The sequence below is a fragment of the Mustelus asterias genome, chromosome 10 (genome assembly GCF_964213995.1).
Source record: "Mustelus asterias chromosome 10, sMusAst1.hap1.1, whole genome shotgun sequence".
Taxonomy (NCBI): Eukaryota; Metazoa; Chordata; class Chondrichthyes; order Carcharhiniformes; family Triakidae; genus Mustelus; species Mustelus asterias.
This window is the reverse complement of record NC_135810.1, coordinates 33,372,608-33,516,786: the sequence shown is the minus strand read 5'-3', so window position 1 is coordinate 33,516,786 and position 144,179 is coordinate 33,372,608.

Sequence of the window (144,179 nt, the reverse complement as noted above, 5' to 3'; positions counted from 1 at the left end):
TTCAGTACTTGCGCTTAAATTAGCCTTAGAAGGCTGCTTGCACAGCTGGTTCACTATCGTTATAAACTAGGCCTGCCTGGTGAACATTCTTAACAAATTCAACAAGTTTAAGTTGGGTGTGGCTGTACCTGCTGACGCAATATCCCACTCAGGGTTAGTGATGATCTAGGCTAAATTCAGTTTGATAAAAGTGGACAAGTTCATTCCTCGGTGCTGTTAGTTAATACACTCGTCCATATCCACCTCTAGTACTTTCTGAAAGTGAATAAACTCACCAGTTTATGTTTTCTGTAGTGATGGTGACTTTTAAAGAGTGTTTTGTGACTTTTAAGGGGCATCTTGACAAATATATAAATAGGATGGGAATAGAGGGATATGGTCCCCGGAAGGGCAGGGGGTTTAGTTCAGTTGGGCAGCATGGTCGGTGCAGGCTTGGAGGGCCAAAAGGCCTGTTCCTGTGCTATAATTTTCTTTGTTCTTTGGTGAAGGGAGGGTAGTTTAAATGTTTTGTTGGTAAATCTTACCATTAATTATTTCATATTGTAGCTGTCTAAAGTCTGCCACTACATTGAAAGGGTTAAAGGAGCAATGACTTCTAAAGTTCCTGATTTGAAATTTGGAACTTATAATCCTTTTTCCTGTCTTCCTTTTATGCTCAAATGCCTTTCATAAAGGAATTTAATTCTTGCTGGGACACAATTCCACATATACAGGTCTTCCAGTAGAGGCGGGTTTGAACAAGTAGCCATTTGTGATGTTTGAGCTTTGACACTATGTGTAACTACACAGGGTTATCACACCTGTGTCTGACCTTGTCCTCACACCCATACTTGCAGCAAGAGTTACTGGATAGCAAACAGGAACAAATATTGGCTGATATTTTTCTCAGATGGTCTCCCTACTTATTCAGGGACTGAGATTACTTAATTCAGCTTGCAGCAGCAATCAAACCTTCCTGGTTAGCATGACTCAGCTCCTCGCTGGGTTAACTGAGACATCAGGAGAGCCACTTAACAATTTGCCTTCTTACAAAACACACACTTAACAAATATTTACAAAGCAGATAAAAGCAACCTTTTTTGTTCAGTCTCAATAATAGATTGAGGTTTGAAACAAGCACAGGTTCAAAGTCTATCTTTACAAAGATTTATGTCTTACCAAAATGTACATAACTACTGTACAAAATGCTGATTGTGAAGTTAAAGAGGGTACCAGTTTTTGTTTTGAATTCCCCTGGAAAATAATGACTGTATAATTAAATCAACTTCTCCCCACATGGTGTTACATTCCCATTTTGGTAATAGTGGAGTGATAACTATCAGAAATGATTTTGCTGGCTTGAATCACATCCTGTTATTCATTGTTGATATAGTATTGGTGGTCCCACCTTTTCATTACAATTGGTAAGTTTTGGTGAGAGATGGAATTATGTGAGAGGTATGAAAGGGAAACTTAAGATATGTTAAAAACTCCCAGGGTCCGTTTGATAGGCATTTGGTCCTTAAATTGCTGCATGTTGGACTAATTCACAGTGTGAATCATTTTGCTTGTTACAAAAATTTGTTAAGCAAGGTGCTTAACAAAATAATTTTTTTCATTCACTAATGGTACGTGTGTGTCGCTGGCTAGGCCAGCATTTATTTCCTTATCGCCCTTGAGAAGATGGTGGTGAGTTGACTTCTTGAACTGCTGCAGTCCATGTGGTGTAGGTGCTCTCACAGCGCTGTTCCGAATAGATAGCCAGGATTTTGACTCAGTAACAATGAAGGAACAGTGATATATTTTCAAGTCAGGATGGTGAGACGCTTGGAGGAGGAACTTCCAAGTGGTGGTGTTCCCATGCATCTCCTGTCCTTGTCATCCTAGATAGTAGAGGTCACAGGTTTGGAAGGTGCTGTCGAAGGTGCCTTGGTGAGTTGCTGCAGTGCATCTTGTAGTTGGCATACAATGCTGCCACTGTGCCTTGGTGGTGGATGGATGTTTAAGGTGGTGGGTCGAGTGCCAATCAAGCGAGCTGCATTGTCCTGGATGGCGAGAGTTGATGGATCTGCAGTCATCCAGACAAGTGGAGAATATTCCATCATAGTTCTGACTTGTGCCTTGTAAATGGTGGATAGGCTCTGGGGTGTCAGAAGGTTAGTTACTCACCGCAGAATTCCCAGCCTGACCTGCTCTGGTAGCCAAAGTATATATATGGCTGGTACAGTTCAGTTTCTGGTTAATGTTGGTAGTGGGGATGGACCAATGGTAATGCCATTGAATGTCAAGGGGAGATGGTTAGATACTCTATTGTTGGAGATGGTCAATTGCTTGGTTTTTGTATAGCGCAAATGTCACTTACCACTTATCAGCCCAAGCCTGAATATTGTCCAGGTCTTGCTACATATCTTCATGGACTGTTTCAGTATTTGAGGAGTCACGAATTGTGCAGTCATCAGCAAACATCCCCACTTCTGATCTTATGATGGAAATAAGGTCATTGATAAAGATGAAGATGGTTGGCCATGGGATAGGACTCTGAAGAATCTTTGCAGCAATGTCATGAGTCTGAGATGATTGACCTCCAACAACCACAACCAACTTCCTTTGTGCCAGGTATGACTCCAACCATTGGAAAAATTTCCCTCTGACTCCTATTCACTTCAGTTTTATTAGGACTCCTTGATGCCATAGTTAATGCTGATTTGATGTCAAGGGCTGTCACTCTGACCTCCTCTCTGGAGTTTAGCTCTTTTGTCCATGTTTGAACCAAGGTTGTTAGCAAGGTCAGGAGCTGACTGACCAGGCAAAACCCAAACTGAATATTCATGAGCAGGTTATTCCGAGTAAGTGCCACTTGATAGCAATGTACAGGAATGAGATGGAGAATCTGGTGAACTGGTGTGGCGACAATAATTTCTCCCTCAATGTCAACAAAATGAAGGAGATTGTCATCGACTTCAGGAAGTGCAGTGGAGAACATGCCCTGTCTACATCAACGGGGATGAAGTAGAAATGGTTGAGAACTTCAGGTTTTTAGGTGTCCAGATCACCAACAATCTGCCCTGGTCATCCATGCTGACACTATAGTTGAGAAAGCCCACCAACGCCTCTACTTTCTCAGAAGACTAAGGAAATTTGGCATGTCAGCTACAACTCTCACCAACTTTTACAGATGCACCATAGACGGCTTTCTTACTGGTTGTATCACAGCTTGGTATGGCTCCTGCTCTGCCCAAGACTGCAAGAAACTACAAAAGGTCATGAATGTAGCCCAATCCATCACGCAAACCAGCCTCGAATCCATTGACTCTGTCTACACTTCCCGCTACCTCGGAAAAGCAGCCAGCATAATTAAGGACCCCATGCACCCCGGACATTCTCTCTTCCACCTTCTTCTGTCGGGAAAAAGATACAAAAGTCTGAGGTTACGTACCAACCGACTCAAGAACAGCTTCTTCTGTGCTGCCATCAGACATTTGAATGGACCTACCCTGCATTAACTTGATCTTTTTCTACACCCTAGCTATGACTGTAACACTACATTCTGCACTCTCTCATTTCCTTCTCTATGAACAGCATGATTTGCCTGTATAGTGCGCAAAAAACAATACTTTTCACTGTATACTAATACATGTGACAATATTAAATCAAATCAAATGTTGACGGCACTTTCCATTATTTTACTGATGAGCGAGAGTAGACTGATGGGGTGGTAATTGGCGGGTTGGATTTGTCCTGCTTTTTATGTACAGGACATACCTGGGCAATTTTCCACATTGTAAGAAGTCTCACAACACCAGGTTAAAGTCCAACAGGTTTATGTAATTTTCCACATTGCCAAGTAATTTTATAGCTCTACTGGGACAACATGTCTTGGGGTATGACAGGTTCTGGAGAACAAATCTTCAATACCGTTACCATAATGTTGTCGGGGCCCATAGCCTTTGCAGTATTCAGTGCCTTCAGCTGTTTCTTGAAGTGAATCAAATTGACTGAAAACTGGCACCTGTGATGGTGGGGACCTAAGGAGGATGCCAAGATGGATCATCCACTCGTCACTTATGGCTGAAAATGGTTGTAAGTACTTCAGATGTATCTTTTGCACTGAGCTGCTGGGCTTGAGGACAATATTTGTGGAGTCTGCTGCTCTAGTGAGTGTCCACCACCATTCAAGACCAGGTTTTAGAGGACTTCAGAGTTCAGGTCTGATCTGTAGGTTGTGGATCATTTAATTCTCTATCACATATTGCTTTTTCTGCTTGGAATGAAAGTAGTCCTGTGTTGTAGCTTCAGCAGATTGACACCTCATTTTTACTGCAGGGAAACCCATGGTGGGGATTCACCATCAGCAGGATTGGAAAATCATGCCGGAGGGAATGGCAGGAAAATTCTAACTTGCAACCATGTGGCAAACAGACAGAAAAACATTAGATGTGGAACTTAGGGATGTTCTCCTAATCAGCTGCCATAACCTCAATGAAAGATCATCAGAAGTGGGAGTAGGAGTGGGAGTAGGCTGCAGGGGATTCTGGGAGATTGTGTTTTTTAGTATAAAAGTCACTCTATACAGCGGGCAGCGTCGGGAGCGGGCTGCGGAGTGAGTGGGAAGCTGAGTGAAAGCTGTAAGGGCTTTGGCTCACAGGGCTTTGGGGGAAAGGGCGAGCAGGGGTGAGTTTAAATTCATTTTTGCTGTTTCTACCTGGTACTGGCAAGGTATCTAGAGGGGATGGGTGTGAAGGCAGTGCAATGTTCCTCTTGCACTATGTTTGAGGTGAGGGACGACGTCAGTGTCCCTGCTGATTACACCTGTGGGAAGTGCACCCATCTGCAGCTCCTCCAAAACCGTGTTAGGGAACTGGAGCTGGAGTTGGATGAACTTAGGATCATTAGGGAGGCAGAGGTGGCCATAGACAGAAGCTTTAGGGATACAGTTACTCCGAGGAATGAAAATAGATGGGTGACGGTGAGAGGGGCTGGGAGGAAGCAGTCAGTGCAGGGATCCCCTGTGGTCGTTCCCCTTAGCAACAAGTATTCCGCTTTGGATACGGTTGAGGGGGACGACATACCAGTGGTGAGCCACAGTGAGAGGATCTCCAGCACTGAGTCCGTTTCTGTGGTTCGGGAGGGTAAGGGGGAGAGCGGGAGGGCAATAGTTATTGGGGACTCGTTAGTTAGAGGGATAGATAGGAGGTTCTGTGGCAGCAAAAGAGACTCATGGATGGTATGTTGCCTACCGGATGCCAGGGTCTGTGACGTCTCGGACCGTGTCTTCCGGATTCTTAAGGGGGAGGGGAAACAGTCACAAGTCGTGATACACATTGGTACCAACGACATAGATAAGAGAAGGGACGGGGATTTAAAACAGGAATTCCGGGAGCTGGGCTGGAAGCTGAGAGCCAAGACAAAACATGTGGTCATCTCTGGTACGTTACCGGTGCCAAGTGATAGCGAGTTGAGGAACAGGGAGAGAGGGCAGTTAAACATGTGGTTACAGGGATGGTGCAGGAGGGAGGGTTTCAGATACATGGATAATTGGAACACATTCTGGGGAAGGTGGGACCTGTACAAACAGGACGGGGTGCACCTGAACCAGAGGGGCACCAATATCCAGGGAGGGAAATTTGCTACGACTCTTCAGGGGGGTTTAAACTAATTTGTCAGGGGAGTGGGAAAAGGAGTTGTAGTCCAGAAGTCAGTGTTGAGGGTGGTGAGGTACTGGGGAAGGTATCAAGGTCAAGGGTGGGTACCGGTAGACAGGAAGGTGGGTTGAAGTGTGTCTACTTCAATGCAAGGAGCATCCGGAACAAAGTAGATGAACTTGGAGCGTGGATTGGTACTTGGGACTACGATGTTGTGGCCATTAGGGAGACGTGGGTAGAACAAGGACAGGAATGGTTGTTGGACGTTCCGGGGTATAGATGTTTCAGTAAGTGTAGTGAAGCTAGTAAAAGAGGTGGAGGAGTGGCATTGTTAATCAAGGATAGTCTAACGGCTGCGGAAAGGCACTTCGATGGGGATCTGCACACTGAGGTAATATGGGCTGAAGTTAGAAATAGGAAAGAGGCGGTCACGTTGTTAGGAGTTTACTATAGGCCCCCAAATAGTAATAGAGATGTGGAGGAAGAAATTGCTAAGCAGATTATGGATAGGTGTGGGGGTCACAGGGTAGTTGTCATGGGGGACTTTAACTTTCCAAATATTGATTGGAACCTTTGTAGGTCAAATAGTTCGGATGGGGCAGTTTTTGTGCAGTGTGTGCAGGAGGATTTCCTGACACAATATGTGGATAGGCCGACAAGAGGGGAGGCCACATTGGATTTGGTACTGGGTAATGAACCGGGCCAAGTGTTAGATTTGGTTGTGGGAGAGCACTTTGGAGATAGTGACCACAATTCGGTGTCTTTTGTTATTGCAATGGAGAGGGATAGGGCCGTACGGCAGGGCAAGGTTTACAATTGGGGGAGAGGTAATTATGATGCGATTAGGCAAGAATTAGGGGGCATAAGATGGGAACAGAAACTGTCAGGGAAAGGCACTAATGAAAAGTGGAACTTTTTCAAGGAACAAATACTGGGTGTCCTTGATAGGTATGTCTCTGTCAGGCAGGTAGGAAATGGCCGAGTGAGGGAACCATGGTTCACGAAAGAGGTGGAATGTCTTGTGAAAAGGAAGAGGGAAGCTTATGTAGGGATGAGGAAACAAGGTTCAGATGGCTCGATTGAGGGTTACAAGTTAGCAAGGAATGAGCTGAAAAAGGGGCTTAGGAGAGCGAGGAGGGGACATGAGAAGTCCTTGGCGGGTCGGATCAAGGAAAACCCCAAGGCTTTTTACTTGTATGTGAGGAATAAAAGAATGACCAGGGTGAGGTTAGGGCCGGGTCAAGGACAGTAGTGGGAACTTGTGTATGGAGTCAGTAGAGATAGGCGAGGTGATGAATGAATACTTTTCTTCAGTGTTCACCAAGGAGAGGGGCCATGTTTTTGAGGAAGAGAAGGTGTTACAGGCTAATAGGCTGGAGGAAATAGATGTTCGGAGGGAGGATGTCCTGGCAGTTTTGAATAAACTGAAGGTCGATAAGTCCCCTGGGCCTGATGAAACATATCCTAGGATTCTTTGGGAGGCAAGGGATGAGATTGCAGAGCCTTTGGCTTTGATCTTTGGGTCCTCACTGTCCACGGGGATGGTGCCAGAGGACTGGAGAGTGGCGAATGTTATTCCTCTGTTTAAGAAAGGGAATAGAAATGACCCTGGTAATTATAGACCGGTTAGTCTTACTTCGGTGGTTGGTAAATTGATGGAAAAGGTCCTTAGGGATGGGATTTACGACCATTTAGAAAGATGCGGATTAATCTGGGATAAACAGCACGGATTCGTGAAGGGCAAGTCGTGCCTCACAAATTTGATAGAATTTTTTGAGGAGTTAACGAAGTGTGTTGATGAAGGTAGGGCAGTTGATGTCATATACATGGATTTTAGTAAGGCGTTTGATAAGGTCCCCCATGGTCGGCTTATGATGAAAGTAAGGAGGTGTGGGATAGAGGGAAAGTTGGCCGATTGGATAGGTAACTGGCTGTCTGATCGAAGACAGAGGATGGTGGTGGATGGAAAATTTTCGGACTGGAGGCAGGTTGCTAGCGGAGTGCCACAGGGATCAGTGCTTGGTCCTCAGCTCTTTGTGATTTTTATTAATGACTTAGAAGAGGGGGCTGAAGGGTGGATCAGTAAATTTGCTGATGACACCAAGATTGGTGGAGTAGTGGATGAGGTGGAGGGCTGTTGTAGGCTGCAAAGAGACATAGATAGGATGCAAAGCTGGGCTGAAAAATGGCAAATGGAGTTTAACCCTGATAAATGTGAGGTGATTCATTTTGGTAGGACTCATTTAAATGTGGATTACAGGGTCAAAGGTAGGGTTCTGAAGACTGTGGAGGAACAGAGAGATCGTGGGGTTCATATCCACAGATCTCTAAAGGTTGCCACTCAAGTGGATAGAGCTGTGAAGAAGGCCTATAGTGTGTTAGCTTTTATTAACAGGGGGTTGGAGTTTAAGAGCCGTGGGGTTATGCTGCAACTGTACAGGACCTTGGTGAGACCACATTTGGAATATTGTGTGCAGTTCTGGTCACCTCACTATAAGGAGGTTGTGGAAGCGCTGGAAAGAGTGCAGAGGAGATTTACCAGGATGCTGCCTGGTTTGGAGGGTAGGTCTTACGAGGACAGGTTGAGGGAGCTAGGGCTGTTCTCTCTGGAGCGGAGGAGGCTGAGGGGAGACTTAATAGAGGTTTATAAAATGATGAAGGGGATAGATAGAGTGAACGTTCAAAGACTATTTCCTCGGGTGGATGGAGCTATTACATGGGGGCATAACTATAGGGTTCATGGTGGGAGATACAGGAAGGATATCAGAGGTAGGTTCTTTACGCAGAGAGTGGTTGGGGTGTGGAATGGACTGCCTGCAGTGATAGTGGAGTCAGACACTTTAGGAACATTTAAGTGGTTATTGGATAGGCACATGGAGCACACCAGGATGATAGGGAGTGGGATAGCTTGATCTTGGTTTCAGATAAAGCTCGGCACAACATCGTGGGCCGAAGGGCCTGTTCTGTGCTGTACTGTTCTATGTTCTATGTTCTAAAACCCCATTTATCCTGGACTTTCTTCAATCGTGTTTCTATCAATCACCCTACAAAGTTATAGCAGCCAAACAGAAAAATCCAGGAAATCCCTGGCATTGCTGATAAACACAGTAAGAAGTTTAACAACACCAGGTTAAAGTCCAACAGGTTTATTTGGTAGCAAAAGCCACACAAGCTTTCGAGGCTCTAAGCCCCTTCTTCAGGTGAGTGGGAATTCTGTTCACAAACAGAACGTATAAAGACACAGACTCAATTTACATGAATAATGGTTGGAATGCGAATACTTACAACTAATCCAGTCTTTAAGAAACAAAACAATGGGAGTGGAGAGAGCATCAAGACAGGCTAAAAAGATGTGTATTGTCTCCAGACAAGACAGCCAGTGAAACTCTGCAGGTCCACGCAACTGTGGGAGTTACAAATAGTGTGACATAAACCCAATATCCCGGTTGAGGCCGTCCTTGTGTGTGCGGAACTTGGCTATCAGTTTCTGCTCAGCGACTCTGCGCTGTTGTGTGTCGCGAAGGCCGCCTTGGAGAACGCTTACCCGAATATCAGAGGCCGAATGCCCGTGACCGCTGAAGTGCTCCCCAACAGGAAGAGAACAGTCTTGCCTGGTGATTGTCGAGCGGTGTTCATTCATCCGTTGTCGCAGCGTCTGCATAGTTTCCCCAATGTACCATGCCTCGGGACATCCTTTCTTGCAGCGTATCAGGTAGACAACGTTGGCCGAGTTGCAAGAGTATGTACCGTGTACCTGGTGGATGGTGTTCTCACGTGAGATGATGGCATCTGTGTCGATGATCCGGCACGTCTTGCAGAGGTTGCTGTGGCAGGGTTGTGTGGTGTCTCGGTCACTGTTCTCCTGAAGGCTGGGTAGTTTGCTGCGGACAATGGTCTGTTTGAGGTTGTGCGGTTGTTTGAAGGCAAGAAGTGGGGGTGTGGGGATGGCCTTGGCGAGATGTTCATCTTCATCAATGACATGTTGAAGGCTCCGGAGGAGATGCCGTAGCTTCTCCGCTCCGGGGACGCTGAAAGATGCCCTCATAAGAACAGGATATGGCGCTAGACTCATTGATCAACAGTTCCAACGTGCCACAGCGAAAAACCGCACCGACCTCCTCAGAAGACAAACACGGGACACAGTGGACAGAGTACCCTTCGTTGTCCAGTACTTCCCCGGAGCGGAGAAGCTACGGCATCTCCTCCGGAGCCTTCAACATGTCATTGATGAAGATGAACATCTCGCCAAGGCCATCCCCACACCCCCACTTCTTGCCTTCAAACAACCGCACAACCTCAAACAGACCATTGTCCGCAGCAAACTACCCAGCCTTCAGGAGAACAGTGACCAAGACACCACACAACCCTGCCACAGCAACCTCTGCAAGACGTGCCGGATCATCGACACAGATGCCATCATCTCACGTGAGAACACCATCCACCAGGTACACGGTACATACTCTTGCAACTCGGCCAACGTTGTCTACCTGATACGCTGCAAGAAAGGATGTCCCGAGGCATGGTACATTGGGGAAACTATGCAGACGCTGCGACAACGGATGAATGAACACCGCTCGACAATCACCAGGCAAGACTGTTCTCTTCCTGTTGGGGAGCACTTCAGCGGTCACGGGCATTCGGCCTCTGATATTCGGGTAAGCGTTCTCCAAGGCGGCCTTCGCGACACACAACAGCGCAGAGTCGCTGAGCAGAAACTGATAGCCAAGTTCCGCACACACAAGGACGGCCTCAACCGGGATATTGGGTTTATGTCACACTATTTGTAACTCCCACAGTTGCGTGGACCTGCAGAGTTTCACTGGCTGTCTTGTCTGGAGACAATACACATCTTTTTAGCCTGTCTTGATGCTCTCTCCACTCCCATTGTTTTGTTTCTTAAAGACTGGATTAGTTGTAAGTATTCGCATTCCAACCATTATTCATGTAAATTGAGTCTGTGTCTTTATACGTTCTGTTTGTGAACAGAATTCCCACTCACCTGAAGAAGGGGCTTAGAGCCTCGAAAGCTTGTGTGGCTTTTGCTACCAAATAAACCTGTTGGACTTTAACCTGGTGTTGTTAAACTTCTTACTGTGTTTACCCCAGTCCAACGCCGGCATCTCCACATCATTGCTGATAAAAGCAAGCACCAGTGCAGAGAACTAAACTAATGCAGCACGTTTATCAAAACTTAAATAGCATACATAATATTAACATTATTAATATTGATGCTGTTGTTATCGATACTGTGAATCTAATGACCTGAATCATTGAGTGACTAAATTTTCAAAGTAGAATTTTTGGAGACCCCCAAACTCAATATTTTACCAATTTAGAGATGACAATCCATTTACTTTTCTCTTTTAAGTTTACAAATACAAGTCACCAGACAGCATTAATGGACTGTCTGCATATGTTTTGAAGAATTACACTCACATAGCAATTCAATGTAAGGATCATTGACACAAATTATTATGTTCACTATCAGAGAAGTGAATGGAATCATTTTTGTGAGGTTCAAAACTCAGTATAGCATATACAATAACTGTGGTGATGTAGTTTTCTTTTCTCCTGATAGGGGTAATTTGACAGTACAAATCCAAAAACACCCTTAGGCAAAGCCAAGGAGGCTCCAAGAATGATGACATATCACATACATTCTGTTTTAATGCTAGGCTTAGAGCAGTTTTGTTTTATTCATTGATTATGGGTGTAGCATAACCCATCTGTAGCATCTCATGATGACTGGTTGTAGGTTAGGTTGGACAGACTGTTATGCCTCACTGCTGTTCGACAAACCACAATATGCATTTCTTCTTCATGACTTTGTCATTGCCTGACTGTCTGACACACAGTTGCAGCACGCAATAAGCATCCTTAATCTGTTCACTTTGTACTGTTCAATACATCCATATTCAAGCAAGAACTCTTTCAAGTACCGTATAATGTTAATAAAGATTTTGATAGTTCAGTTATTACCATACAATATAGCACCATATTCACTTGTGCTAGAATATTTCATAATTTTTAAAATAATATTTATTTAAAATTTAAATTATGTAATTATAATTTTGGTCATGTTTTATCCTAAGACTAAAGCATTTTGTAATGAAGCTTTCTGTACATGTCAGGAGTTGTAAAACGATAATAGGTCAAATAGCTCTGGAAGCCCAAAATCAGATGACTTCAGCATGCAATCAAATACTTTAATCAGCATTTCATTGACATGCTATCCCAACAACAAAGACGTGCATTTATTTAGTGCTTTAATGCAGTAAACTGTCCCAAGGTGCTTCACAGAAGCATTATCAACATTTGACACTGAGCAACATATAAGGATGCTTGGCTTCGACATAAGTTTTAAGCAGCATCTTGAAGAAGGAGAGAGGGAGAATATTTTAGAGAGGAAATTCCAGAGCATTGGACCAAAGCAGCCGAAGGCATGGTGGCCAATGATGTGGCGGTTTAAATCAGGAATGTACCAAAGACCAGAGCGCGAAGAGATCTCAAAGACTTGTTCGGCTGGAAGTAGCTACAGAGATGGGAAAGACCGAGACCATGGAGGGATTTGAAAACGCAAATTAGAATTTTAAAACTTGAGATGAGACAGGAAGCAATATTCAGTCAATAAGCTCAGGGTGATGGGTTAAAGAGACTTGATGTGAGATGTTATGTGCAGCAGAGTATTGGATGACCATTGGTTTATGTGGGGTGAAAGAAGGAAGTCCAGCCTGGAGTGCATTGGAATAATCAAACCCAGAGAAATCACAAAGGGTTGAAGATCTTGGTAGTAAAGTAAAGTTTATTTATTAGTCACAAGTAAGGCTTACATTAACACTGCAATGAAGTTACTGTGAAATTTCCCGAGTTGCCACACTCAGGTGCCTGTTCGGGTCAATGCACCTAACCAACACGTCTTTCAGGCTGTGGGAGGAAACCGGAGCATTCGGAGGAAACCCTCGCAGACACGGGGAGAGTGTGCAAACTCCACACAGACAGTGATAGACAGTGATAGTAGATAAGTAGAGACAGGGTAGAGTCTGTGGAAAGTGGAAATAGTAAGAAGTCTCACAACACCAGGTTAAAGTCCAACAGGTTTATTTGGTAGCCAATACCATAAGCTTTCAGAGCACTGCTCCTTCGTTAGATGGAGTGGAAATGTGCTCTCAAACAGTGCAAACAGACACAAAATCAAGTTGCAGAATACTGATTAGAATGCGAATCCTACAGCCAGCCAGGTCTTAAAGGTACAGACACTGTGGGTGAAGGGAACATTAAACACAGGTTAAAGAGATGTGTATTGTCTCCAGACAGAACAGCTAGTGAGATTCTGCAAGCCCAGGAGGCAAGCTGTGGGGGTTACTGATAATGTGACATAAATCCAACATCCCGGTTTAGGCTGTCCTCATGTGTGCGGAACTTGGCTATCAGTTTCTGCTCAGCGAGTCTGCGCTGCCGTGTGTCGTGAAGACCGCCTTGGAGAACGCTTACCTGAAGATCCAAGGCTGAATGCCCGTGACTGCTGAAGTGCTCCCCCACAGGAAGAGAACAGTCTTGCCTGGTGAGTGTCGAGCGGTGTTCATTCATCCGTTGTCGTAGTGTCTGCATGGTTTCTCCAATGTACCATGCCTCGGGACATCCTTTCCTGCAGCGTATCAGATAGACAACGTTGGCCGAGTTGCAAGAGTATGTACCGTGTACCTGGTAGATGGTGTTCTCACGTGAGATGATGGCATCCGTGTCGATGATCCGGCACGTCTTGCAGAGGTTGCTGTGGCAGGGTTGTGTGGTGTCGTGGTCACTGTTCTCCTGAAGGCTGGGTAGTTTGCTGCGGACAATGGTCTGTTTGAGGTTGCGTGGTTGTTTGACGGCAAGAAGTGGGGGTGTGGGGATGGCCTTGGCGAGATGTTCGTCTTCATCAATGACATGTTGAAGGCTCCGGAGGAAATGCCCTAGCTTCTCCGCTCCGGGGAGGTACTGGACGACGAAGGGTACTCTGTCCACCGTGTCCCGTGTTTGTCTTCTGAGGTGGTTGGTGCGGTTTTTCGCTGTGGTGCGTTGGAACTGTTGATCGATGAGTCGAGCGCCATTTCCTGTTCTTATGAGGGCATCGTTCAGCGTCTGGAGGTGTCTGTTGCGATCCTCCTCATCCGAGCAGATCCTGTGTATTCGGAGGGCTTGTCCGTAGGGGATGGCTTCTTTAACGTCATCGACACGGATGCCATCATCTCACGTGAGAACACCATCTACCAGGTACACGGTACATACTCTTGCAACTCGGCCAATATTGTCTACCTGATACGCTGCAGGAAAGGATGTCCCGAGGCATGGTACATTGGGGAAACCATGCAGACGCTACGACAACGGATGAATGAACACCGCTTGACAATCACCAGGCAAGACTGTTCTCTTCCTGTGAGGGAGCACTTCAGCGGTCACGGGTATTCAGCCTTGGATCTTCAGGTAAGCGTTCTCCAAGGCGGCCTTCATGACACACGACAGCGCAGAGTCACTGAGCAGAAACTGATAGCCAAGTTCCGCACACATGAGGACGGCCTAAACCGGGATGTTGGATTTATGTCACATTATCAGTAACCCCCACAGCTTGCCTCCTGGGCTTGCAGAATCTCACTAGCTGTTCTGTCTGGAGACAATACACATCTCTTTAACCTGTATTTAATGTTCCCTCCACCCACATTGTCTGTACCTTTAAGACCTGGCTGGCTGTAGGATTCGCATTCTAATCAGTATTCTGCAACTTGATTTTGTGTCTGTTTGCACGGTTTGAGAGCACATTTCCACTCCATCTGATGAAGGAGCAGTGCTCCGAAAGCTTATGATATTTGCTACCAAATAAACCTGTTGGACTTTAACCTGGTGTTGTGAGACTTCTTACTGAGTTCACCCCAGTCCAACGCCGGCATCTCCACAAAGTGGAAATAGGCATTCTGAGTGATAGAGTGGATATGTGGACAGAAGCTCATCTTGGTGTCAAATATAACACCAAGACTCTGGTTTCACCTCAGATATTTGCTAGGGAGAGGGATGAAGTTGGTGGCTAAAGAAAGCAGTTTGTAGCAAGGTCCAAAGGCAATGATTTCAATCTTCCCAATATTATTTGGAGGAAATTCCTACTCATCCAGCACTGGATGTTGGATAAGCAGCGTGATAAATCAAAACGAGTAGAGGGATCGAGAATGGTGGTAATGAGGCAGAACTGAAGGTTTCAGCATATGTGTGGAAACTGACCTTGTGTTTCTGGATGAAGATGCTGAGGGACAGCAAGTAGGAGGGGCCCAGGAGAGATCATTGTAGAACTCCGAAGTAACAGTGTGGGGAGTGGAAAGAGAACCCATTGCAGGGGATTTTCTGGTTAAGACTTGACAGATAAGAATGGAACGAGTCAAGGGCAGTTCCCCCCAGCCTGACAACAATGCAGAGGTTGGTGTTGATGTTAACAAACGGATTTTGATGTTAATAAACGGTTTCCAGATTTAATCCTATAATGCACTTTGTAACTACATTTTATTTATTACACAAGTATAAAAAAAAGTATATGTTAAAACTTGCTCATGTCTGAGTAGGAAATATTGGGAGTGATGATCAATTTTTGTTAAATTTTAAAGCTGTTAATTCAATTTTTAAATTGAGTATAGTGAAAAACTTAGTTTCTTGATTATGCTTCACACTGAATAAGGTGGCAAAGAAACAGGGATATTTGGAGGGTTCTCTATCTCGGAGAAGCTTGTAATCCTTCTACATTAGGAGATGATCTTTTAGGTGAAATATCAATTAATCTATCTATAGGTGAAAAAAATCCCTTCAGTACAATGGATATAATTGCAAAATGACACCAGGTCATTTTATTTTATGACATTTTCAAATTTTTGAAAAATTGTGTGGTAACTGTTTATTGAATGACTTTCACTAAATTATTTTAAACCCTGCAAAATACAGAAACAGCTTTGCTTCATGTAAATCTCAAATGTGCTAACTGAGCACACTAACATGAATTGATATGTCATTATCCTACCTAACTCCCTCTACTTGGTTATAGTGGCTGCCCTTCCCTTGTGTATAGTCTAGATTAACACAGATAAACACGTGATTTCACATTCATGGCAGCTTTGAGAATTGTCAGCTGAATAACTGTGGTTGAGGCAGAAACTCTCACCTAAAAGGTACCTGAATCTGCACCAGAAGTGCTGTAACCTGCAAGGCTATGGACTGAGTACCGGAAGGTGGGATTAGAATGGGCAGCGCAGATACGATGCGCTGAATGCCATCTTTAATTTTTTTTTCACCTATAGATAAGAATGGAACAAGGCAAGGGCAGTTCCCCCAGCCTGACAACAATGCAGAGGTTGTGAAGGAGATGGTGTGGTCAACTTATCAAAATTTTGAAAGATGATGAGGTATAGTTTATTGAGGTCCCAGTCACATGGGATTCCATTTGTGACTTTGATGAGTACTGTTTCAGAACTGTGACAGGGATGGTAACTTGATTGGAGGGATTTCACCAGTATTTTACTGCGGCAGGAAACTTCAACTCATCCACACGTCTGATTAAATAGTTATAAAATCTATTTGGAGCATGTCCACTAAATAAACTTGATCTATTTCATGGTTTGTAGCAATGACACTGGTTTTGGCCAGGCCAGGTAAGGATGGCGGATTTCCTTCCCTAAAGGACATTAATGAATCAGATGGGTTTTATGACAATCGACAATGGTTTCATGGCCATCATGAGACTTTTAATTCCAGATTTTTATTCAATTAAAATTTTAACATCTGCAGTGGTAGGATTTGAGCCTGGATCCCCAGAGCATGTCTCTGGATTACTAGTCCACTGACAATACCACTATCATAGAATTATCATAGAATCCCGACAGTGCAGAAGGAGGCCATTTGGCCCATCGAGTCTGCACCAACCACAATCCCACCCAGGCCCAATTCCCGCAACCCCACACATTTACCCTGCTAATCCCCTGACACTTGAGTCAATTTATCATGGCCAATCAACCTAACCCACACATCTGTGGGAGGAAACCGGAGCACCCAGAGGAAACCCACGCAGACACTGGAAGAACGTGCAAACTCCATACAGACTGTGACCCGAGGCCGGACTTGAACCCAGTCCCTGGCGCTGTGAGGCAGCAGTACTAACCACTGTGCCGCTCCTGCTTCCTATATTACAGTTTCCCTCTGAATACCAAATTTCAAAAGGAGGAACAATTCATTCTGCATGAGAAAAGGTTGTTGACTGGTTAGCAAGTCAGCTCTGATTGGTTGAAGTATTGTCATGGAGAATGCACCAGGATACTACTGTTTTTGTTTCATTCATAAAAAAGCACAATGCCTAGACATGTTCCTTTTGTTTGCAGAGGTCGGGTATGACGCCATATATATGTAGCTTCTAGCAAGCATAAGTGAGCCACTTGCAAGCCCGATTGATAATTTTATCTCCTTTTCTCATGCAGTATAAATTATGCTCCCTTTGAATTTTGGTATTCTTGCACCTATCCCAAATGAGTGCAAGATGAAAATCTTCGACAGCATGTCTCTTTTTTCCAGCAATACACATGTTCTGCACTCCCAAATGATTACTGATTGATAAATATTAATTAAACTCTGGGAAGATTTTCTGTTTTTCTTCATGGAATCTTCTCTTCTACCCGAGAGGGAAGGCAGCTTAAACAATTCAGTTCGACCCTTCATCTGAAAAGCAGCTTCCCCTTCAGTTCCGCACAGAAATGTCATCCTAGATTATGGGCTCATATGTGGAATGGAGAATGAATTCACCTCATAGCGTGCTACTACTCCACCAGCTCTGGCACTTAGCAGAAAGTTCTAGAAACAGCATGGTGGCACAATAGTTAGTACTGCTATTTCACAGCTCCAGGGACCCGGTTTCAATTCCTGCTTCGGGTGACTGTGCGGAGTTTGCACATTCGTCCCGTGGTTTGCATGAGTTTCCTCTGAGTGCTCCAGTTTCCTCCCACAATGCAATGTGTGCGGACTAGGTGGATTGGCCATGCTAAATTGCCCCTTAGTGTCCAAAGATGTGTAGGTTAGCTGGATTAGCCATGGTAAGTGTATGAGGTTACAGGGGTAAGGTAGTGGCGAAGGCCTGGGTAAGATACTCTGTCAGAGAGTCAGTGCAGGCTTGATGGGCCAAATGGCCTCTTCTGCACTGTAGGGATTCTATGATTTTATGAAGCAGAATCCACAAATGTTTGGGTAAAACATTATACTTTTATAGGAAAAGGACTGAAAAATGGGAGCAATTGACTTATAGAAGATTAAAGCACAGGAGAGAATCATTTGAACCAATGTGTCGCTGCCTTTTTTTGTCAAGACCAATGCAAATCTAATCACACTACCTCACACACTCCGAATGGCCCTGTACTTTTCTTTGTTTCAAAAGTCTGCTTATACTTTCCTTGAACAATGCAGGTGTCTCTGATTCAATTATTCCCAAAAGGAATGCAATTTATGTCCCAACAATTGTTGCCATAAAGAAAGTTCCTTAACTTCCCTCCTCATTCTTTGTGACATTTTTAAACATGACCAAATTCAGGATACTCTGCAAAAAGTGGCTCACCTGTTAACCCCTCAAAGCCTCTCCACCTTCTCACAAGACCCAACCCTGGAGTGTCATGGAAAATTTATTGCTCCACTGTATGGGTTCAACTACAACATTCAAGCATCTCAGTGCCATTTAATGCAGGGTTTGACCTGCTGTCTGTGGTTGGAGTCAATATTTATCCATGATATCACCAATGCATTATGGCTGCAGTATATACTATGTACAGGATACACTGCAGTAACTTATCAATCTTACTTCAGCAACACATCCAACTCCCATGACCTCTGACACTGAGAAATGAAGTAATATCATGGGAATACCTACCTCCAAGTTTCTCTCCAAATCATGTAACCCTTTGACTTGGAATGTATTTTCATTTGCACTGTCAAACTCCTGGGATTTCATACCTAACATCGTTGTGGGAGTATTTTCTTCACAAGACTGGTAATGGATCAGGGAAAACAACACCATCACTTCTACAGGTAATACATGTGAATTTAGCAGAGCCACCCACATCTTGAGAGGAAAAAAAAGGTTAAAAATGCTGAAGGATAAATGATCATCAGGCCAACCCTGCTCATTTTTAACTAGTGCAGAAGAGGTATTGGTTTAACATCTCATCTAAAAGATAGTGCTGTTAACAATACTGCACTCCTGCAATATTGCACTGAAGAGTCAACCTTGTTGTCCCAATGCTGGCCGAGCCAGCAACACCCACATCCCAAAAATGAACAAAAAAAAAATCATGGCTTTGACTGAAACCTGACATACAGCCAGTGACACGTTGTTCCTTACTGCAATCTTACTGGCTGGCTAGTATCTCCTCCATTGGCCCTTATTACCGAGTTATAATTTGGTCTTTACCCACCACCCCTCCCTCACCCCCCTCCCCACTCTTTCAGAACTTTTCCCTCTTCTGACACTTCACATTGTCACCTCCCCTTAAGTCTATGTTCATTCTAGTCAGTAAGATAAAAGCAAAATACTGCGGATGCTGGAATCTGAAACAAAAACAGAAAATGCTGGAAAATCTCAGCAGGTCTGACAGCATCTGTGGAGAGAGAATAGTGCCAACATTTTGAAACGTTGGCTCTATACTCTCTCAAAGATGTCAGACCTACTGAGATTTTCCAGAATTTTCTGTTTTTGTTTCAAAATAGTCAGCCCACACAGTCTCGCATGTCACATGCCCTCCCTCCCAAGTCTAACCCTGATGTTCTCTATCTACCAAGATATTTTCCTTCCTCTGCGCTGAACTCATTCTCATTGATTCAATCTGGACTCTCCTCCTCTCTCCTCTGAATTAAAGATCCTTCTGTCCTCTCTAAACCTTTCATTCCATGTAAATTTTCCAACTGATATTCATGTCCCCTGCTTGCAATCTCCCACCACCAAGTTGTGCAGGGACCCGATGAAACCCATTCTTCCAGATTTCCCGGCCTCAATCCCCGAGATCCTCCTCCCCCCACAATATCCTCCCCCTGAGTAAAACTCCATCCCATCGTCTCAGACTGAACTGGACTATTCAACACTGAACTTAGCTTCTAACCTCATATCATCTCTCTCATAAAGACTGCACGCTTCCATTTCAATAATGCTTCTTGCTTCTCGCTTTACTTCAGTCAACCGGCTGCTTGAAACTCTCATCCATGGCTTTGTCACCCTCAGACTTAACTGCTTTTCTGGCTGGTCTCTCATTGGCCATCCACCATAAGCTGTATCTCATTCTGAACTCTGTTGCCCATTTATAAATTAGCGCCACATTCCACTCACCCAGCACACCTGTCCTCACTGACCTCAATTTCCTTCCAGTCCTTCCTTCAACACAGTCAAAATTATCATCCTCCAGTTTAAATCCTTTCTTGGCCTTGACTCACCTGAGCTCTATTACCGACTCCAGCCCTTCAACCCTCACACTCCCACCACCAATCCCCCCTCCCTCAATTCTTGGCACCAATTAATCTGGCTTCTTGTGCCTCCCATCTCCTGTTTTGTCCACCACTGGGGGCCAAGCCTTCAGCATTCTAGATCCCACTCAGTGGAATCCTCTCTCTAAATCCCTCTGTCTCTCAAATTCCCTCACCTCCCTTTGGATCCTCCTTATAATCTAATCTTTGACCAAGTTTATAGTTACCTCATCTAATATTGCCATCTATTAACATCGGCATTTATTCATTTCTGATAACATCTTAAGGTACTTCATAGAGGTATAAAGGATGGCACACAGTGCCAGGGACCCGGGTTCAATTCCAGCCTTGGGTCACTGTCTGTGTGGAGTTTGCACATTCTCCCCGTGTCTGTGTGGGTTTCCTCTGGGTGCTCCGGTTTCCTCCCACAGTCTAAAGATGTGTGGGTTAGGTTTTTTGGCCATGCTAAATTGACCCTAGTGTCAGGGGATTAACAGGGTAAATAAGTGGGGTTTCAGGAATAGGGCCTGGGTGGGATTGATAATGTGCTCGATGGGCCGAATGGCCTCCTTCTGCACTGTAGGAATTCTATGATGCTATTCTATCCTATTTCAATTCCAGGTTCTATTCTATTTCAATTCCCGGTTTTATTAATTTAATGAAAATATAATTCAAAAATGTTTTATTTGAATTTAAATTCCACCAACTGCCATATTGGTATTTGAACCCACATCCCCTGAGCATTAACCAGGGCCTCTGGATTAATAGCCTGGTGACATTACTACTGCACCACCATCTCCATTCACCCCACCCCTTCACATAAAGCATAAATCCTTCAATCTATCCAAGAAGCTCACCTCACATCATGACAGAACTCTTGGCTCTATGTGGTCATGTAAGTCTTCATTATCTGATTGAATAAAGTCAGCATGATATAAATGAACCCTTTTCTGTCTGACTATAATCATCATGATTAACGTGTCATGATGTAATGGAACAGATTTCTTTAGTGCAGAGGAGATTAAAGGACAGTTTGATAAAGATATTTAAAATGATTAACTGATGGGACATAGCAAACAGAAATGGGCTGTTTTTAGTGATTCAGGGGACATGGATGTAAGAATAGACTTAAAGAGAATTAGAACAGAGAGCATGAGGAACTTATTTTGGTGCAGAGACTGAGATATAGCTGAGCAAATGGTTCGAGTGAAGACTCTGGGCTGGGTTTTCAAATACCAGCTCAATTTCAAAACCACGGTCTTGGAAGTCATCTCAGAATCCCAGTGCCTCTGGGACTGTTTGAAATTTTCAAAGTGCTGGCAGGTGGGAGGGATTGGGCCACTTGCCTCCAATTAAAGGCCCAAGTGGCTCCTTTAAAAACTTGTTATTGGGCTGGGAAAGTTGAGGGCAGGACTTTCAAAGTCCATGTCGGTGAACCCAAAAAATCCTATAGTGCCCACTTGTCAGGGTCCCTCACAGGGACATCAGAAATTTATTTCTATGAGTGGAAAATTGAAGTCTGATGGGCCAACTTGCGCCAGCTCAAATGCTGTATCTTTACTTTGCCAGCATGGTCACTTTTCTCGTGTACCACTCCTGGCTTTCTGAGGAGATGCCTGCTCTATTCAACAGGTCCCAACATGGCTGCTGCCTGCCTTTGCTGCTGGTGCTAGACAAGTAGCTCCATGTCTGGAGATGCTTGCTGCCATTAATTGTGCACCGAGCTTGTCTCCTGCCCAGTTGGGGCATTTACATTTAAAAATAGCATCATGAGAGGAACATTGTTGAGGTACACAGCTGAGAGCTGGGATTCATCCAGGTGTTGGGTTCTTCACCCTGCTTTGAATATCTGGCCCTGTGTCAATAGCGAAGAATGGATGAGATACGTTGTTGAAAGAAAGAGCAACAAAGGGATATGAGAATAGGACATAAGCACATAGGACAATGGACTGCTACTCACGTAAATATAACATTAGGAAAGACTGGTTTAGCCAAACAATGTTTTTAATATTTCCAAATTGGTACTTTTATATAATTCTGTGCAAGTGCATGTTCTCCTTTAATTAAACAGATGCAATCATCACCATAAACCAACCGACTCTTTTCTCACACCATGTTCCCCTGGGTTCCAGACATACCCTATACACGAGATACATCGATGACATTTTCTTCCTTTGGACTCATGGTGAACAATCACTGAAACAACTATATGATGACACCAACAAGTTCCATCCCACCATCAGACTCACCATGGACTACTCTCCGGAATCGGTTGCATTCTTAGACACACGCATCTCCATCAAGGACGGTCACCTCAGCACTTCACTGTACCGCAAGCCCACGGATAACCACACGATGCTCCACTTCTCCAGCTTCCACCCTAAACATGTTAAAGAAGCCATCCCCTACAGACAAGCCCTCCATATACACAGGATCTGCTCAGATGAGGAGCATCACCTCCAGACGCTGAAAGATGCCCTCATAAGAACAGGATATGGCGCTCGACTCATCAATCGACAGTTCCGACGTGCCACAGCGAAAACCGCACCGACCTCCTCAGAAGACAAACACGGGACACGGCGGACAGAGTACCCTTCGTCGTCCAGTACTTCCCCGGAGCAGAGAAGCTACGACATCTCCGGAGCCTTCAACATGCCATTGATGAAGACAAACATCTCGCCAAGGCCATCCCCACACCCCCACTTCTTGCCTTCAAATAACCGCACAACCTCAAACAGACCATTGTCCGCAGCAAACTATCCAGCCTTCAGGAGAACAGTGACCAAGACACCACACAACCCTGCCACAGCAACCTCTGCAAGACGTGCCGGATCATCGACACGGATGCCATCATCTCACGTGAGAACACCATCCACCAGGTACACGGTACATACACTTGTAACTCGGCCAACGTTGTCTACCTGATACGCTGCAGGAAAGGATGTCCCGAGGCATGGTACATTGGGCAGACCATGCAGACGCTACGACAACGGATGAATGAACACCGCTCGACAATCACCAGGCAAGAGTGTTCTCTTCCTGTTGGGGAACACTTACATTCGGCCTCTGATCTTCGGGTAAGCGTTCTTCAAGGCGGCCTTCACGACACACGACAGCGCAGTCGCTGAGCAGAGACTGATAGCCAAGTTCCGCACACATGAGGATGACCTCAACCAGGATCTTGGGTTTATGTCACACTAACTGTAACCCCCATCACTTGCCTGGGCTTGCAAAATCTCACTAACTGTCCTGGCTGGAGACAATACACATCTCTTTAACCTGTGCATAACGCTCTCTCCACTCACGTTGTCTGTACCTTTGAGACTTGATTACCTGTAAAGACTCGCATTCCAACCATTATTTTGTAAATTGAGTTTGTGTCTTTATATGCCCTGTTTGTGAACAGAAATCCCACTCACCTGGTGAAGGAGCAGCGCTCCGAAAGCTAGTGGCTGTTGGACTTTAACCTGGTGTTGTGAGACTTCTTACTAATGACAGCAGCCAGCTCTGAAAGGCAGCTATCAGGATCTGAAGCCATTACACTGTGTACTACCATGAAGAAGGAGACAGCCACCCAGTCCTGTGCTGCCACTGCCACTTCAGAGACTAAATGATGTTCCTCAAACATTCTTTTCGGTCGAGTGCCACGGCACCTGGTCCAACAACTCAAAATTTCTTCAGCAGGAAAGGTGGCCCATTCTCATCCACTCTTCCAATCCCACTACAGGACTTGAGCACATAATCAATGCTGGCACTCAGTGCTGTACTCAGAGAGTGCTGTGTTGTCAGATTTTTTTTTTACATGCAGTGTTAAACTGCATCCCTTCGCCTGCTTCAGATGAATGTGAAAGGCTATATGACATTATTCATTGGTTGTAAAGTGTTTAGCTTGTGCAAGGTTCTATACAAATGCAAGTTCTGTCTGTAAAATTAACATGTGCACATACTGCAGCACAAAAGCAGAAAGGCTCTTAACATTTCCAATAATGGAACATCTTAAAAAGCCTAGGAGCATTGCATTTACATTTGTTGGGCCATTAATTGAATAATGCAGTATTAAGTAGACTTGCTTTGATCAACAATTCACAGATTAGCATTGGCAAATTTAAAGATTCAGAATCACAGAATATTATAGTGTAGAAGAGGCCTTTCAGCCCATCGTGTCTGCACCGACACATGAAAGGCCCTGATCTGCCCACCTAATCCCACTTGCCAGAACTTGGCCCATAGCCTTGAATGTTATGGCGTGCCAAGTACTCATCCAGGTACTTTTTAAAGGATGTGAAGTATCCCGCCCCCACCACCGTCCCTGACAATGCATTCCAGAGCCTCACCACCCTCTGCGTAAAGAGGTTTTTCCTCAAATCCTCCCAAAATCTCCCACCCCTCACTTTTAACTCGTGTCCCCTCGTAACTGACCCTTCAACTAAGGGGAACAGCTGCTCCCAATCCACCCTCTCCATGCCCCTCGTAATCTTGAGCATCTCAATCAAGTCGCCCCTCAGACTCCAGGGAAAACGTCAAACCCTCGTCAGACCCCACTTGGAGTACTGTGCTCAGTTCTGGTCGCCTCATTACAGGAAGGATGTGGAAAAGATTGAAAGGGTGCAGAGGAGATTTACAAGGATGTTGCCTGGATTGAGTGGCATGCCTTATGAGGATAGGCTGAGGGAGCTCGGTCTTTTCTCCTTGGAGAGACGTAGGATGAGAGGAGACCTAATAGAGGTATATAAGATGTTGAGAGGCATAGATCGGGTGGACTCTCAGAGGCTTTTTCCCAGGGTGGAAATGGCTGCTACGAGAGGACACAGGCGAGTGGAATCGGCTGCCATCAGTGGTGGTGGAGGCAAACTCAATAGGGTCTTTTAAGAGACTCCTGGATGAGTACATGGGACTTAATAGGATGGAGGGTTATAGGTAGGCCTAAAAGGTAGGGATATGTTCGGCACAACTTGTGGGGCCGAAGGGCCTGTTTTGTGCTGTAGTTTTTCTATGTTTCTAAAACAACGTATCGGGCAATGGGATTCTGTGCGAGAACTTCTCCGGCTACGTCGAGGGCATCCTGAAATCCATTGTACAAAGAACCCCCAACTTTTGTCGCGACACTACGGACTTCCTACAGAAACTCATCACACATGGAGCAGTTGAACCAGGAGCACTCCTCGTCACAATGGATGTCTCGGCACTGTACACCAGCATCCCCCACGATGATGGCATTGCTGCAACTGCCTCAGTACTCAATGCCGACAACTGCCAGTTTCCAGATGCAATTTTACAACTCAACCGCTTCATCCTGGACCACAATGTCTTCACCTTCAACAACGAGTTCTTCATCCAGACAGGCGGAACAGCCATGGGGACCAAATTCGCACCTCAATATGCCAACATCTTCATGCACAGGTTCAAACAAGACTTCTTCACCGATGCTATACACTAGATACATCAATGACATTTTCTTCCTTTGGACTCATGGTGAACAATCATTGAAACAACTATATGATGATATCAACAAGTTCCATCCCACCATCAGACTCACCATGGACCACTCTCCAGAATCGGTTGCATTCTTGGACACACGCATCTCCATCAAGGACGGTCGACTCAGCACCTCACTGTACCGCAAGACCACGGATAACCTCATGATGCTCCACTTCTCCAGCTTCCACCCTAAACATGTTAAAGAAGCCATCCCCTACGGACAAGCCCTCCGTATACACAGGATCTGCTCAGATGAGGAGGATCGCAACAGACACCTCCAGACGCTGAATGATGCCCTAATAAGAACAGGATATGGCGCTCGACTCATCGATCAACAGTTCCAACGCACCACAGCGAAAAACCGCACCGACCTCCTCAGAAGACAAACACGGGAAACGGCGGACAGAGTACCCTTCGTCGTCCAGTACTTCCCCGGAGCGGAGAAGCTACGACATCTTCTCCGAAGCCATCAACATGTCATTGGTGAAGATGAACATCTCGCCAAGGCCATCCCCACACCCCCACTTCTTGCCTTCAAACAACTGCACAACCTCAAACAGAGTATTGTCCACAGCAAACTACCCAGCCTTCAGGAGAACAGTGACTACGACACCACACAACCCTGCCACAGCAACCTCTGCAAGACGTGCCGGATCATCGACACGGATGCCATCATCTCACGTGAGAACACCATCCACCATGTACACAGTACATACTCTTGCAACTCAGCCAACGTTGTCTACCTGATACGCTGCAGGAAAGGATGTCCCGAGGCATGGTACATTGGGGAGACCATGCAGACACTACGACAGCAGATGAATGAACACGACTCGACAATCACCAGGCAAGAGTGTTCTCTTCCTGTTGGGGAACACTTCAACGGTCACGGGCATTCGGCCTCTGATCTTCGGGTAAGCGCTCTTCAAGGCGACCTTCACGACACACGACAATGCAGAGTCGCTGAGCAGAGACTGATAGCCAAGTTCCGCACACATGAGGACGGCCTCAACTGGGATCTTGGGTTCATCTCACACTATCTGTAACCCCCACGATTTGCCTGGGCTTGCAAAATCTCACTAACTGTCCTGTCTGGAGACAATACACATCTCTTTAATCTGTGCTGAACCCTCTCTCCACTCACATTGTCTGTATCTTTGAGAGTTGATTACCTGTAAAGACTCGCATTCCAACCAAATTATTTTGTAAATTGAGTTTGTATCTTTATATGCCCTGTTTGTGAACAGAATTCCCACTCACCTGACGAACGAGCAGCGAGCGCTCCGAAAGCTAATGGCTTTTGCTACCAAATAAACCTGTTGGACTTTTACCTGGTGTTGTTAAACTTCTTATTGTGTTTACCCCAGTCCAATGCCGGCATCTCCACATCAGAGAAAACAACCCAAGCCTATCCAACCTCTCTTTATAACTTAAATGTTCCATCCCAGGCAACATCCTGGTAAATCTATTCTGCACTCCTTACAGTGTATTCATGTCCTTCCTATAATGTGGCGACTAGAACTGCACACAGTATTCCAGCTGTGGCCTCACCAAATTTTTATACAACTCCATCATGACCTCTGTGCTTTTGTAATCTATACCCCGATTGATAAAGGCGAGTGTGTCATATGTCTTTTTCACCACCCTATTAACCTTCCTTTCCACCTTCAGAGATCTATGGACAAACATGCCAAGGTCCCTTTGTTCTTCAGATCTTCTTAGTGTCAGACCTTTCACAGCATACTTCCTTGTCAAATTATGCCTTCCAAAGTGTATCACCTCACACTTTTTAGGGTTGAATCTATTGAACTTCAATGTAAAGATAATCCAGTAGATGCACTGAAATAACCCCCATCTGTCCCCTCCAGCTCTGACCATCAGAGTATGCAGAGTCACTTTGGGCACTGAGACCACTATTGGATCTTCCTGGCCACTCCTGCTATCAGAAAACTCTGGTACTTCACTGCCATCCTTGCCAAGGGGTACAGACTGCTTCCTTGGTCTGGATATCACTGTAGACCTATCTATACCATTCTGAAAGCTCTTATACTTCATCTGAATGTGTAGTGCATCCCTGAAGACTATAAAACCATGCTTTAACAAAAACTGCCTCTGTTAAACGCTTAACAAACTGAGTGTATATATAGAGGTCAATAAAATAATGAGTAGCATAGATCAGCTAGATCGTCAATATCTTTTCCCAAAGATAGGGAGTCTAAAACTAGAGGGCATAGGTTTAAGGTGAGAAGGGAGAGATACAAAAGAGTCCAGAAGGGCAATTTTTTCACACAGAGGGTGGTGAGTGTCTGGAATAAGCTGCCAGAAGTAGTAGTAGAGACGGGTACAATTTTGTCTTTTAAAAAGCGTTTAGACAGTTACATGGGTATGATGGGTATAAAGGGATATGGGCCAAATGTGGGCAATTGGGACTAGCTTAGGGGTTTTTAAAAAGGGGCAGCATGGACAAGTTGGGCCGAAGGGCCTGTTTCCATGCTGTAAACCTCTATGACTCTATGGATCTAACTTGGCTCTGAAAGCCTGTACACAAAAACTTGATGTCTGGTCAATATTGTGGCTTGGTGTATTGGTAGACAAACAGAAACCTAGCTTGATTTAATCATTACAAATTTATAGATGCCATGGCATATAATCGTGAATCTTTTTATATTGAAGACTACATCCAACAATGTAGTAGGTTAGGTGGATTAGCCATGGTAAATGCGCATGGTTACAGGGATAGACAGAGGGTTGGGCCTTTTTTGAGAGTTGCTGCAGACTCGATGGGCTCAATGGCCTCCTCATACACTGCAGGAATTCCATGGTTATGGCCATTGTTGTGTGTTTGGTGATAAATGGCTTTTTAATTTGTTTATGTAAAGGCATTGAATGCAATCTGCTACAAAGCATGGGGGCGATTCTCCCAGCCCTCTGCACTGCTCTAGTAGCACAGCGGGCCGGAAGACATCAGCAGGGGCCACTTCGAAGGCTTCCTGCTGGGTGCCACGGCCTCCACGACCAAGATTTCCAACGTAATCAGCTCCACACCAGAATTCAGCCCGGAATTAGTTACAACATGGAAATTCCTATTTGCATCTGATTAGCAGGCCCAGGACTGAAGTCTCCAGCCCACTAACATCTCTCCCCCTACCCACCCCCTCGCCTCCCCGCCAGGAGGATTTACTCCTGCTCCCACTAATGGGGAAATGCAGCCTGACTTCGCTGGAGGGAAGAGAGGCCATTGAGGCCTCCCAAGGAGGTTGGGGGTAAGGGGCGTGCTCCTTGGGCAGTACAGGGAGGGTTGGTGTTGGGACTGTTGGGGGGGTCGGGGCTGGTTGGGGGGAGATCAGGATTATCAGGAGGGGTTTGGGGAGATCGGGCTGGATGGGGTGAGGGGGGGAGGAGACATCAGGGTCTGAGAGGTCAGTGATCAATGGGTAGGGGAATCAGAAGGCCAGCGATGGATGGTTGCGGGACTGTCCACTGATCTGGCTGGATCCCGCTTCTACCCCCCCCTCCCCAAGTACAATTTTCAACCGGCGAGCTCCGCACTTTCGGGGAACTAGTGGGACGACCCTGCTGGAGTGAAGGGGAGCCCCGCAGGGGGTTGGGCGGCGGGTGGGTTGTGCCCCTTGGGCTTGGGACCCTGGCAATGTCAGCCTAAGCCACTGGCACTACCCAAGGGGCAAAATGCCCATGCCCAGGGGGCACCTTGGCACTGCCCATTGGGCATGGGGCAGTGCCAAAGGGGTAGGGCCTAGGAGGCAATTGGTAGGGGTGGGGGGGTCCCGCTGCCACTCTACATGGTGATCGGCCTGGGCTAGGGGGAGGCCAGCAATCATGTGTACTAGGAGGAGTAGGTAAGGAAGTTAAGATCTTAAGGGATACAGAATCAAGTCCAATCTTTAATAGTGAGTAATGAGGAGATATGTTGTCTGGAAGGAGTATTTCCAGAAAAGGTGGTAACATGTGGAATTAGTGGTGAAGGTCGGCCTAGGGAGTGCGCAAGTGGGTGTGCAGGATGCACCGGGGGGGTTTGCATTGCAGTTGTGGTCTGCCATGGAGTGGGGGGATTGGGGGATTGGGGGGGGGGCGGGGGGAGAATCGTTACTGCTAGAGCATGGGGGGCTAGAGATCAGGGCGCTCCGGAACGGGACAGGACGGGATGGGGGTTTGGGCTGGCCCGAGAATGTTCATGGAAGCCACGATCGGGCTGTTGGGGTGGGGGTGGAGGTGGGGGTGGGTGGCAACACTGTGAGGGTACTGGGCTGGCCAGCAAACTGGAGTGAATAGGCCCCATCCCGAGCTTTTAATTATATTCAAGATTGTGACCTCTGCATTGCACAGAGTGTGGGATTCTCGAGTGTGAAGTTGCACTGAAAAAACTGGTGTGATTTTCACCAGTTTTCCCGCGAATTCAGCACTTAGAACTTTTTTGGGAGAATTGCGACCATTATTTCTAACATAATCATACTCCAATATACATTCAGATCCTTCTTCTGTGTATGCTTTCTGATACAACCACTTTATCCCTGCATCTTTCTGTTGCAATTCTGCCAACTTTCTGAATTAAAGATATTCACTTCATCCTCCACCTGTTCTTGTTCTTTATCAACCATTTGATCAAAGATTGTTTCTGATAACTGAACCTCAGTCTCATTATCTTTACTCCTTGATTTGTCTTCCTCCTGGCCCAACCTGTGGCTTTGTGACCTTGTTGCCACACAGTCAGGAAACATCCCAAGCTATGCTTCCTGCAACACTTCAGTTGTTTGATTTTCCACTGGCTTTTCAACTACAGTAGACATCATTCCTATAGACCAACAGACCCAGCTATATTGTTACCCAGGATAAAAGATAATTTCTCTATTACTCATACCATACTTCATCACTTTTCACCAGACTCTCGAACCTTATCTTACATAATGGAACACTCCGACCTTCACCACTAATTCCACATGTTACCACCTTTTCTGGAAATACTCCTTCCAGACAACATATCTCCTCATTACTCACTATTAAAGATTGGACTTGATTCTGTATCCCTTAAGATCTTAACTTCCTTACCTACTCCTCCTAGTACACATGAACAAACCTTACCCACACAAATAAAATCTTTAAGATGATCTGACACCTGCTTATTAACCAAATTCTGGACATTCTTTTGCACCTCTTCAGCTTCAACCATGGTTTCCTTTGCCAATTTAACAAACTTTACTGGCTTATCCTGTGTTCATGATGTGGAGATGCCGGCGTTGGACTGGGGTAAGCACAGTAAGAAGTCTCACAACACCAGGTTAAAGTCCAACAGGTTTATTTGGTAGCAAATACCACAAGCTTTCAGAGCAATGCTCCTTCGTCAGATGGAGTGCTCTCTGTTCTCAAACAGGGCACAGACACAGAAATCAAATTTCTGTGTCTGTGCCCTGTTTGAGAACAGAGACCACTCCATCTGACGAAGGAGCATTGCTCCGAAAGCTTATGGTATTTGCTACCAAATAAACCTGTTGGACTTTAACCTGGTGTTGTAAGACTTCTTACTGTGCTTATCCTGTGTTACCATGTCTGTCTTCCTCGTACTTTTCCTCAGCCACCTACGCTGTGCCTTTTGCAGTTTATTACAATGTAAACATTCAAGGCTTCTTATTTTTCTTCCACTTTCATTTGCTTTCTTTTTAACCTGTGGCAACCTATCCTTGCTTTCGTCACTGAGACATCTTTTGCCTTGGCCACCTGTGGATTTCTCTTTTCCCCAGTTTCTATCCCTCACAGATTGAGATTGATTTCAAAAACAAAACCTTGATTTATAAACTAATTCAAAATCATCTGTCATTTTTGCTGCTATTCTCGCAGTTTTAACCCTTTTACTCTACCACATGAAACCTCGCTACTTCGGGTAGTGAATTTTAAAATTCTTTTAAAATAACCATTTCCCTAAGTGTGTCATACATCGGGTCTGTTTTCAATGCTCTTATCCACCTATCAAAGTTACTTCAATTATTTTGAATTCTACACAAGTCTGATCTGTTTCTTTCCTTACATTTCTAATCTTCTGTCTTTAGGCTCTGGTTCATATGCACTTAGGATGGCATTTCTCATCTCATCATAATCCCTAGATACCTCCTCAGATAGTGATGCAAACACCTCACTAGTTCTTCCTACCAACTTTGTTTGAACCAACAATACCCATATGGTCTGTGGCCATTCTAATTGTTTAGCTACTTTCTCAAATGAAATGAAAAAGATTTCTACATCCTTCTTGTCAAACCTTGGCAGTGTTTTAATATATTTCAACATATCCCCTCTAGGCCTTTTGACTAAGATGGGTTAATTCCTCCTCATTTTTCTCGACTTTTGCCTTTGCCTCTGCCATTTGAAGTTGGTGTTCTCTTTTCAGTTCCAACTTCCGAAGCTCAAAAGCCCTCCCCCTTTCCTTTGCTTCTAATTTAAGCTGTTTTATTTTTCATTGAATTTTAGCCAATTGCAATGTTTCAGACTGTGACTCTGGCAAATTTAAATGCTGCGCTATCACTGAAATTATCTCTGCCTTCCTCAAACATTCAGGTACAGTCAACTACAGCTTGTTCGCCAACTCCAAAAGCTTTGTTTTAACCACCCCCTGTAAACAACTCTGAGCGACCTCTTCCACACCCAGGAAAATGTTAGCCACTGAAAGAGCCATTTTCACAAAGCACTGACTGAACACATCACCTGAAAAAACACTAGTTCCTCAGCACTCAATACTCCCAAACCAAAGAAGGAATTATAGTTTTTAATTCCAGACAGCGCCACAATTGTTTTTTTAGGGTGCTGGACCCGAGCTCCAAGGTATATTATAAAGCCAGAGTAGACCCAACTATTTTTCTATTTTGGTATAAATGTGGGGAGTATGCTTTACTCCAGGAGTAATTCCACTGACAAATTAGGGATCTTATATCAAAATAAGCTTTATTCATAACAGAATTTAAATATAACCCAAACAAAATGAAATAGTTTAACTTGTAACCGTTGAACAACCTTTAAACATGAAAGGAAACAACTCTAATTTCTAACTTATCATTATTTCAGTTCCAGTTAACCAGACTTCTCTAAGACTCAAACCCCACTTTAAATACAGTAAGCAAACTCAATCATATTTGCTTTAAATTGTGGTAACAGCCGTAAAGGTTCCAGAGAGATTTTTCAGAGAGAAAGAGAGAGAGCAGTTTGTAGGCTTCTATCTTTAAACAGCCCTCTCCAGCAACTGAACACAGAAAAAAGCTGTTTGCCTGCTGCAGACCTAGTTCCTCCCACTTCCAGTATCACATGACTATATGACTCTGGGCACCAAACTCACCTTCCATGACATTAATTGAAAATAAACCCAAGGGTTCCCTCTAGTTACAAACAAAATGCAATTAGCTTCATTCTAAGTAAACACTGCAAGGTTAAAATGAGCAATTATTCTGCTTTCCAGCATCTGCTTCATTCCCCCAGGCATCCCAACAGCTTTTTGAAAAAAAACACCGAACATTAAACATTCTAGGAAATTATAACATCTCAGTAGCACAGTAGCATGACAATTCAAAGTAACACACAACAATTTAATTGAAAAAGATGTTGCCTGTACTTCTTTCCTGTACCAACCAAATAAACTAAATCAAATTAACTGAGGGACAAATTAAAAGGGGCAGCCCCCAAAAGGAGGGGGGGGGGGGAAACAGCCTAAACAAAAAACAAAGTCGAAAGGAAACTTGAAACATCAAATTAAAATGCAATTATCAGGGTCAATAATACCCCCCAGCCCCTGCGGTGCCCAACGGGCACAGAAGGCGTCAATTGATTCACTTTGGAAGGAGTAACAGGAATACAGAGTACTGGGCTAATGGTAAGATACTTGGTAGTGTGGATGAACAGAGGGATCTGGGTGTCCATGTGCATAGATCCCTTAAAGTTGGCACCCAGGTTGATAGGGTTGTTAAGAAGGGGTACGGTTATTTATTGGTAGAGGGATTGAGTTTCGGAGTCAGGAGGTCATGCTGCAACTGTACAAAACTCTGGTGCGGCTGCACTTGGAGTATTGCGTACAGTTCTGGTCATCGCATTATAGGAAAGATGTGGAAGCGTTGGAAAGGGTGAAGAGGAGATTTACCAGGATGTTGCCTGGTATGGTGGGAAGATTGTATGAGGAAAGGCTGAGGGACTTGAGGTTGTTTTTGTTAGAGAGAAGAAGGTTAAGAGGTGACTTAATAGAGGCATACAAGATGATCAGAGGATTAGATAGAGTGGATAGTGAGAGCCTTTTTCCTCGGATGGTGATGGCTAACATGAGGGGACATAGCTTTAAATTGAGGGTGAGAGATATAGGACAGATGTTAGAAGTAGGTTCTTTACTCAGAGAGTAGTAACGGCGTGGAATGCCCTGCTGCAGCAGTAGTGGACTCGTCAACATTAAGAGCATTCAAATGGTTATTGGATAAACATATGGATGATATTGGAATAGTGTAGATTAGAGGGGCTTTTAGATTGGTTTCACAGGTCGGCGCAACATCGAGGGCCGAAGGGCCTGTACTGCGCTGTAATGTTCTATGTCCTATGTTCTATAACTGCCCCCGTGGACACCGCATGCTCCCTCTCCAGGGACACCTGGCCGCAAATATAGCCACGGTAGAAGGGCAGACAGTAGGATGGACAACCCCGTCGATCGCCCGCTGCCTGAACCTGTTGATGACACGTCTTGCCAGGCCCAGGACCAGGTTCACGAGGAGGTCGTCCTCTTGACCCACCCCCCTCCACACCAGGTGCCCGTAGATCAGGAGTGTAGGATTGAAGTGCAAACAAAACACCAATAAAAGATTTTTAAGAAAACTGAAAAGGGTGCCACCTGTGGCCATGCCAGGAGTCATTGCCACGCCATTGTCAGGCCATGTCCTTCTCACCGGGGGCTATATTCACTGTTATGCCCCCAGGGGGAATCCCCACGATAAACTAATTGTAAACCATGCTGATGTGACATCATGTCGGTGTAGTTTGAATACACGGCGGGGGTGTCTTTAATTATCTTTAAATGTATTAAACCAAATGTAAATCAGGTTTATGATCATTATGGGTGTGAACCTGACGATGTCACCAGCAAGGGGTGACAAACATTGGAAGTCGCAATCTCACTGGTGAGCTCTGGGACTTTTGGGTGTTTCGCTGAAGTTGATCCCCCGCCACCATTCCCACGGACAACGAACACAGGCTCAAGACCATAGGCGTATGATTTTGAACTTTGTTCCAGAGGAGCAGCTAGAGTGGTGGTTCAAGTGAGGAGAGCTAGTAGGTAAGAGGCATTTTTAACTTACTCTTTTTTTTCGGAGTTTTTCTTTTCTCTAAGGCAGCCGGGAGTGTGAAACCGGAAGTAGGCCCCAGTGAATTTTTTGAGTCGGAGCAAGGGAGGCAGCGAGTGGAACGCGAGACTGCGCAGGCGCCTGACGTCAGCCAGTAGCGCGCGGAAGGTTTAAAAAGCAGGCCACTCTATCCAGCGGGCAGCGTTGTGAGTGGGCAGCGTTGCGAGAGGGAGCAGAGTGGGACGGCTTTGGCTCAAACAGGCTTCAGCGTGAACAGGCAGAGGTGAGGGTAATCCGGTAAGTTGTTTTTGTTTCTTCAGAGTAGAAAGAATGCCAGGCAGGATGTTGGAATGATTCTCTTGCAGGATGTGGGAAATCAAGGAGACCTCCGGTCTCCCTGACAACAACACCTGCAGGAGGTGCATCCAACTGCAGTTCCTAACAAACCACATTAGGGAACTGGAGCAGGAGCTGGATGACCTCTGGATCATTCGGGAGAATGAGGAGTTTATAGATAGTAGCTTCAGGGAGGCAGTTACGCCAAAGGCACAGAGCACAAGTAATTGGGTTACCATCAAGCAAGGGAAAGGGAAAGGGCAGGCAGAGCAGGGTTCACCTGTGGCCATTCCCGTCCACAACAGGTATACCAATTTGGATACTGTTGTGGGGGATGCCTTACCTGGGACAAGCTGCTGCAGCCGGATCTCTGGCACTGAGTCTGGTTCTGCAGCGCAGAAGGGAGGGTGGAAGAAGAAGAGTGGTAGTGATAGGGGACTCGATTGTCAGAGGTACAGACAGGAGGTTCTGTGGTCGTGACAGAGACTCCCGGATGGTTTGTTGCCTCCCAGGTGCCAGGGTCAGGGATGTCTCTGATCGCGTGCACAGCATTCTGAAGTGGGAGGGTGATCAGCCAGATGTCATGGTACACATTGGTACCAATGACGTAGGAAGGAAGAGTGAGGAGGTCCTGAAGTCTGAGTGTAGAGAGCTTGATAGGAAGTTAAAAAGTAGGATCCCGAGGGTAGTAATCTCAGGATTGCTACCTGTGCCACGTACCAGTGAGGGTAAGAGTAGGATGCTCGGGCGGATGAACACGTGGCTGAGGAACTGGTGTAGGGGGCAGGGTTTCAGATTTCTAGATCATTGGGACCTCTTCTGGGGCAGGTGGGACCTGTACAAGAGAGACGGGTTACACCTGAGCTACAAGGGGACCAATATACTTGCAGGGAGGTTTGCTCGTGTTATTGGGGAGGGTTTAAACTAGATTTGCAGGGGGATGGGAACCAGAGTGCCAGAGCAGATAGTGGAGCGGGAGTGAAAATAAATGATGTTAATAGTTCATGCAAAATCACAAATAGAAGGGTTGAGTGTGGTGGTAATAATATTCTGAGGTGTGTCTATTTCAATGCCAGGAGTATTGTGGGGAAGGCAGACAAGCTGAGGGCGTGGATCGACACATGGAAATATGACATTATAGCCATTAGTGAAACTTGGCTACAGGAGGGGCAGGACTGGCAGCTCAATGTTCCAGGGTTCCGATGTTTCAGACGTGATAGAGGCAGAGGGATGAAGGGGGGGGGGGGGGGGGGCGCGGTGGCATTGCTAGTCAGGGAAAATGTTACAGCAGTGCTCAGGCAGGACAGATTAGAGGGCTTGTCTACTGAGACCATATGGGTGGAGCTGAGAAACAGGAAAGGTATGACCACATTAATGGGGTTGTATTATAGACCACCCAATAGTCAGCGAGAATTGGAGGAGCAAATCTGCAGAGAGATAGCAGACAACTGCAGGAAACATGAAGTTGTGATAATAGGGGATTTTAATTTTCCACATATAGATTGGGACTCCCAAACTGTTAAAGGTCTCGACGGGTTAGAGTTTGTAAAATGTGTTCAGGAAAATTTTCTAAATCAATATATAGAGGTACCAACTAGAGAGGATGCAATATTAGATCTCCTATTAGGAAGAGAGTTAGGACAAGTGACAGAAGTGTGTGTAGGGGAACACTTTGGTTCCAGTGATCATAACGCCATTAGTTTCAACTTGATCATGGATAAAGCTGGATCTGGTCCTCGGGTTGAGGTTCTAAACTGGAAAAAGGCCAAATTTGAAGAAATGAGAAAGGATCTAAAAAGCGTGGATTGGGACAGGCTGTTCTCTGGCAAGGGTGTGATTGGTAAGTGTGAGGCCTTCAAAGGAAAAATTTTGAGAGTACAGAGCTTGTATGTTCCTGTCAGGATTAAAGACAAAGTGAATAAGAATAAGGAACCTTGGTTCTCGAGGGATATTGGAACTCTGATAAAGAAGAAGAGAGAGATGCATGACATGTATAGGCAACAGGGAGCAAATAAGATGCTTGAGGAGTATAAAAAGTGCAAGAAACTACTTAAAAAAGAAATCAGGAGGGCTAAAAGAAGACATGAGGTTGCTTTGGCAGACAAGGTGAAGGATAATCCTAAGAGCTTCTCCAGGTATATTAAGAGCAAAAGGATAGTAAGGGATAAAATTGGTCCTCTTGAAGATCAGAATGGTCAGCTATGTATGGAACCAAAAGAAATGGGGGAAATATTAAATGGGTTTTTTGCATCCGTATTTACTAAGGAAACTGGCATGGAGTCTATGGAAATAAGGCAAACAAGTAGGGAGGTCATGGAACCTATACAGATTAAAGGGGAGGAGGTGCTTGCTGTCTTGAGGCAAATCAGAGTAGATAAATCCCCAGGACCAGACAGGGTATTCCCTCAGACCTTGAAGGAGACTAGTGTTGAAATTGCAGGGGCCCTGGCAGATATATTTAAAATGTCGGTATCCACGGGTGAGGTGCCGGATGATTGGAGGATAGCTCATGTTGTTCCGTTGTTTAAAAAAGGCTCAAAAAGTAATGCGGGAAATTATAGGCCGGTAAGTTTAACGTCAGTAGTAGGTAAATTATTGGAAGGAGTACTAAGAGATAGGATCTACAAATATTTGGATAGACAGGGGCTTATTAGGGAGAGTCAACATGGCTTTGTGCGTGGTAGGTCATGTTTAACCAATCTGTTAGAGTTTTTCGAGGCGGTTACCAGGAAAGTGGATGAAGGGAAGGCAGTGGATGTTGTCTACATGGACTTCAGTAAGGCCTTTGACAAGGTCCCACATACGAGGTTAGTTAGGAAGGTTCAGTTGCTCGGTATACATGGGGAGGTAGTAAATTGGATTAGATATTGGCTCAATGGAAGAACTGATGTGGAGATGCCGGCGTTGGACTGGGGTAAACACAGTAAGAAGTTTAACAACACCAGGTTAAAGTCCAACAGGTTTATTTGGTAGCAAAAGCCACACAAGCTTTCGGAGCTCTAAGCCCCTTCTTCAGGTGAGTGGGAATTCTGTTCACAAACAGAGCTTATAAAGACACAGACTCAATTTACATGAATAATGGTTGGAATGCGAATACTTACAACTAATCAAGTCTTTAAGAAACAAAACAATGGGAGTGGAGAGAGCATCAAGACAGGCTAAAAAGATGTGTATTGTCTTGTCTGGAGACAATTAGTTGTAAGTATTCGCATTCCAACCATTATTCATGTAAATTGAGTCTGTGTCTTTATAAGCTCTGTTTGTGAACAGAATTCCCACTCACCTGAAGAAGGGGCTTAGAGCTCCGAAAGCTTGTGTGGCTTTTGCTACCAAATAAACCTGTTGGACTTTAACCTGGTGTTGTTAAACTTCTTTCAATGGAAGAAGCTAGAGAGTGGTAGTGGAGGATTGCTTCTCTGAGTGGAGGCCTGTGACTAGGGTGTGCACAGTAAGAGTTTTAACAACACCAGGTTAAAGTCCAGCAGGTTTATTTGGTAGCAAATGCCATTAGCTTTCAGAGCGCTGCTCCTTCATCAGATGGAGTGAAATATCCACTCTATCTGACGAAGGAGCAGCGCTCCAAAAGCTAATGGCATTTGCTATCAAATAAACCTGTTGGACTTTAACCTGGTGTTGTTAGAACTCTCACTGTGTTTACCCCAGTCCAACGCCGGCATCTCCACATCATGACTAGTGGTGTGCCACAGGGATCAGTGCTGGGTCCATTGTTGTTTGTCATCTATATCAATGATCTGGATGATAATGTGGTAAATTGGATCAGCAAATTTGCTGATGATACAAAGATTGGAGGTGTAGTGGACAGTGAGGAAGGTTTTCAAAGCTTGCAGAGGGATTTGGACCAGCTAGAAAAGTGGGCTGAAAAATGGCAGATGGAGTTTAATGCAGACAAGTGCACTTTGGAAGGAGAAACCAAGGTAGAACATACAAGGTAAATGGTAGGACACTGAAGAGTGCAGTAGAACAGAGGGATCTGGGAATACAGATACATAATTCCCTAAAAGTGGCGTCACAGGTAGATAGGGTCGTAAAGAGTTCTTTTGGTACATTGGCCTTTATAAATCAAAGTATTGAGTATAAGAGTTGGAATGTTATGGTGAGGTTGTATAAGACATTGTTGAGGCCGAATTTAGAGTATTGTGTGCAGTTTTGGTCACCTAATTACAGGAAGGATATTAATAAGGTTGAAAGAGTGCAGAGAAGGTTTACAAGGATGTTGCCGGGACTTGAGAAACTGAGTTACAGAGAAAGGTTGAATAGGTTAGTAGGCTGGACCGAAAAATGGCAGATGGAGTTTAACACTGATAAGTGCGAGGTGATTCATTTTGGTAGGACAAATTTGAATGTGGATTACAGGGTCACCGGCAGGGTTCTGAGGAATGTGGAGGAACAGAGAGATCTTGGGGTTCATATCCACAGATCTCTGAAGGTTGCCACTCAAGTGGATAGAGCCGTGAAGAAGGCCTATAGTGTGTTAGCGTTTATTAACAGGGGGTTTGAGTTTAAGAGTCGTGGGGTTATGCTGCAACTGTACAGGACCTTGATGAGACCACATTTGGAATATTGTGTGCAGTTCTGGTCACCTCACTATAAGAAGGATGTGGAAGCACTGGAAAGAGTGCAGAGGAGATTTACCGGGATGCTGCCTGGTTTGGAGGGTAGGTCTTATGAGGAAAGGTTGAGGGAGCTGGGGCTGTTCTCTTTGGAGCGGAGGAGGATGAGGGGCGACGTAATAGAGGTTTATAAGATGATAAGGGGGATAGATAGAGTGGACGTTCAGAGACTATTTCCTCAGGTGAATGTAGCTGTTACTCGAGGGCATAACTATAAGGTTCATGGTGGGAGACATAGGAGGGATGTCCGAGGTAGGTTCTTTACTCAGAGAGTGGTTGGAGTGTGGAATGGACTGCCTGCTGTGATAGTGGAGTCGGACACTTTACGAACTTTCAAGCGGTTATTGGATAGGCACATGGAGCACACCAGAATGATCGGGAGTGGGATAGCTTGATCTTGGTTTTGGACAAAGCTCGGCACAACATCGAGGGCCGAAGGGTCTGTACTGTGCTGTACCGTTCTATGTTCATATGTTCTATGTTCTATGGAGGTTAGGACTTTATTCCCTGGAGCGTAGAAGAATGAGGGGAGATTTGATAGAGGTGTATAAAATTATGATGGGTATAGATAGAGTGAATGCAAGCAGGCTTTTTCCACTGAGGCTGGGGCAGAAAAAAAACTAGAGGACATGGGTTAAGGTTGAAGTGCTCCCCCACAGGAAGAGAACAGTCTTGCCTGGTGATTGTCGAGCAGTCACGAGCATTCAGCCTTGGATCTTCAGGTAAGCGTTCTCCAAGGCGGCCTTCACGACACACGACAGCGCAGAGTCGCTGAGCAGAAACTGATAGCCAAGTTCCGCACACATGAGAACGGCCTAAACCAGGATGTTGGATTTATGTCACATTATCAGTAACCCCCACAGCTTGCCTCCTGGGCTTGTAGAATCTCACTAGCTGTTCTGTCTGGAGACAATACACATCTCTTTAACCTGTGTTGAATGCTCCCTCCACCCACATTGTCTGTATCTTTAAGACCTGGCTGGCTTTAGAGATTCGCATTCTAATTAGTATTCTGTAACTTGATTTCTGTGTCTGTGCACTGTTTGAGAGCAGATATCCACTCCATCTGACGAAGGAGCAGTGCTCTGAAAGCTTATGGTATTTGCTACCAAATAAACCTGTTGGACTTTAACCTGGTGTTGTGAGACTTCTTTCTATGGTTCTAGACATTTCTTCTCTTGGAACTAATTCTGCATCGGTCTCATGTGGTATAGTAGCATGGACACAATCATCAGGCAACACAGATTCAAATAACTCTTCCATAGCATTATTCACAACACTAGGAACTAAAGAAGTTGGTACTTCTGGAGATGATTCCAAGAAATCATATTGAGATGACAACAATTGGTCAGCATGGCATCACCAAACTAGTTCATCTTCAGTTTGAACTGTATAAGAAATTGGAACTGTTTCTGCTAAAAGTATGGCTGGTACCCATTTCTCACTTGTGGCATACTTACACACTAACACTCAATCTCATAGTTCAACGAGCATTGTTTTGCCCTTAATTCTCATCTAGCAAATTGAGATTGTTGTTGACACTCTACTATCTTTCAAGTTTCTAAAGGAAGTAACAAAACAAATATAGTTCTCAACTCTCCTACTACTCTTTAAGAGTAGGAATGCAGGTGAACATTGGGTAATCATGAGTTGTGTTTCTATAAGATACCAAAAACCTATTCACACAATGCGATCGTGAACCTTGTTCTTTTGAAGCTTCAATAGAATGTTTCAAGGATTGTACAAATCTTTCAGCTAATCCATTGGTTGATGGATGATAAGGTGTGGATTTTATATGCTGAATACCATTTAGTTCGAGGTAATTTTCAAACTCTTATGAAGTTAACTGTGAACCATTATGGCTAACAATCTGTTCCGGTTTATCAAATCTTGCAAAAAATCTCGCCGTGATTCCTACTGCTGTTATTAAAGTCAGTAAGCAATCTTCTTTGGATAGCCTCATTTTGGAGACCACCAACCAGATAATCTCGAAGAATATCGTCTAACGTCTCACCAAACTCACAATGTTGTGCCAGCCTTTTTAAGGTTGTCACAAACTGAGCAATGCTTTTGCCTTCCACTTGATTGCATCAGTGGAACCTGAACCGTTCCATGATGATCAGTGGCTTTGGGGGGTAATGCCTTTCAAGGATCTTTGTCAAGTCATCGTAAGATTTGGTTCCTGGCTTTGCTGGATGAACCAAACTGAAGGTATTACTTCTTATCGTACTGAGGAAAGTTGGTGCGAGCAACTCATTCAAAATGTTATTTGCTTGTACAAAGTACTGAAAATGCTCCACATAGGAACTCCATGATTCATTTTCTTCATTTAAAAGACTCATAGATCCGAAGCGACCCGTCATTTCTCTTGCAGGCGCTAGCAACTTGAGACTGCTTAGTATATTTCTGACTGTCTTCCCAGTATTCTCCTTTTTTACCCTGGAAACCGTTGACTTGATTTTTTTTTAAAAACAGCCCCAGCCTGACAGCAGAACAGTTCTTTCTTTCAAATATGCCAGATACAGATTGGATTGGAAAAAGAGCCCTCTTTTAAAACCAGACTGAGAACTTCCACCCTTTTCTTTGTCTTACTTGGCCTTCCTTGACTGGCACTTCAATCTTTAATTCTGTTGTTGCTTTTCCCCAGCCTTCCAATATTCAAAAGTGTGAGGACACACAATATTTCTTCCTTCCACTTTGGATCTTTTCTCAATGTCCTTGAGGGAACAAAGTTCTGACTTGTCGCCACAAACTAAAACTAAAAGCAGGAACCTCTGAAACACTCCAATGACATCACCATCAAATCATGTGATCAGCTCTTAAAGTAATCATGCAACTTCTTAAATATATAACATCCCTAACTTGTTTTTATCTTGGAAGTAAATTAACAGATTAAAGCATAACTCAATATTTTAGATAGAGACTCAAAATGCTAATACATAAGTGCTGCAATTGTCTCCAAATTTATCTTCATCTTGCACCTTCTTCCCAGTAAAACAATCTGGGCACCTTTAATCTCTAACAATCAAACCACCCAGTCTTGCTGTCAGGGAGATTTCAGAACAGGCCACAAGATCCCCTACATTTTCCCTTAAATTAAAGATACTGTGCCAAAACATAACAATCTTATACAAGTCATAATGGATAACGCTTTGCATTTTCTAGTAACATGGGTGTAGAAGTGAACATTGCATTAATAATGGAATCCTTGGCATCCTGGGCAGCAAAGTGAGCAGCGAGCGGTGCATTTTCCTTACTTTCCTCCTACTCACCCTTCTTCCTCCTCCCACTCTGAATCACCTGAGGAGGATCTGTGTTTTTCGCCTTGTTCCTCTTCGTAAGGTCCAAGCCTCACCATTGCGCAATGTTCTGCAACGAGAACCACGATTGTTCTGGAGACCCTGCCAGATGCATAACTAGATCACACCTCAAGATCTGTCCAAGCAGTTGAAGTGCATCTTCAGCATGCCAATGGCCTGATCAGTTGTACATCTGATGTTGCATTAATGGTAGCAATGTTGGTCTTCAGTGGTTGGGCTTCAGGTGGAGGTCATGAGCCAAGTTAGTGAAGGCTAGTCCTCATCAGTTAACAGCCACCTCTTCAGTCTGCTTCTAGGTCCAAAGTGATCAGGGGTACTTGGATTGCTTAAACACAAAACCATAAAGGCAGTTTCCTCAGAATCTTGCACATATCTATAGAACATAGAACAGTACAGCACAGAACAGGCCCTTCGGCCCACGATGTTGTGCCGAGCTTTATCTGAAACCAAGATCAAGCTATCCCACTCCCTATCATCCTGGTGTGCTCCATGTGCCTATCCAATAACCACTTAAATGTTCCTAAAGTGTCTGACTCCACTATCATTGCAGGCAGTCCATTCCACACCCCAACCACTCTCTGCGTAAAGAACCTACCTCTGATATCCTTCCTGTATCTCCCACCACGAACCCTATAGTTATGCCCCCTTGTAATAGCTCCATCCACCCGAGGAAATAGTCTTTGAACGTTCACTCTATCTATCCCCTTCATCATTTTATAAACCTCTATTAAGTCTCCCCTCAGCCTCCTCCGCTCCAGAGAGAACAGCCCTAGCTCCCTCAATCTTTCCTCATAAGACCTACCCTCCAAACCAGGCAGCATCCTGGTAAATCTCCTCTGCACTCTTTCCAGCGCTTCCACATCCTTCTTATAGTGAGGTGACCAGAACTGCACACAATATTCCAAATGTGGTCTCACCAAGGTCCTGTACAGTTGCAGCATAACCACACGGCTCTTAAACTCCAACCCCCTGTTAATAAAAGCGAACACACTATAGGCCTTCTTCACAGCTCTATCCACTTGAGTGGCAACCTTTAGAGATCTGTGGATATGAACCCCAAGATCTCTCTGTTCCTCCACAGTCTTCAGAACCCTACCTTTGACCCTGTAATCCACATTTAAATTAGTCCTACCAAAATGAATCACCTCACATTTCTCAGGGTTAAACTCCACTTGCCATTTTTCAGCCCAGCTTTGCATCCTATCTATGTCTCTTTGCAGCCTACAACAGCCCTCCACCTCATCCACTATTCCACCAATCTTGGTGTCATCAGCAAATTTACTGATCCACCCTTCAGCCCCCTCCTCTAAGTCATTAATAAAAATCACAAAGAGCAGAGGACCAAGCACTGATCCCTGTGACACTCCGCTAGCAACCTGCCTCCAATCCGAAAATTTTCCATCGACCACCACCCTCTGTCTTCGATCAGACAGCCAGTTACCTATCCAATCGGCCAACTTTCCCTCTATCCCACACCTCCTCAGTTTCATCATAAGCCAACCATGGGGGACCTTATCAAACGCCTTACTAAAATCCATGTATATGACATCAACTGCCCTACCTTCATCAACACACTTAGTTACCTCCTCAAAAAATTCAATCAAATTTGTGAGGCACGACTTGCCCTTCACGAATCCGTGCTGATTATCCTGGATTAATCCGCATCTTTCTAAATGGTCGTAAATCCCATCTCTAAGGACCTTTTCCATCAATTTACCAACCACCGAAGTAAGACTAACCGGCCTATAATTACCAGGGTCATTTCTATTCCCTTTCTTAAACAGAGGAACAACATTTGCCATTCTCCAGTCTTCTGGCACCATCCCCGTGGACAGTGAGGACCCAAAGATCAAAGCCAAAGGCTCTGCAATCTCATCCCTTGCCTCCCAAAGAATCCTAGGATACATTTCATCAGGCCCAGGGGACTTATTGACCTTCAGTTTATTCAAAACTGCCAGGACATCCTCCCTCCGAACATCTATTTCCTCCAGCCTATTAGCCTGTAACACCTTCTCTTCCTCAAAAACATGGCCCCTCTCCTGGGTGAACACTGAAGAAAAGTATTCATTCATCACCTCGCCTATCTCTACTGACTCCATACACAAGTTCCCACTACTGTCCTTGACCGGCCCTAACCTCACCCTGGTCATTCTTTTATTCCTCACATAAGAGTAAAAAGCCTTGGGGTTTTCCTTGATCCGACCCGCCAAGGACTTCTCGTGTCCCCTCCTAGCTCTCCTAAGCCCCTTTTTCAGTTCATTCCTTGCTAACTTGTATGAATAACATTCCTTGCTAAATCTGCATGAATAACATTTTGTAGTTGCATGTCTGCCGGCAATTGATTGAGTGGAAGCTCTTTTGGCTGTTCAAATGTTGTTTTGAGGTGCCTAAATTGGCACTTCTGTACAAGGGCTATTGCTGTGCCCTTGCAAATCTGGTGAACTGGTGCAGCGACAATAATCTCTCCCTTAATGTCAACAAAACGAAGGAGATTGTCATTGACTTCAGGAAGCGTAGTGGAGAACATGCCCCTGTCTACATCAATGGGGACTAAGTAGAAATTGTCGACAGCATCGAGTTTTTAGGGGTCCAGATCACCAACAACCAGTCCTGATCTCCTCATGCCGACACTATAGTTAAGAAAGCCCACTAATGCCTTTACTTTCTCAGAAGACTAAGGAAATTTGGCATGTCAGCTACAACTCTCACCAACTTTTACAGATGCACCATAGAAAACATTATTTCTGGTTGTATCATAGCTTGGTATAGGTCCTGCTCTGCCCAAGACTGCAAGAAACTACAAAAGGTCGTGAATGTAGTCCAATCCATCACGCAAACCAGCCTCCCATCCATTGATTCTGTCTACACTTCCCACTGCCTCGGAAAAGCAGCCAGCATAATTAAGGACCTGATGCAACCCGGACACACTGTCTTCCACCTTCCATCGGGAAAAAGATACAAAAGTCTGAGGTCATGTACCGACCGACTCAAGAACAGCTTCTTCGCTGCTGCTGTCAGACTTTTGAATGGACTTACCTTGCATTACGTTGATTTTTCTCTACACCATAGCTATGACTGTTACACTACATTCTGCACTCTCTCGTTTCCTTCTCTATGAACAGTATGCTTTTTCTGGATAGAGCGCAAGAAACAATACTTTTCGCTGTATACATGTGACAATAATAAATCAAGTCAAATCAATTCAAACAACTCCTCAATCAGCTGTCTTATACATCTGTGCACAGCCAACCGAAGGTTGTGTTATGTTTGTGATAGGGAGCATGTATTAATAGAGGCCCAGACTCACGTTCCAGAGGAAGAGGTTAAATCCCACAGCAGGTGTTAGAGCAATTTCAGTTCAGTAAGTTATTGAATCTGGAATAAAAATCTAGTCTCAGTAATGATGACCATGGGCTTGATTTAACATTCCTGACACGCCTCAGGGATCGGTGCTGGGACCACTGTTATTTGTCACCTATATTAATGATTTGGATGGGAATTTAGGAGGCATGCTTAGTAAGTTTGCAGATGACGCAAAGTGGATAGTGGACAATGGAGAAGGTTATCTAGGATTGCAACGGGATCTTAATCAATTGGGCCAGTGGACTGATGAATGGCAGATGGAGTTTAATTTAGATAAATGTGAGGTGATGCATTTTGGTAGATCGAACCAGGGCAAAACTTACTCAGTTAATGGTAAGGCATTGGGGAGAGTTATAGAACAAAGAAATCTAGGGGTACAGGTTCATAGCTCCTTAAAAGTGGAGTCACAGGTGGACAGGGTGGTGAAGAAGGCATTTGGCATGCTTGGTTTCATTTGTCAGAACATTGAATACAGGAGTTGGGACATCTTGTTGAAGTTGTACAAGACATTGGCAAGGCCACACTTGAGTTCTGGTCACCTTATTATAGAAAGGATATTATTAAACTAGAAAGAATGCAGAAGAGATTTAATAGGATGCTACCAGGACTTGATGGTTTGAGTTATAAGGAGAGGCTGGATGGACTGGGACTTCTTTCCCTGGAGCGTAGGAGACTTAGGGGTGATTTTATAGAGGTCTATAACATAATGAGTGGCATAGATAAGGTAGATAGTCAACATCTTTTCCCAACAGTAGGGGAGTCTAAAACTGGAGGGCATAGGTTTATGGTGAAAGGGAAGAGATACAAAATGCCCCAGAGGGGCAATATTTTCACACAGAAGGTTGTGTGTGTCAGGAATGAGTTGTCAGAGGTAGTAGTAGAGGCAAGTACAATTTTGTCTTTTAAAAAGCATTTAAACTGTCACATGGGTAAGAATGGTACAGAGGGATATCAGCCAAATGCAGGCAATTGGAACTATCTTAATGGTAAAAACTTGGTGGCATTGACAAGTTGGGCCAAAGGGCCTGTTTCCATGCTGTAAACCTCTATGAGTCATGCTTGGAGAATCAACCTGGGAGGTCCAACCTGCAAGGCACTGAGGTGACCAAAGTTGACCTTCCCCAGGATTTAGGACCCAGGCGGTGGAAAGTCTGCTCCTCAGAGGGCTTCTGGTCAATCAGAGCTTGGCAGCTCTCCAATAGAGGCAGCATCACCAGTACAGGCAATAGCAATGGGAGTGGTGGCGACTGCTACTTCAGTAAGATTTCCATCAGGGATCATCTTGAGATCTCAGGAGAGAAATGAGTAGGGACGCAGCGAGACAATCATTGTTTAGCAAGGGAAGGGGTGTTGGATTAAGTGCAGGGGCATGGCTTCCAGTGGGTGCCCTCATTCCCAATTCTGGATCCATCAATTAGGCACTAAGTGTCTTTGAAATGGATCCACCTAGGAAGCCAATGGCAGACTCATTCTTTCCTGCCAGCCTTCAGGATGCACAAGAAACCCATGCAAATTATTAAAGTGTAACAATTAAATTATGTTTGTAAGGTATCCAGTTTTATTTAACACTAATAGAATTTGCAGATAGCGCAGCGTGCAAATATTTTCAGTTGGAAGGTTAAGTGCTATTTGTCATTTGATTTATTATTCAGCTATTCCTTTAAGCAGCTCAACACACTGATTTCTCATATTTTGATAAAAATTCCTATGCAAAGACACAATAAGAATGAGGAGACTAAAGTCTGAGTATTGATTTGATTTATTATTGTCACATGTATTAACATACAGTGAAAAGTATTGTTTCTTGCGCGCTATACAGACAAAACATACCGTTCATAGAGAAGGAAACGAGAGAGTGCCGAATGTAGCGTAGCAGTCATAGCTAGGGTGTGGAGAAAGATCAACTTAATGCAAGGTAAGTCCATTCACATATCTGACAGCAGTAGGGAAGAAGCTGTTCTTGAGTCGGTTGGTACGTGACCTCAGACTTTTGTATCTTTTTCCCGAAGAAGGTGGAAGAGAGAATGTCCGGGGTGCATGGGATCCTTAATTATGCTGGCTGCTTTGCCAAGGCAGCGGGAAGTGTAGACAGAGTCAATGGATGGGAAGCTGGTTTGCATGATGGATTGGGCTACATTCACGACCTTTTGTAGTTCTTTGCGGTCTTGGGCAGAGCAGGAGCCATACCAAGCTGTTTACAACCAGAAAGAATGCTTTTTATGGTGCATCTGTAAAAGTTGAATTCAGTGGGGCAATCAAAAAGAGATCCTTGGAACCTTGGAACCAATGGGGATGAAGCCATCCCCACACCCCCACTTCTTGCCTTCAAACAACCGCACAACCTCAAACAGACCATTGTCCGCAGCAAACTACCCAGCCTTCAGGAGAACAGTGACCAAGACACCACACAACCCTGCCACAGCAACCTCTGCAAGACGTGCCGGATCATCGACACAGATGCCATCATCTCACGTGAGAACACCATCCACCAGGTACACGGTACATACTCTTGCAACTCGGCCAACGTTGTCTACCTGATACGCTGCAAGAAAGGATGTCCCGAGGCATGGTACATTGGGGAAACTATGCAGACGCTGCGACAACGGATGAATGAACACCGCTCGACAATCACCAGGCAAGACTGTTCTCTTCCTGTTGGGGAGCACTTCAGCGGTCACGGGCATTCGGCCTCTGATATTCGGGTAAGCGTTCTCCAAGGCAGCCTTCGCGACACACGACAGCGCAGAGTCGCGGAGCAGAAACTGATAGCCAGGTTCCGCACACACAAGGACGGCCTCAACCGGGATATTGGGTTTATGTCACACTATTTCACATAAATATTTCTGCTTTTTTCCTCCTGAGTCTTTATCATGCGATCCTAGAATCAGAATTTATGTCACACTATTTGTAACTCCCACAGTTGCGTGGACCTGCAGAGTTTCACTGGCTGTCTTGTCTGGAGACAATACACATCTTTTTAGCCTGTCTTGATGCTCTCTCCACTCCCATTGTTTTGTTTCTTAAAGACTGGATTAGTTGTAAGTATTCGCATTCCAACCATTATTCATGTAAATTGAGTCTGTGTCTTATAAGTTCTGTTTGTGAACAGAATTCCCACTCACCTGAAGAAGGGGCTCAGAGCCTCGAAAGCTTGTGTGGCTTTTGCTACCAAATAAACCTGTTGGACTTTAACCTGGTGTTGTTAAACTTCTTACTGTGTTTACCCCAGTCCAACGCCGGCATCTCCACATCACCAATTTTAAATCCATGGCTAAGATAAATAAAGAATATTGCGATAAGGTAACAGGTTTGTTACATCATTCTCACATTTTGGAATATTCACCAAAATCTTTGAAGTATAAATTCAGACTACGGCAAGGTCTATTTGTTCAATTAAATGACCTTTTTATTTATCAGAAGAGTAGGATTTTCTTCCAATGTCTTGGCCAACTTTCTTCCTTCAACCAAATCACCAAAATAAGTTCAATTGGTCATTAATTTCACTTGTTATTTGGGGAACCTTGCTGTATGCAATTTGGTTCTCACATTTCCCATATTAAAATGGTGGTTGCACTTCAAAAGTAATACACTGGCAGAGAAGCACTTTAGGAAGTTCTAAGGATCAAGACAAATTGCTGATTTGTTTTGAGGAGTGTTATGGTTCAGGTCAAACACTCTAAAGTGTTTTATGGAGCCCACCTGGATTGTACATTTTGCATCTTGAATTTGGCTAGGATAAGCATGATATGTTTCACTTCATGTATGATTCAAATTACCCACTAGGGAGCTTTTATCAAGCAAAGTTTATTTAAGAATATAGTTAACATGTATAGTAAGAAAATTAGCAAGACCTTTTATCAGTTAAAAAAAGAAACAAGACAACCCCTATAAGCTATTGAAGTAGCAATAAAAGAACACCTCCAGACAAGTTGGTGCCATAATGACATCAGCTAAGGCTGGGAGCTGAGAAACACTGACTGTGAGAGCTGCTAAGATCATGATTTTTAGAAAAATTTTTCCTAAAGGTATACTAACGTCAGAGGAGAGGATCATTGGCCATCAGATAAGCAGTGGTTTGGTTTTAAAATTCATCCTTGTTTTCAAGGTGATGCCCTTTTGTAATCTTTGTAATATTTTCCAGCCCTATAACTCTGATATATATGCAGTCTGAAAGACATGCTGGTTAGTTGCACTGGCCATGTTAAATTCTCCCTCAATGTACCCAAACAGGCCCTGGAGTGTGGTGACTGGGCATTTTCGCAGCAACTTATTTGCAGTGTTAACATAAGTCTACTTGTGACACTAATAAATAAAAAAACAGTTCTGGATTCTAGTACATCTCCAGTTTTAATCACTTCACTGATGGCAACCATCCACTCAGCTGTCAAGTTCCTAAGTTCTGGATTCCACCCTCCCCCCCCCCAACCAAACCTCTCTGAGTCTCTACCATCTTTTCTCCTTTAAGGCACTTCTTAAAACATTTGACTAAGCTTTTGGTCATTACACATTATGTTGCTCAATGTCAATTTTTGTCAGATAATGTTCTGTGAAACTTTGGGTCATTTCATACATTAAAAGAATGTAAGCTGTTGATGATATGATACACAAAGGTATATTCTTACTTTACCTGTAAAGCAATTGAACATTTTGTTTTATTTAGGTCTCCGACACTAAGGCTCGGTTTACTTTCAATTTATGTAATTAAACGTCTTGGATATAGATCATCATCTTTAACTTGTGGGTGGCACAATAAGACTGTCTCCAGCAGAAAAATCAAGTGTCTTGCATTTCTCATTTCCTTAAATAAGTACTTTGAGCACTCTGACTCACTAAAATACAGATTAACATAGATCCCACAGAAAAAGAACCACTTAAAAGTCTGAAATTTCAACCATTACATTGCAAGATCTATTTTTCAAAGTGACTCCAGACACCATTTTTATTTCTCACCTAACTGAACATATTAGTAAATGTGCTTTCAGCAAGTATATCTTGTAACTGTCAGCATTCTGTTTAGCCTTTACCTGTGGGTGAACCTCGTTCATAATTTGGGTTCTTTGAATAACTAATTGTGTAGTAATGCAGCAATGATGATCTTTGCGCTCCAATATGCCTCCTGATCTAGCCAGACACTGAACTCTGTACTTCTCAAATATGGCATACAAAAGTAATGATCCTGTTGCCTCAACAGACCTTTAGCTACACTTACCTTATATTCCAGACTGTCACAATGGTGGCATTTGTGAGGGTTGAAGAGACAAATTTCTGTCTCTTAGGAACCACTTTTCCAGTTTACCTTCACCTTCAAGTAATCCAGTTAGAGACAAAAGCCTTGAATACTGCCTAGGATGTGGGCACTGATTACTTAGGTATTGATGGTGTGGAACTCCTTAAGGTTCACAAATGTCATGGGATTGTATGTAAAGGCTGAGGTAGCCAAACGGGTACCAGCAATAACATCTTGGACTTTCGGGATGTGGAGGAATTGCAGTGCCTTCTTATTCTGCTGCTAGTTTTCCATTTGGAAGGTGTTTGGTCTGATGAAGTGATTAGTTTGTGCATATATGCACTGTGCATCTGCTGATGTTTCTGATTAATCCATAGTTTCCATCAGGGCTGAGTTGACTAGTACTGGAATTGTGTCCTTTTGGAAGAGGATGTTTGCAGGCCAAATTCTACAGACAGCATAAATCTGTTTGCATTCCTGGAGAAATGGAATCTTTAAAGGAAACTTTTCTTCATTGATGTGCCTTTATTGATAGTTCATTGGGAAAGACACCCACCTCTTTAAACTTGTCCTCTAGATCTAAGTTCACCTATGAGAGAAAAATCTCAACATCTACCCTGTCAAGACCCATCAGAATCCTATGTATTCTAAGGTCACTTATCATTCTTCTAAACTTCAATGGCCAAACCTGTTGAATCATTCCTCAGAATACAAACTCCTCATCTCAGGAATCAGCCTAGTGAAACTTCTCTGAGCTGCTTCCAATGCAAATATATTTTCCTTAAGTAGATCAAAACTGTACACAGTACTCTAGGTATGGTCTCATCAATGCCCCGTACAGTTGTAGCAATGCTTCCTTACTTTTACACTCCAAACCCTTGCATTAAAGGCCAATATTCTATTTGTCCTCTTCATTACTTGCTGCACTTGCATGGTGGCTTTTTTGTGATTCATGTACAGATTCTCTGTCCAGCAACATTCTGCAGTCTCTTTCCCTTTAAATAATATTTTGCTTTTCTATTCTTCCTGCCAAAGTGAGCAACCTCACATTTTCCCACATTATACTCCATCTGTTAAATATTCATCCACTCACTTGACCTATCCAAATCTCTTTGCAGTTGCTTTTTTGGGGGGAGGGGATCATGCCCAGACAGTACCCTGGCACCGGGGGGCAGTGCTGAGGAGTGTTCTGTGGGGGAGTCGCAGGGGTTCTATATCCACGGAGGGAGAAGGTGGTGTCTGTGTCCGTAGGGGAAATTCCCTGGTGGTGGTGGTAGTTCCATGGGGGAGGGGTGTGGTCACTTTCGGATGCCTTTTAAAAAGGCTGTCAAGAGCCTACCTTGCCATCATGCCGTTTTGGGACCGTCTTCTTGATTTCATTTAACTGTGTCAAAAGAATATGGCAGGGAAAGCCAACAGTACAGCTGGTGACCCCAATTCCTCCCCCACCGCCCTCCACCTCCCCTAGCCCGAAGTTGACACTTAGTCAAAAATTAGAACAAAGAACAGTACAGCACAGGAACAGGCCCTTTGGCCCTCCAAGCCTGCACCAATCACATTTACCTATCTATACTAACCGCTTATATCCCTCTATTGCCTGCTTGTTCATATGCTTATCAAGATAAGTCTTAAATGTGGCTAACATAACTGCCTCAACCATCTCACTTGGCAGTGCATTCCAGGCCTTCATCACCCTCTGTGTAAAAACTTACCCTGCACATCTCTCCCTTTATCTTGAACTTGTGCCCCCTTGTAATTGTCATTTCTGCCCTGGGAAAAAGCTTCCAACTGTTCACCCTATCTATACCTCTCATAATTTTATAAACTTCTATCAGTTTGAGAGAATTTTGTATCCTCCTCGCAATTTGCTGTCGTACTTATCTTTGTATCATCTGCAAATTTGGCTACAATACAGTCAGTCATCCAAATCATTAACAATGATCATTAATAGTTGAGGCCCAGTACTGATCCTGGTGAGACTCCTCTGGTAACAGTTTGTCAACCTGAAGATGACCTACTTACTAGAGAGTAATTACATTATACAGCTCGGTTGTTTTCCAATAACATGAGATGTTCTGGCTTTGGAAGATGCTCATGTGACAAGTTTTTTGTTTAGTTGTATATTGCATCATTGAGGAGTGCTCTACAGTGGTATTGAAGAAAGAGGTATATGATTCTGTGGTGGCCTAGCATGCATGTGCAGGTTGACAGATGACACTGCATGGCATGCAATATTGGGCTATTGGCTAGATATACTATACTGTTAGTTATTCATTCCTTAGACTTCCCTTCTGCATCTGTTTCCAGGTCCTTCTGGTATTGTGTAGTAAGATATAGTTACATGTTCTTTTACAGATCGTGTAAGACAATATAGCTGGCATGAGTTTACAGTTTGTTTGGTGTGATACAACTACATGTCCTTACAGGCTTTATAGTACTGATGTGGAGATGCCGGCGTTGGACTGGGGTAAGCACAGTAAGAAGTCTCACAACACCAGGTTAAAGTCCAACAGGTTTATTTGGCAGCACTAGCTTTCGGAGCCTCAAGCTTCTTCTTCAGGTGACTCTCACCTGAAGAAGGAGCTTGAGGCTCCGAAAGCTAGTGCTGCCAAATAAACCTGTTGGACTTTAACCTGGTGTTGTGAGACTTCTTACTGTTTTATAGTACCACAGAGCTATGTCTCCTTATAAGTTATTCTGTACCATGTAACCAAGTGTTCTTATAAAGTTGCATATTCTGATATAGCAACACACGTCCAGTTTGGATAATATGATATACTTCCATTGGATTACATCGAATTTTTAACACAGAAACAGGCCATTCAGCCAATCTGGTCTACAACAATGTTTCTATTCTACAAGAGCCTCATCACTTTTCCTCCAAGTCTTTGTACATTTATCTCTATTTCTTTTGTCTAGCATGCTCATATAGTTCCCCTTTAATTCTGCTTTTCTCAACTCCTCCATGCAGTGGCTACTTCCACACTCTAACCCCACTTTTGGGTAAAGAAAGTTCCCCTGAATTCCAAATCGGATTTATTGGTGACCATCTTATATTTATAGGCCATAGATTAGGTCTCTGCTACAAGTGGGAATTTGTTCACGATGGCTACAAACTCATATCCTCTGAGTTTATGTAGCAGAAAAAGGCAACATTCATTCCATCTGCCTGAGCAGTGTAATCCACTCTTTATCAAATGCTTTTGATGCAGCATAGCTATGTACTTTTTTAACCTTGACACACTTATTTTCGGGTCTGGATCCAGATTTGAAACGCTGGCTCTATTCTCTCCCACAGATACTGTCAGACCTGCTGAGATTTTCCAGCATTTTGTTTCAGATTCCAGCATCTGCAGTATTTTGCTTTTATATTTATCCCGGGGTTTACAGCAATGCAATATTTGTGCAGGTGAGTAACAAGTGTTACCTGTGTTGAAGTTGGGAAGACATTTATTTTTACTGCCTCCGCTCTTCTGCTGCCGGGTGCCAAAAAGATCTGAGGAATGTGAAACATCAGCTGCTCGGGCTTCCCAATGAATTGGGAATAGTGTGATACAGCTATATTTTCTTCCAGACAACTACAACACTGGCATCTACTCGGCAATGTGGAAAATTGCCTAGGATACCCAACCAATTACTGCTCCATCAGTCTACTCTCGATCATCAGTAAAGTGATGAAACGGATCATCAACAGCACTATCAAGTGGCAATTATACAGCAATAACCTGCTCACTGATGCTCAGTTTGTTTTCAAGGCAAGGGAATGCACTATGAATGGTAGGACACTAGGAAGTACAGAGGACTTGAGGTACATGTCCAAAGATCCCTGAAGGCAACAGGACAGGTAGTTAAAATAGATATTATGGGATATTATGCCTCAGCTAATAAAGACTTGTCTTTATTAGCTGAGGCATAAGATAGAAAAACAGAGAGGTTATGATGGAGCTGTATAAAACTCATTAGGCCACAGCTAGAGTACTGTGTATATTTATGATTGCCAAACATCATGAACTGGAAAGGGTGCAAAGGAGATTCACCAGGATGTTTTTGTAAATATGGTTGTAAGCTACCTGAATGGTTTGGATGTGATCCTGAATGAAATAACAGAACATTGCGATGATAGTATGCCATTGGCATTTTTTATGTTTAAGAGGAAAGATTTAAGAATCAGCTTTTTTCTACAGGCAGTCAACATGTCTAGCTGGAATGAAACTCAGATGCAGGGAGAGCAGGATAATTACTCATTTTAGCCACGTAGTGTTTACCTAGGAGAGGGCTAATGGATTTTTGTTTATAGATAAAGATTTCTCCCTGGGGTTTTTGATTAGATTGATTGACAGGCTCATATGATAATGTGGTTAATGGGAGGAACTAGGTATGTAGCAAAGAAAAACAGCTTTTAGTTCTGTCTGGGGTTTAAGGACAAGTTTGCAAGCTGTTCTGGAACTCTAAATCTCTCTGATAGCTTCAAGACTGTCTACATTCCTTATAGCAAGTATGTTTATGGTTGTTAACTGTATTTAAAGTGGAACTTTTAGGTCTGCAAAGGAATGTTGCTTATTTGGAACTGAAACAGTGATAAGTTAGAAATTAAAGTTGTTTCCATTCATTGTTTTGACTATTGTTCAACTGTTAATGGTTAAGCTGTTTCACTTGTTAGAGTTATGGTTATGCTGTGTTACTAAATAAAGTTTGTTTTACTACAAAAGATCCCTAATTTGTCAGTGGAATTACTCCTGGAGTGAAACATTCTTTCCTCACATTTATGCTGAAATAGAAAAATTGTTGGGGTCTAGACTGGCTTCCTAGGGCAGCACGGTAGCACAGTTAGGGCGGCACGGTAGCACAGTGGTTAGCACTGCTGCTTCACAGCTCCAGGGTGCCGGGTTCGATTCCCGGCTCGGGTCACCGTCTGTGTGGAGTTTGCACATTCTCCTCGTGTCTGCGTGGGTTTCCTCCGGGTGCTCCGGTTTCCTCCCACAGTCCAAAGATGTGCGGGTTAGGTTGATTGGCCAGGTTAAAAAAATTGTCCCTTAGAGTCCTGGGATGCGTAGGTTAGAGGGATTAGCGGGTAAAATATGTGGGGGTAGGGCCTGGGTGGGATTGTGGTCGGTGCAGACTCGATGGGCCGAATGGCCTCCTTCTGCACTGTAGGGTTTCTATGATTTCTATGATAATGTAACTTGGTCCCTAAACACATAAACCAATGAATTTTAAATGTTTGGATATCACAATGAATTTGAAATGTACACTGAATAAAGGCACACAATGCATGTAATAATTGTTTCTTTATTTGTTTTTGCTGTATTGTAATCATTGATGAATATACACTCTATCCGAATGATTTGGGCATAATACTGGATGAAACAGAAGAGGACAGCAAACAAAATTAAGCATATTGTACATTTGTTAATTAAATTTTATTTTTCCATTCATAAAAGTTGGCCATTTCATGAACTGGGCAAATTTTCCAATGAACTGGTGGGTCAAATTGCCTGTTTTGTGAACTATGAAAGTAGGCTGTCCACTTCTAGAATTGTGCAATTTGACTGGCCATTTCATGAAATGGGCAGTTTTGTAAATTGGGTGTAAGATAGATATAAGTTATATATATTATGTATAATATATGCGCCAATTGGTTTTATCCATTAGATTTCAATAATACATCATTGTCCTTAATATAAGTGATTAGATTATGACATTGCAATTGTCTCTGGTGGCGACATAAACTTACATACCTTCTTTATCAAATTCCATTTGTATTCCTCTGCTATTGCTGTTCTCTGACAGATTATATTATCACAGAGCATTGTACCATATATGTATGAAAACATTTGTTGCTCATCAGAAGGCAGTAATAAAAATAGAAACTGCTGGAAACTCACAGCAGGTTAATAAGCAAGATGTTAGTGAAACCAGGTATTGATATCAAATATTAATCAACCTTTTGCATTCTCAGATGCTGCCTGATGTGCATTACCTGCATTTCCAGTTTTTATTTCAGATTTCAAGAATTTGTGTTTTTCTTCTTATCCTTCTTGAGCTTCTTGTCAAAGTTAACACAATGTCAAAGTTAAAGATGGAAATCTTTCTGACTGACTAATGTGTGATACGACAATCCTCTTTCGGGATATTTTGCCCAGCTGCAGTGACCTTACTCTGAGATCAGTGGCTGTAGCTTCACCTGTGTCACTTGTAAAGGAGTGAAAAAATTATATTTTCTTTGGCTATTGCCAACTGAGGTATGACACTGGGAAAGTTAGCATCTATTCCACATTTCTACCTTGTACAAAAGTAATTGTTCAAATCAACAATCCATCATTATTTTAATGCCTAATTTTAAAGAATTCCAGTTAATCAAGTGCTCTATTAATTTTAATCCTACTTTGCCTTTTTTTAGTTTTCTGCGATCCTCTTGATATCACTGCTTAACAATACAGGCTGAACTGTACCTTTATATTTTAAGGCTGAACTGGACAATAAATGGCAGAAGGAATTCAAAAATAATAATTGTGAGGTGAAGCATTTTTATAAAAAACACAGCAGCTCTGAATAGAAGTATACCCTGTTCTGTGAACGATCTGAAGGATGTAGGGGTACGGGTTCACAAAACATTAAAGGGTAATAGAATTCCACATTCATCCCCAAAAATATAGGATATAAAAGTCAGGGAGAATGTTGAGCCAATTTAAAACTTCAACAAGGCTTCAGTCGAAGTATTGTGTGCAGTATTGGTTTCTACATCACAGATTGTATCTATAATACATCTATATTGAGACTTTATAGAGGTAACAACCTAGGATGTTGCCTGGTTTAAGAAAACACAACATAAGACTCGAAACACTGGAGGCAGGATTTTCCGCACCCCTCCCGAGTCCCCTGCTGTTCCTCTCTCCTACACACTGATTGGTCTCTAAAGATCATTTAGCAATGCATTTCATCTTATGTAGGAAAAGTAAATGAACAAGTTATAACTTATGAGCAGATCTGCAGACGTAAGTGAGGGCCTTCTTTTGTTGCTCCGATTTTCTCTTCCCTTGAAGTTGCTAAGACCTGTTAAATGCAGTTTATTGGGGAAAATAATAAGGCAAGACTGTGAATTCAGTGCTCAAAGTTAATCATTGTTTAAGCTCCTTCAATCACACGTTCCTTCCCTCCTGCCCTTGTCAATCCTCTAGAAACAGAATCTATGATTGAAAGAACAGCAAGGGCAGGAGAGAGGGAACATGTGATTGGAGGAACAGTTATTCTGGATATTTCCACTGGCCACTTTCCAGGTGTCTTTCAGCTGCACTGAATGATTTGTGACAACATCTTCCTGGAGGCCAAGGAGAAAAAACATAAAATGAAAGAGCAGGAGGACATCTCCACCAATAACAAGGCCACAACAGACCCATGGAAGCTGTCACTCAGTTTTGTGCCATGCTGGACCTGGCCGTGGTCCACATTCACATTATGAGCCACTCTCATGTCTGTGCAGAGTCTGAATGTTCTCCCCGTGGGTTTCCTTCAGGTGCTCCAGCTTCCTTCCGCAGACCGAAATACGTGCTGGTCAGGTGCATTGGCCATGCTAAATTCTCCCTCAGTGTACCCGAACAGGCACTGGAGTGTAGGGGTTTTTCACAGTAACTTCATTGAACAAAGAACAAAGAACAATACAGCACAGGAACAGGCCCTTCGGCCCTCCAAGCCCGCGCCGCTCCCTGGTCCAAACTAGACCATTCCTTTGCATCCCTCCATTCCCACTCCGTTCATATGGCTGTCTAGATAAGTCTTAAACGTTCCCAGTGTGTCCGCCTCCACCACCCTGCCTGGCAGCGCATTCCAGGCCCCCACCACCCTCTGTGTGAAATATGTCCGTCTGATATCTGTGTTAAACCTCCCCCCCTTCACCTTGAACCTATGACCCCTCGTGAACGTCACCACCGACCTGGGGAAAAGCTTCCCACCGTTCACCCTATCTATGCCTTTCATAATTTTATACACCTCTATTAAGTCTCCCCTCATCCTCCGTCTTTCCAGGGAGAACAACCCCAGTTTACCCAATCTCTCCTCATAACTAAGCCCCTCCATACCAGGTAACATCCTGGTAAACCTCCTCTGTACTCTCTCCAAAGCCTCCACGTCCTTCTGGTAGTGTGGCGACCAGAACTGGACGCAGTATTCCAAATGCGGCCGAACCAACGTTCTATACATCTGCAACATCAGACCCCAACTTTTATACACTATGCCCCGTCCTATAAAGGCAAGCATGCCATATGCCTTCTTCACCACCTTCTCCACCTGTGACGTCACTTTCAAGGATCTGTGGACTTGCACACCCAGGTCCCTCTGCGTATCTACACCCTTTATGGTTCTGCCATTTATCATATAGCTCCTCCCTACATTATTTCTACCAAAATGCATCACTTCGCATTTATCAGGATTGAACTCCATCTGCCATTTCTTTGCCCAAATTTCCAGCCTATCTATATCCTTCTGTAGCTTCTGACAATGCTCCTCACTATCTGCAAGTCCTGCCAATTTTGTGTCATCCGCAAACCTACTGATCACCCCAGTTACACCTTCTTCCAGATCATTTATATAAATCACAAACAGCAGAGGTCCCAATACAGAGCCCTGCGGAACACCACTAGTCACAGGCCTCCAGCCGGAAAAAGACCCTTCCACTACCACCCTCTGTCTTCTGTGACCAAGCCAGTTCTCCACCCATCTAGCCACCTCCCCCTTTATCCCATGAGATCCAACCTTTTTCACCAGCCTACCATGAGGGACTTTGTCAAATGCTTTACTAAAGTCCATATAGACGACATCCACGGCCCTTCCCTCGTCAACCATTCTGGTCACTTCTTCAAAAAACTCCACCAGGTTAGTGAGGCATGACCTCCCTCTCACAAAACCATGCTGACTATCGTTAATGAGTTTATTCCTTTCTAAATGCGCATACATCCTATCTCTAAGAATCTTCTCCAACAACTTCCCCACCACGGACGTCAAGCTCACCGGTCTATAATTACCCGGGTTATCCTTCCTACCCTTCTTAAATAACGGGACCACATTAGCTATCCTCCAATCCTCTGGGACCTCACCTGCGTCCAGTGATGAGACAAAGATTTGCGTCAGAGGCCCAGCGATTTCATCTCTCGTCTCCCTGAGCAGCCTTGGATAGCTTCCATCAGGCCCTGGGGATTTGTCAGTCTTTAAATTCTCTAACAAACCTAACACTTCCTCCTTTGTAATGGAGATTTTCTCCAACGGTTCAACACTCCCCTCCGAGACACTCCCAGTCAACACATCCCTCTCCTTTGTGAATACCGACGTAAAGTATTCATTTAGGATCTCCCCTACTTCTTTGGGCTCCAAGCATAATTCCCCACTTTTGTCCCTGAGAGGTCCGATTTTTTCCCTGACAACCCTTTTGTTCCTAACGTATGAATAAAATGCCTTGGGATTCTCCTTAATCCTGTCTGCCAAGACATTTCGTGACCCCTTTTTGCTCTTCTAATTCCCCGTTTGAGTCCTTTCCTACTTTCTTTGTATTCCTCCAGAGCTTCCTCCGTTTTTAGCTGCATGGACCTACCATACGCCTCTCTTTTCTTTTTGACCAGTCCCTCAATTTCCCTGGTTATCCACGGTTTTCGAATCCTACCCTTCCTATCCTTCTTTTTAACAGGCACATGCCTGTCCTGTAGCCCTAACAACTGTTCCTTAAAAGACTCCCACATGCCAGATGTGGATTTACCCTCAAACAGCCTCTCCCAATCCAGAGCTGCCAATTTCTGCCTAATCCCACTAAAGTTAGCCTTCCAATCCAACACCTTACCCTTGGGACACCACTCATCCTTTTCCATCACTATCCTAAAGCTAACAGAATTGTGGTCACTATTTGCCACATGTTCCCCTACCAAAACTTTGAAGACCTGACCGGGCTCATTCCCCAGTACGAGGTCCAGTATAGCCCCCTCTCTAGTCGGGCTATCTACATATTGTTCCAAAGAACCCTCCTGTACGCATTTTACAAATTCCTCCCCATTCAGAGTCCCTGCTCTCAGCGATTTCCAGTCTATACCAGGGAAATTGAAGTCTCCCACTACAACAACCCTATTTTTCCTGCACCTATCCAGTATCTCCTGACATATCCGTTCTTCCACTTCCCTTGGGCTGTTGGGGGGCCTGTAGTACACCTCCAACATAGTGACTGCGCCCTTCCTGTTTCTAAGCTCCATTGCAATTTTAATTTAAGCCTACTTGTGACACCAATAAATAAACTTTAAACTCAAACTCTCAGGGAACTGGAACCAAACTTCTTGTGATACTGAGTTATCTTGAGCGAGATATGTGATGTCAGTGTGTCCGAACAGGAAGCTTAGGCTGCATCAAGTGAATGGGACCATACCCTCTCCTCCTCCCTTCTACAACTCTCCAATAATGCAAACTGTAGCATGGAGAAAGTCTTTCTTTTCTGTAAAGAACCTGATGGATTTTCTTGCAAATTGGTTGCAAGTATTGAATCTGTCCCCCAAATATGAATTTACTGTGTACATATAGTGCAATGTGCAGAATATGTCAATGAGGAAGCCACCAAAATCAGTGACACTAAAATAGGTGGGACAGTAAGTTGCAATGAGGAAATAAGAAATTTACAAATGAATATAGATAGGGTAGGTGAGTGGCAGATGGAGTTTAACGTGGACAAGTGTGAGGTTTTCCGTTTTGTTCAGAAAAATGGAAAGGCAACTTATTATCTAAATGGAGAAAGATTTTGGGGTGCTTCGGTGCAGAGGAATCTGGGTGGCCTCATGCATGAGTTGCAGAAAACTGGTATGCAGGTACAGCAGGTAATAAGGAAAACAAATGGAATTTTGGCATTTTGTTGTGGGAAAATTAAAGAAATGGTTACCTGGCACACAAAATGGTTGCCTGGCACACAACATGGTTGCCTGGGAAGGGACATTAAACAGGCACTGGCTTTTAGCACAGACAAGTTACTTAAAGTTAAAACATGCAGGAGCCGAAATGCTGCAGGAAGCTAGTCAGAGCTCGAGGCACTTTAAGATAAGGACAGACCCAGAACAATAAGACTGATAATAAGATCAGCCTTAGATGGGAACATAAATGCAACAAAACCAATCACTGAATGTATAGATCGAAACCAGTCATTGATAGAGGAAATTCTATGAACAATGCTATGTTAACTGCCCATGTCTGTACCTGTCTGATTGTAACGATGTGTTAACTATCGATCACCATGATCTGTCTACTCAACTTATAATGATGTGTTAAACGGCTAATGTCCGGACTACCTTTTGTCTAAAAAGGTATAAAAATGATCAACTGCTATTGTGTAATTGAGAAGGTAGCTGCCAAGTACTGCGGAGTACCAGTACTTTCTCCCAAAGCTTCGTGTCCGAAATAAAACTGTATTGTTGAACCTCCAGTCTGACTCCAGTGGTAAATTTCCCACAACAATTGGCGTAGTTGGCAAGGATCTCATTACTGGTAAGTTTCTATTGATTGGCCACGATTGGAAAGCCGGGGTAGAGATCACTGAATCTGTGGGAGTCGGATGAGGTCGAGAATACAGTAAACTTAAGGGGTATTTGTAGTAATAAGTATTGATTGTATATGGTATAGTGATAAGTACTAACTGCTGATAGTGATAAGTAATTGTTATTGTGCTGACCAACTAGAGGACAAAGTAGTACCTGTCGCAAACGCGCAGCCTTAGACTGGTTGTTAAGAGGGGAAATCCCCCATGCGAAGGTCAGGAACCTGAAGTGGGCGTAGAGGCACCAAGGGCACTTAGGATTGTGAAGCCCAAGTGGCAGAGGTCGGTTAACATCAAACTCTGTAGTGGCAAACAAACACAGAGTTTGCCACCTGTTTGCATGAAAGTTTGTATATCATAGAAATCATCATAGAAACCCTACAGTGCAGAAGGAGGCCATTCGGCCCATCGAGTCTGCACCCACATATTTACCCGCTAATCCCACTAACCTACGCATCACAGGACTCTAAGGGGCAATTTGTAACCTGGCCAATCAACCTAACCCGCACATCTTTGGACTGTTGGGTACTGGACTGTCAATGTTGTAAAGCGGTGCGGAAAAGGAGCTGATCAACTCTGACCTAGAGCTGGACTCCGGTGGAGAAACACATTGCCGAGGTGGTAATAGTGGAAGCCGTGAGTATAACTTGAAACCCTGAGACGGTAGTGAAACACGGTGCTAGAGTAGTAATAGTGGCCGGGGGTAGTGAAGTCCCTACGGTAGAGAGCACACTTTACTAGGGAGTAATCGGGGCCGTACGGTGCCTAAAACACATTGCCAAGGCGGCAATAGTGACCGGGGGTAGTGAAGTCTGCGAGATGGCAGATAAAGAAGTTAAGAGGGGATCTGCAGGTTCTCTCATTGTAGTGTATATGACAGACAGGCAAGCATTAATAAAGAGGATGCAAAGGGATGGCCGGGATACTTCTCAGACCTTAGAGCAGCAGAGAAAGTGGATAGATGGAGAAAAGAGAAACAAGACAAAGAAGATAGGGGTATTATTAGTACATCAGTTAGCTGGACTAATTGAGCAAGTAGTTGCCTCTACTAAAAAGTGGAGTGAAGATAAAGAAAAGATTAGAGAGTTAGAACCCAGAATAAGTGAACTGGAGAAACGAAACCAAGTGTTAGAAGAGAATCAATGGAGAGGGGAAACTGTTCCTCTACCTCCTTAGGAGTCCACACGACAGGGACCAACCGCTCCTCCAGAGGAGTGGGAAGCGCTAGAACACAACGTAGCGCCAGTAACCCGAGGGGGAACAGATGCGCAGCCAAAAGTGAATTATAAACCCTTCACCCCAGGTGAGAGGCAGCAGATAATGGCTTCCCTGGATAAATTACAACCCAGAAGCGCAAACACTAAATTCTGGGAAGAATTAGACATAATTTGGGTAGGACACCAATTACACCTGAGAGACGTACACCAACTGGTCAGGGCAGCCTGTCCAATGGATAAGTGGAGGCAGGTAACAGGTGGACCCGCCGCTCCTCCAGCACAGGATTATAGTGGGGGACGATGGACACATGTAGTTGCCCTAACATCAGAAATAGATGCCCAACAGGCACCCTTCACCCAGTTTAAGACAGAAATTCAGAGAGTATTAGGGAATGCTCCTACTAACTGGAGCAGAATTACCACAACCAAACAGCTAAAAGGGGAAGGAGCATCTGAGTACGGGGAATGGTTGTTCCAAGTATATCAAGAGTGCTCAGGGCAAGGGATCCCAGGTCGTGGGATCGAGCGTTCATCCAGGCTTTCAAGGATGGACTCTCTAGTGCTCACCAAACCATCCTAAAAATGGGAGTGATTATATCCCAAGATTATGATGAATTGGTAGAGTGGGCTAGTGGCATACCGGGAGGTGGAGAGGAGAAATCCCAGACAAGAACAAGGCTAGAAAGAATAGCCGCTTACAGTAACGGGAACGGAACTAAGTCCAAACTGACTTGCCACAATTGTGGCCGACAAGGGCACTTTGCGAGGGATTGCGGGGCCCCAAGGAAAGGAAACAGATTTGGGAGCAGTGGGAAACATTGTAGCCACTGTAATAAACATGGACACATAGAAGCAGTGTTGGGATAAACATGCGAGACCCCTGACCCGATCCATGACCACAGGAGAACCGGAGGAACCACAGAACCACCGGGGTCAGCAAGATTGATGGCCTGCAGCCCCCATTCATAAGGGTAAGAAGGAGGGAAGGATTTATGTGTCTGCACTAGTAGGGGGCAGGCAATGTGAGATGCTGGTGGACACAGGGGCATCCATATCAGTCACCGACCTTCCCTTACCCACTACAAGTAGGATGATTTACCTAACCGGGATAGGAGGGAACAAAACACCCGCCTACCTGAGCGAGACCACGTTAGTAGAAATAATTTGTGTATACCAATGAGGTTTTATGTGTGTAAGAATAACGAGGGTACAATAATGGGAAATGATTTAATGAAAGAATATGAGATTCTGATAGACTGTGGAAAGGGAGAATTAATCTGGCCAAGACAGGACGGTCGGAAAACTAGAATAGGGAAACTCACAAGTCACCTCGAAACTATTAGGGTGGCCACAGTCACCAGGGAATTAGAGACAGGAGGGTTCGGAGCCATCTGTGCCTTCGTCCCCGGAGTATGGGCTAAAACAAAGTTAGATACCGGTTTAACTAAAACAGACCCAATAAAGGTACCTGGACCGGAGCATAAGCCCCACTGACAATACCCAATAAAACCAGAGGCAGAGAAAGCTGTAGTGGAGATAGTTAAAGGGTTAGTGGAAAAAGGAATTCTGAGAGAAACCACAAGCACCACTAACTCCCCAACCTGGCCGGTGAGCAAACCTGACGGAAGCTATAGGCTCACGATAGATTACACCAGACTCAATAAAGTCACGTCCAAGTTGCACCCCATTGTAGCAAGCCCCTCGACAATCCTGAATGGACTGTCACAGGAGCACAGAATATTCACAGTTTTGGACATAGCCAACAGATTCTGATCCCTACCCTTGGATCCCGAATCCCAAGACAAATTCGCCTTTACAGTGGGAGACAAATAGTACACTTGGACTCGCCTACCACAGGGATTCCACAACAGCCCCGCTATCTTCCATCGAGTAATGAGTGACATCCTGAACAGGGTAGAACTGCCAGAGGGTAGCACGATCCTACAATATGTAGATGATATCTTAATAGCTTCGGAGTCCAAGTCAGGACATCAAGAAGCACTATATCTAGTACTAAAACTAAAAGCCGCAGGGTTAAAGGTGAGCCCCAAAAAGGCACAAATCGGGAAAACACAGGTCCTATACCTAGGACACCTTATATTCCAAGGGCTTAAAGAAATGCCAACAGACCGAACGAAGGCGGTACAACAAATGCCGCAACCCGTCGCCATAAGAGGGGTCAGAAAGGTGCTAGGACTATTTAACTATAGCCGAAGTTTCATCCCAGGGTTCACAAAATTGGCAGAACCCATACAAAGACTAGTCAAAGGGGGAAAACCAGCTTTAGACCGTAGAATGGGGACCCGAGCTGGAAGAGGCTTACAACAAACTAAAAACAGAACTGATATCAGCCCTGGACTAGGATTACCAGATTCTAATAAGGACTTCCACGTCCATTGTAGCAATGAGGGAGGGTTCTATTCCGCAGTGGTAACACAGGATCATGGCGACAAAAGGAAACCCATAGGGTATTATTCAACCGCAGAAGGGTCGGTAGTAACCGGACTGCCGAGGTGCAGAGCCGCCTTGGATTGCGCCGCCTGGGCCGTAAAGGTTAGCGAGCCAGTAATCATGGCAGGGAATATAATCCTTCACACCAAACACACCTTGGTGGAAATGTTGAACACAGGAAAGCTAAGGTCCGTCTCAAACATGAGAAGGGCTAAATGGGAAGCTGTCCTCCTACCTCCAAGCAAATCCGTAATAATAATAATAAGGGACACAGGAAATAACCCAGCAGAAGGGATTTTAGACACAGGAGAGCCACACAATTGTGGGGATATAGATAGGGATGTAGAAGAAGGTAGGATAAAAGATGTACCTTTAACAACAGCTGAGGAGACCCTTTTTCGTAGATGGTTCACGCAAATATGTGGAAGGATCACCCCGGACAGGGTGGGCAGTAGTGAATGACAAATTAGAGAGAGTAAGGTCAGGAAGGATTGATGGAGGTCTATCTGCGCAAGTGGCAGAACTAGTGGCACTCACACAGGCACTAGAGTTAGCTGAAGGCAAAACGGTCAACATATATACAGATAGTCGATACGTGTTCGGAGTCATACATGACTATATGACAGCATGGGGTAGAAGGGGGTTCACAACCACGGGAGGAACTCCTATCAAACACCAACAAAGAATTGAGGCATTGTTGAAAGCTAGCGAGAAACCTCGAGAAGCCGCAGTAATCAAAATTAAAGCGCACCAGAAAGAACCAGGAAGAGATAACCCGGACTGGTTAAATTTCAAAGGGAACCAAGCCACAGATAGAGCAGCCTTAAAACAGTAGACAGTTGGCGAGCTGCCAATAGCAGCAACAGAACAGACAGGGGACGAAATAGATATTCGGGACTTACATGATGATACCTCGAAAGAGGAAAAGGAAAAGTGGGAAGCACAGGGAGCGGTCAAAGGGACTGATAACATTTGGAGAAGGGAAGATAAGGTAAGAGCACCAGAGTGCATACAAAACACCCTATTGGAACTACACCATGGACTCTCAGATGCGGGTAGAGAGGCCATGATAACTAGTATAGGAAAGGAATGGTGGTGGAAAGGAATGGGAAGAGACATAGCCCGACACTGTCACCGATGCGTGATGTGCGTGCAACACAACCCGGGTCGACCCATAAAAATTAAGATGGGACACCAGCTGCGACCAAAGGGACCCTGGGAACATCTGCAAATATATTTCACAGGGCCACTACCACAATCCCATGGCAAAACTTATTGTCTGGTTATTATAGACCAGTTCACCAGGTGGGTAGAAGCGTTCCCTATTACAAATTGTACTGCTACCACGGTGGCTAGAATATTGGCAGAAGAGGTAATCCCTAGATGGGGAGTACCCCTACAAATCGATTCAGACCAAGGGACGCACTTCACTGGAAAGGTGCTAAAAACAGTATGCCAATTGATGGGGATAAAACAAAAATTCCACATTCCTTACCACCCACAGAGTTCTGGAATGGTGGAACGTATGAACAGAACCCTTAAGAATGCATTGGCTAAAGCCATACAAACATCGGGAAAAATGTGGACAGAGGTATTGCCCACTATATTAATGAGGCTAAGAGCCACCACGAACCAGACAACCGGATTAACCCCTTATGAACTAATGACAGGACGGGCGATGCAATTACCAGAAACCTTCATAACAGGTGAGACTGATGTAGGTCCACTAAAAGATAAAATCAGGAGATATGTTTTGGAACTAAGCGCCCAACTAAAAGGGATGCGCAAATTGGTAAAAGATAATCAAGAAAAAAGAGACGCACAGAGAGAGCTTGAAATGCTCCCTGACGTCCCAACAGCGGGAAGTCGCGTAAAAACACTACCTGACAAACCAGGGTTTGCACCAAAATGGAATGGGCCATATGAGTTATAATTAGTGGAGACACCTGTGCCTGTATAGACATAAGAGGGAAAGGTGTATGGAAACATTGGACCCAGTTGAAATTACACAAAGAAATGATTGAATGACTTTAAGTGACCCAATTGCTTTCCTCAACACAGGCAAAGACTGCAAGCAAGAGCAACTGGCGCGTTTGGGTTGACAGTATAACTTTTGAAAATTGGATAACTTACAGTATTAGGATTGAAACTTGCTCGTCACGGATATGGATGAAATCGCGTATGTAACTGTATTACTTTGCATTGTCATGACTGTAAATTTGACTGGATTGGAGGATAACCTATTTTACAAAGCTCATATACACTTACACGGGAATCGAACTGTATGTTACCCGTTAGCACAATCGGTAGAAGCCCTATTTGTAGCCACCCCTGGGTGGACCCCTCATGACTTATATACAGTAGATACATCAGACGCACCCTGTAAGGGACAAATTGGCAAATATAAAAAGAGGTATACAGGGGAGATGTGTGGAACTTGTAAATCCTATAGATCCTGTGTGCAGGGGGCTCCAACACGTGTGAGGAAGAGCTTGCTCAGATAATGCAAGCTAACCGCTTTGTTATATGGGGCAGGGATGGGGATGTGCCTATGCCTTGGTCCCCAAGAATGATTCCTGCGTGCAGACACAGTGTGTCCATCAGCATTGTCGGGTTAATAAGGGTCAGTTTACTTGCGCCTGTGATGAACAGAAATGCCTGAATGTAACCGCGGGGAGACAGCTCATTTGTGGACAGTGTAATGGGACTCATGTCAGCTCAGCCAAATGGACATACCCGTTTGATACTTACCAGGTGGTGGGATCAAACGGGGAGTCAAGTAAACCGAGCAATTGGCAATATAAACAAACTCATAATCGGGACACTAAATGCTACTGGGCTAAGAAGGGATATGTGTTCCTCTTCAATGGTACTTACACGACAGAAACACCAAACCTCCCAAACCTTTTTGCAGTAGGAACAATAGGACCACTGACTGTTCCATGCCCTCAGAAGGGGCATATCTGGAGGGGAATAGTAACCCGGGCTATCAGCAAAGAATTCTGCGCTGACTGGGAAGCCCCGGACACAATGGGATCATCACTGGGATACGGGTTCCTTGGAGCCCTATCTCTGGGGGGGGCGCAGCAGGAGTAATTAGTGCAAAAAATGGGAATCATATTGTTTGTGGACCAACAGTCCTGGGAAACAGCACTTCAAAAGCACTGGAGGCTGTCAACCAAGAAATGGCTGAATTGAGATTATATGCACAGCAGACACAATATGCAGTGGACTACCAGTTAGCACAACAAGTGGGAGTATGTACAATCATAGGAAACAAATGCATAACCCATGTCACAGACGAATCCTATGACATCACCCAAGTCATTAATAACATCAGAGAACAACCTGATAACTTCAGGACAGGGACCCAAGAAAGGAAGTCGCTGGCTGGAATGGCTAGTGGGTGGATCCTGGGGATCCTATTTACTGCATGGACTGATCATACTCATTTCAATTGTAATTGTCTGTTGCCTAGTTGTTGGATGCCTTAATGTCTATTGTAAAGTAATGGTAACACGAATTGTGCCAGGGGCCAGTGTAGCCATCGAGGAAGAATCCATGATGGAAGCCCCTAAAGATGCCAGAAGAAGCAAAGAAGGAAAGAAGAAGGTCGACCTCCACATGTGAAGCTGTTGGTCTGGGGATTATTAAAATCATAATCCTGACCAAAAGGGGGGAATGTTGTGGGGAAATTAAAGAAATGGTTACCTGGCACACAAAATGGTTGCCTGGCACACAAAATGGTTACCTGGGAAGGGACATTAAACAGGCACTGGCTTTTAGCACAGACAAGTTACTTAAAGTTAAAACATGCAGGAACCGAAATGCTGCAGGAAGCTAGTCAGAGCTCGAGGCACTTTAAGATCAGGGCAGACCCAGAACAATAAGATTGATAATATCAGCCCTAGATGGGAACATAAATGCAACAAAACCAATCACTGAATGTATAGATCGAAACCAGTCATTGATAGAGGAAATGTATCCATTCTATGAACAATGCTATGTTAACTGCCCATGTCTGTACCTGTCTGATGGTGATCGATAGTTAACACATCGTAACAATGATCTGTCTACTCAACTTATAACGATGTGTTCAATGGCTAATGTCTGGACTACCTATTGTCTAAAAGGTATAAAAATTATCAACTGCTATTGTGTAATTGAGAAGGTAGCTGCCAAGTACTGCGGAGTACCAGTACTTTCTCCTGAAGCTTCGTATCCAAAATAAAACTGTAAAACTGTATTGTTGAACCTCCAGTCTGACTCCGGTGGTAAATTTCCCACAACAATTTATAGCTAAAGGAATAGACTATAAAAGGTAAGGAAGTGTTGCTGCAACTATACACAGCATTGGTGAAACCACACCTGGAATACTGTGTACAGTTTTGGTCCCCTTATTGAAAGAAGGATGTAATGGCATTAGAGGCATTTAACAGGAGATTCACTAGATTGATTCCAGTGCTGAGGGGTTTGTTTTATGAAGAGAGATTGAGCAGTTTAGGCCTATATTCCCTAGAGTTTAGAAAAATGAGAGGACATCTAATTGAGGTATATAAAATGATAAAAGGTATTGACAAAGTAGACGTAGAGTGGATGCTTCCCCTTGTGGGGCAATTGAGAGCAAGAGGCCACAGTTCTAGGATAAAGGACAGCAGATTTAAAACAGAGATGAGGCACAGTAGTTAGCACTGCAGCTTCACATTGCCAGGGATCCAGGTTCAATTCCAGCCTTGGGGGACTGACATTGTGGAGTTTGCACATTCTCCCTGGATTTGCGTGGCTTTCCTCTGGGTGCTCCAGTTTCCTCCCAAAGTCCAAAGATGTGTAGGTTATATGGATTGGCCATGCTAAATTCCCCCTCAGTGTCCCAAGAAGTGTAGATTAGGGGGATTAGCGAGGCAAATGAGTGGGGTAGCGGGGATAGGGTGGGGGCGGGGGTTGGTGGGCCTAGCTAAGATGCCCTGTTGGAGAGTTGGTGCAGAGTCATGGGCTGAATGGCCTCCTTCTACACTGTAGAGATTATATGAGAAATTCTCTCAAAGAGTAGTGAATCTGTGGCATTCACTACCACAGAGCCTGCTGGATGCCAGGACATTTGAGTAAATTTGAGGAGAGAGACAGATTTTTCATTAGTAATGGGTGAAGGGTTATAGAGAATGGGCAAGAAAGGAGATGAGATCAGCCACGATTGAATTGAATGGTGGAGCAAGCTCGAGTGGTTGAATTGCCTAGAACATAGAACAGTACAGCACAGAACAGGCCCTTCGGCCCACGATGTTGTGCCGAGCTTTATCTGAAACCAAGATCAAGCTATCCCACTCCCTATCATCCTGGTGTGCTCCATGTGCCTATCCAATAACCGCTTAAATGTTCCTAAAGTGTCTGACTCCACTATCACTGTAGGCAGTCCATTCCACACCCCAACCACTCTCTGAGTAAAGAACCTACCTCTGATATCCTTCCTATATCTCCCACCATGAACCCTATAGTTGTGCCCCCTTGTAATAGCTCCATCCACCCGAGGAAATAGTCTTTGAACGTTCACTCTATCTATCCCCTTCATCATTTTATAAACCGCTATTAAGTGTCCCCTCAGCCTCCTCCGCTCCAGAGAGAACAGCCCTAGCTCCCTCAACCTTTCCTCATAAGACCTACCCTCCAAACCAGGCAGCATCCTGGTAAATCTCCTCTGCACTCTTTCCAGCGCTTCCGCATCCTTCTTATAGTGAGGTGACCAGAACTGCACACAATATTCCAAATGTGGTCTCACCAAGGTCCTGTACAGTTGCAGCATAACCCCACGGCTCTTAAACTCCAACCCCCTGTTAATAAAAGCTAACACACTATAGGCCTTCTTCACAGCTCTATCCACTTGAGTGGCAACCTTTAGAGATCTGTGGATATGGACCCCAAGATCTCTCTGTTCCTCCACAGTCTTCAGAACCCTACCTTTGACCCTGTAATCCACATTTAAATTAGTCCTACCAAAATGAATCACCTCACATTTCTCAGGGTTAAACTCCACTTGCCATTTTTCAGCCCAGCTTTGCATCCTATCTATGTCTCTTTGCAGCCTACAACAGCCCTCCACCTCATCCACTCCTCCACCAATCTTGGTGTCATCAGCAAATTTACTGATCCACCCTTCAGCCCCCTCCTCTAAGTCATTAATAAAAATCACAAAGCGCAGAGGACCAAGCACTGATCCCTGTGGCACTCCGCGAGCAACCTGCCTCCAATCCGAAAATTTTCCATCCACTGGCTGTCTTCGATCAGACAGCCAGTTACCTATCCAATCGGCCAACTTTCCCTCTATCCCACACCTCCTCACTTTCATCATAAGCCGACCATGGGGGACCTTATCAAACGCCTTACTAAAATCCATGTATATGACATCAACTGCCCTACCTTCATCAACACACTTCGTTACCTCCTCAAAAAATTCTATCAAATTTGTGAGGCACGACTTGCCCTTCATGAATCCGTGCTGACTATCCCGGATTAATCCGCATCTTTCTAAATGGTCGTAAATCCCATCCCTAAGGACCTTTTCCATCAATTTACCAACCACCGAAGTAAGACTAACCGGTCTATAATTACCAGGGTCATTTCTATTCCCTTTCTTAAACAGAGGAACAACATTCGCCATTCTCCAGTCCTCTGGCACCATCCCCGTGGACAGTGAGGACCCAAAGATCAAAGCCAAAGGCTCTGCAATCTCATCCCTTGCCTCCCAAAGAATCCTAGGATATATTTCATCAGGCCCAGGGGACTTATCGACCTTCAGTTTATTCAAAACTGCCGGGACATCCTCCCTCCGAACATCTATTTCCTCCAGCCTATTAGCCTGTAACACCTTCTCTTCCTCAAAAACATGGCCCCTCTCCTTGGTGAACACTGAAGAAAAGTATTCATTCATCACCTCGCCTATCTCTACTGACTCCATACACAAGTTCCCACTACTATCCTTGACCGGCCCTAACCTAACCCTGGTCATTCTTTTATTACTCACATAAGAGTAAAACGCCTTGGGGTTTTCCTTGATCCGACCCGCCAAGGACTTCTCGTGTCCCCTCCTAGCTCTCCTAAGCCCCTTTTTCAGCTTGTTCCTTGCTAACTTGTAACCCTCAATCGAGCCATCTGAACCTTGTTTCCTCATCCCTACATAAGCTTCCCTCTTCCTTTTCACAAGACATTCCACCTCTTTCGTGAACCATGGTTCCCTCACTCGGCCATTTCCTCCCTGCCTGACAGGGACATACCTATCAAGGATACCCAGTATTTGTTCCTTGAAAAAGTTCCACTTTTCATTAGTGCCTTTCCCTGACAGTTTCTGTTCCCAACCTATGCCCCCTAATTCTTGCCTAATCGCATCATAATTACCTCTCCCCCAATTGTAAACCTTGCCCTGCCGTACGGCCCTATCCCTCTCCATTGCAATAACAAAAGACACCGAATTGTGGTCACTATCTCCAAAGTGCTCTCCCACAACCAAATCTAACACTTGGCCCGGTTCATTTCCCAGTACCAAATCCAATGTGGCCTCACCTCTTGTCGGCCTATCCACATATTGTGTCAGGAAACCCTCCTGCACACACTGCACAAAAACTGCCCCATCCGAACTATTTGACTTACAAAGGTTCCAATCAATATTTGGAAAGTTAAAGTCCCCCATGACAACTACCCTGTGACCCCCACACCTATCCATAATCTGCTTAGCAATTTCTTCCTCCACATCTCTATTACTATTTGGGGGCCTATAGTAAACTCCTAACAACGTGACCACTCCTTTCCTATTTCTAACTTCAGCCCATATTACCTCAGTGTGCAGATCCCCCTCGAAGTGCCTTTCCGCAGCTGTTAAACTATCCTTGATTAACAATGCTACTCCTCCACCTCTTTTACCAGCTTCCCTCCACTTACTGAAACATCTATACCCCGGAACTTCCAACAACCATTCCTGTCCTTGTTCTACCCACGTCTCCGTAATGGCCTACTTCTGCTCCTAGTTCTTATGGTCTATTGCCTGCACATATCTAATGGGAGATTTTTTTTGTCAAATTAATAATATTGTACAATACTGTGAGAAAAAAAATTTGTATTTTCTGGTTTGTTAATAACTATAACCTTTAGGGTGCATGCAAACTAACACAGCATTATGGCATTGCTGTTCTTAATATTTTGAAAGCAAAACAGGAAGATATTCAATTTCCCTGAAACCACTGTTCTCTTCACATCCTGAGATCCATGTCATGAGTTTTTGTGTGCATTCTCTTAACCACTTTCTTCAGCTGAAATGAGTCATTCCATCTCAAAGCTCTCCTGGCATGCAGTTTAATTTCAGTCTTTATCTCATCCAGAGCTTTAGCAGAATTTCTTTATTACTTTTTGACACAAGCTCCAACAACTCTGGGAAATGACCGTCTCTCCAGATCCTCTTTCTCTTTCACTTTCCTTTGATCCCATCCCTTCATCCAATCTCATCCTTGCTGTGTATTCACTATCCCCTTTCTGATACCCCAATTGATAAGTCCTCAGCTTCATTGCCTTACTTCAATGGAATCAGATGGTACAGCACAGGAGGTGGTAATTTGGCCTGTCAGGTCTGTGTTGGCTCCTTGTGAGAGCAAGTTAGCTAATCTGAGTCCTCCACCCTTTCCCCATAGCCCTGAAAGTTACTTCTCTGCAAGTGCTTATCCAATTCCCTTTTGAAAGCCACAACTGAATCTGCTTCCTGCATAGCCTCAGGCAGTACATTCCCGATTCTAACTACTTGCTGCCTTTGGTTTTTTCATCATCTTAAACCTGTGTTCTCTGGTTCTAACCCTTCCGCAAATGGGAACAGTTTCTTTCTATCTACTCTGTTTAGACCCTCATGATTTGGTACATTTCTATCAAATTTCCTCTCAAATCTTTCCTCCTCGAAGGAGAAACCCCAGCTTCTCCAATCTTTCCATGTAACAGAAGCTGCTCATCCCTGGAATGATATTTGAGAATCTTTCCTGCACTCTCTGAAGCCATCACAGCTTTCTTAAAATGTGATACTTACACTACAATTGAGGCCAAACCAGTGTTTGCCATAGCTTACTTTCTGTTCTATACCTCAATTTATAAAATCCAGGATCCTGTACGCCTTTTAAAACACTTTTTCAACCTGCCCTTCCGCCTTCAATGATTTGTGCACATATACCCCAGGGCTCTCTATTCCTGAACACACTTCATAAGTGTACTTTAAAGTTTACATTGCTTTTCCATTTCTTTCAATAAATTACATCTGCCATCTGTTTGTCCATTCCACCAGCCTATGTTGTAAAGTATATCTCTATCATCCTCACAGTTCATAATACTTCCAAGATTTGAGTCAGCAGCAAATCTTGAAATTGTGCCTTGTACACCCAAGTTATCCACATCAGAGCAGCAGGAGTCATTCAAAGTGGAAACAGAGAGTGCACAGGGCTAACATGTTCCCATAAAGGTAAACAGTTGGTGCAACAAGTCCAGAGAACCTTGGATGTCAAGGGATAAAGAGGATTGGATAAGGAAAAAAGGAGGTAGATATAGGGGGCTCAAAACAGGAGTGCAGAAAGTGCAGGGGGGTACTTAAAATAAGAGAACAAAGAGGCAGCATGAAAAAACACAGGTGAACAAAAATCCCAAGGTGTTTTAGAAGTACATGAAGGATAAGAGTATAACCAAAGATTGGTGACCATTAGGGACTAAAGTGGCAGTCTGTGTGTGGAGCCGTTGGACACTGCTGAGGTTTTAAATGAACTTTTGCATATGTGTTGACTATAGAGAAGAACAACATAGATTTTGAAATCAGGGTGACTGTGATACAATTGAACCATTTATCATTGGGAGGGAGGAGGTATAAGCAGTTTTAGCAGGCTAAAGAATGGATAAATCTGCAGGCCCAGGCTGCTGTGTGAGGCAAGGGAGGAGACTGATGCTAATTTCAAATCCTGCCACGGCAGATGGTGGAATTTGATTCAATAAAAAATATCTGGAATTAAGAATCTACTGATGACCATGAAATCAATGTCGATTGTCAGAAAAACCCATCTGGTTCACGAATGTCCTTTCAGGAAGAAAATCTGCCATCCTTACCTAGTTTGGCCAACATGTGATTCCAGAGCCACAACAATGTGCCTGGCTGACTCTCAACTGTGCTCCAAGGGCAACTAGGGGTGGGCAATAAATGCTGGCCAGCCAGCGATGTCCATGTCCCACGAATGAATAATTTTAAAAATTCCTCTCTGGTCACAGGAGAGGTGTTAGAGTACTGGAGGATAGCTAATGTGGCACAATTATTCAAGAAGGGAACTAGGGATCAGCTAAGTAATTACAGTCTAACATCAGTAGTAGGGAAATTATTGTAAAAAATTCAGACGGGCAAAATTAATATTCACTTGGGCGAGGCAAGGATTAACCAAGGATAATCAGCTTGGCTTTGTCACGGGGAGATCATGTCTAACAAATTTCATTGAATTTTTCAAGAAATGACGAGGTGTGTGGATGAGAGCAGTGCAGTTAATGCAGGCCATATGGAATTCAGTAAAGTTTTTGAAAAGGTCCCACAGAGGAGACTAGTCAAGAAGGCAAGAGCCCATGCAATCCAAGGTAATTTAGGAAATTGGAACCAAAATTGGCCTAGTGGCAGGACAGGAAGAAGTCTCACAACACCAGGTTAAAGTCCAACAGGTTTATTTGGTAGCAAATACCATAAGCTTTCGGAGCGCTGCCCCTTCGTCAGATGGAGTGGATATCTGTTGAACAGATATCCACTCCATCTGACGAAGGGGCAGCGCTCCGAAAGCTTATGGTATTTGCTACCAAATAAACCTGTTGGACTTTAACCTGGTGTTGTGAGACTTCTTACTGAGCTTACCCCAGTCCAACGCCGGCATCTCCACATCATGCCTAGTGGCAGGAGGCAGAGGGTGCTGGTCGAAGATTGTTTATGTGACTGGAAGCTTGTATCCAGTGGTGTACTGCAGGGATCGGTGCTAAGTCCCTTGTTCTTTGTGTACATTAAGATCTTGACGTGAATGTAAGAGGTATGATCAGTAAATTTGCAGATGACATGAAAATTGGTGGCGTGGTAAATAGCGAGGAGGAAAGCTTCAGATAACAGGATGATATAGAATGGCTGATCAGATTGGCAGAACAGTGGCAAATGGAATTTAACCCTGAAAATTGTAATGTGATGCATTTTTGGGAGGACGAGAAAGGGAAGGGAGTGCATTTCTTGTTACCACACTATAAGAAGGATATGGTTTCACTGGGAAGGGTGCTGAGGAGAATAGTGCCTGGGCTGGAGCGTTTCAGCTATGAAGAGAGGCTGGGGTTGTTTTTCTTAGAGTAGAGAAGGCTGAGAGGACCTGACTAAAGTGTACAAAATTATGACGTCTGTAGATAGGGTAGATGGGAAGGAATTTTTCCCCTTACTAGTGGGGTCAATAACCAAGGGGTATAGATCAAGGTAAGGGGCAGAATATTTAGAGGGGATTTGAGGAAAAGCTTTTTTTACCCAGAGTAGTGGGAATCTGGAACTCACTGCCTTATTCTTTGCGCTAGATTTTTGTGGACTTGAGGAGACTATATCTATTGGGTCCATTGTTGTTTGTCATCTATATCAATGATCTGGATGATAATGTGGTAAATTGGATCAGCAAATTTGTTGATGATACAAAGATTGGAGGTGTAGTGGACAGTGAGGAAGGTTTTCAAAGCTTGCAGAGGGATTTGGACCAACTAGAAAAATGGGCTGAAAAATGGCAAATGGAATTTAACGCAGACAAGTGTGAGATATTGCACATTGGAAGGACAAACCAAAGTAGAACATACAGGGTAAATGGTAGGACTCTGAAGAGTGCAGTTGAACAGAGGGATCTGGGAATACAGGCACAGAATTCCCTAAAAGTGACGTCACAGGTGGATAGGGTTGTAAAGAGTGCCTTTGATACATTGGCCTTTATAAATCGGAGTATCGAGTATAAAAGTTGGAGTGTTATGGTAAGGTTATATAAGGCATTGGTGAGGCCGAATTTAGAGTATTGTGTACAGTTTTGGTCACCGAGTTACATAAGGATGTAAATAAGGTTGAAAGAGTGAAAGAGTGAAGAGTGAAGGTTCACAAGGATGTTGCCGGGACTTGAGAAGCTGAGTTACAGAGAGAGATTGAATAGGTTGGGACGTTATTCCCTGGAGCGTAGAAGAATGAGGGGAGATTTGATAGAGGTGTATAAGATTTTGATGGGTATAGATAGAGTGAATGCAAGCAGGCTTTTTCCACTGAGGGTAGGGGAGAAAAAAAACCAGAGGGCATGGGTTAAGGGTGAAAGGAGAAAAGTTTAAAGGGAATATTAGGGGGGGCTTCTTCACGCAGAGAGTGGTGGGAGTGTGGAATGAGCTGCCGGATAAAGTGGTAAATGCACTTTTAACATTTAAGAAAAACTTGGACGGGTTCATGGATGAGAGGGGTGTGGAGGGATATGGTCCAAGTGCAGGTCAGTGGAACTAGGCAAAAAATGGTTCGGCGCAGACAAGAAGGGCCAAAAGGCCTGTTTCTGAGCTGTAATTTTCTATGGTTCTATATGGAGGGATGTAAATGGTGGCTGGGACCTGATCAGGGATTCTCAACTACATTCCAGGGTTTCCAATTTTCAATAGAGCCACAATCCCAAGCCCTGCGCTCCCAACCTGACTGGCTCCATAGTGGAATGCCTATGCATTTTCTCGTTCTCTGCAATTTTCACAGAGTTGGGCCAGAGTCACCACTCACAGCACTTCAAGAGGTGTTATGAACACCAGTCTGCATGAGGGAACCTTTTCAAATGCAAGTTCAAAAGGACATCCTTCTGTGCCCTCCCCATCCCATGACAAGCTACTCCCACTAAGCACGGTGGTCCCTCATACCAAGCAATGTTAAACTATACTCTTCCACCCATCCCCTTTGGACCTTCATGCCCCATGTCAACTTATGCCCCCCCACCCATCATCTATGGCTTACCATGCCCCACTTGCTAAGCTATGCTCTTCCAAAAAGTTCGATACCATCCAGGACAAGCACCCACCTGACTGCTGCCCCTTCCACAAACATTCACTCCCTCCACCACCAACAAACAATGGCAGGCATGTGTACCAGCTACAAGCTGCACTGCAAGAACTCATGAGTTCCTTATGCAGCACCTTCCAAATTCTCGACCACTACCATCTAGACGGACAAGAGCAGCAGATACCTGGGAACACCACCACCTGGAAGTTACCCTCCAAGTCACTCACCATCTTTCATTGTCACTGGGTCATTCGACTGGAATTCCTTCCCTCACAGCACTGTGGGTGTACCTGCACCTCAGGGACTACCGCAGTTCAAGATGGCAACTCATATGACCTTCTGAAGAGCAAGTAGGGATAAGCAATAAATGCCAGCCTAGCCAGTGATGCCCATAACCCATAAAATATAAAAAACCCACACCCAATGTAATCTCATGCCCCCATAGAAAACTATGAACCCATCCATATGGTTGCTCATGCACCCATGCCAAGTTGTGTCCATGCACTCATAAGGCTCTCATGCCAAGCTATGACATTTACATGCCTGTTCACTGACTCTTCACTGTATAGGACAAATGAACCCTATAGTGACAATAAGATGTTTAAAGCACAGCCATTAATTAATAACTTTCCACTTTCTTAAAACAGACCAATGAAAGCATCAATCATCTAGACTCTTTAAAACTCAACAGCATAAACTGCATGTTTGAATCTTCTGGAATCCTGCTCCCTGGCACAAAAATGTAAATCCTGCTCTTAATCTGCTGTCATCCAGGGATCTCTACCTCTGCTTGCCCTACCTATCGTCCTTCCCCGGCCCACTGCCCCGTGCAAATATACCCCTTTAAAAGGAAGTCTGTTGTTCCATTAAGGTTTTGCCTATCAATTTTTTATTCCAATTTACCTGGACAGGTCTGTTCTCAAACCACTGGGATAAATACCCCATCATAATTTTTTCATAACTCTTGTACCCTCTGTAATGTCTCTGCAAATTTGTCACCTCATATCTTTCCCACTGCAACAACAATTTTGAAATTTCAATGTGTAACAGATGGTGCCAATTGCCAATTTCAAAGTGACATCGGAAATGAGGATTCTGTAGACTCCATTATTTTTTCAGGTTCAGAAGCAAGTGTTGTCCCTTCACTACTGACTAATAAGGGATATCATAACTTTCTCACATCAAATTTCACGTTAGCATATACAAAACAATAAAGTTTATGCTGTTACACAAAGAATTTTACCATTTTCTTACTATGCATATTTTTGGAACTAGGTGGAATTGACGATAACAATTTGCATGTCTTCACTGTTTAATATAATCTACTGAAGGTACTTCACATAGGAGAGAGCAAACTAAGCATTAATAGAAAATAATGGTTCAAAACAATGATACTGAGGAAACATTTAAAGGCAAAAGGATTTAGGACAGGTGTTCCTGTAGATTGGACCTAAACAATTACAATTGACCCCATGCATGTAAATATGTCTCTAAATGAGCACAAGGAGGATGCCAAGAATTGAATCTTGGGATAAGGGTCCCGGGTTCGATTCCCGGCTTGGGTCACTGTCTGTGTGGAGTTTGCACATTCTCCTCGTGTCTGCGTGGGTTTCCTCTGGGTGCTCCGGTTTCCTCCCACAGTCCAAAGATGTGCGGGTTAGGTTGATTGGCCAGGTTAAAAATTGTCCCTTAGAGTCCTGGGATGCGTAGGTTAGAGGGATTAGCGGGTAAATATGTGGGGGTAGGGCCTGGGTGGGATTGTGGTCGGTGCAGACTCGATGGGCCGAATGGCCTCCTTCTGCACTGTAGGGTTTCTATGATTCTATACTCTATAGGTTATCATTCAAGGGTTGAAGGAAACTAAGCCAAAATCACTGACAAAGATAATCTCATATCATTTACTTTTACAACATTGTCATTTCTGTTAACTCTCATTATTTAGCAACTTTTCTTCAATAAAGTTGAAAGTAAGGTGTTATCCTGTCATCCTCAGGACCTTGCACATTTTAATTTGATGTTTTTAAGTTTCCTTTCTACTTTGATTTCTGTTCGGGCTGTTCCCCCCTCCTTTTGGGGAGTTGCCCCTTTTGCTTTGTCCTGACTTAATCTGAGTTTGTTTATTTGGTTTGCCCTAAAAAGAGGTCCTCAGGACCTTGTCACTCCTTCTTCATCAGTGATTAATGAATGGCAATCAGAGGTTGACAAGCTCCACTCCATGTTTGCATTTGCATGGGTGCTACTCCAACCTCATTCTACACAGAACAACATTGCTGATTGCCAACCATTCACATTGCTCCACAAACATGAGCCACACCCAGAAGCATTGACTTTGTAGGTTGCTCCCAAATCTTTAATGTCAGCAATTATAAAAGAAGTTAATGACCTGAAACCCGGAAATTTTGGCTGCACTTTAAAATACATTTTGGTGGTTGCAAACAAACAAAAGCTTTTTGGTACATGCAAGCAAATGCTCTTCTGATTAGTTTTCATTTTTGAGTGTATATATTTAAACCTGTTTAACTTGTTAGAGGTCAACTTAACCTTGAAGTTACACTCAGCACTTGTTTATGTTCAATTGAACCAAACAGCTGCTGATGCAAAAAAATGGCCTGCAGCTCATAATAGTTATAGTTGTTCTAATACACATGGGAAACAATTTAGTCATCCCAATGCCCATGCTCACCAGTTTCCAGAGGAAGAACATTATGAAGACCCTTGTGGTTGGTTCCCTAATACATTTGTACCTGACCTCAACTCCAGAAATGAAGTTGGGGAAACAATGATGCAAAAGCACAACTCTTGCACCTCTTGACATATTCTTTTCTTAATGCCCTAACTCTAGCACATATCTAGCAACTGACAATACCATCTGTAATGAGTGCCAGGGTTGTGAGACATACGGCTAACAGGTAAATACATTTAGAGGGCCAAAAATAATGTTCTTATTACCATTTTGAGGTCATTTCTTGCTTCAATTCTTAACTTCATTTTTTTAACTTATTCTCCTGATACTTAGCTTCCTAAGGAACTTTGGACCAATTGTTTTTACTTTTTGTTTCTCCACCATGCCCATTACTTCATTAATGGGGTTTCTAATGAGAATCCCACTTTCTGAGGTGCTAGGAATTTAAGTGCGACCAAAGGAATGCCAAGCTGGTGGGAATGCAAGAGACATTCATGCTGTTTGGCTACCAGTATCCCACATCTGACTCACCCGATGAAGGAGCTGCGCTCCAAAAGCTCGTGCTACCAAATAAACCTGTTGGACTTTAACCTGGTGTTGTGAGACTTCTCACTGTGCCTACATCTGCAGTCAAGGTCATCCTTACTTTGACATACTATTAGTGACTGACGATTCAAATTGTCCACATTGTTGAATCTACCTGGAAATAATTGTGATCAAATGAAGAGCTGTGCTCTATCCTTGCTAATACATCATCTCCAACACCAAAAGCTGTTATCTTGTGAAGTAACATTTTATATATGGCACCTTTTCAAAAACATTTTGAAAATCCAAATACATGACATTTACTGATACCCCTTTATCCACCCTACTTGTTTCATCCTTAAGGAATTCTAATGAATTTGTCAAGCATAATTTCCCTTTCACAAAATCATGTCGACCCTGCCTGATTTTATTATAATTTTCTAAATGCTACAATTCGCTTAATGATGGATTCTAGTATAGTGAGTGGGCGAGGATCTGGCAGATGGAGTATAACGCTGGTAAGTGTGAGGTTATCCACTTTGGAAGGAATAATAGGAAAAGGGACTATTATTTAAATGGTGAAAAATTACAATATGCTACTGTGCAGAGGGACCTGGGGGTCCTTGTGCATGAATCACAAAAACACAGTTTGCAGGTGGTCAAGAAGGCAAATGGAATGTTGGCCTTTATCGCGAGAGGGATGGAGTATAGAAGCAGGGAGATCATGCTGCAACTGTACAAGGTGCTGGTGAGGCCGCACCCTAGAGTACTGTGTACAGTTTTGGTCCTCTTATTTAAGAAAGGATGTATTGGCTTTGGAAGGGGTGCAGAGAAGGTTCACTAGGTTGATTCCGGAGATGAGGGGTTGGCTTATGAGGAGAGATTGAGCAGACTGGGCCTGTACTCCTTGGAGTTTAGAAGGTTGAGGGGAGATCTTATAGAAACATATAAGATAATGAAGGGCCTAGACAGGGTAGAAACATCGAGATTGTTTCCACTTATGATGGAAACAAGAACTAGAGGGCATAGCCTCAAAATACGGGGGAGTCAATTTAGAACAGAGTTGAGAAGGAACTTCTTCTCCCAGAGGGTAGTGAATCTTTGGAATTCTCTGCCCAATGAAGCGGTAGAGGCTACCTCATTAAATGTGCTTAAGTCGCAGATAGATAGGTTTTTAGCCAATAAGGGAATTAAGGGTTATGGGGAGTGGGCGGGTAAGTGGAACTGAACCCACTATCAGATCAGCCATGATCTTATTGAATGACGGAGCAGGCCAGGAGCCAGATGGCCTACTCCTGCTTCTATTTCTTACGTTCTTATATGGTCCCCGGAAGGGTAAAGGGTTTTAGTTCAGTCGGGCAGCATGGTTGGTGCAGGCTTGGAGGGCCGAAGGGCCTGTTCCTGTGCTATAATTTTCTTTGTTCTTTAGTACAGGGGCCTCAATTATTTACAAACTATTAATGATTTGGATGGCTTGACAAACTATATTGTAGTCAAATTTGTTGATGACACAAAGATAGTTAGGAAAGCAATTTGTGAGGAGGTTATAAGTGTCTGCAAAGGGATATAGATAGATTGAGTGGGCAAAACACTGGCAGATGGTGGAAAATGTGAGTGTAGTATCTTTCAAAGACAGGCGACCAGCTTAAATAAATGGTTTAAGGTAAGTAACTAAGTGCAGAGGCTACCGTTTTCCATGATTCTGGCTCCTAACTGGCAAGGTTGATGATTCTTTCTTCATGGCGGCTTTGAATGTTTGGGTGGCTCGTTCTGTCAGCCATCTGAAACAGGGGGTAGGGTGCAGTTCAAATATATTGAACACCGTTGGTTCTCAGGAAATGCTGGAACTCTTCACTAGTGAAAGCTGTGCCATTATCGGATACTAGCACCTCGGGCGACCCATAGGTGGTAATTGTCTGTTGCAATTTCTGTTGTGGACTTCATTTTGTGTATGTCCAACCATTTGGATTGCAAGCTTATTATGCGCAGGAACATGGTGCCCATTAATGTGCCCGCAAAATCAACATGTAGTTGCACCCATGGTTGACCTGGCCACTCCCAAGGGTGCTTTAGCACCACAGATGGCAATTTCCGCTGCATTTGATATTGGTTGCATTGTTTGACCAGATTTTTGATATCTGTATCAATCCCAGGTCACCACACATAATATTGTGTGAGCATCTTCATCTTTGTCATCCCAGGCTGGGCACAATCTAGCAGGAGTGAGAACAACCACTCTTGCTTGCCATGATAATATGCCGTCCTCACAACATAACTTGTCTTTTCTTTTCTGGAAGAGCCTGAATTGCTCAGACCTGTCATCATAATGCCATCTGTGGAGGATCATGTCTAATTTGGGATAATGTGAGATCTTTCTGGGGACCTTTTGCACTGAAATAGGCAATGCATCGAGAAAGTCAAGGGCAAGAACAATTTCCTTTGGCATCGGCAGAGGCGGTATGCTTTCGGATAGGGGAAGGCAGCTTAAAGCGTCTGCATTTGAAATGTGTGTGCCTGGCCTATGCTGAAAAGTATACTCATAGGCTGCCAGCAATAGAGCCCACCGTTGGAACCTCGCTGGAACTATGAGATGAATGCCTTATCCTCCTTAAATAGACCCAATAGGGGTTTGTGGTCAGTGACTGTTATGAAATACCATCCATAAACATACTTAATGGAACTTCTTCACTCCGAAGATGACGGCCAGTCCTCTTTTTCAATTTGAGAGTGAGCTTTATCAGCATCAGTCAGACTTCTCAAGGTATAGGGAATAGGCCTTTCTGCACCATCTTCCATCTTATGCAATAAAACTGCACCAATTCCGTAAGGCGATATGTCACAGATAAGAATGTTAGGGGTCAAAATGAACTAAGGGAGTGGATGGCTACAATGCCAGTTTAACCTGTTCAAAGGCCTCTTTGATGCTCTTCCAATATCACCTGTGATGCTTCTTGAGCAGTGTGCGTAGGGTGCCGCCACTGTAGAAAGATTAGGAATAAATCTGCCACAATAGTTCACCATTCCTAAAAAAGATTTCAATTCTGATACATCTGAGGGCCAGTGCTTCTTCAATCACTTTTATCTTCTCCTCCATAGGCTGCAGTCCTGTTGCATCCACTTTGAACCCGAGTACATTGCTTCAGGAGCCTGGAATGTACACTTCTCCCTTTTTAGCCTCAATCTGGCCTGCTTAAATCTCTTCAAAACTTCTTCAAGATTTGCTAGATTCTCCTGTTTGGATGTCCCTGTAATCAGTACATTACCTAGATCGACAATAACTTTTGGTTGATCCTGTAGTAAGCTTTCCATTGTGTGCTGGAAAATTGCATATGCCACTGAGACTCATCCGAAGGGTAGCCAAATATCCTAATAAAAGCCTCTGTGGGTATTTATTGTAACAAATATCTAGATGCCTCGTCTAACTTTAATTGTTGGCACACATGGCTCATATTAAGTTTAGTATAAGTTAAGCTTCCTGCTAATTTGGTGAACAAATCTTCAATTCTTGGTATTAGGTATCAATCTAATTTTGCTGCTTGATTCACAGTTAATTTGTAGGCATGATTAGAAGCACCCACTCCAAAATCTGTACAGATTTATGATGCATAATTCTTCCAGCCTCTTGGGTTCAGACTCAACCTTCACATCTAAAGCATTGGGTACTGGTTGGGTCTGTAGAACTTGGACGGGGCCTCAGCAGCCATGTAACTTTTGCTTTTAGGCCCTGAATCTTGACTGACTCATCTTGGTATTTTTTTAAGACACCATGGAAGATTTGATTGTTGATCTTGAAGATTTCCAGCCAACTTAATCTAATTTGGCAAAGCCAATCTCAGCCCATCAAACTGGGCTCTTGGTCCCCGACTACTATTAGGGGCAGTTAAGCTGACTGATATCTGTAGCTTATGGGAGTTGTTGTTCAAAGGATATTTAAAGCTTCCTCAAATGTATGTTGCTAGCCTGGCCATCATGCTTAACTTTAGGAACTGAACCCCTCTTTGTAAATAACAAAACATTTGTTCACTAGTATCCACTTCCATTTGGAGTGACTGACCATTTACTGCCAACACAATCATAATTGGGCTGTCTTGCCCACCATAATATTGTTCAACCTGTATACTTCATAATTATTCTCAACACTGTGTACTGGGTTAGATTTTTTTTTTGCTGGTCTCTGCTCAGTCTTGCATTTGCTCCTAATGTGCCCCCTCCTATTGCAGGTATAATATGTATCTTCCCCGAATTTACATCTCTCCTGGGGGTGATCTCCCCATACTGGTAGCATTCATCATAGCTCCTGGTCTGTGGACCAAATTCCCTATACCACTGCATTCTCTTTTGCTCTGAGCCTCTTTGCTCATTACTTTCTACACCCTCCTCCCCCCCAGTGCCTCAACTACCAGCTGCTTCCTGCCAAACTTGGTGGACCTTGCCTGTTTGCACGCTGTGCAGTTCCATCGCCCCCCATTTGACACTTTCTGTAGCCTCTAATACTTTCTTTAAAGTAATCTCTGCCTCTACTAATCATTTATTTTGTAAAGTCATGTTGTTAACACCACTGATTAGCCTGCCTCTCAACATGTCATTGAGTGCAGACACAAACTTGCACTGCTCAGCCGTTTGTCTTAGGCATGCCACAAAGCTGCTTTTGACTCCCCTGGGGCTCTTGTCATTGAATTAAATTCGTAGCGCTGCATTATCACCAAGGATTTAAGGTGATAATGTCCCTTGACTAATTCATAGAAACATAGAAGATAGGAGTAGGCCATTTGGCCCTTCAAGCCTGCTCCACCATTCATTATGCTCATGGCTGATCATCCAACTCAATAGCCTAATCCTACTTTTTCCCCATAACCTTTGAACCCATTCACCCCAAGTGCTCTATCCAGTTATATTCAGTCGCCTCTTGAATACATTAAAAACTTTGGCATCAACTACTTCCTGTGGTAATTAATTCCACAGGCTCGCCACTCTTTGGGTGAAGAAATGTCTCCTCACCTCCATCCTAAATGGTCTACCCTGAATTCTCAGACTGTGACCCCTGGTTCTGGACTCCCCACCATCGGGAATATCCCCCCTGCATCTACCTTGTCTAGTCCTGTTAGAATTTTGTAAGTCTCTATGAGAGCCCCCCTCATTCATCTGAACTCCAGCAAAAACAATTCTAACCTAGTCAATCTCTCCTCATACATCCGTCCCACCATTCCTGGCTGGTAAACCTTCGCTGCACTCCCTCAAGAGCAAGAACATCCCTCCTCAGAAAAGGAGATCAAAACTGCACACAATACTCGAGGTGTGGCCTCACCAAGGCCCTGTTTAATTGTAACAACACATCCCTGCTCCTGTACTCGAAACCTCTCACAATGAAGGTCAACATGCCATTTGCCTTTACCGCTGCACCTGCATGCTTACCTTCAGTGACTGGTGCACAAGGACACCCAGATCCTGCTGCACACTCCCCTCTCCCAATTTACAGCCATTCAGGTAGTAATCTGCCTTCTTGTTTTTGCTTCCAAAGAACCTCACATTTATTCAAATTATACTGCAATTCCACAAGCTCCTTGGAAGTTTTGAAGTCAGGATCATCTAGAGAAGTCAGACTCCTCATCAGGCTATAGGTTGGAGCCTGCAGTGTTAATAGGATTACCTGCTGCTTCTCTTCCCATCACCCCTTGATTTCATTGGCCTTAAAATTAAACGCAGGTGTTCGATGTGTTAGAGTTGAATGGGTCTAGTTTCCCCAAAAAGGGGCATTTTGATACTCACAGACTGCTGAACAAGCTTACTTCAAAAAGACTCCTGCATAAGGTCTGTTCGCCCAATTTCTGTAGGAGTAGGAAGACACTCCAATTGATCCTCGTCGCCAAATATAGTATCTTGCAAAGGTGGGCGACCACCCACTATTAACAAATTAACAGAGAGTGATATAAAGGCTACTGTACTCCATGACTCCTAACTGGCAAGGGAAATCTGTATTCCACTCCTAGGATGTGTGTGCTCTGACCTAATTGGATGAACAGGTCTCATGACGGTAGCACGGTAGCACAGTGGTTAGCACTGCTGCTTCACAGCTCCAGGGACCTGGGTTCGATTCCCGGCTTGGGTCACTGTCTGTGTGGAGTTTGCACATTCTCCTCGTGTCTGCGTGGGTTTCCTCTGGGTGCTCCAGTTTCCTCCCACAGTCCAAAGATGTGCGGGTTAGGTTGATTGGCCATGCTAAAATTGCCCTTTAGTGTCCTGAGGTGTGTAGGTTGGAGGGATTAGTTGGTAAGTATGTAGGGATATGGGGGTAGGGCCTGGGTGGGATTGTGGTCGGTGCAGACTCGATGGGCTCAATGGCCTCTTTCTGCACTGTAGGGTTTCTATGATTCTATGACCCTCCGAGAGCTTGCCCCTTAAAGGGGCATGCTACTACTATGAGGTTGTGCACTTTGGCAGGAAAATTTAAAAAGCAGCTTTCATCATTTAAATGGAAAGTGATTGCAGAATTCTGTGGTACAGAGGGATCTGGGTGTCCTAGTACAGGAATCACAAAAGGTTAGTATGCAAATACAGCAAGTAATTTGGAAGGAATGTGGAATGTTGGCCTTTAAAGCAGGGGTGATGGAATATAAAAGTAGGGAACTTTGCTACAGCTGTACAGAGTTTTGATGATACCACACCTGGAGAAGTTTATACTTTGGGCTCCTCACTTAAGGAAAGAATTATTTGCATTGGAAGCATTTCAGACAAGGTCCACTTGGCTGATTCCTGGGATAAAGGGCTTGCCTTATAAAAAAACCTTGAACAGATTGGGCCTATACTCACTAGAGTTCAGAAGAATAAATGATGACCTCATTAAAAAATATACTACTCTGAAGGAGCTCGATAGGGTAGATGCTAAGAGAATGTTTCTGCTCATGGAGGAGTCTAGAACTAGGAGGCACCTTTTAAAAATAAGGGGTCTCCTATTTAAAACAGATATAAGGAGGAATTTCTTCTCTTAGAGGGTTGTTAGTCTTTGGAATTCTTATCCACAGAAAGCAATGGAGGCTGGGTCATTAAAAACTCAAGGCTGACAGTTTTTTGATCTGCAAGGTACTCAAGCATTATGGGGAGGAGGCTAAGTGGAGTTAAGGCCACAATCAGATCAGCCATGATCTTGTTAAGTGGTGGAGCAGGTTCGATGGGTCAAATGTCCTACTCCTGTTCCTATTTCCTTTGCTCCTATCATCTTCTGATCTAAAAACTATCCTCTCTGGAATAATTTTGGTACATTTTATAGCTTCTCAAGATACAAAGATTCTGTTTCTTAATCCATTCATCCTGCAACTTTTTACAAGAATCTACAAAAAGTGCATTTTAGCCTTTCAAAAGACTTGCAGAATTTTCTTCCTTTATTGTGACTCTTGCTTTAATTCTTCCTACCCCTTTTAAATTTACATGCAATGTATCCGAGCACTAGTTATACTCATTACACTTATCCTGGTAAGCACCTGGATTTGGGAATAACAATGCACCAGTAAGGAAAATACAGTGTCAAGTAGTCTCAATATCAGTAGTTTATTTGTAATTGGTTTATTGATAAAGCATTTTCCTTATTCCAAAACGCCATGATATAACACCGTAATGCACTGATTTAGTCAATGAAAGAAGCTTTTTAAATAATCCTTTCTTACCCTAAAATGATTTAGCCTGTGCCACAATAACCATTTGAAGAAGATATTTATTATAAGAAAGAAAGCTGACATTGACTTCGCCATTATTGATTACCGCTTCATAATAAACATACCTCTACATTAAATTCAGTAATTGCTAACACAACACATAGGACCATAGGACATCACAGTGTTTCATGATGTTAAATCACCATAAAATTGTATTCTCTGACTCTTTAAAATTTAGAAATTAAATTATAAATCAGTCAGCTTGTGGCATAAATAGTAGTACTATGTGGTTTATGGAAAAGCTAACTACAATTAGTCAGATATAGGTGACTCAATCACCCTTCAAGCCTTTGAGTTAGGCTTATGATGTCATTTTGTGGTTTAAATTTCAGGAAATCACTCAGTTATGTTGTACGTTCATTATTTCTTTATTATTGTCCCCAGAAAGTTCTTTGTCTCTTCTTATTTTGGAAGAGAAAATGCAATAACAATGAAATTTCTTTTCAATCATTGCAACTTCATTATTTCCTTGGCTCTTATTCACTATCTCTACGCAAAGGCTGTTATGATCAGGAAGCTCAGCATACTGGCAATTGTGAGCATGAATCCATTTCTTTCTGTTCAGTTGTACACCCTATCAGAGCTCCAATAAGCTGCACCATTATTTTAACTTGTAAAATATCTCTCACAAAAGCAACAGGATTGCTTCCCTATGGCATCTCCAAATACGGAAGTGCCTTTTCACTTTACATCTTTTTTCTTGCAGGTTATTTATTTAGTTCCAATAGTCTCCTATTCTCTTGAAATTGCTCAGATTCAAAGCTAAACTCACAAAAGGAAGTGTAGATCAAATGCACTGCTCACAATTTTCTGCCCATTAAAAACAATAGACAAAATATAATGTGCAGTTTATCTGTGATTTTCAAAAGAGTTACTTGGTATGTACAAGGCCTCATTGGTGACATGCAGTTCCACATAATTTCACCAAGTCTATCATAGGAAGCATCACAGCTGAGCTTGGTCCCTACATACAATCTACAGCTAAGAAACAGATAATTTGACTGACAGGTTTAGGTCTTATCCCTGCCTGAGATTTACACATGATTGCCCAGTATACAGCAGTCAGAAGTAATGCTCTTAGTTGTTCTTCATTTTGCTAGCGAAGTAGTACAAGGACAATAGTAGCAATTACGACACTGGCTAACTCAGCACATGATCAGACATAGCACCAACCCTGTGATCTTCATGGGACAAGGTTTTTTTAAAATCTGGCTGCTCTGATGACTCTACAGTCAAGGAAGGCAGTTGCACAGCTGATATCTGGGTTGCAATCAATGTGCCCTGCAGTCAGTTACTACAGCTGGCTTCTGTAGAAGCAAGTTAAAGTCCAACAGGTTTATTTGGTAGCAAAATCCACTAGCTTTCGGAGCACTGCCCCTTCGTCAGGTAAGTGGGAGTTCTGTTCACAAACAGGGCATATAAAGGCACAAACTCAATTTACAAAATAATAAATTGAGTTTGTGTCTTTATATGCCCCGTTTGTGAACAGAGCTCCCACTTACCTGATGAAGGAGCAGCGCTCCGAAAGCTAGTGGATTTTGCTACCAAATAAACCTGTTGGACTTTAACCTGGCGTTGTGAGACTTCTTACTGTGTTTCCCGCAGTCCAACGCCGGCATCTCCACATTCTGTAGAAGCACCAAGAACTGCATTGGCACGACTCGCTTTGATTTTCTTTCTCTTGCTTGAAAGTTCCACAATTTCTGCTTGACACTTCAAGGTCAAAGAACAAAGAACAAAGAACAAAGAAAAATACAGCACAGGAACAGGCCCTTCGGCCCTCCAAGCCTGTGCCGATCACGGTGCCCTAACTAAACTAAAAAAAACCTTCTGCCCTTACTCGGTCCGTATCCCTCTATTCCCTCCCTATTCATGTCCCCATCCAAATGCCTCCTAAATGTTACTAATGTGCCTGCTCCCACCAGCTCCTCTGACAGCGCGTTCCAGGCACCCACCACTCTCTGTGTGAAAAACTGCCCCCGCACATCTCCCTTAAACTTTCCCCCTCTCACCTTGAATCTGTGTCCTCTTGTAATTGACACTTCCACCCTGGGAAAAAGCCTCTGTCTATCCACCCTGTCCACGCCTCTCATAATTTTGTAGACCTCTATCAGGTCTCCCCTCAGCCTCTGTCTTTATGGTCCCTCTCTGTATCTGGAGTGAGGGCATAGAATAGATCATAGAAACCCTACAGTGCAGAAGGAGGCCATTCGGCCCATCGAGTCTGCACCGACCACAATCCCACCCAGGCCCTACCCCCACATATTTTACCCGCTAATCCCTCTAACCTACGCATCCCAGGACTCTAAGGGGCAGAGTGTCAATCAAATGTTTACCATAAATAATAAGAGGTTCAAACCCAATTCTGTCCTCAAGGATATCCACAACCCCTTGGCAGTCAGGTCACTGACCAGTGGTTTTTCACCCCTCCCTAACCGACAGACACTGAGGTTGACTTTAACCCTTAAGGTCGCTCAGATCAGCTATCTTATTACAGCCTGCTCCCCCTTTGCCAATTTTAATTTGAAGAATTTACAATAAACTCTCAATGGCAGTGTTAGACAAAATGTGACATCAGAGAGCCCAAGTTGAACTGGGAATGAATGAGAAAACTCTCCGCTGGGTGGAGTCAGACCCGGCACAGAGGGAGATGGTTAGAACAAAGAACAAAGAACAAAGACCAATACAGCACAGGAACAGGCCCTTCGGCCCTCCAAGCCCGCGCCGCTCCCCGGTCCAGGATTGAATCCTGAATCCAGGATCCCCGCCCAATTTTCCAGCCTATCTACATACCAATATCCTATCCACCGAGCTGTCCCTCACAGCTACGATGCTTTGTTCATTACAACCTATTAACTCACCCCCACCCCCCTATTCCAGACCATGTGATCCCCAGGGAGAGGCGAAAACCCAGAGTGAAAAACCCCAGGGCCAATATGGGGAAAAAAAAAATCTGGGAAATTCCTCTCCGACCCCCTGAGGCGATCGAAACGAGTCCAGGAGATCACAATGGCCCTGATCGGAAAATGCTTCCCAACCCTAGTCATTTCCACTTCCATGAACACCATATGAATTCCCTGCCCCCGAGACAGGTTCCCAACTATCCGCAGTCTCGCTCTGTACTGGCACCAGCAAGATGATCATAGAATGAAGCCTTGAAACGAGAAACAAGGAACAATTAGCCCGCGCCGCTCCCTGGTCCAAACTAGACCACTCTTTTGTATCCCTCCATTCCCACTCCGGTCATATAGCTGTCTAGATAAGTCTTAAACGTTCCCAGTGTGTCCGCCTCCACCACCTTGCCCGGCAACACATTCCAGGCCCCCACGACCCTCTGTGTGAAATATGTCCTTCTGATATCTGTGTTAAACCTCCCCCCCTTCAAAGAACAAAGAACAAAGAACAGTACAGCACAGGAAACAGGCCTTCGGCCCTCCAAGCCTGTGCCGCTCCTTGGTCCAACTAGACCAATCGTTTGTATCCCTCCATTCCCAGGCTGCTCATGTGACTATCCAGGTAAGTCTTAAACGATGTCAGCGTGCCTGCCTCCACCACCCTACTTGGCAGCGCATTCCAGGCCCCCACCACCCTCTGTGTAAAAAACGTCCCTCTGATGTCTGAGTTATACTTCGCCCCTCTCAGCTTGAGCCCGTGACCCCTCGTGATCGTCACCTCCGACCTGGGAAAAAGCTTCCCACTGTTCACCCTATCTATACCCTTCATAATCTTGTATACCTCTATTAGATCTCCCCTCATTCTCCGTCTTTCCAAGGAGAACAACCCCAGTCTACCCAATCTCTCCTCATAGCTAAGACCCTCCATACCAGGCAACATCCTGGTAAACCTTCTCTGCACTCTCTCCAATGCCTCCACGTCCTTCTGGTAGTGCGGCGACCAGAACTGGACGCAGTACTCCAAATGCGGCCTAACCAGCGTTCTATACAGCTGCATCATCAGACTCCAGCTTTTATACTCTAAAATGTTATATAAAATTTTATACTCTCAAGGCCTCCTCCTGCTCCTATCTTCTATGTTTATGCATTGAACAGAAGAGGGCCTAAATCTCATTGAGCCCCATTTGATAACATCAAGCATTTATCTAACAAAACTTGTGCCACTCAATCTACATTATTTCTGACAGCAGTACTTTATTCAGTCAAGCAAACAAAAATAACTATCAGAAAATGAGACTGTAACTGAATCTTACATCAATGGAGGTGACCTTAAAGTAAGAAGAAATTCAGATAAACTTAAAGATCAGATTTTGAAGCACACATGAAAAACAAGTAAAGCCCATTTGCTTCATTAGTCCAACTCCATCCATAAGCCACACAGTGTCCTGAGAGGGATTTTCCCCTATCTATCTCATTTTCTGAATGAAAGCTTTGAGTCATCACTCTCAATTCTTCAAGGTAAGCATGTAAATCATCACAATACACATTCTTCTTTGGATCCCCATTATTCAAATTTAGTCTTCTGAACAGACAGTAAATCATCTCCCTGGCAGAATAAGAACTACTACAACTGTCCCTACCCCTAAATAGTAACAGAAAGTTTGATTTAAACTATCAAACACAAAACAAGTGGTCCTTACAGGTACCTTTAGGAATATGAATTCTTCAGGCTGCTGTATGTGGTGGGCTAGCAAATGAAGAAACATTTTGTTCAGTATTCCCAGTGAACTGCATAAATATTCGAAAAGAATGTATTTTAATAGAACAACCAAATGGAGAAAAACCTCTTCACAGGAACATTGGAATTGATAGTTGGATAAATGCCTAGATCAATCTCAATCACCATCTATCATCCGAGCAATTGTCTAATGCAATGACAATGGGGTTGTTGACTAATAGCTATCAATCTATTTCAATTAGACATCCAGGCATGAAGTGAGGAAACTCTAATGGTGGGAAGCTTTTGGTCTAAAGTCATGTTCCCATTTAGCATACCACACTTACCACAGGTAATATCTCAAATTCCTCCTAAGTTGAGGGCGTATAGTAAATGGAATAAGCCATTCAACTCCTCAAGCCTGCTCCACCATTTAATTAATGGAAGATCTGCATCTCAATTCCAATTCCCACATAAGCTTAATTGTGCCTTGATACTCTTATGTAAAAAAATCTAGCGATCTCAGTCATGAAAGCTGTAACTGTCCCAGCAACCAGTCACCGAATTCCAAATTTCTACTACCTTTTATATCCCAAACATTTCTACTACCTTTTATATCCCAAATATTATTTTCTAAATGAAATCAAACTAATTAACATTTGCATTCATGAAGCATTTATGATACATGCACCATTAGAGACAATACATTTGAACTGACAAATAAAGTCACAATGCATATTCCAAAGAGCACACCAGTATCCTTAATATTCCAACCAGCAGTACAGCATGATGCACCTGCCAGTTTGTAGCAACTGTATGACTCTTGCAGGCATGTGTGAATGACTGCTAGGTTATGGAGAAATAAAATCATTGAAATTAACCAGCAATGGCACATGGAAAAGTATAATCTTACCAGCAGCGCAACCAGAACCTGTAGTATTTCTTCTGGATATCCTTCCACTTCAGATTATGCCGTGCTAAGGTGTCCCTTGTAATTAAATGCAACACAGCAAATGCCATGAGCTTACTGATGCCTGAAATAGTTAGGGATGAGCTATCCAGTTTAGTATAATTTATCTATGGATCGCATCTATCTACCCTGTAAGATTTATTCTTTCCTGGGTTATTTTAGGGAGGAGGGTAGCTATTAAGATGTTGCAGATTTTTTGCAGATTACAGATCTGTTGATACTGAACAGGATTTTGTTTGTTTCAAATATTTTACATGATTGGTTCTAGTTAATTGTGAAGCTTGATGTTTTAACAAGATTATATTGTGATTTAAAAGAATTGTTCATCTGAGTACAGGTTGTTCTGCAGGTAAAAACTTCAGACTGCATTGTAAATGTGAGTGCTAACAAAATCTCAGAAACTCAATTCAAATGTGCAATTCAACAAGAAAGAGTTTGACACAAAGGAATAGTTAATTGATCACTATACTTGCAATAATATCATCCAATAATCGCTTACAAATTCAGTTATAATTCTCTACTTAATCATTTCTAATATGTTGTATCTATGAGATAAGACAATTTCCTTGTTGCTAAATAGTGTATAACTGAATCCTATCATATTTGATATGGGTGAATTCCAGCTTGGACTGATGTGCAGAATGGATATTTCATTGGCAACCCATTTTCCACTCCACCTGATTTTCTTTTTCATTGATTATCACCCGAGACAAATTTACCCCCAGCCTGTTAGGATAGAAATAAATAGGGTGAAATTGATCTTTGGTGAAACGGGCAATAACAAGCCAGCTCACCATTTTGTGCCCCATCCAATCTCCTTTCCCATGTAAAATAAAATAAGGCACTCTATGAAAAGGGTTGCCAATTCACTCTCACTCATTCTACATTTTCACCAAAGACTTTTTGCTGTGTTCTGCAGCTGGAGTTGCATGTAACAGATGTAGCTGCAGGTTAAAACTACAACCACTTTAGTGTATGTTTACCCAAAACTGGTTTGTTTTAAATGTATTTGACTGTTGGAGCTCAGATATTTTCCATTTATTCTTTAATTAAAAATAAATGAAATTTGCCAATTCCTCAGAAGAGAAACTGTTACATTGCTTGCTTTAGAATTTGTTTGCAAGTCATTTTCCTAGAACAAAAAAAATCATCATTCTCTGTGGCGCCCATGCACATTGTGCTTACTAACTAAAACTTCCATTCCTACTGGAATTGAAGGCACTCTAAGTACACGTTGTACAATAAGGGATTTGAGTGCAGCAGATAATTTCAAAGACTGCTCTTTCTATTTAAAAAAAGAATCGATGCATTAGTCCATAATATGCACACAAAGCAATGAAAATTGAAAGGGTATGCAGTGCAGTGACAAGGTCCTTTATTTACCTGCATCTGCGAGAAGGCGGACGAGCATTAGCAGCATATGCTTGGCCTTTATATTTACCTTGATCTTCTCACAGAACACAAATCGACATCATGCCCACATTTCTCTAGTACTTATTACCATGGCCATGATGTGAGGGCTTTTTCATTATGAATAGTGTAAAAGGGGAAACATTACTGCAAAGAGGCATTATTGTGCTGGGAATGTATAAACAGCTAAGAAGAATAGGGCAACATGTTCATAATGGAAAGTGAAAGCTCTTCATTTTTGTCTTCATTGTCTCCCCTTCCTTTCTAAGCAACGTTCCTTTCTCCAACTATCAATACAAGGTTCTTCTTGGTAAAATGAAATGCATTCATTCAGCTTGAAAGAGGCTTTTAAAGTAACATTCAGTCCTCACATAACGGGTGGGTGTACTAGAGCACAGCAACTTTAGGAAGTGCACTGAAGCAGTGTTCATTCCTTATGGGTTGGGACTAGGGGTTTGTTTGCTGCATGACAATCAAAACCTTCCCTATCAAGCTGCAAAGAATTAGAAAAATGGGCTTCGTGATAAGCAGCTCATATAACTTTTCCTCACTTGTCAGCCCTGTCTCACTCTTTTTTTCTTCACATGATCCTTGCCAGCTTGTTCTCACACTCCTCTCAGCTCCTAAGACAGGCTGAGACACAACTATTTGGTCTGGTAAATGGGTTCCTTTGATTCCTGGCAGCCTTCAGGAAAAAGAGATAATCCTGGATAATGTGGACACAGTTTTCATTTCTTGTCACCCAATTAAACTGCAATTATCCGAAGTGCAGGAGCAGATAAAACAGAAAGAATAGAGGGAGAATGAGGAGTTTGGCTCCCCAGGACTCTTTATGATGGTCACATTAGCCCAGATTTGTTCTATTCTAACAAAAAAAGCACCATTTCAAGCGATTGGCAGCACACAGCAAGAGGTAGACCAGCTGCAACCAGTGGCTGAGAATCAGATGCCGGAGCTTTAGACCCCGACAAGCACAGCACAATTAATTCACATACAATAAGTCCATTTATTTGCACTTAGTAAACACAGGGATTTCACTTTCTGTTATTTTGTTATTGCAAATGAAATTTTACTTGTGAGATCACAAACAAACAGCAATGGAACAAAGGTTTCAGGAATAGAATGGAGGACAGGGGAAGAGGTATAAATTGTCCTTCAAAAGAAACTAGTAAATCGATAATCTATATGAAGTCTAATGCTCAGTCTATGTATCAGTGCCAAAAAGGCAGTATATAGCTGTGGGATGGGATAAATCAATGTCTGTATCACTTCTGTACCGTGGACCCACATCATTTAAATTTCACATCAGGTGTAGCATGACTCCTCCTTTTAGCCTTACCTCATTCTTTAAAACATTTTCAAATCAGTCAGCTTCCCATATGTGCTGAGCTAGATGACTTTTCTTCTTCGATCTCCCAACAATATTACTCATTGAAAATGTAATATACTTAAATAACATTGGTGAGAAATTTAAATAGGAAATATTGTGACTTCCAGCAATAGAAAATCATTGTACTGGAACTGTATTCATTTTTGCAGAACCTTCAAATCCATACAAATAAACAAATTCCCATTTATGCTATTTATAGAATCATAGAATCCCTACAGTGCAGAAGGTGACCATTCGGCCCATTGAGCCTGCACTGACAACAATCCCACCTCGGGCCTATCCACGTAACCCCATGTATTCACCTTGCAAATCCCCCTGACATTTATATCAAGCATCCTTCCTATTTAGAAACAAGATATAATTAAATTCATTAATATAATTATGTTCTTGGAAATATTTTTGATGCAATCCAATTGTTCATTAGTTGTGTTAGATCCGAAATCAAATTCCACACTCATGAGCCACTTCCTAAAGAAGGGGAGCTGAGTTGTTACCTTTTTCATTGTTTTAATCTTTGTGGGACTTTGTCTGAAATACGTGGCAACTCATCCACATTTAGAAGAACAGGATCACCCACACCCATCACATAGATACATCTGGACATCAACATGGTATTCAGGGTGGATGGGCGGGATTCTCCGACCTTGTCCGTACCCACCTAGCTGCCAGCGAGAATGAGAATTTGGCATTCAGCCAAAACTCCATTCACAGCAGCAACACTGCAGAATCCTAGCAGCAGACAAGGTCAGAGGTGTTCAGCAAATATTTCATCCACTGGAGACAGTCTGAAATGGGTCCCAAACCCAACTATTCTGACTCAGAGGCAAGAATACTCGCACTGAGCCTGTGGCCACTCTATCTGAATTTTAACCCAGAATTAAGGGAATATTTCCCAGTCTCCACTCACCAGGGCTATCTCATAGAGTCAAAGAGGTTTAGAGCATGGAAACAGGCCCTTCGGCCCAACTTGTCAATGCTGCCCAGTTTTTAAGCTAGTCCCAATTGCCCACATATGGCCCATATCCCTCTCTACTAATCTTACCCATGTAACTGTCTAAATGCTTAATAGAGATGTGGAGCAAGAAATTGCTAAGCAGATTATGGATAGGTGTGGAGGTCACAGGGTAGTTGTCATGGGGGACTTTAACTTTCCAAATATTGATTGGAGCCTTTATAGGTCGAATAGTTTGGATGGGGCAGTTTTTGTGCGGTGTGTGCAGGAGGGGTTCCTGACACAATATGTGGATAAGCCGACAAGAGGTGGGGCCACATTGGATTTGGTAATGGGAAATGAACCGGGCCAAGTGTTGGATCTGGTTGTGGGAGAGTACTTTGGAGATAGTGATCACAATTTGGTGTCTTTTGTCATTGCAATGGAGAGGGAGAGGGCCATGCGGCAGGGCATAGTTTACAATTGGGGGAGAGGTAATTATGATGCAATCAGGCGGGAATTAGGACGCATAGGATGGAAACAAAAATTGTCAGGGAAAGGCACTAATGAAAAGTGGAACTTTTTCAAGGAACAAATACTGCATGTCCTTGATAGGTATGTCCCTGCCAGGCAGAGAGGAAATGGCCGAGTGAGGGAACCATGGTTCACAAAAGAGGTGGAATGTCTTGTCAAGAGGAAGAAGGAAGCGTATGTAAGGTTGAGAAAACAAGGTTCAGTTGGCTCGATGGAGGGTTACAAGTTAGCAAGAAATTAGCTGAAAAAGGGGCTTAGGAGAACTAGGAGGGGGCATGAGAACTCCTTGGCGGGTCAGATCAAGGAAAACCCCAAGGCTTTTTACTCTTATGTGAGGAATAAAAGAATGACCATGGTGAGGTTGGGGTCGGTCAAGGACGGCAGTGGGAATTTGTGCATGGAGTCAGAAGAGATAGGAGAGGTGATGAATAAATACTTTTCTTCGGTGTTCACCAAGGAGAGGGGCCATGTTTTTGAGGAAGAGAGGGTGTCACAGGCTGATAGGCTGGAGGAAATAGATGTTCGGAGGGAGGATGTACTAGCAATTTTGAATAAACTGAAAGTTGATAAGTCCCCTGGGCCTGATGAAATATATCCTAGGAGTCTTTGGGAGGCAAGGGATGAGATAGCAGAGCCTTTGGCATTGATCTTTGCGTCCTCACTATCCACGGGGGTGGTGCCAGAGGACTGGAGAGTGGCAAATGTGGTTCCTCTATTTAAGAAAGGGAATAGATATGATCCTGGTAATTATAGGCACGTTAGTCTTACTTCGCTGGTCGGTAAGTTGATGGAAAAGGTCCTCAGGGATAGGATTTACGACCATTTAGAAAGATGCAGCTTAATCCGGGATAGTCAGCACGGATTTGTGAAGGGCAAGTCTTGCCTCACAAATTTGATAGAATTTTTTGAGGAGGTAACTAAGTATGTAGATGAAGGTAGTGCAGTTGATGTCATATACATGGATACAAGGTGTTTGATAAAGTCCCCCATGGTCGGCTTATGAAGAAAGTAAGGATGTGTAGTAAATGCGCCTAGTTTGGGGGCGTTTAAGAGATCCGTAGATAGGTTCATGGACGAAAAGAAATTGGTTTAGGTTGGAGGGTCACAGTTTTTTTTTAACTGGTCGGTGTAACATCGTGGGCCGAAGGGCCTGTTCTGCGCTGTAATGTTCTATGTTCTATGTTCTATGTGTGGGATAGAGGGAAATTTGGCCGATTGGATAGGTAACTGGCTATCTAACAGAAGACAGAGGGTGGTGGTGGATGGAAAATTTTCAGACTGGAAACCGGTTACCAGCGGAGTGCCACAGGGATCAGTGCTTGGTCCTCTGCTATTTGTCATTTTTATAAATGACTTGGAGGAGGGGGCTGAAGGGTGGATCAGTAAATTTGCTGATGACACCAAGATTGGTGGAGTAGTGGATGAGGTGGAGGGCTGTTGTAGGCTGCAAAGAGATATAGATAGGATGCAGAGCTGGGCTGAAAAATGGCAAATGGAGTTTAATCCTGACAAATGCGAGGTGATTCATTTTGGTAGGACAAATTTAAATGTGGATTACAGGATCAAAGGTAGGGTTCTGAAAAATGTGGAGGAACAGAGAGATCTTGGGGTTCATATCCATAGATCTCTGAAGGTTGCCACTCAAGTGGATAGAGCCGTGGAGAAGGCCTATAGTATGTTGGCGTTCATTAACAGGGGGTTTGAGTTTAAGAGCCGTGGGGTTATGTTGCAACTGTACAGGACCTTGGTGAGACCACATTTGGAATATTGTGTGCAGTTCTGGTCACCTCACTATAAGAAGGATGTGGAGACACTGGAAAGAGTGCAAAGGAGATTTACCAGGATGCTGCCTGGTTTGGAGGGTAGGTCTTATGAGGAAAGGTTGAGGGAACTTGGGCTTTTCTCTTTGGAGCGGAGGAGGTTGAGAGGAGACTTGATAGAGGTTTATAAGATGATGAGGGGGATAGATAGAGTGAATGTTCAAAGACTATTTCCTTGGGTGAATGGAGTGGTAACTAGGGGGCATAACTATAGGGTTCATGGTGGGAGATATAGGAAGGATGTCCGAGGTAGGTTTTTTACTCAGAGAGTGGTTGGGGTGTGGAATGGACTGCCTGCAGGGATAGTGGAGTCAGAAACTTTAGGAACATTTAAGAAGCTATTGGATAGGCACATGGAGTACTTCGGGATGATAGGGAGGAAATAGCTTGATTTGGGTTTCAGACAAAGCTCGGCACAACATTGTGGGCCGAAGGGCCTGTTCTGTGCTGTACTGTTCTATGTTCTAAAAGACAAAATTATACTCGCCTCTACTACTACCTCTGGCAACTCATTCCAGACACTCACCACCTTCCGAGTGAAAAAAATGCTCCTCTGGACCCATTAGTATCTCTTCTCTCACCTTTAACCTATGCCCTCTAGTTTTAGACTCCCCTACCTTTGGGAAAAGATGTCTAGCTACCATGTCTATGCCCCTCATTATTTTATAGACATCTATAAGATCACCCCTAAGCCTCCTATGCTCTGACAGTTCCTTGCTACAACCTTCCCCATAGTCTCCTCCACCCCTAGCCCCTTGATCTGGTGGAGATTTCCCTGGTTGCAGTCCTCTCTGCCCTGCAACCTTCCAGTTTCTGTTCTATCTGCTGGGGGTTCAAACTTCACTCAGTATGAGAATGCTATCATTGAGCTAAAAAGCCATTGTTTGCACACAATAAAAGATGAAAAAGCGCAGTTATCTACTTTGCAGCCAACAGCTAGCTTAGAATAGTAATGAAAACTAACTTGCACCATTTTCTCACTTTGAGGTTGGCACCATTCAGGGGAAGTTGACATAGGACAACGATAGTGAAATCTCCATATCACAGGAGTTTCAACATTCTACTCACCCCACTATGGATCGCGCTGTCTGCTTCATTGCTGATAGGTTCTTTTCTGTGGTTGGCAAGTCAAATGTGTAAAGTTTGTGATCAATTTTGAATAGAGTAATACAATTTAGGCTATCCAGGACCAAAGACTTGGGAAAACATGTAGCAGCACCTTAAAGGCGGGGAGAGAGGTAAAGAAACAGACAGGTTCAGGGAAGGATTTCCAGAACTTAAGGTCTAAATTGTGTGTTATAAATGTGCAATTTAACAGATCCACTTGTCCTGGTTCTGCAATTAGAAGTCAAACTAACAGGAGCAAGGGGGTTCAAAGGTGATTGGAGGCCTGGCTCTACAGTGAAACATTAGCATGGTTTGTGCCTGATCATACATAGGTGACGGTAGAGTCCAGTTTACTTGTGGGCCTCCCATCTTCATCCACCCCTGCCACTCCCTCACCATCAGATTCCAACCGCACCTGCACCGTTCCCCCCCATCCTGCAATATCACCTTACCCTCACAGGTTCTACTCCCATTTAGCCTACCCCGCCTCCTCCGATAGTTCCTTGCTACAACCTTCCCCAGAGTGTCCCCACACCTAACCCTCTGATCTGGTTGAGATTTCCCTGGTTGCAGTCCTCTCTGCCCTGCAACCCTGCTTTCCCTTCTAGCTCCTGCTCTAGCTGTGGTCCCTTCACTCCTGCTCCCAGCTGCTTCCCCATATGAGGAAGGGCGTTGGGATCACTCTTCCTTCTATGGAGCCGAGGGTTCATCAATATCAAAGAGAACCTTTTTGTAACTTTTTAACCAAGGAGAGCTCCAATTTTGGTTGGCTTGTCTGGAAGATATTACAAGGGTTGGTTTCCAGCATTGCTTTACACTTTCATGCTTGTAATACTAATTTGTTCTGATTCAGCAGAAGTATTGTATAATAAGTGCTATGTACAAAGTATTTGCTTTTATAGTGATTCGGTTACAACCACAACCTAATCTGAGCTGGGCAGTGGGATTAACACTGGGTTGTTCAAACAAGTCTTGTTGAGTTGAATGGACTCCCTCTGTGTTGTAAACTTTTCATAGAATCCCTTCAGTGCAGAAGGAGGCCAGTTGGCCCATCAAGCCTGCACTGACAACAATCCCACCCACGCCCTATCCCTGCAACTCCATATATTTACCCTGCTAATCCCCTTGACACGAATGGACGATTTACCATGGCCAATCCACCTAACTCGCACATTTTTGGACTGTGGGAGGAAACTGGAGCATCCGGAGGAAATCCACGCAGATACAGGGAGAATGTGCAAATCCCACACAGTCACCCAAGGCCAGAATTGAACCCGGGTCCCTGGCACTGTGAGGCAGCAATGCTAACCACGGTGTCACCATGCCATCCGTTTTGTGTAACTCTAACTGATAGATAGACAAGTAAGACAGAGACAGGGATGAAAAAGGATCTGCAGATACTCACCATAGATAGACAGATGGGGGAGACAGAGAAAACCGCAGGTATAGAGCAGAAATAACTAGATACAATAGGGGAGAGAGAAAATTAAAGCTGCAAAAATAAAAATGGGCAAAAGAGCAAGATACACAGGAATAGGAGTGAGAGGAAAGCATCAGTAGAGGGACAAACAAATGTAAAATGTAGAGAGAGAGAAAACCTTAAGAATGGAGAGGAATATTAAACATTAATGCAAATAGAGAAAGAGAAAAAAATGCAAAAACATAAGTGGACATGACAGAGGGAGAAGGGAAGGAATCGTTCCAATATCAAAAGCTAGAATTAAAGGGATGTAGGCTATCCCTGGCCTGCCTTCCCTTCCCCCAGCTAAAGTAGAAAGGGTCGAGAGCTTCAACATTTGTGTCCAGATCACCAACAACCTGTCCTGGTCCCCCCATGCCGACACTATAGTTAAGAAAGCCGATCAACACCTCTACTTTCTCAGAAGACTAAGGAAATTTGGCATGTCAGCTACGACTTTTATAGATGCACCATAGAAAGCATTCTTTCTGGTTGTATCACAGCCTGGTATGGCTCCTGCTCTGCCCAAGACCGCAAGGAAGTACAAAAGATTGTGAATTTAGCCCAATCCATCATGCAAACCAGCCTCCCATCCATTGACTCTGTCTACACTTCCCGCTGCCTCGGCAAAGCAGCCAGCATAATAAAGGACCCCATGCACCCCGGACATTCTCTCTTCCACCTTCTTCCTTCAGGAAAAAGCTACAGAAGTCTGAGGTCACATACAAACCGACTCAAGAACAGCTTCTTCCCTGCTGCTGTGAGACTTTTGAATGGATTTACCTTGCATTAAGTTGATCTTTCTCTACACCCTAGCTATGACTGTTGCACTACATTCTGCACTCTCTCGTTTCCTTCTCTATGAATGGTGTGTTTTGTCTGTATAGCACGCAAGAAACAATACTTTTCACTGTATGTTAATACATGTGACAATAATAAATCAAATCAAATCAAATAGCCTTGAAGCAGTCTTCTTTCTTCATGAATGGTATTTGGCCTCTCTAGCAGGCCGAAATTTGTGCCTGTGTTTTTTCCTACACAGCAATTACAGTTCACTGCTGGGGTTACTGATGGACACTCTTCCCAGCTCCCTTGTTTTTTTTACAACAGCTTCTTTCTTTTAAATTTGACACTCTACTGAGTCAGCTATTTTTGAGATAGGGCTCCCCTTGTCACTTTGAATCATATATCAATTTTACTTCCTGACCTAGCTTGTATGTTCAATTGGATTTCCTTTGTTAAGGTCATATCATCACTCAACTGAAAGGGATCAGACAATGTTTCATCCAACATTCCACTTAGACCATTCTCTCTCTGATTAGTTCATCTTTCATGTCACCATATTCCCAGTTTCCTATAGTTCTATACATTTTGTTTATAAATGGTTTAACATTTGACATTGGATGTGTTAAATATAGTCCATTCAACAATGGTACTGTTTCTCAGACTGAAGTAGGTATCAAGTGTTTTGACTACTTAGTCATGTGTGTTTTTTTCCTCATGGTACCCTGTCAAACCAGTCTATTGCCTGCACAGCCACCCATTGCACATTATAGAGTACTGACCTGCTCACTGCTCACCCTTATAATGAAGTCCGATATGATGCAATAACTGGCAAATCGTCAGCACCAATTCAGCCAATACAGCTTGGTTGACGCTTGTGATGTATTCAAAGTTTTCCCTAACTGTTCTTTCACTCAGTGCCACCAAATATTTGTGCTATTGTTAGAGTAATACAGAATATTTATTGAGACCGCAAACGTGAGTAAAACTGAACTGTATTGGAACACATCTTACTATAGACAGTATCAAATTATGAGATTGCACAAGAGAAAGCAAGATCATGTGATGTTGCATCACTTCCTGTGATGATGTACATGGCATCTGATTAGCATCTTACAGTTAGAATTAACCCCTTATACAATTGTAGGGTGTCTATTCAGAGTTAGAAGCTGAGTGATCTCATGACTCAATGACTATGCTTCTGGCACATATAGCAGACCACACTTGAGCCTTCCAAGTATGGTGCGCCATGCAAGCCTTGCTAGAAATCTACAGAAGCAGATTAACTGCCATTTCAGCGCCTCCAGGATCCCATAGTTCTTGACACCAGAGGCACTATGGAGTACAGTTTTGCAGCTAGAATTTTGGCCATTGAAATTGGGTACTTTTGTATTTGTTTCATGCCCATGGGCACATGTGGAAGGCATCAAGCCATCTCGGGATGCACCCAGGTGTCTGCCACTTCTGGATTGAACATTGTCTGCTCTGGCTGTATTTGTTTTGAGTTTGTCTTGGCTGGTGCATAGAATATCAAACACCTATTTAAAGATGCCTTTTTAAGCTCCAAGGACCCATTGAAACAAGAAGGCAATGGTAGGAGAGCAGCAAACTGACTGGGGGCTGCCCAGATTTGGCAGCTATCCAATTAGGTGTGATAATCTCTCCCACCATCAGAAGTAACCCCAAAGTCAAGATGTTCAGTTATCTGTCAGTCACCATCAACTGGTGCATTCCCCATGGCTACATCTCTACCAATCAGAGTCCACTTGTCAACCAATTAGCTCCCTCTTCTCATTCAGTATAAAGTTGTTGTTTCCTGCCATTGGTAATCTTACAATTGTCCTGCTCAATACAAGATGGAAAGTTTTGACAAAATGTCGGGAGCGATTCTCCCCCAAAAATTCTAAAGTAGTGAATTCATGTAAAAACTGGAGTAAATCCTGCTGGTTTTTTCAGCAGGAGTTTCAAAATGAATCACCCACACTCTGTGCATTGCAGAGTGCACTAGCGTAAATCTAGTGAAAATTCAGAGGTCAGGGCCTATTCCCGCTGAAGTGCCCAGCAGCATAATATTGAGCAGGCCACTGTGCATGCGCCAATCTGACAGCACCGAGATCGGCACATGTGCAGTAGCCCTGCATTGCCGGCCTCCTGATCGCTGACCAGCTCGATCGCTGACCAGCCCTGCGACCCCAAATCGCTGCCTCTCTGAGTCCCCCACGGCCTGATTGCTGGCCCATTGAGCATGTCTGGCCAGCCTCAACCTACCCCCTGGCCCCAGGCCCGCGTCGATCCTGCCGTCCACACCCCGGCAAACCCCAATCTCCCGATTCACGCAAGCCCACACTACCCCCCCCCCCCGCCCCTCCCGCACACCAGCGGCAGCCCTGACCCTCCCCCTATCAGCAGCTCCGACCTCCCCCCGCACCACCTCAGTCCTGACCCCGCCTCCTCACCGCAGTCCTGACACCGCCTCCTCACCGCAGTCCTGACACCGCCTCCTCACCGCAGTCCTGACACCTATCCCCCACCTCGATGCCCAGCCCTGATTGCTGGCTTTCCTTCCTCTGCTCGCGACCCCTCTGCAGAGTGGCAGCAGAACCTCCCACCCCCAGCAATCACCTCCCAGAGGCCCTGCCCCCATTAGACACCACCCACTTGGCACTGCCCAATGCCTGGTGGGCAGTGCCAAGATGCCCCCTGGGCATTGTCACTTTGCCCCTTGGGGCAGTGCCAGGGGCCAGGCTGGCACTGCCAAGGTGGCAATGCTCAGGGGACACTCCCCCCCCCCCCCCCTTACCCTCAACCCTCCAGGTGGCCTCCATTGGCCCCCTTCACTCCAGCAGGGTCAGACCGCCGGTTCCCCATTAGTGGGAAGCTACAGTAAACCCCGCTGGAGTGAACCACTCCTGGCAGAGGGAAGGGGGGGCGGGGGAGAGACTAGCAGGCCCAGAGAATTCAATCCCACGCCCACTAATCGCATTTAAAATACATTGAAATTAAGATTAGTTGAGAGTTTGTTTAGACAAGGTTGTTGCACAAGATTAAATCTCATGGGATCCAGGGTGAGGTAGCCAACTGGATACAAAATTGGCTTGATGACAGAAGACAGAGGGTGGTTGTAGAGGTTGTTTTTCAAACTGGAGGCCTGTGACCAGCGGTGTGCCTCAGGGATCGGTGCTGGGTCCACCGTTATTTGTCATTTATACTAATGAGTTGGATGAGAATATAGGAGGCACGGTTAGTAAGATTGCAGATGACACCAAGATTGGTGGCATAGTAGACAGTGAAGAAGGTTATCCCGGATTGCAACGGGATCTTGATCAATTGGGCCAGTGGGCTGATGAATGGCAGATGGAGTTTAATTTAGATAAATGCGAGGTGATGCATTTTGGTAGATTGAACCAGGGCAGGACTTAGTTAATGGTGGGGCGTTGGGGAGAGTTACAGAACAAAGAGATCTAGGGGTACAGGTTCATAGCTCCTTGAAAATAGAGTCACAGGTGGACAGAATGGTGAAGAAGGTATTCGGCATGCATGGTTTCATTGGTCAGAACATTGAATACAGGAGTTGGGACGTCTTGTTGAAGTTGTACAAGACATTGGTAAGGCCACACTTGGAATACTGTGTACAGTTCTCATCACCCTATTATAGAAAGGATATTATTAAACTAGAAAGAGTGCAGAAGAGATTTACTAGGATGCTACCGGGACTTGATGGCTTGAGTTATAAGGAGAGGCTGGATAGACCGAGACTTTTTTCTCTGGAGCACAGAAGGCTGAGGGGTGAACTTGTAGAGGTCTATAAAATAATGAGGGGCATAGATCAGCTAGATAGTCAATATATTTTCCCAAAGGTAGGGGAGTCTAAAACAAGAGGGCATAGGTTTAAAGTGAGAGGGGAGAGATACAAAAGAGTCCAGAGGAGCAATTTTTTCACAGAGGGTGATGAGTGTCTGGAACAAGCAGCCAGAAGTAGTAATAGAGGCGGGTACAATTTTGTCTTTTATAAAGCGTTTAGACAGTTACATGGGTAAGATGGGTATAGAGGGATATGGGCCAAATGCGGGCAATTGGGACTAGCTTAGGGGTTTTATAAAAAAGGGCAACACGGACAAGTTGGACCGAAGGGCCTGTTTCCATGCTGTAAACCTCTATGACTCTATGATTCTATTTTCATAATTTATTCAGCTCCAAGACAATTTCTGGCGCGGAGTTGACGGTGGCAGAAATCCGGCTGTCAGAGACTCATGGAGGCCGTGGCACCCAGCGGGGAGCCCACGAAATGACCTACGCTCAAGTCTCCTGGCCCGCTGCGCTACAAAAGCAACGCAGCAAACTGGGAGAATTGCCGCTGTAATTTTTCAGGAATATTCAAGTTCTGTACAACTAAACAACTGGGGTCAGATATCTTTAATATCTGTTTTCTGGCCACGATGGGTCTGTAACCACTGCAATCAGTCCCAACCTTCATCCAGTCATGACTTGAAGAATCTGGCCTATTTTTATGGGTGGAGTACCTTTAGGGAATGGAGTAAGAGGAATTTTGCAGCTTTCTGATCTCCCATCCTCCTTTACTTGGTCTTATTGTTCCTTCTGTAAACTCACTAAAATGCTGGAACACAGTCACAAAGCAGCAGCATGAGACATAATCTCCTGACATGTTATCTGTATCACAAGCGTTTCACATTTTGGCAACTGTAACAACTGTTTCATTCCTCATTCCACAGGGATTTCCAATGATGCACAAAAAAACTCTACTGAATCACAACAACAGAATGACCCAGTTTACCTAACCAGCATCTTAAAGAAATCTTACCTTGGGCAACAGAAAATGATAGTCAGAAGGGATCATTAAAAAATTCAGACGAAGCAAGCAAAGGGAAAGGGTCAACTGAGATGCCAAACTAGCAAAGTTGAAGGTCAGCCCCATATATTGCATTGATGGGGGACTTACAAATGCTTATCTTACAGCCCTCCAGAAAAGAGTTGATAGATCAATAGAGTTGTTTCTTTCAATCTTTTGAGAATGTTCACATAGCCTGTTGGTCTGTTCAAAACTGCAAGTCCAACATCACTGCAGTAGGACAGGACAAATTTTACAGACCTACAGATCATTACACAGCATGTGGCAAATCCAATGCAGTCCGCAGTAGAGTCTGCGTAGCCAAAGGCCTAAAGCCCCAGATGTAGCTTCACTCTTGAATGCTGTGGCCAGGGTCGTTCAGATGTTAGGTTGTGATTTATAGGAGTCTGTCATTGAAGGATTCATGATGCTGCGGCTTCACGTGAGCAACTATGATTCATTCAACTTTGTCAGTTCTTTGTGCTGCCAGGTCATTGGGTCAAAGGCTGGCTATTAGGTGACAAGGGCTATCCACGACAGACATGGCGCAGAATATTTCTGATGGTGGTGTTTACCACTCCACCACCAGAACAGTCAACGGGGATGTATTGCCACCAATCTGGCTTGCTGTGCAGCCAGATACTGCTTTGAGGAGTGCTAATTGGCTAGAGGCAGACTTTCCAGTGCACACAAAGGAAGAGGTCCCACCTCAACGAGCTGCCAGACAATCTGATTGGCTGGTAGCTCTGTATTGGTTGTATTGGTCAGTGCTGGGAATACAGAGTCAATGTGCTGGAGCTCCAGGGACTCCTGGGGTCTTGCGACAAGAAGTGAGGAGGTTTGGAGGTGGAGGGGTGGATCGTGATTTGTAAAGCAAGTGGGGCCGAAGCAACCAGACCTGGGGTTGGAGAGGGGGAGAGGCATCAACCTTGAAATGGTGGCACCCCTCCCCTCACCTCACCCCCATTCTCCCGCTGAAGGTCCAAGCAGGATAACCAGCCGGGCTTTCCTCATCATTTCTGAGGCTGGAGTGGAAACTGGCCCCAATTATACCAGGATGGGCAGGCCACCCTAGGCCTCACTCACTCTCCATAAAATGGCAGCCAGGTCAGGCAATGGGCATTAGAAGACCATCTTGGAAACTTTATGGGATCTGCACTTACAAACATGTTAGAGGACCAATAAAATTCTCGCCATGTCTTGTGACTCCTGTCAGGAACATGGGCACAACATGGAGGTGACCTAAAATGAAATGATTTTTAAAAATATTCTTACATGGGATCTGGGCATCATTGGTAAAGTCAGATTTTCCCATCCCTAATTGCCCTTCAACTGAGGTTATTTTGAATGGCAGTTAAGAGTAAACCACATTGTTGTGGGTCTGGAGTCACATGTTGGCCAGATCAGGTAAGGATGGCAGATTTCCTTCCCTAAAGGACATTAGTGAACTAGATGGATTTTTATGACAATCAATAATAGATGAATGGTCACCATTGCTAAGACTAGTTTTCAATTCCAGAATTATTTATTAACTGAACTTACATTTCACCAGTTGCTATGGTGGGATTTTATCCTACGTTCCCCAGATAATTAACCTCAGCCTCAGGATTACGACTCTAGTAACATTACCACTTTGACACCATCTCCTCCACCCGATGCTGCCACCAGAAATATCATCGAACGGTTGACATGCATCAATGGAGGACACTTCAGATGGCCATGCTGAGCATCCTCAAGCAGCTGTGGGCCTTGACAGTCTTACTAAAGCAGCTTGGTGTGAGCCAGAACAGTCTGTTTGACACTAACAAAGACATTGGCAGAATAACTGGCAGGAGAACTGGAATGTTGTATTTGCGGCAGGCTCCTCTACCATGGAGCCAAGGCTAGTCTCTTGGGCCTGAGCCTCAGGACACCTACACAACTGAATGGAATGGCCCCAGCAGCAGTATTGCAACAGTCTGGTCTTTAATGGTAGTGGCATGAGCTGCAAGAAACAGTTGCCAACAGAGACTCAACCATGGTGGGCATCACCGTCAGACAGAGAAATAGACATCTATTAGACAAAATGGTCTCCATGATCTATGTAAAGCCTTGACTCAAGCTGAAACCAGACTCCATCATGTTCTGAATCATAGTGTACAAGTTTGCTTGTAGGCTGCCCAGTGTGCCTTGCCTTTCCTGATCCATGTCCATCAGCCATCTTCAATATTTTGGGCTCTCCATGTCTTCTACAGCAGAGCTCACACATCTTAACGTGATGAGAGCGGCCACCTGTGGCATTCTAACCCTCCCTCTAGTTTCTACACAATTATGGCCAGTTTATGATATGAAAATCTCTCCTGCATCAGTGTTGCTAAAGTACCCATAGTACCATCTCAGAAAGGTGGTCTGACCATAGAAACTTAGAAAACCTACAGCACAGAAAGAGGCCATTCGGCCCATCGAGTCTGCACCGACCACAATCCCACCCTGGCCCTACCCTCATATCCCTATATATTTACCCACTAATCCCTCTAACCTACACATCCCAGGACACTACGGGCAATTTTAGCATGGCCAATCAACCTAACCCGCACATCTTTGGACTGTGGGAGGAAACCGGAGCACCCGGAGAATGTGCAAACTCCACACAGACAGTGACCCAAGCCGGGAATCGAACCCAGGTCCCTGGGGCTGTGAAGCAGCAGTGCTAACCACTGTGCTACCGTGCCGCTCCTCTACCTGCCTGAAGAGGTAGAGGAGCATCAACATGAACATTCCATGAACTCTGTAAATTTCAGAGAGACAAAGGTTAACTTATCTGGTTAAAGCGAGAACAAAGAAGTAACCGATGTATAGAGTGAGATAGAAAGTAGGATAAAATTTAGCACTGCCAGTCACCATGGTCATACTTTGGCCAGTGATTGCTGGCATATTTTCTCTAATGGGGAAAGAGGTGCGTGGGCGGGCTCAATCTCTTGCAGTGCTAGCTTCCTGTCACAGGTTGTGGACAACCACCTCCTGCACAACAAGGGACAGTGTTAGTGACTGTTGAAAGATGTTTAGAGAATGTACTGTCAGGGTGGAATTGTTGATATGCAGTTTGTGTAGGATGTGAAGTTGGGGAACATGGGGGTTGGGATAGTGGCGAATGTATGATTCAAGGAGAAGGTAATGGAGTGAGGTTTGGTACAATTATTGTAGAAAGTGAAGGGAATTGGGGTCTGGGGGCGGGGGGAAGGGTTGTAGTAGTTGGTCCCTTTAAGGGGCATATATAGGGAGGGTCATTGGCCAAAGGGGACTGAGTGTAGGGATTTTGGTACAGAGCACAGACATTTGCAGACAAAACAGATCCTAAATAGGCAGCACTATGGTACAATAGTTAGCACTGCTGCCTCACAGTGCCAAGGAGCTGGGTTTGATTCAGGCTTTGTGTGATTGTGTGAAGGATATACATTCTCCCCATATCTGTGTGGGTTTCCTCCCAGTGCTCAGTTTCCTCCCACAGTCCAAAGATGTGCAGCTTAGGTAGATTGGCTATGATAAATTGCTCCTTAGTCTCCAGAGATGTTTAGATTAGGTGGATGCATGGGGTTATGGGGATAGGGTGGAGGGGAGGCCCTGGGCAGACAGCTCTTTCAGACAGTTGGTGCAGACTTGATGGGCTGGATGGTCTCTTTGTGCACTGTAGGGATTCTATAAAGCTCGAAGTGTGAACATTGCAAAAGTGCTCTGTACATCTTTATCTGCTTGTAAATAAACAGTTAAAAGTTTGCTATATTAACTGGTGGTCACCAATCCTTGCAGTTACTATATTAGCACTGAGGTAAATCAGAACAACTCCGTTTGTAGTGAGGAATTCAAAGAGAATATTATTGCAAAAACTGAAGAGTGCATCACATCATTCCAAGCCTGAAAAAAAGAGAGCAGGCATGTCTCTCTTTGGAAAATTAGAAGCCTTCGATACAACCACTGAGAACTGGGTACAGTATGTGAAATGGTTAGAGTATTTTTTCAGGGCTAATGGAATAGAGGGGGAGGATAAGAAGAAAGTGGGAGGAAACCGGCACGGTAGCACAGTGGTTAGCACTGCTGCTTCACAGCTCCAGGGACCTGGGTTCAATTCCCAGCTTGGGTCACTGTCTGTGTGGAGTTTGCACATTCTCCTCGTGTCTACGTGGGTTTCCTCCGGGTACTCCGGTTTCCTCCCACAGTCCAAAGATGTGCGGGTTAGGTTGATTGGCCATGCTAAAATTGCCCCTTAGTGTCCTGAGATGCATAGGTTAGAGGGATTAGTGGGTAAAATATGTAGGGATATGGGGGTAGGGCCTGGGTGGGATTGTGGTCGGTGCAGACTCGATGGGCCGAATGGCCTCTTTCTGTACTGTAGGGTTTCTATGATTTCTATGAAAGTCACTTTACTTACTGCATGTGAGACCCAAACATGGAACTTGATCTTAAGTTTAACATCTCTGGATACTCCCAACACGAAGAAATTTGCAGAGATCATTGAACTAGCAAAGGAGCATTGCCATCCTAAAGCGTCGGTAACACTGCAAAGTTATAAGTTTAACTTGACGGGTAGAGCCCCAGGGGAGACCATCACAACCTTTGTATTGAAACTGAAACAGGCTGCAGAACATTGTGACTTTGGGTTCGCTTTAAACAATATGTTAAAAGATTGTTTGGTATGCAGTTATACAAAGGAAACTGTTGGCTGAGTCTGAGTTCACTTTCAAGAAAGCAATGGAAATGGCTCCAGCTACAGAGAGCACCCTGGCAAGCAAAGCTTTGAGGTCCACCAGTTAGGGTAGGAAACCATGGAGTCAGAAGTGGGATCAATCTCAAGCAGTGAGTTGAATGCCGAAGCAGGAAGAATACTAATGGTTTCAGCAACTTAGAGTAACAGAGTGACTTCGATGTGGGGAAAGCTGTTTCCCAGAACTATGTAGATTTAGAGGAGCAGAGTGTTTTGTGTGCATGTAATGTCCAACTATGTTAGGGGTTGTGGGTTTTAACAGCAAAAAAAGCACACAAAGATTCAAACAACACAACAGATGTTATTAAAGAACTGTCCCCTCTACACTGCATTAAATATAAAATTGAAAGTAAAACAGCAGCCTGAGCACACATCCAAATGACATCACCATCAAAACATGTGATCACTCTTAAAGCTGCCTTGCAATCCTTTCAAATATATAACATTCCTCCCTCGTTACTTCTGTGATCATGACAATGAATGACTATGGATTAATAATACTCTAGACAGAGTACTATGCATCATTAATCATTATACACAGTCAATAAGAAAGTCAATCAGGAGGATGTCTATTCCTCTTTAGTTGGATACAACATTCTGGAAGTATGATTTGGAGCTTCAGTAGACACTTGGAAGTGATTGTGTATCATTATCACGTGGTATAGCCCCAAAGACACAATCATCAGCCAACTCAGATTCAACGCAGTCTTCTGTAGGAGTATTCACAACACCAGAAACTATAGATGTTCTGGTACTTCTGGAGACGATTCTGAGAAATCATTTTGAGATGGTAACAATTGGTCAGCATGGTATCACCAAACTAGTTCATCTTTGATTTGAACTGTATTGGATCTGTTTTTGCCAAAAATGGAACTATTTCTCACTCATGACATAATTACATGCTAACACTCGATCTCCTTGTTGAAATGAGCATTGTTTTGCCTTCATGTCTTGTCTAGCAACTTGAGACGTTGTTGACACTCTACTATCTCTGAAATTTCTCGAGGAAATAACAAATCAAAAGTAGTTATCAACTTTCTCTTTAAGAGTAGGAATGCAGGTGAACTTTGAGTAGTTGCATGAGTTGTGTTTCTAAAAGATGCCAAAAAGTATTAACACTATGTGTTAATGAAGCTTTTAAAGAATATTTCAATGATTGTACGAATCTTTTAGCTACTCCATTGGTTGATGAATGATAAGGTACAGATTTTATAAGCTGAATACCATTTACTTTGAGATACTTCTCAAACTCTTGTCATAGAGTCATAGAGGTTTACAGCATGGAAACAGGCCCTTCGACCCAACTTGTCCATGCTGCCCCTTTTTTTAACCACTAAGCTAGTCCCAATTGCTTGCGTTTGGCCCATATCCCTCTATACCCATCTTACCCATGTAACTGTCTAAATGCTTTTTAAAAGACAAAATTGTACCTGCCTCCACCACCGTCTCCGGCACCTGTTCCAGACACTCTTGCCTGCTCCAGCACTTGTGAAGTAAGCTGTGAATTATTATCACTAACAAATGTTGCAAAACTTTTGCCAAGTTTTTCAATCATATGTTCAGATGTAGTAGATCTCATGATAAGATTTCTGGCCATTTTGAGCATGTATCAGTTATGACTAGGGCGGCACGGTAGCACAGTGGTTAGCACTGCTGCTTCACAGCTCCAGGGTCCCGGGTTCGATTCCCGGCTCGGGTCACTGTCTGTGTGGAGTTTGCACATTCTCCTCGTGTCTGCGTGGGTTTCCTCCGGGTGCTCCGGTTTCCTCCCACAGTCCAAAGATGTGCGGGTTAGGTTGATTGGCCAGGTTAAAAATTGCCCCTTAGAGTCCTGGGATGTGTAGGTTAGAGGGATTAGCGGGTAAATATGTGGGGGTAGGGCCTGGGTGGGATTGTGGTCGGTGCAGACTCGATGGGCCGAATGGCCTCCTTCTGCACTGTAGGGTTTCTATGATTCTATGACTAAGAACATGTAACTCAAACAGATCAGCAAAATATAGATATGTAATCATTGCCATGGCATTTTGGGCCTATCCCAAGGTTTAAAGAAGACTATGGTGGTGTATTTCTTATTCGTGCACAGGATTGACACTGTCCCACTCTTTCTGAGCATCCTGACCTGGCCACCAAAAATAACTGTGTGCTAATTCCTTCAAACAGACTATACCAGGATGTATTTGTTCAAGAATTCTTCCACACAGACTGGGAGGAATGATCGCTCAGATTCCCCACAAAGGACACTTTTACTTTGGGCGGTCAACATAGGCTTTCCTAACACATATGATTTCAAATCAGGATGCGGACTTTGCGTTCCAACTATTGTTCTTTTCAATACCATATGGGCGGCAGGGTGGCACAATGGCTAGCACTGCTGCCTCACAGTGCCAGGGACCTGGGTTTGATGCCAGCCTTTGGTAACTGGCTGTGTAGAGTTTGCACATTCTCCCCGTGCCTGCATGGGTGCTCTGGTTTCCTCCCACTGTTCAAAGATGTGCAGGTTAGGTGGATTGGCCATGTTAAATTGCCCCTTAGTGTCTCAAAATGTGTAGGTTAGTGGGATTTGCAGATTAAGTACATGGCTATAGGGTGGGGGGATGGGCCTAGGTAAGATGCATGTAGGGATTCTATGATATCCACTACTTTGCCCATCATGGGATCATTTCTGGTATGTCGCTGAACTTCAGAAGTTGTCACAAGCAAATGATCTACTAATGAAAAATAAAGCATATTAGCAAAACTAGTTGATGGTATCAGCTCAATAGGTAAAGGTAAGCGTGATTATGCATCAGCATTATCATGGTGCCCTGATTGACAATACTTTACGTCATATGAATTTGCAGATAAGATCAGTGACCATCTTTGCAATCGATTAGCAGCTAGCTAAGGTATGCCTTTATGCAGCTCAAAAATAGTAGTTAAGGATTGATAATGTCGATAATAAGGTTGATAAGTCAGTAATGTGAAATGCCAACTATATAAATAATGATGAAACTTTTGTGCGCCAAAAGGTATACTCAATGCTTCTTTTTCCAGCTGAGCATAGTTAGATTCAGCACTAGTCAAAATACACCAAGCAAAAGCTATTGGTCATTCTTCTCCTGAAAGCATAATGTGTGAAACTACAGCTCCTACCCCATAAGGTGAAGCAGCGCAAGCAAGCTGTAATGGTAGCTTCAGATTAAAATGAACCAATACTTCAGACTTCTGCAAAGTATCTTTGGCATCCTTGTATGCTTTCTCACAGTTTATTGTCCAATCCATAACTGTTTCACACATAGTAAATCATGCAATGTCTTAAATAATTTGGCTTAATTAGGAACAAATTTGCCATAATAATTTAGAAAGGACCTTAATTGCATCACATTCATCAGATGTGGTGTTTCTAAAGTAGTGTCCATCTTTTTAGGCGCTTTTTGTAGGTCTTTACTATCAATAAAGTGACCCCAATACTGGACTGACATCTGGAAAATGTAACACTTTTTCTTGATAAGCAGTCCTTGTGCTTAAAGACATTCCAATGTTGCTTCTAAATTATTCAAGTGCTCCTGTTCACTGGATCCTGTAATTAGAATATCATTCAGGTAACATTGTACATCAGATAAAGCACTTAAAATCTGATCTCTCAATCTTTGGAATAGGGCTGGTGTAAATTTTATTCCAAAAGGCAAATAACAAACAAAGACCTTTATACACTTTATACACTTTGGAGGAAATAATAACAAATGGGATTACTATCTCAATGGAAACAAATTAAAACATGCTACCGTGCAAAGGGACCTGGGGGTCCTTGTGCATGAGACGCAAAAGCCCAGTCTGCAGGTACAACAGGTGATCAAGAAGGCAAATGGGATGTTGGCCTATATTGCGAGGGGGATAGAATATAAAAGCAGGGATGTCTTGATGCACCTGTACAGGGCATTGGTGAGGCCGCAGCTGGAATACTGTGTGCAGTATTGGTCCCCTTATATGAGGAAGGATATATTGGCATTGGAGGGAGTGCAGAGAAGGTTCACCAGGTTGATACCGGAGATGAGGGGTTTGGATTATGAGGAGAGGCTGAGGAGATTGGGTTTGTACTCGTTGGAGTTTAGAAGGATGAGGGGGGATCTTATGGAGACTTATAAGATAATGCGGGGGCTGGATAGGGTGGAGGCGGAGAGATTCTTTCCACTTAGTAAGGAAGTTAAAACTAGAGGACACAGCCTCAAAATAAAGGGGGGTCGGTTTAAGACAGAGTTGAGGAGGAACTTCTTCTCCCAGAGGGTGGTGAATCTCTGGAATTCTCTGCCCACTGAGGTGGTGGAGGCTACCTCGCTGAATATGTTTAAAGCGCGGATGGATGGATTCCTGATCGGTAAGGGAATTAAGGGTTATGGGGATCAGGCGGGTAAGTGGTACTGATCCACGTCAGATCAGCCATGATCTTATTGAATGGCGGGGCAGGCTCGAGGGGCTAGATGGCCTACTCCTGCTCCTATTTCTTATGTTCTTATGTTCTTATGAGTAACGATGGTAAGCAATGGCTGAGATTCAGTGGCTACATTCATTTATAAATATGCTTGTGAAAGATCAATCTTGCTGAATGTCTGCCCACTGACAAACCAACAAAAAAATCTTCAATATCAGCTTCCTTTAATTGATCAACAGACAACATTGGATTTATGGTTGTTTTAAAATCATCACAAATACAAACTGGACCATCTGATCATAACAGGTATGATGGGGGTAGTTCAGTCACACATTGTAATCGGCTCTAGCATACCAATGTTAACAAGTTGTACTAATTCTTCTTTGACCTTGGGAGGAATGGCATGTGGCACCGCACTTGCTTTGAGACTTCTTGGTTGACTATTTGATTTCATCCTGAGTTTCACTTCAACTGCCTTCATTGAGCCAAGTGTCAATTCGAATACACTCTTTTATTTACCCAGAATGCGCTATAGATCTGTTTTGGCATCGTTCAATCTATTGACAGCATTCCAGTTAAGCTTTATTTTCTCTAACCATAATCTTCAAATAGTGCTGGAAAATTACCACGGACCACATAAAGAGGCAACCCCACTGTTTGTCCACTGAACTGTACATTGACCATGATGTAACCTTTTAATGGCACAATCTCTTCCATGCATTTCCTTAAAATCACATCAGTTGGTTTTAAAGGAAGATGTTTCAGCTGGTATGTTTTTGCTGGTATGTAGTCTCAGGAATTAAAGGTACAGCAGCACCAATCCTAATAGATTGTCCACTTAACTTCAGAATTATCCAGAATCTATGTGATTCACCCTGTATGGATAAGGCCTTCAGTTGGAATTCTTCATCATATTTGTGAACATTCTCTTCTTCACAGTTGTAATTCTTTTCTTGCATGTTGCAATTTTTTTTAATAGAATGCAACTTGTTCTTCTTCTTGAAGGACCGCAGATTCTTCTGAATATTCTTCTCAGGGAAAACTGGTCTAGCCCAACAAGCTTTTGCAGTGTGACATATTTTGCTACTATTCTTGCATTAACTATCCTTGCTCCAGTATTCATTTGCATTTTGGCACATCTGTGACATGCTTATCGCTGTTTTGACTTCTTATGGGTAGTTGCCAACTTGTGGATCTTCATTCCTGCACTTTGGGGCATCATGGTGGCACAATGGTTAGCACTGCTCCCTCACAACGTCAGGCACCCGGGTTCAATTCTGGCCTTGGGTGACTGTGGGGTTTACGTGAGTTTGCTCCAAGTGTTTCGGTTCCCTCCCACAATCGAAAGATGTGAGGGTTAGGTTGATATGGCCCTCCCAGTGGCCATAGCAGTGACCCTATCACTCAATGGGGAGAGAGTACGGTGATCTTGGTGCAGAGCAAAGCTTTTGCAGCCAGAGCTGATCCTACAGCTGGGAATGTTAACGTTGTGGAAGTCCTCTGTATAAAGTTACTGCTTGTAAATAAACAATTGTAGTTCGTTATACTTACTGGTGGTCGCCAATCCTTGCAATTAATACTGAAGTATTTAGGTAGTTACACTGGAGATGATTGAGTGTCAATAGAGAGCAAGAGAGCAGAATACTTTCCTTGAAAACTCTAATGCTTTCATTTAACTTTCCGTGGCATGAAGGCATGTCCTGGGAGCTAGGTTCTTTATGTTAATTTCCTCTGCCACCTCTTGTCATGCACATTGGAAATGCTTCTTGGGGTTTTCAACCCCCTGTGGTAAATAGGACCTCCCTTCTCCATCCACTGTCTTAATCAGTCTTCCAATTACCTCAGCAAACCTTGGCACCCTCGAAGTCCTTACTGCAGCTAATTCTGTGGCTTTAAGGAATGCTGAGGGCACTGAGTTCTTGAACATAGAACATAGAACATTACAGCGCAGTACAGGCCCTTCGGCCCTCAATGTTGCGCCGACCTGTGAAACCAATCTAAAGCCCATCTAACCTACACTATTCCAATATCATCCATATGTTTATCCAATGACCCTTTAAATGCCCTTAATGTTGACGAGTCCACTACTGTTGCAGGCAGGGCATTCCACACCCTTACTACTCTCTGAGTAAAGAACCTACCTCTGACATCTTTCCTATATCTATCACCCCTCAATTTAAAGCTATGTCCCCTCGTGCTAGCCATCACCATCCGAGGAAAAAGGCTCTCACTGTCCACCCTATCTAATTCTCTGATCATCTTGTATGCCTCTATTAAGTCACCTCTTAACCTTCTTCTCTCGAACGAAAACAGCCTCAAGTCACTCAGCCTTTCCTCATAAGACCTTCCCACTATACCAGGCAACATCCTGGTAAATCTCCTCTGCACCCTTTCCAATGCTTCCAAATCCTTCCTATAGTGCAGCGACCAGAACTGTACGCAATACTCCAAGTGCGGCCGCACCAGAGTTTTGTACAGCTGCAACATGATATCATGGCTCCGAAACTCAATCCCTTTACCAATAAAAGCTAACACACTGTACGCCTTCTTAACAACCCTATCAACCTGGGTGCCAACTTTCAGAGATCTATGCACATGGACACCGAGATCTCTCTGCTCATCCACACTACCAAGTATCTTACCATTAGCCCAGTACTCTGTATTCTTGTTACTCCTTCCAAAGTGAATCACCTCACACTTTTCCGCATTAAACTTCATTTGCCACCTCTCAGCCCAGCTCTGCAGCTTATCTATGTCCCTCTGTAACGTGCAACATCCTTCCGCACTGTCCACAACTCCACCGACTTTAGTGTCATCCGCAAATTTACTAACCCACCCTTCTACGCCCTCATCCAGGTCATTTATAAAAATGACAAACAGCAGTGGCCCCAAAACAGATCCTTGCAGTACACCACTAGTAACTGAATTCCAGGATGAACATTTCCCATCAACCACCACCTCTGTCTTCTTACAGCTCGCCAATTTCTGATCCAAACCGCAAAATCACCCTCAATCCCCATGCCTCCGTATTTTCTGCAATAGCCTACCATAGGGAACCTTATCAAATGCTTTACTGAAATCCATATACACCACATCGACTGCTTTACCCTCATCCACCTCTTTGGTCACCTTCTCAAAGAACTCAATAAGGCTTGTGAGGCACGACCTACCTTTCACAAAACCGTATTGACTATCCCTAATCAAATTGTTCCTTTCTAGATGATTATAAATCCTATCTCTTATAATCCTTTCCAAAACTTTGCCCACAACAGAAGTAAGGCTCACTGGTCTATAATTACCAAGGTTGTCTCTACTCCCCTTCTTGAACAAGGGGACAACATTTGGGCGGCACGGTAGCACAGTGGTTAGCACTGCTGCTTCACAGCTCCAAGGGTCTGGGTTCGATTCCCGGCTTGGGTCACTGTCTGTGTGGAGTTTGCACATTCTCCTCGTGCCTGCGTGGGTTTCCTCCAGGTGCTCCGGTTTCCTCCCACAGTCCAAAGATGTGCAGGTTAGGTTGATTGGCCATGCTGAAAATTGTCCTTAGTGTCCTGGGATGCGTAGGTTAGAGGGATTAGTGGGTAAATATGTAGGGATATGGGGTTAGGGCCTGGGTGGGATTGTGGTCGGTGCAGACTCGATGGGCCGAATGGCCTCTTTCTGTGCTGTAGGGTTTCTAAGATTTCTAAGATTTGCTATCCTCCAGTCTTCTGGCACTATTCCTGTAGACAATGACAACATAAAGATCAAAGCCAAAGGCTCTGCAATCTCCTCCCTAGCTTCCCAGAGAATCCGAGGATAAATCCCATCCGGCCCAGGGGACTTATCTATTTTCACACTTATGAACCTCAATCCCGTCTAGTCTAATAGTCTGTATCTCAGTATTCTCTTCGACAACATTGTCTTTTTCCTGTGTGAACACTGACGAAAAATATTCATTTAGTGCCTCTCCTATCTCTTGGGACTCCACGCACAACTTCCCACTACTGTCCTTGACTGGCCCTAACCTTACCCTGGTCATTCTTTTATTCCTGACATACCGATAGAAAGCTTCAGGGTTTTCCTTAATCCTACCTGCCAAAGACTTCTCATGTCCCCTCCTGGCTCTTCTTAGCTCTCTCTTCAGGTCCTCCCTGGCTAACTTGTAACTCTCAAGCGCCCTAACTGAGCCTTCATGTCTCATCTTTACATAAGTCTCCTTCTTCCTCTTCACAAGAGATTCAACTTCTTTAGTAAACCACAGTCCCCTCACTCGACCACTTCCTCCCTGCCTGACAGGTACATGCTTATCAAGGACACGCAGTAGCTGTTCCTTGAACAAGCTCCACATTTCAATTGTGCCCATCCCCTGCAGATTTCTTCCCCATCCTATGCATCCTAAATATAGAACAAAGAACAAAGAACAGTACAGCACAGGAAACAGGCCCTTCGGCTCTCCAAGCCTGTGCCGCTCATTGGTCCAACTAGACCATTCGTTTGTATCCCTCCATTCCCAGACTGATGATGTGACTATCCAGGTAAGTCTTAAACGGTGCCAGCGTGTCTGCCTCCACCACCGTACTTGGCAGCGCATTCCAGGCCCCCACCAGTCTCTGTGTAAAAAACGTCCCTCCGATATCTGAGTTATACCTCGCCCCTCTCAACTTGAGCCTGTGACCCCTCGTGATCGTCACCTCCGACCTGGGAAAAAGCTTCCCACTGTGCACCCTATCTATACCCTTCATAATTTTGTACACCTCTATTAGGTCTCCCCTCATTCTCCGTCTTTCCAGAGAGAACAAGCCCAGTTTACCCAATCTCTCCTCATAGCTAAGACCCTCCATACCAGGCAACATCCTGGTAAACCTTCTCTGCACTCTCTCTAACGCCTCCACGTCCTTCTGGTAGTGCGGCGACCAGAACTGGACGCAGTACTCCAAATGTGGCCTAACCAGCGTTCTATACAGCTGCAACATCAGACTCCAGCTTTTATACTCTATACCCCGTCCTATAAAGGCAAGTATACCATATGCCTTCTTCACCACCTTCTCCACCTGTGCTGCCACCTTCAAGGATTTGTGGACTTGCACACCTAGGTCCCTCTGTGTTTCTATACTCTTGATGGCTCTGCCATTTATTGTATAACTCCCCCCTACATTAGTTCTTCCAAAATGCATCACTTCGCATTTATCTGGATTAAATTCCATCTGCCTAATCTCGCCTAATCGCATCATAATTTCCTTTCCCCCAGCTATAACACTTGCCCTGCGGTATATACCTATCCCTTTCCATCGCTAAAGTAAACGTAACCGAGTTCTGGCTCTTCCAAACAGACGTGCACTCAATGAATAGTTCAGGTTTCATTTAAATAATTGAAATAAGCTCATAACATGAATATTATGTACTGTCTGAGTCATGATGTGGAGATGCTGGCGTTGGACTGGGGTAAGCACAGTAAGAAGTCTCACAACACCAGGTTAAAGTCCAGCAGATTTATGTGGTAGCACAAGCCACAAGCTTTCGGAACACTTCCCCTTCATCAAGTGAGTGGGAGTTGTGTTCACAAACAGGGCATATATAGACACAAACTCAATTTACAAGATAATGGTTGGAATGCAAGTCTTTACAGGTAATCAAGTCTTAAAGGTACAGACAATGTGAGTGGAGAGAGGGTTAAGCATAGGTTAAAGAGATGTGTATTGTCTCCAGCCAGGACAGTTAGTGAGATTTTGCAACCCCAGGCAAGTTGTGGGGATTACACGTCATGTGACATGAACCCAAGATCCCGGTTGAGGTCGTCCTCATGTGTGCGGAACTTGGCTATCAGTTTCTGCTCAGCGATTCTACGTTGCGTGTGTCGTGAAGGCTGCCTTGGAAAACGCTTAGCCGAAGATCAGAGGCTGAATGCCTGTGACTGCTGAAGTGTTCCCCAACAGGAAGAGAACGCTCCTGCCTGATGATTGTCATGTGGTGTTCATTCATCTGTTATCGTAGCGTCTGCATGGTCTCCCCAATGTACCATGCCTCGGGACATCCTTTCCTGCAGCGTATCAGGTAGACAACATTGGCCAAGTTGCAAGAATATGTACCGTGAATCTGGTGGATGGTGTTCTCACGTGAGATGATGGCATCCGTGTCGATGATCTGGCATGTCTTGCAGAGGTTGCTATGGCAGGGTTGTGTGGTGTGGTCACTGTTCTCCTGAAGGCTGGGTAGTTTGCTGTGGGCAATGGTCTGTTTGAGGTTGTGCGGTTGTTTGAAGGCAAGAAGTGGGGGTGTTGGGATCAGCTTGGCGAGATGTTCGTCTTCATCGATGACATGTTGAAGGCTCCGGAGAAGATGTTGTCGCTTCTCTGCTCCGGGGAAGTACTGGACAACGAAGGGTACTCTATCCGCCGTGTCCTGTGTTTGTCTTCTGAGGAGGTTGGTGCGGTTATTCACTGTGGCGCGTTGGAACTGTCGATCGATGAGTCGAGCGCCATATCCTGTTCTTATGAGGGCATCTTTCAGCGTCTGGAGGTGTCTGTTGCGATCCTCCTCATCTGAGCAGATCCTGTGTATACGGAGGGCTTTTCCATAGGGGATGGCTTCTTTAATGTGTTTAGGGTGGAAGCTGGAGAAGTGGAGCATCATGAGGTTTTCCGTGGGCTTGCGGTACAGTGAAGTGCTGAGGTGACCATCCTTGATGAAGATGCGTGTGTCCGAGAATGCAACTGATTCCGGAGAGTAATCCATGGTGAGTCTGATGGTGGGATGGAACTTGTTGATGTCATCATATAGTTGTTTCAGTGATTGTTCACCATGAATCCAAAGGAAGAAAATGTCATCGATGTATCGAGTGTATAGTATCGGTTGAAGGGCCTGTGCGATGAAGGGGTCTTGTTCAAACCACACGGATGCCGTCATCTCACGTGAGAACACCAACCACCAGGTACACGGTACCTACTCTTGCAACTCGGCCAACGTTGTCTTCCTGATATGCTGCAGGAAAGGATGTCCCGAGGTATGGTACATTGGGGAGACCATGCAGATGCTGCGACAACGAATGAATGAACACTGCTCGACAATTACCAGGCAGGAGTGTTCTCTTCCTGTTGGGGAACACTTCAGCAGTCACGGGCATTCAGCCTCTAATCTTCGGCTAAGCGTTCTCCAAGGCAGTCTTTACGACACACGAAAACGCAGAATCGCTGAGCAGAAACTGATAGCCAAATTCCGCACACATGAGGATGGCCTCAACCGGGATCTTGGGTTCATGTCACACTATCTGTAACCCCCACGACTTGCCTGGGCTTGCAAAATCTCACTAATTGTCCTGACTGGAGACAATACACATCTCTTTAACCTGTGCTTAACACTCTCTCCACTCACATTATCTGTACCTTTAAGACTTGATTACCTGTAAAGACTTGCATTCCAACCATTATCTTGTAAATTGAGTTTGTGTCTTTATATGCCCTGTTTGTGAACACAATTCCCACTCACCTGATGAAGGGGCAGTGCTCCGAAAGCTTGTGGTTTGTGCTACCAAATAAACCTGTTGGACTTTAACCTGATGTTGTGAGACTCCTTACTGTCTGAATCACACAAACAGACATAAGCAGTGTACATCCTGTCCCCTTGTGCAGCCAGTGTCTGTTTTAAAAGGCCTGACAATTATGGAATACCACTAGTGCAAAAAGAATTCCAGGGTACTTGGGGAGAATGGGAGGAGACCAAAAGTTTAAGTTAAAAAGATGGTTTTTGAAGTGGATTTACATCTGGAGAGAGCTGTGACAGAAAAGTTTGGAGAGGCCGCTGAATTCTCTTTTACCAATGGTGAAGGGGTGGCTTAGGAAATTGGGGCATGGAAATGCGCAGAACACATAAATCAGAAGTTGCAAGAGAGGATTTGGGATGGAGCAGGAGTGGCTGTGGCATGCTGGGATTTATAACCAACAAGAAGTCCAAAGATGTGCAGGTTATGTTGACTGGCCGTGCTAAATTAACCCTCGTGTCAGGGGAATTAACAGGGTAAATATGCGGGGTTACGGGAATAGGGCCTGGTTGGGATTGTGATCAGTGCAGACTTGATGGACCGAATGGCCTCCTTCTGCACTGTAGGGATTCTATGATTCTATGAAGTGGGTAGGTATAGTTTGTTGACATCAGTTTCAGGTACAAAGATATGATTTGAACTGGGAGGCCTGAAGTAGAACTGAAATTGGGTCTCTGTGCTTTAATATTAATGAGTGAGCTTCTGACTCATTTCCAGTTTACCTAATTGAAGAAAATAATACGGGGCCACTTAATTTACCAAGCAAAGAAATGTTTTGTTCCAGAGAACAATCAAGGAAATTCTTGCGCCATGATAGCTCTGTCATGCTGGTAGTCCCTGATTTTGCTAACACTTTAAGAATATTGTTCTGTCTCTTCAAGAATTGTCACACTATTTTCCGAATGTTTAGGTTTGTCATAAGACTATATACAAGTCATTGATCAAACAGCATTATTTTAGCTCTTAAACTGTTAACAGGTCCAGGGAAATTCTTTCTTCCTGGACTAACCGGTTGTGTAAGTTTTTGGTTTGTGCACTGTAACCTGAGACAAACACTAATAGCACTGTAATAAGGATACTCTAATGTCAGTACTTATTATTGCATGAAGCTTGTTATTAAAATAAAGAATTAGAATATAATTTAAGTTAAAAAATTAAAAAAGTTCATTTTTGTTTCTCATTATCTTTCTGTTTTAATTTTAATTTAAATTTTTTCAGCCAAAAATAAATTTTCTGACTTTTCAAACTTATGGACAATTGTTAAAATGTTCTGTTTAAGATCATAAAATCATTAGAAATAGGAGCAGGACTAGGCCATTCAGCCTGCTCCACAATCCAATAAGATCATGGCTGATTTAAGTGTGGTTTTAACTCCACTTTCTTGCCTGCTCCCACCCTCCATAACCCTTGACTCCCTTACAGATCAAAAATTAGTCTAACTCAGGTTTGAATATATTCAGTGACCTAGCCTTCACTGCTCTCTGTGGAACAGAATTCCAAAAACTAACGGGACGACACGGTGGCCCACTGGTTAGCACTGCTGCCTCACAGCGCCAGGGACCTGGGTTCAATTCCTGGCTCAGGTCACTGTCTGTGTGGAGTTTGCACATTTTCCCTGTGTCTGCGTGGGTTTCCTCCGGGTGCTCCGGTTTCCTCCCACAGTCCAAAGATGTGCGGGTTAGGTTGATTGGACATGGTAATAGTGATAGTGGGGACTAACTTAATGAAAATGGGGACTGTCAGGGTAGATACAAGGGGTTACGGGGATAGGGGCTGGGTGGGATTGTGGTCAGTGCAGGCTCAATGGGCTGAATAACCTCCTTCTGCATTGTATGGATTCTATGATTCTAACAACCTTTAAGAAAAGATGTTTGCTTTCTCAGTCCTAAATAGGTGATTCCTTGTTTTTAAACTGGGTCCCCTCGTTCTGAATATGTACGGATATGCAGGGGACGTATTTTACACGGAGGGTGGTGGGGGCCTGGAATGCACTACCAAGCAAGGTGGTTGAGGCAGACACGCTAGGATCATTTAAGACTTATCTAGATAGCCACATGAACAGACTGGGAATAGAGGGATACAAACGGATGGTCTAGTTAGGGACACATGATCGGTGCAGGCTTGGAGGGCCAAAGGGCCTGTTCCTGTGCTGTATTATTCTTTGTTCTTTGTTCTAGATTCCCCATGAGGCGCAACATTGTCTCAGTACACATCCTGTCAAGCCCCTTCAAAATTGTATATGTTTCAATAAGATCACCTCTCATTCTTTTAAACTCCAATGGCTATAGCCCAATCTGCTCAACCTTGCCTCATTAGACAACCACTTTACTTCATGAATCAGCCCACTTAGTGAATCTTCTCTGAACTGCTTCCACTAAAAGTATGTCGCTCCTTAAATAAGGAGATCAAAACTGTACATTTCACTTTGGGTCTGGTCTCACTGATGTCCTGTATAGTCGTAGCAAGGCAACAAGATATTTTTATACTCCTTCCACTAAAGGCCAATATTTAGCATCTTTCTGTTTCCTTCCAATTCTCACTTTCCATTTTCTAGAGAGGAGCAACTTTGAAAAGAAAAAAACTCTGGGGAAAAGTTTGCATATGGCCCAGAAACAGGGATGGTGATCATGATGGGGATTAACCTACATTTGTTCCTTGCAACGAAGGCAGCGCAGAAGCTTTGTGCTGCCTGTTAATTGAAATGATAGTGCAATGCAACCCAGGGTGCTGCTGAGTGAATGCACACCTCAGCAGGGGGCCAAGTTTGTGCAAGACATGCACCACTTAAAGCTAGCACATACTACTTAAATTCAGCCTGGCTCTCTTAAAGGTGCAGTGCATTGTGGCTGTTGCAGAATCTGGAACTGTTTGTTTGCAGAGATTATGAACAGGAAGAAGAAAAAAATGGCACAACAGGGCAGAGATTGGCTCCTGGCTCCTCTGGAGACTAGAGACCTAGTTGCATATGACATGGGCAGAAAGAGAGAGACCTTCTATCCACAGAGGACCTGGAGGCGCACTAAACAGATACTGAAAAGGGAGTTCCACACACATGGACAGCCTCAATTGGAATCTTGGGTTCATGTCACACTTCCTGTAACCCCCACAACTTGCCTGGGCTTGCAAAATCTTACTAACTGTCCTGGCTTGAGACAATTCACACCTCTTTAACCTGTGCTTAATCCACTCGCATTGTCTGCACCTGTAAAGACTTGATTACCTGTTAAGACTTGCATTCCAACCATTATCTTGTAATTGAGTTTGTGTCTATATATGCCCTGTTTGTGAACTGAATTCTCCACTTACCTGATGAAGGGGCAGAGTTCCAAAAGCTCGTGCTACCAAATAAACCTGTTGGACTTTAACCTGGAATTGTGAGACTTCTTACTGTGCCTGTCCCAGTCCAACGCCGGCATCTCCACATTATGAAAAGAGAGTGGAAAGAGATAACAATCAATGTCAATGCAACCAGTCTAGCCCAAGCCCCTGGACACAGTGCAAGAACAAATTTAATGATTGCACATTAGTGGTCAAGGTCAGCAAATATCATCAAATACCATAGTCTTACATTGAACCACTAACATCACACATTACTCAATTCACCTTATGAAGCAGTGCTCTGAAAGCTTGTGATTTCAAATAAACCTGGCGTCGTGTGACCTCTCATCACGTCCATTTCACTCGCCTACTAATCATTGCTAACAAGCGATGCAGGGATTTTACATTAATAGCCTCACCTCACCCTGTCACGCTTTCCACTGCTTCAAGCCTCACTCACAACTCACAGCTTGCACAGTGCCAACTATCCAACTATAAATGACACATCACTCAAACACATTGGGCCACACTCACTGACACACTTCCCTCTCTCTTGTATGACAGGGTGGAACATAACCAGAGGCAGCACAGTCTAACTGGCAGATGACAGGCATGGCTGTTTGTTCTCATCTCAATGGAGGAGACGGTGTTGACCATCATTGAAGCAGTCATGGCTAAGGCAGTGTTGAGTGGTGGGGTGAAACCATAGAAAGTGACAGTATGCTTCTACCTAATCCACTTCTCACATTCCAATTCCTCCTCATTCTACAATCTGTTCTGATTTACAAGATGCAGATAGTGTAAGTGTGCATCTCTTTCTGTCCCCTAGCCCCTCATCACAGTCCTAATCTTGTGCATTTCTCCTTTCAGATCTCAAGAACTACAACCTGGTCAAGTATTGGTGTGGAAGTGAGTAGTCCAAGAGAAGCAGGACACTGCTGTTGAAGATAACTCATCACTCAATTGCACACAATTGCCACCAGCTCCAATACTGATACAGCATGTACTTGAGATGGTAGCATAGAGGTGGGGTGTGCATGTGGTGGGTCACTAGCATTGAGTGACCTGCAGCCAGGCTGGGGGAAAAGCTTGCGCAGATGCCAGTTACTTGGAGGACAAGGTCATTTATGAGTTCCGCTATAGAGGACTCAAATGGGGACTTTGATGGGGCAGAGACAAAAAAGACTGATGGGTATGCACAATGAAATGCCAAATGCATTAGCAGACATGTCTGCTGTCACTGCCAACAACAATGGAGGAATCCTGCTCCAAGCTAATCATGTAAAGCTTACAGCCCCTTCTTTCCAGTGTCAAAGTTGTGCCAACTCCTTGAAAACATATATGGAGCCGACCATGGTGCAACATCTAATGGATGATGCCTCATCTTCCATTGCATCACAAATATAAGCCATCTAACATCTAGATGCAGGAGTGGGAGTTCAGACTGGGGTCAGGAAATCGTAGTTAGATGCCATGTGAAACAGTGTTATTATTAACCCTTTCACCATGCAAACCCGGCTTGGTGACATGTATGTTTAAACTGCTGCCATCATAGCCATAGAGCTCAAAGAGGATTTCAGAGTCTCATTGCAACCCAGAAAGCATTGCTCCCTCTGCTCATTGGGATTGCTGAAGAGCTTCTCTGGGGGAGGAGCAATGGGTCCATGGTGCACCAACCTGCTGTCCTCTCTTAAGATAGTAAGAAGTCTCACAACACCAGGTTAAAGTCCAACAGGTTTATTTGGTAGCAAATACCATAAGCTTATTTGCTACCAAACTTATTTGCTACCAAATAAACCTGTTGGACTTTAATCTAGTGTTGTGAGACTTCTTACTGTGTTCACCCCAGTCCAACACCGGCATCTCCACATCATGACTCTCTTAAGATGACAGTGTTTGACCTCCACCACTGCCACTCCACCAGTATGCCTACTGTTGCAAGTTAACCAGCCTGCCCAAATTGCAGCTGCCAATGCCGAGATGGTGCTGGCCCAGCTCGCCATCCTTACTGAAAGTAGTATTTAATCAGTCATGCTGAAGCAGCGAGGAGCGCTGCATGGTAGCACTAGACCAGGAAATGGTGCCTACAAGACAGGCACTAAGGGAATGTACCAGGATGATAAGTTGACTTTGTGCAGAATATTGTATGATTTGTTGGATAAGGTTGGTTTGGAATAGTAGTTTTGCACTGCTTTAATTTCAGCATTGTGATCAAGAAGGCACTGTGATGGTCAATGACAGAGGGGAAGGGAAAATGTGTGTCTCTGTACAAAAGAACCTGGCTTGTGTTCAGTGGACCTATAGTCAGGTGAGATGATCACAGATAGGGGACATTTTAATAAAAGCAAATTACTGCGGATGCTGGAATCTGAAACCAAAAGAGAAAATGCTGGAAAATCTCAGCAGGTCTGGCAGCATCTGTAAGGGCAGAAAAGAGCTGACGTTTGAAGTCCAGATAACCCTTTGTCAAAGCTGGGTTAGGAGATATTTTAGTTGCTTCCACCCTTCATCCTGCTCCTCATTTTCCTCCCCCTTTTCCCCGACTGGCTCCTGAGCTGCTTGCCATACCCCTGCCATCACACCAGAAAGTTATTGAAAATACAATAAAATACAATCTTTTCACTTTAGGAGTTGCAAAACCTCATTAAAAGGCATATTCATAGAATCATCACATCCCTACAGTGCAGAAGGAGGCTATTCAGCCCATCGAGCCTGCACTGACAACAATCCCACACAGGCCCCATCCCCGTAACCACCGTGTATTTACCCTGTTAATCTCCCTGATACTAAGGGTCAACTTAGCATGGCCAATCAACATAGCCCACATATCTTTGGAGTATAGAAGAAAACCAGAGCATCCGGAGGAAACCCACGCAGACACAAGGAGAATGTGCAAACTCCACACAGTCACGCAAGGCCGGAATTGAACCCGGGTCTCTGGCAGTGTGAGGCAGCAGTGCTAACCGCTGTTCAGAGGAACTGATTTGTTTGCTAAGAGGCCTTCCAGACTTTCTACCACCATGCTCACAAAAAAACTTAATGGAACTGAAACCAAGTTCCACCTTTCTTAACACACAAATATAAATGAAACTTAAAAGTTACATATTGTTCTTAATAAACATCAATGTGTATCCTCAATGGCACTCTTCAGCACAGGGAGGCCCATTACCTGGACAAAGCCAAGCATTCACCCCATTTTTTTTCACTTTGATTGGAGAGAACACAATGAACTCCTTGCATGAGGAGTGCTTGTCAAGTCCCTAATGCAGCAGGAGATGGTGAATTGGGAGATGGTATAGATGTTGCCTGATCCAATTGGAAGGATCTCAATACAAAAAACTTCATGGCCTCTTTCACTTTCACAGCCATTGGCTGTACCCTACTCTGAGGCTGCAATCTACCTAAAAGCTGTGGCAGATTTCCAGAAGGGCTTGCAAATGATGCAGAAACAGTTTTGCAAACAAAATGGCATGCAAAGAGCTGTAAATGCAAGCAATAAGCAACTGAATCTTTATTGTTTAAAAACGATTTTTTAAAAAGTTAAAAGTAAGCTATCAAATGTAAAGAGCCTGCCTCATTAATCTGCACATATTCTGCAGCACTCAACTGATGGCTGCATGTGCCAGATTGGGATCTCTTTATCAATCGTAAAATCCCTACAGCGCAGAAGGAGGCCATTCGACCAATCGAGTCTATACCGACTTCCTGACAGAGTATCTTACCCAGGCCCTCTCACCCGCCCTATTCCTGTGAGCCTACACATTTACCATAGCTAATCCATCTAACACACACATCTTTGGACACTAAGGGGCTAAATTGCACGGCCAATCCACCTAACCTACACATCTTTAGACTGTGGGAGGAAACCGGAGCACCCAGCGGAAACTCACACAGACACAGGGAAAACGTGCAAACTCCACACAGACAGTCACCCAAGGCCGGAATTGAACCCAGGTCCCTGGCACTGTGAAGCCATGATGTAGAGATGCCAGCGGGTAAGCACAGTAAGAAGTTTCACAGCACCAGGTTAAAGTCCAACAGGTTTATTTGGTAGCACACATTTTCAGAGTGTTGCTCCTTCTTCAGGTGAGTGAAGAATTGTGTTCACAAACAGGGCTTACATAGACACAGGCTCAATTTACAAGATAATGGTTGGAATGCGAGTCTTTACAGGTAATCAAGTCTTTACAGGTACAGACAATGTGAGTGGAGAGAGGGTTAAGCACAGGTTAAAGAGGTGTGAATTGTCTCCAGCCAGGACAGTTAGTGAGATTTTGCAAGCCCAGGCAAGTTGTGGGGGTTACAGATAGTGTGACATGAACCCAAGATCCCGGTTGAGGCTATCCTCATGTGTGCGGAACTTGGCTATCAGTTTCTGCTCAGCGATTCTGCGTTGTTGTGTGCTGTGAAGGCCGCCTTGGAAAACGCTTAGCTGAAGATCAGAGACTGAATGCTTGTGACTGCTGAAGTGCTCCCCAACAGGAAGCGAACACTCTTGCCTGGTGATTGTCGTGCGGTGTTCATTCATCTGTTGTCATAGCGTCTCCATGGTCTCGCCAATGTACCATGCCTCAGGACATCCTTTTCTGCAGCGTATCAGGTAGACAACGTTGGCCGAGTCGCAAGAGCATGTACTGTGTACCTAGCGGATGGTGTTCTCACGTGAGATGATGGCATCCGTGTCGATGATCTGGCACGTTTTGCAGAGGTTGCTGTAGGCAGGGTTGTGTGGTGTCATGGTCATTGTTCTCCTGAAGGCTGGGTAGTTTGCTGCGGACAATGGTCTGTTTGAGGTTGTGCGGTTGTTTGAAGGCAAGAAGTGGGGGGGTGTGGATGGCCTTGACAAGATGTTCATCTTCATAGATGACATAGATGTTGAAGACTCCGGAGAAGATGTCATAGCTTCTTCGCTCCAGAGAATTTGGGGACCATGGGGAACAAATTCGCACCTCAATATGCCAACATCTTCATGCACAGGTTCGAACAAGACCTCTTCACCGCACAGGACCTTAAACCGATGCTATACACTAGATACATCGATGACATTTTCTTCCTTTGCGAACCTCCCTCATGGCAAAAAATCACTGAAACAACTATATGATGACATCAACAAGTTCCATCCCACCATCAGACTCACCCCCATGGACCACTCTCCAGAATCGGTTGCATTCTTGGACACACGCATCTCCATCAAGGACGGTCACTTCAGCACTTCACACTATCACAAGCCCATGGATAACCTCACGATGCTCCACTTCTCCAGCTTTCACCCTAAACACGTTAAAGAAGCCATCCCCTATGGACAAGCCCTCCGTATACACAGGATCTGCTCAGATGAGGAGGATCGCAACCTACGGACGCTGAAAGATGCCCTCATAAGAACAGGATATGGTGCTCGACTCATCGATCGGCAGTTCCGACGCGCCACAGCGAAAAACCGCACCGACCTCCTCAGAAGACAAGTATGGGACATGGTGGACAGAGTACCATTCGTCGTCCAGTACTTCCCCAGAGCGGAGAAGCTACGACATCTCTCCAGAGCCTTCAACATGTCATCTATGAAGATGAACATCTTGCCAAGGCCATTCCCACACCCCCACCTCTTGCCTTCAAACAACCGCACAACCTCAAACGGACCATTGTCTGCAGCAAACTACCCAGCCTTCAGGAGAACAGTGACCACAACACCACACAACCCTGCCACAGCAATCTCTGCAAGACATGCCGGATCATCGACACGGATGCCATCATCTCACGTGAGAACACCATCCGCCAGGGACACGGTACATACTCTTGCGACTCGGCCAGTGTTGTCTACCTGACAACCTGCAGGAAAGGATGTCCCGAGGCATGGTACATTGGCGAGACCATGCAGACGCTGCGACAATGGATGAATGAACACCGCTCGACAATCACCAGGCAGGAGCGTTCTCTTCCTGTCGGGGAACACTTCAGCAGTCAAGGGCATTCAGCCTCTGATCTTCGGCTAAGCGTTCTCCAAGGCAGCCTTCACGACACACGACAACGCAGAAACGCTAAGCAGAAACTGATAGCCAAGTTCCGCACACATGAGGACGGCCTCAACCGGGATCTTGGGTTCATGTCACACTATCTGTAACCCCCACGACCTGCCTGGGGTTGCAAACTCTCACTAACTGTCCTGTCTGGAGACAATACATATCTCTTTAACCTGTGCTTAACCCTCTCTCCACGCACATTATCTGTACCTGTAAAGACTTGATTACCTGTAAAGATTCGCATTCCAACCATTGTCTTGTAAATTGAGTCTGTGTCTATGTAAGCCCTGTTTGTGAACACAACTCTTCACTCACCTGAAGAAGGAGGAACACTCCGAAAGCTTGTGCTACCAAATAAACCTGTTGGACTTTAACCTGGTGTTGTGAGACTTCTTACTGTGAAGCAGCAGTGCTAATCACTGTACCACCGTGCCAACCAATCCACTGTGCGGCCCAATGTTGTACTGTTGCTTTCTTTCTTCCTCCCCGGGCTGCTGTGGCTGAGCAGGTGGCATTTCTTGGGAATCTGAAAGCAGGAAATGTTTGGGGGAATGGGGAGTGTGGTGGGGAGCAGGAGATCTCACTATCAGCAGCTTGCTAATCATGCAAGGTGGCAATGAGCTAGAAGTTGAGAAGAGGTATAAGGCAAGAATATGTAGTCATCCTTAATGTTCTCAGCAATGCCAATATTCTGCTGAAGCTGACTCCATGCTCTAATTTGGGCCACCTTGTCCTGCAAGAGAGAACAGAATGTAAGTGATGGTGTGGCACTGTGCTTGGGTAATGTTCCTGTGATTGTTGAATAGCTGCAGTTACGTATAAGTAAAGCGAGAGGCTGATGTGAGGCTGGCACCATCAGTAAGAGTGCGAGAGTGAGATGAATTATCTGGATTGCAAGTCCTGAGTGCCAGGGAGCGTGATGGGTGAGTGATGGGGCTGTGGTGCATTCGTGGTGTGCTGAGTTGAAGATGGTTTTGATGACCTAGGCCACCCATATGAAGTCATTAGACTTCTTGTGACACTGCTGTCAGGCTTTTAAGTCCAGTTGACCTCTCTGGTCAACTGCTTCCTCTCCCTTCTTGTGTGCTGCCTGGCCTTCCACAGAACTGTAACATCTCCCTTTGTCCCCACTTTCCCCAAAAACACTTCTAACAAGGAATCCTTCATCCGAGAACTCTACATCTGCCCTTGTGTTCACTTTACCATCATTTAAATTGCAGCTAAACTCTTCAGAATTTCTTTCTCATATGCTTTTCCAACCAATGGAAATGAGAGGAAATGTTTTCTCAGTGAACCATCTGATTCAACACATACTACACCTTTTTGTTCATATGAAGGCAGCCATTCACACAAATAAAGGCGACTTTCCCTTGTTTCAACTCCTCCAACGAAACATCTCCCACCCCACCATTGTCACAGGGCTTCCTCCATCTGCCTGACGTATTAGCATTGGCAGCTAGTATTTGAAAGGGGCAATCAGCAGTCAATGGTGTTTTCTCAGTTATTCAAGAAAATATGAAATAGTCATTAACAAATAAATTGGTCTCAGATTAAGCCATTTAGACCAAATGTTGTGGCCCACCACTGTCTGTAGATGCTTGAAACAATTGCCAATGTATCGGCAAAATGTTTTATAGAATGTCAAAAGAATCAGCGTGGGTTAGTATAGAATGTGACACACTCTCAGTAGATATTTCATACTGAATACAAGGATATTTTACATCAGATTGGAAGGCATAAATTACAGTATAATGGCTAGAAATTTGCTGGGTTTTCTCCTGTTCATCCACTGTAACTTTGGCATAAGATCTGTGAACATCCTATAGAAATGGTGCAAATGATGATTGGGGTTTCTGCAGATGTCCTCCAAAGTTACAGTGAATGATCAGAAGGAAATTCAAGCCTTGAATGTATGCAGTACAAGTGTGCACAGTACAAGTATGCAAGGGTTTCCACCATTGAGTGGAAATGACAGTAGTGCATAATGACTGTAACACTATATTCAGCACCCTCTCCTTTCTTTCTCTATGTATGGTATGCTTTGTCTGTATAACATGCAAAAAACAATACTTTTCACTCTATACGAATACATGTGACAATAATAAATCAAATAATGGGAAATAGCAAGCACACAATGTAGTAAAATAGTTGGGCAGAAAATCATGAACTGCATGCAGTTTGCTAAGGTGTACAGCCACTGATGCCCAAGCTAGAAGCACACAATTGGAAACGTCAGCCTGTAATCTAAGGACAGAAGTTCATATACAATTTGCCTTACTATAGTGGCTATTACATTGGTGCAAACTCACATACAAATAAATACAGCTCAACAGTATTGTAAAAACTACCCATGGTGAAAACTATAAGAGTATGAGAGGTGTTTTTTGGAGAAAGAGTTTACTACATATCCCTACAGTGCAGGAGGCGGCCATTTGGCCCATTGAGTCTGCACCGACCACAATCCCACCTAAATCCTATCCCCGTAACCCCATATGTTTACCCTGCTAGTCCCCCTGACATTTAGGGGCAATTTAGCATTGCCAATTAATCTAATCTGCATTTCTTTAGAGTGGAGTACCTGAGTACCTGAAGGAAACCCGCACAGACACAGAGAAAATGTGCAAACTCCACACAGATAGTGAGTTGAGGCTGGGTCTCTGGCACTGTGGGGCAGCAGTGCTAATCACTGTGCCACCCTGTAATCAAGTCTTAATCTTTCTAGTTTCAATTATTTTATTATTTTAAAAAAACAAGGTGGAGCTTTTGAAATGAATCCAAAATCATTTTGGTGTGGCCTATCTGCCTGTTGTTTGACATGGGAGCTGAAGTTAACTCAACATGAAAGGAATTATAATTAAGACAAACAAACTTTCATTTCATTATTCAGCTCAGCTCACAAAAGGATAAATATCAATCTCCAAACTTATGTTATTTACTAATGGTTATGGACAATTGTCTCATTTGAAAAACATATCTACATCATGTCAAAACTCAAAAAATATGGGTCAGAGTTTGGCCCATAGGAAAGGACAAATTCTCACACCCACAGAGGTTTTTCCACAGTGAAGAATGTCATCTGTCTTCAATGCTCCCACCATTCTATTGAGTTAACAACTAATTTTAACATTATCTGCAAGTTACGTTCCTGTCTAGGTAAAATCTAATAAGTATGTATTACATACAAATTAGTAATACATTGATTAAGTATTTGATGTAATACACTAAATTGTATTTTGATAGCCTATTAACCAAACAACAGTACAGCACAGGAACAGGCCCTTCAGACCACCAAGTCTGTGCCGATCATGTTGTCCTATCTAGACCAACCGCCTGTATCCCTTTATTCCTCGCTTGTTCATGTGTCTCGCCAGATAAGCCTTAAATGTCGCTAACACGTCTGCCTCAACCATCAATTTTACTGAAAGCAAAATTACCAGTTCAGAATTTTCTTCCAATTTGTTTTCCTTTTCTGAAGTCTCTGACTCGTAGAACACGTTTCCATTCCTTTCCACAGCATTCCTGGTGTTTTTGTCCATTGGGCCACTTTTTAAAGTTTGAACCCAGGTCAAGGGTTCAGAAGTTATTTAACTTGGGAAGCATTGTAGCAAGTGCCTGGACTATCTTACTTGAGATTCCAGGCCCCACCACCCTCTGTGTAAAAAACTTCCCCTGCACATCTCTATTGAACCTTTCTTCCCTTATCTTGAACTTGTGCCCCCTTATAGTTGTCATTTCTGCCTTGGGAAAAAGCTTCCAACTGTTCACCTTATCTATGCTCCTCCAAGATGGCACCAGAGCGAAGCAACCTCTTGCAAGCTGTGCCCAGCATACCTTCTAATTCTATCTTTTATGCTCGTTCTATGCTTCACTCTTTCGTTTCCTTCTCTATGAACGATATGTTTTGTCTGTATAGCTCGCAAGAAACAATACTTTTCACTGTATGTTAATACATGTGACAATAATAAATCAAATCATAATTTTATAAACTTCTATCAGGTCGCCCCTCAGCCTCTGTCTTTCCAGGGAGAACAATCCCAGTTTATTCAATCTCTCTTCATAGTTAATACCCTCCATACCAGGCAACATTCTAGTAAACTTTTTCTGTACTCCCTCCAAAGCCTCCATGCCCTTCCAGTAGTGTGGCAACCACAGTATTCCAAATGTGGCCTAACCAACATTTTATATAACTGTAACATAATTTGCCAACTTTTATACTTGAGTGTAGATCAGTGCAGAAACTGTTGAAGCCCATTTCATCTATCATGCAACTTAGCTGTTTTTAAAAATCTTATTACACATTTGTGAAGTGTTTTGGAATGCGTGATATCTATGTTTAAAGGTATTTTATATACATATATTGCTATCTTTGTTATCAGAACACAGATTTGTTTTTAGATAAAAGAAATGGAGCCATGGTGTCATTTTACTGAAAGCAAAATTACCAGTTCAGAATTTTCTTCCAATGCATTTTCCTTTTCTTAAGTCTCTGACTCATAGAACACATTTCCACACCTTTCTGCAGCATTCCTAGGTGTTTTTGTCCATTGGGCCACTTTTTCAAGTTTGAACCCAGGTCAAAAGTTCAGAAGTTATTTGACTTGGGCATCATTGCAGCAAGAGCCTGAGCTACCTTACTTGACATTGATCCGTGTACACTCTGGCAGGGTGTACAGATGATGATCAAGAGCAGGAACTCCAGGTGATGTTTCCTTTCCTTTGCCAATTATAGCTCATGAACCCGTTCACCTGGAACAACCAACTCAGCACAAGAGACAGACTTTGCGCCTATCCTTCGGACAATACAATAGCAGCAATGCATTCACCCATTGAGTCAAATATTTTGTAAACACGAGAAAGGACTTTCCCATTTCAGGAAAAGAAAAAATCGCTTGTGGAATTTGATTTCACGCTCCTGCCAATGGAATGGAAATGGAGACTATGTTGAGCAAAAAACCTTTCCTGTTTGTAGCACACAGGTGCATGCTGTTTAAAATGATAAATAAATGTTATGAGCCCACAAAAGTGAAATTTATGTATTCACTAATTTTAGCAACCAAATAATACGAGTGTAAAGCAAACTGTGCCTCTTTGCGAAAATTAATAAAGACGCATATTCACTCTCTAGGTGACTGAAAGTTTATGTAACATAAATGGTGAATTCCCCTGTTCCACTGTTAGAAATCTGATGCAAATGGGGCGGAAATCTCATTTGCGCATAAACCGGATTTCCGCTAAAGTTACCGAGCAGGAAAAATTCCAAGGAAATTCACCCCACTGAAATAAAATACTTTTACATGAAAAATATGTGGGGAATTTAGTGAAGTTGTCAAGTTGACTGAGTTTTTCCCATGAATTTTAATGGTAGGGAAACAAAGTGAATCCAATTTTCAGATCACACCATCACAGACGTGAGAGTTGACTGATAAAGAACAAAGTTCATTGACAGATGAGCTGGTAAAAGCAGCGTGGATCTGGGAGATCACAAATTCACTCCACCGCAAAGCGTTATGGCAATATCGCTGCAATAAGTTACAGTATCCTTGGCTGACTGGGAGAAAATGCAGCGAGGATTCCTGTTGCTGATTGCTGCCCTGTGAAAAGCTCCTGCTAAAGGCAGGGCTAGGTTTTTGCTTCCACAGTCAAATATCTAGCTCATGCTCACCTTCCAGCCTCACATTTGAAAAAGACCATTTGAGCGAGATGTTGGAGTGAAACAGCCCTGGTAGAAAGCATTAGGACTGCAGGATTCAACTACATGAAAAAGTGCCATTTGGGTTTTCTAAGTCTCAAACCAGAACTCCTAAATGTCAGAAGATAAATATAAACACAAACTAAGTCCTTTCACATTTATTTATGTGCCCTGGAGGAGTTAAAATGTCTATTTAATTGCATTTTGGAGTATAGGGGTCAGGTGTAGTACAGGCACTGCCAATTGGAATGGTGCATAAATGCCCCTCACTGTATGTATCCAGGCAGACAAAATGAAAACGGTAAAGCACAATCTCTATGTGACCCATTCAATCAAATAACTTAAGGTCCTTACTTATTTAATTCATATCTAAAACGTTTAAGATATGTAATGTTTGTGTATCGATATATATATATAATTCCAATTTCTTACTAATCAGAGGCACGCAATAGCATCTATCAAAATATAGCCCAAACATTCTGAAATATTCTTATAAGTACATAGGATTAGAATACAGTAGGATTTGGAAACATGTTTCACTGATATTGTAGTTCCATTAAAGTTGCAAAAGATTATTTAATTAAATATCTTGTGAATGTTGTCACTCAGTGAAATGCAACCTCTGCTGTATAATGCTGTTTCCACCAAACCTGTTTTATTTTCCAAACTACACAAATCAGAAAGGAATTAATCAATTTGGGGTTAATATATTTATGCACATGAAACCGTTGAATAATCAACAGAATGGCTACATTTTAATAAAATATATTCTCCAGTATCATTAATACAATCTAGTTCAGAAGTTGGTTCCAACCTGCTTTCCTATATTTTTTTCTCCAACTGCCTGTGTACTGGTATCAGCTAACAGACTCTTACCGAGACACTTTCTTTGCATTCAAAGGTAAGATTATTTTCCTTTTCCCATCTCTGTTGCAGCTCAACAATAACTGGTAATGACCTTAGAATGTTTCAAAAGTGCAAGACAGCATTTGATTGAAATGGGAGGTAAAGTGGTCTTAATGGGCAAATAAATGGAAGAGAGTGCTGAATAATTGCATGGGTTCAGTGGTTTCGCGATAAATGAAGAAACTTTAAATGTATCTGAGATGTATTATCACAAGCATAGCCATAGGCAAGTTTTATACTGCACTGAAGCAGCTGGACCCTGTGAGATGGAGCTGATAGGAGGGGTGCTATCAGGTGGCAGGCTGGGTAATTACAACTCTCTATTTGGACTGCTGTAGTGATGCTGCATTTGATAAGCAGAGAATAATGAAGAAAAAGAAGGAATGATAATGCAAAGCTAAATGGTTGAAAATAGTCTATCATAGCCGCAGCCCTGAGGGAGTCTATGGGGACTTTGAGCTATCTTTGGCAGTTTTCAACCAGAAAAGAAAGAAAGACATTTGCCTTCTTCATTCTTTTTGTTGAATTTACGCCTTGTGGGACCGTAGCAAAATTTGAAGAGGAATCATTGAGATGTGAAGTGAATGTGATTTAGGACAATAATTGCATGCCTCATTGAAGGTCATAGCACCAATATTCTTATAAATATTATCCTTTTATTTCGTAGAATCAAAGGGACACAACTGGATTCTTCAGCACCTTCCTGGCATTTTGCTCAAACAACCTGTTAAAAAAAGGCCTCTTCGTTAACAACCTATT